The sequence below is a fragment of the Pollicipes pollicipes genome, unplaced genomic scaffold (genome assembly GCF_011947565.3).
Source record: "Pollicipes pollicipes isolate AB1234 unplaced genomic scaffold, Ppol_2.1 Scaffold_4740;HRSCAF=5597_pilon_pilon_pilon, whole genome shotgun sequence".
NCBI lineage: Eukaryota > Metazoa > Arthropoda > Thecostraca > Pollicipedomorpha > Pollicipedidae > Pollicipes > Pollicipes pollicipes.
Genome location: NW_023596545.1, coordinates 28,381,829 through 28,524,882, shown reverse-complemented (window position 1 = coordinate 28,524,882; position 143,054 = coordinate 28,381,829). Strand labels below are relative to the sequence as shown.

The window sequence follows — 143,054 nt, the reverse complement described above, 5'->3', positions numbered from 1 at the left end:
AGCTCATTTTCTGACATAGAGATTCCTCTGAATTCGGCGGCGGTCGATGGCGGTTGGTCCAAGGGACATTCGCTCGTTCGTTGGCACTCCGTTTCGGGGCTGGGTTCAGAAGAAATCGATCTCACTGGTGTTTTTTCTTGACTTTCTGCAACTACTAGAAGCACAGCTGTGCACATCGCTCGAGGTGCAGGGTAGCCCGTCCAGGATCTACAGAGGCTTTTCTGCAGGGCAGCTCGTCCGGGATCCACAGAGGCTTATCCTCAGGGCCACTCGTCCGGGATCTGCAGAGGTTAGTCTGCAATCCAGCTCGTCCGGGATCTAAAGAAGCTCGCCCACAGGGTAGCTTGTCCGGGATCTATAGAGGCTCATCCGCAGGCAGCTCGTCCGAGATCTACAGAGGTTCGCCAGCAATCCAGCCCGTTCGGGATCTACACAGGCTCGTCTGCAGGGCACCTCGTCCGGGATGTACAGAGGCTCGTTTGCAGAGCAGCTAGTCCGGGATCTACACAGGCTCGTCTGCGGGGCAGCTTGTCCGGGATTTACAGAGGCTCGCCTGCAGGGCAGCTCGTCTGGGATCCATAGAGGGTTGTCTGCAGGGCAGCTCGTCTGAAATTTACAGAGGCTCGTCAGCGGGGTTGCTTGCCCCAGAGGCTCGTCTGCGGGGCAGCCCGTTCGGGATCTATAGAAGTCCGTCTGCAGCGTCTAGCTCCAGATCCCCCGGCTGGCACTGGCTCGTCGGCAGCAAAACTCGTCAGACGATGGTGACGATGCAGCGAAAGGAGAGCATCAGCTCTGATGCCGCTGTGGGGCATCTCCGACGTCGTGGAAATGGCACGATACATTCCGGGGATGGAGCTGTTTGTCCTCCGTGTACAGCCGCCTGTAAGGACCGTCAAAATTCGCCGGCGCGGAAAATGTGTGAAGGATAAAGCGTGTGTGGACATGAAGATTCCTTATTGACCGTTAAACTTCAGATGCGTTGGAGATGCGGTACGTAGTGCGTCGTGGTACAAATATGACACCAGGATTCTTTTTTGTCATCAATTGTATGCTTCTAGAAATGGTTGCCTACCGTGTCACGACATACATCACGGTAAATATCCTTCCTACTTGTTTTGCGCTGAAAACCTTGACATTGACGTTGACATCGTTTTGAAATAAATGAAAAATGAAATGCTACATGCGAGCTGGCTGGGGAAGCATTAATTTCTGTCATACTGTCATGTTTACCTGTTTGGCATAAGACCTTCAGGAAAAATTACACCTTAGACTTTAAAAACAACGCGCATGCCGGCTCAGATTTTACACTGGCGCCGCGCCTGTATGTTTCTCAAGCGAGTATGGCGTCAAAAAGGAAAAAAATTACCTTTAGTTTCATAGATTTCATGTAAATCTGATAAATATTTGTCCTCTTATACTAGACGCATTGTCTATGGCAGCAATCGAGAAACGTCACAGCTCATGGAGGTCCTATCATCCCAGAATGCCTGGACTTAGAGGGAATTCAAATGACTTCCTTACAATGCCTTCATACGTAATATTCTTTAAGTGAGTTAGGCTTTTAAATAAACTTTCGGTCGCGGACCTTGCTCACGGAAGTCACGACTTCAAATATAAAGCGAACGCCAGGTGATAGCCAGTGCTGACGGCAGTTTTTTCCCAGACACACACGTGATCAAATGGCACACGGCGTGATGAGTACCTTTTGGTTTTAAAAATTTTGCCAGCAAGCAGAGACCATTCTATAGCAAAATATATAACCCAATCGACATCCGCAAGCTGAAACCCCTACTAAATATGAAATGTGCATCCTAGAGAATAAGTAATTTGTTTGGTCAAAGTGTGGAAAATGTGCGCCATTTGATCACGTGTGTGCTGGGGAAAGCCTGCTCTCAACGTCCGCTAGCACTTGGTGTCTGCCTCATATTTTAACTTTTGGACTCTGAACGAGGTTCGTGGCCAAACATTTGTTAAGAAATGCAAGTTACCTAACCAATATAACATTTATGATAATTGATAGGAGGCTATCCTATTTCTTTGGATACTTCACATGCGTTGCATTACACAAGCGCTGTATCATCTTCGAGTTAAAGTCTGAACTTATCGAAATTCATGGCATCGAGGCCTTTAGGTGCATTACATATATTTTTGCGATGTGTAGTATTGCGCGAACTTTAGCAGCCGTGGAAAGGTTTATGAGGCGTTTTTCTGAAGTAAACAGCCGGCTGATGTGTTTATAATGCCGACAAATATTGCTGTGAAGACGTCAGAAACGTTTTAAATATACGGACTTGACTTGTGCATATCAGTTCCCAACCATCATCATCTTTGCATCCCCATCTTATTTACTACCAATATTGGCCTGCAGTTCAGTGGCGCGAACAGGACAGTGGACGGCAGTCTTCCCTGGGGCTCGGTGTCTGTCCTCGGTACCTGCACGCCTGTCGTCCCTAGGGCTCGGTGTCTGTCCTCGATACCTGCGGGCCTGTCTTCCCTGGGGCTCGCTGCCTGTCTTCGGTACCTGCGGGCCTGTCTTCCCTGGGGCTCAGTGTCTGTCCTCGGTACCTGTGGGCCTGTCTTCCCTGGGGCTCGGTGTCTGTCCTCGGTACCTGTGGGCCTGTCTTCCCTGGGGCTCGGCGTCTGTCCTCGGTACCTGCACACCTGTCGTCCCTAGGGCTCGGCGTCTGTCCTCGGTACCTGCACGCCTGTCGCCAGGAGAGAGGGCTTCATTTGCCCGGCGAGTTCGGAGCATTCGTTTTACCTGCCTGAGTTATTCGTTTGTTTTGCAGCGCCCGACGTGAGCCGACGCCCAAATAAAAGTGGCGGAAATGGTATCTGGCTGTTCGCGTTGAAAACGCAACTGCAGATTTGTTCTGCAAGAATTATCAAGACGTTGGATCTATATAATTCGCCTAGATGACGTTAGTCTGCCCGTCTTTCTGTCCCAATTTGCGTGCCGGGCATCAGTACCTAAGCTTAAGTTCATTCATTCGTTGCGACGAAAAAGGTGAGCCACAGCAACGAGCGAATGCGACATTAGAACCCCCTGCTTTGAGAAATGTTAGAAAAACCAGGCATGTAAAGCGAGGACTAATATGGAAAGGATGAGATGAAAGGGCGCAATAAGTTCAGCTATTGTTGAGGGAAGCAGGCTGCTGTGGCAAAACAGCACGCCCGCCGGTTTCGTGGGTGTGGCTTGGAGCTACTTGAGAGTGTGACAAGATGTTAACATTGCAACAACACTGACAAATGGCAACGGAGAAATTAGGGAGATTTGGCTTTTGCAGCGCCAGCCAGGGCGGTGTCCTTGAAGCCATTGGAGTAAGTAACACAGCACTTGAGCCGCTTGAAAAATTTGGGGAGCAAGATGTGAAGACTGGGCAACCGCTGATTTTGTATTATTGGACTGAACGTGACCGTGATCGTGGCATGACACGTGAGAATGCCTCCAATGATGCCAAAAGGAAGATGATCATGTGTTTTACTGCTGTGGTGTGCCCCATCGGCTTCGACCCATGACTGTATGACACAAAATCGATAAACGCTATGGCAGCGTTATCTCAGGTTTTAATTAAAGCTGTCATCACGGTTTGCGATTAATTCTTGAAACCGGTGAAATTGGGTTCGTCGGAGATTTGTAACAACCACCTGCTCGAATTCGCCTGGAAATAAAGAGACGGAGGGAGGAGTTTAGAGCACAACTACCGATTTCCGAAAGTTCGTAAGCGATTCACCCCATGTTGCTGTAAGACAAATTGGCATGGAGATGGAGTTTGTTTCCTATGACCCACGTACGTCCCTGACAGTCAGCAAATCACACCCGGCTCCCGTCAGGCATACCGGCAGCGAGAGGTCAGATTGGTCAGGAAATCCTTTGTAGGATATTGAATGCATCCAGACGTAATGCAAACATAAGTCATCCATAGCAATGCATCATCGCCATCACACACATCACACACATACACACACACACACACACACACACACACACACACACACACACACACACACACACACACACACACACACACCACACACACACACACACACACACACACACACACACACACACACACACACACACACACACACACACACACAACACACACACACACACACACACACACACACACACACACACACGCACGCACGCACGCACGCACGCACGCACGCACGCACGCACGCACGCACGCACGCACGCACGCACACACGCACACACACACACACACACACACACACACACACACACACACACACACACACACACATATATATATATATATATATATATATATATATATATATATATATATTTCACCAAGCCCGCAAGCGTTGTTGCTTTGTTTTTGCGAAGCATCTTGTGTCCTTCCTCATCGTATTTTAGGTTTTGCGTGTTCTTTTATCTGGCACCATCACATTTTAAGGTCCAGAATTACCTGTGATTTCTTGAGGAGGGGCAAAATGGTTGTCTGCTTAGAAAGATTGAAAGGCTGCGGTAAAAGATTCTGTCAGAACTACACCATATTACGGATGGTTTCCATCCCAGTGTACAATTATATGCTAATGGAATGGTTTAATACATAGATTGCAAGCCTTATGAGAGTGTTGTCGAATGGGGAGTTTCAGCTGCTTCTCACTTGGCTGATAATAAGGTGTTTTCTGCTTGTGTCCCAGATGTTATGGGACATTCGTTAATAGTGAAACCAAATGGCGAAATAGCGCACGCTTCAAAGGTAGCCTGCTTCTTCCATGTGCCAGGCCATTTTACTGAATTGATCGGCGCTGGGCAGTCTTACTGAAGGCAGCATTTCGAAGGTAACTGACTGAGTCCAGCTGCTTCAACGATATTAATCAAACCAAAAAGAACACCGCGGCGCTACAATGCCCTGAGCGACTTCCAATGGCCACTGCCGATGCCTCGATGCATTTCTGAACAGCGAGTACTAGTGGCCCGCATGACCTTTTCCTACGGGGAGCGATGACCTTTAACCCCGCCCTACTTCTTCCTGCCGCTTGTCACGCGGTGGGGCCTCGCGGGACGACCATTGTCTGTTGCGCAGCGTAAGTGAAGCTCACTATCAAAGAACAACATTATGCCGCGCCGCCATCTTGGTCCGGTCAAAGGTCATTGCCATGCGGTGCTGGTAGTCCTGGTAGAGGGCAGAATATCACCGGGAGGGTCGCTCCGCGATCTGGAGGTACTTTCTAAAAACAAAACCACAGTTTTAACATAGTCGTAATTGCGCAATCTGCGCATGCCGACGCGTACTGCTTACCTTGTTCTTCTGTTGTGCTCATCAATGAATTAAAATAGGCAAGTCATAGGATGCTAAGTGGCATTTTACGGCTAGTCTAGCACAGCACGAACAACTGCGTAAGTTGTATGTTTGTTTTAGGAGTCTGATTTTGACAGGAGTTCAACCGTGACCTTTACGCACTTCCATCACACTTCGAAAATTTCGTCGAGACTTAATGTTATCGTCACTCCGTTTGGACGTGATGAGACCTTATGTAAGGTAAGACGCTGTACGTATACTGTATTGCTAGGTCGATGCTGCGAATGATAGGCTTTCCGCATTGTTGTCAGTCTATTGGAAAGATGGTCGACACCACCGTGTATGGAAATGCTTTAGTTGGCGTACTTTTGGTCCGAAGTTACAGGTCGAATCGAGCCTGGGAAAAATAGATTTGGCAAAGTTCGAGGTATGCGTGCGTGGTAGCAAAAAGATAGCCGCCTATTTAGTTATGCGAGCTATTTTCAACGGTCATGCTGATGCAGAAATGCACACGCAGACGTGTAATCGCCGATTATTTCCAATCACATGATAGGGCGACACTCATATCCGAGCCTGAATAACTGCCTTCAAAGTTGATCATATTGTTCTTGGCTATGCTTTGCTTATATTGCATTGTAAACAACCACGACCTGCGGCTGGCCCGTGACGCGATGCGCATTTGGCGACAAGTTGCTACCATTATCAAGAAACACGAATTTAGTAAAGGGCAGATAATTTACAATGGGATCATTATGTTGCTTTTAGACAACGAATGACTCTTACCCCGGGCCGAGATGTGTATCTCAAGTTTGGTAACTTGAATGCAGCGGGCCGTCTGTCTCGATAGCTCAGCTGTTGGACTGGTATGGCCTACCGCCTGTGGGGCAAAGGTCAGATGACGTCAGAGAGCAAGAGGGACCGGGTCGAACATTGGACATCAGTCACGATTTGTTTCACGAGCTCATAGCAGGTCATTGTAAGTCTGCAGGTCATCACTGGTCGCGCTGCAATGACGCAACAAACCAAAACAGTGGTAGAGGCTAATAATTTCAGAACCTGCTGCATGTTCACGCATTATCATCTGGGACGGAAGCTCGTTGGTAGGCTGCATTGTGTGTCATTGTCGCCTTGTGGTAGCAGTCGTTGTGGCTTGTGATAGATCAACTCGACCAACAGCTCATCCCGTGTAACGCCGGTCTAATGCACAACCGGGGTCTGCGCACTGAAGGCCTCACATTAAGAAGGCACTTTCCAACCACTCACATCAATTCGCCTATAAAACAGGTGTCAGGTTATGCCTGAAGTCCGGGGTCGTATCTGACCTATTGACCTGCCATGACCTCAAAGGCATGCATTCCACACAACACATGTCTGAGGAAGGCAAACACATTGTCACGAATGTCACTCACCCGACGAGTTCCCCGAGCGGCCGTTTATCTCGTGGTTCCGTGATCGGCCTCGTGTGGATATGGCCGCGGTGGATCCCCTCTGCTGGCGCCGTCCGACGGGCCGGCACGCGCCACCGGAAATAACAATTTAGAGCGGCTGCGTTCGCCGACTGCAGAGTGGCGTGTAGGTGCGGCTGGGTACTACTATGGCGTGGTGTGTGGCTGCGTGTATGCCGGAGGTGGTGCATCGGGCACGTAGTGGCAGGGAGCGAAAGCCTGGCGTTGCGGCCGGGCGCCTGTGAGCACGACTAGTGGTGCTCGGGGAACAAGGCATGAGTTTTGCGGCTTGAGCGGCAGCAGTTTTGCTCGTATTCGTCGCTGTTCTAATTTACAAAGCTTGCATCCCGTGAACGTTACCGACGGCGATTAATATCATTGAAGCTCGAAAATGTAAATGTGTGAAAAGATTACTGACACGCCCCCGCGCACGCACGCACGCACGCACGCACGCACGTACGTATGCGCACGCGTATGCACGTAGTATGCATATATATATATATATATATATATATATATATATATATATATATATATATACCCCGGGCCGTTAAACCTTTTTCCATATTACTGGCATATGCATTAATTTTATATATATATGCATATATATATATATATATATATATATATATATATATATATATATAAACTTATCGGGATGTCTACTAAAGATACACCTTTCTGATGCCTAGGTCCTTAACTGTATTGTGAACTCGATGAGGTCGCTGTGGGGTCACCGACTGGTGTGCTTTTTACGGAGGCCTACATGGCGCAAATCGGCTAACGTGGCACCGACGGTATGAAAACAAAACCTTTTTCCATATTACTGGCATATCGACGATATTTTCGTCGATGTACTAAGCGAGCAGTAGCGTCTCTGCCTGAGGTCCAAACTTGAAGAAAACTCAGTTCTTAAATGTACAGCACAGTCAGCAGACAGTATACCATAATATTTCGTTTCTAGACGTAGCTGTTTATGCATCAACTGGAAGCTATGCAATTCCAGTGTTCAGAAATTCCACAGGCAGTGGCAAGTGCCGGCACGGTCTTAGCGAGCGCCTAAATCGTTTGTGCTTAGTCCCGTCGAATCCCTGATGTATGGTCGGGCATGTCGCGCAACACGTGAGTGCCCTGTGTACGCATCCCGGATCAAGCACTGTATATTGATCTGGACACTCACTAAGACCGTGTGGACGTTCTCCTCGATAGGAATTGCAGTCTCTCTGATACAGGCAACCAGATCCGTGTCGGCAGCTTTACAAACACTTCCACTCACACGCAGAACAACGGATAGAAAGGTGGTAAGCATGCTGGCATTAAGGTGCGTTACCAGAGCAAGGCGGCGGCTGAAGCCTGAAAAGAAGGCCGTCCGCAAGACAACACAAAGAAACTGCTTCCCAGCAAATCTGACGGCAGCATTAGGCTCACAAACTTCTAGAAAAGCTCCAGAGCAACGCACAAAGACCATCTTGTTCACAAATAACCACTACTCAACTTGATCAACATCGACTTCGACTTCTACTTCGACTTCTACAACATCAACTACGACTTCTCGACCCCATCGGTGACCGCACGCGCCAACGCAAGAGCCAGACCCCATGTCAACCCTTCGCTGTCAGCAAAACAGCGTGGGGCGCGCTAACCACGCACCACTCAACAGTGGCACATGCGCGCTTGGGTGCGGTGCGCCACCTCCAAAAAGCCCCAGCGGACGCCGTGGGCGACGCGTCCGGTGACAGCCCGTGCCGTCCCGTTTACGCGCCGCTACCGCCTTCCATGGCCGATGCCCCCTGCCAGATCCACCCACTCAGCCCAGCCGGATGGAGACAGCGTGGGCTCTCGGGTATGAGTGCGCAGTAAAGTCCCTGCTACACAGATTGGCACGCTTGTCCAAGTATAGCCTTCCGGAGGGCCCACTCTTGACAAAGCGGACGCCGTCCATTACAGACGGATCCTCGAAGAATGTGGCACGTGGTACGGCGTTTGACCTGGCTCCTTTTTTCCCAGCAACGCTTAAGTGTCCTTGCCAAAAAAATCCTCGAGACTCGGGGAAGGGAACGGGGAGGCCCTTCGCTCTGCCCCCAACTCCGCCTCCGTTGCTCCTGCCTCTATCCACACACATCGGCTCCTAATCCGCCTCGTGCAAGCCGCCCTCGGCTGCTGCTGCTCCGGAAGGGCGCTGCTTCTGACATATCGCGTCCTCACCGAGCGCCAGATGTGGATCTTATCACAGCTCTACTTTACAGCTCTGTCACAACTCTACTTTTGACATGTCACATCTTCACCGAACGCCAGCCGTGGATCTCATCACAGCTCTACTTCACATCTCTGTCACAACTCTATTGTTGACATGTCACATCTTCACTGAACGCGGCCGTGGATCTCATCACAGCTCTACTTCACAGCTCTGTCACAACTCTACTTTTGACGTATCGCATCTTCACCGAGCGCCAGCCGTGGATCTAATCACAGCTCTACTTCACAGCCCTATCGCAGCTCTACTTTTGACATATCGCATCTTCACCGAGCGCCAGCGATGGATCTCATCACAGTTCTACTCAGGCTTTCACGCTCGGCATTCTCTCTTTGTGCCCCCTCTCCTGCATCCAGATATCAGCCGAACAGTGGTCATTGATCACTGCTACCCCGGAAATGTCGCAGACGCTAACAGCTGATAACTGCTCACGGGCGCTCCAGCCAAGCCCCCACTGACCCCGCTTCTGGCCTCATCTGATGCAGCGGACCGACGGTCCGCCGTCTCAAGCGCGGCGGCCAGCGCGGCGCGGCGGAAGGTCTCAGCGCCGGGGCAATCGATGCGTATTCGCGCCGCCGGATTTCTCGCTCGGCCGTCCTGATTGCTTCTGCGTACGGCTCAGGCACTCATGGACAGTTCCGGGCGAGATTCGACAGGGGGGGAGATGGGGGAAGGGGGGCACAAATTCGCGCGGCGCTGGAGAACGTGGCTTTGTTAGGCGTGACTTGGTACCGTATCAGCATGCCAGCACACGAGCTGGGACCTGCGTACGTTCAATATATCCTGATTGCTCTGGCGCATAGCATGTTCACTGCGTGTTTGGCGTGGAGATGTGCGCTGAATAAAGCGTAACTTTTGGAAAAGGGAGTGGCAGTTACCAGCGCTGAAGTGAACGAAGAGTTCTGAGTGCTGGTTTTCTGGAGCTAGGCGGTCTCTCAGCCTCGCTGTAGGCGGAAGTTGTCTAGAGGTGGGAATCCTCTGCGTCATAAGCATCCACCAGCGACCAGATCTACGTGATGCTGCTCACTAGATTTTTCCGATGTTCATTTTAAATGTTCAACGGATTTTAAAACGTGTGATCTGTACAATGTTAATCAACTTCGAGGGGTGCAAGCGCACAGGAATCTTTCATTGGCTTTAGTTTTTATCAGGGTTGGTAGCGCTATTGAATGCTATGGCAGCACCATGTTTCGGTATCACAGTCAATGGCACATTGAGGGAATAATACTTGCGTTTCCTAGCAGTTACTTTGCAATCACTGATTGTAACTTTCTGCAGGTTTCACTAAGATAAAGCACGATTCTGAGCTTTGCCCGACAATTTGTAAGACACACAACCTGTCGAATAATGGTGGCTATAGTCTTCCCTGTTCGATTAACAAGGAAAGCGCAAAAGTTCGAACCTAAAAAGCTGCGGAACACTGGTCGAAATTGGGCCAAGATCTGGCCGCCCTGTGCTCACCCTGGCACAAGACCAGCGTCCCTGAACGGGTGGAAGAGTTGGAATCCTCGTCACTGGTGAAGTGTGGGCCGATGCATGCACTCTGTTTCTCGCTGCCGGGAGCAAATCATCGATTGTCCCCCGTTGGCTGTGCATGTGTAAGGATTGATGTTAGATTTCAGCAGCTGGTATACAAAGAAACACGGAACTGATCGCACGCCGTATGTAAATGTACCGCCTACAAATACCGTAGCAAAAGCACTCCCGTTCGACCCATGTTTATATTGCTCATGAACCGAAAATGAGCCCCTCAATGGCGTGAAGCCGCTCCCAAAACGTTTTGACTTAAACCTGTGGTGGTCCTGTCCTGGGGACTACACAGTCGTGTGGCCCAGTCCCCAACAGCCAATCTCCACCGAAGATGTTCCTGTTTTGTGTAGTGCATTGGTCACAGTCACGAAAAGCATATAAGTTGTTTTGTTTTCCACTGAAGTTGCCGGGCCTGGCAACAGTAGAACTGGAGCATGCCTATCTATAGTGCAGGTCGGACTTCTCAAGTGCATTTACTTCTTGCATGGTGTCTAGCTCTGTAGGCTTACTGGCTTAGTTTTTGTTGTAGGGGCGTGCGTAGAACGCATATAAATGTTCACACTAAACAATTTGGGGAAGAGATGTGCAAATAAGTAGGTGAATAACATGCAATACAGTTTTACGTCATGTGACGAGTTTCCCGCACCTTCGGCGGGCGAAACTGGGTTTTCAGCGAAAAAAAGTTATCTCCGTCCTAGAACGAAATCCTGCCTACGCCCCTCTTTGCTTTTGCTTGCATGCTACATAATACTAACTCCTTTCCATTATCGCATTGCATTTTTGTTGTTTTACAAAGTTATTTAACAGATCTTCAGAATGGCGCAAAAGAAGACAGAATTCACGCCAACATAGACGCACTAAAAGCACCAGTAACAAGTCTGCAATATTTGAACTTCTTCGGACGCTCCCATTTTTTTCTGACCGTCACCTATGGACAGCGGCCAGGCGTGCCCTCCCACTATCCCAGCGGCACACCGAACCCTACGTTAACACTAAAAATATAAAAGAACGAAGTCGCAGCATTTCCTGCTAAGAGGTGGACGTTAAAAAAAATAGAGAACGAGGCTGCAAAGCCCATCTGCAGGTTACGTAAGTCATTAACAAAAATAAGCAAGGGAGGTGAAAGAGTGGTCGTAGTAAAAGGCAGCATACAACTGGCCGCTAGTGCCCGCCCAGAAAAGTAACTTACTCGCTCGATATTAGTATAGCATTCGCGCAGACTGGGAGGGGCAAGGGTTTTGTCGGAGAGGTGCAAGTCGAAGACTCCAGTTTCATCCGCCACAGGGCTTTGCTTTACGTGGTGAAAACCTACGCAAAGTCACAAAAACATAGCGTAACATAAAACATACAATCATACGTATTGTATGATTGTATGTTTTATGTTATACTATGTTTTATGTTATACTAACACGCATCCTCGGCGTTGCTGAGTTGCATCTCGTCTTCAGAGTCAAGCTCTAAAACGCCCCAAAGACGTGGCATATTCAAGGAGCCGAACAGCTGTCGGAATAGAGATCCACTAAAATCACAAACTCCTTCACCGAAGCCCGTTGGGGGTGCCCTGCGCAAACTGCTGAATGTCCGTATCCGGGGTCAGATGGCTGGAGCCGGACGTGTTTTGCTGGGAGCTGTCTATGTTCTTGGTCGGCGTTGGTCACATTGGCGACCAGTAATGCACTCAGCCCAATTGCCTGCGGCCAGAGAGGCGCCATTAGCGGTCGTGGCGGTCATCTGCAGCCCGGGGCAGCGGTAGAGCGGGGATGGAGCCGCGCGTAAAGGAAACTGGAGGCGCTGGGTTCTATTCTCGTGGTGCCCGCCGCTTCTGCCGGGGTGAAATGCAGGCGATGTCATGTAGCGCCGGCTGCTGAGTGCGTCGTAAGGCCGTTTTGACCCGTCTGTGGCCCGGACGGCTCCCCCCCCCCCCCCCATGCTGTTCTCTGAACGAGGCAGCAAAAGACACCATGTGAGCGGTCTGGGATCAGCACGCCACTTGGTGCGGTATGACGTCATTGGTCAGCCTGCAGTGAGACGATTTTAGGTCGCTTCCGTGTGCGAGAGGCAAAAGGCGGGAGATGTGAAGAGAGACGTCTGTGTGCTCTGTTCTATGAAAAGGCATGACATTTCAAATTCGCCTCTCAGAAGGATTGGTTTTGCCAATTGTTGCGGAGCATAAAGTCACGCAGACCGCCCTTTTACTCACCACTTGGTGTCCATTAAAAGCCACCGATGCGCGAGTACAGATGGCCAAACCTGGCACTGGCTGATATTAGGGAATCCCACGGCTTGGACAAACATATGGGTACCCATTTGGACCACATGGAATGGGTAACGAGTTGGCTTTGTTGCAGATCTACGAAGCTACAGGTATTAATATCGGTACAGGTAAGACGTTTACGAAATCCCCGAAACATACTTCAGGAAATACTACACAATGTTATTGCTTCTCTTCTGTCAGTCACTTTCAGTTCTATTCACACCACGTTCGCAATCATCAACAACAAAGTGCGCGTTTTGGTGTAAATCTTTTCGAAACGCTTCCATAATTTATAGCTAACTGGGGGGACAAAATGCGACTGGATGTGTGGAGGATGCGTGTTACTGATGCGGGACTGGTGGCGGGTAATGAGCTAATCCGCGCTCTAATGACAGCACCCGTGCCATTTGTGTGCTGATAGTTCAATGTGTTCGCTTGTTTCTGCGGAGCTGCCCTTTTCCCGTGGGCAGAGGTTTGTATTCTAGAATTCAATCTCTTTGATAAGTGAATGTTCCACATCACTTAAAATTTGCATTCATAAGTAAAGCTAATGACCTTAGGTAATTGCTTCTACTTTTGGCTGCCCATAGTCGGAATGGAATTAACTCAAGACGCGCTGGGATCTCACCGTGAATAACAACGAAACAATTGGTTTGTAGTGTCTTACGGTTTACCATAGCTGCATGACGTGAGCAAACAACTGAAAAAATCCTCAAGCACAAGTCCACGAATTGCATTCTTCTTTCCCAATTGCCCACTCCTCAGGAAAAAGGTCAGTGTATTTGATTCTTTATTCACATGTCCATGCTCAACACCGGCTCACATTTCCACGCACGATTTTACTCACATCGAAGATGTCAACGCAGAGGCAAGCCTAGACGACACTGCTGCTGTTCATGCTTAAACGCACACGAATCAGCCCCACTCGAGCATCAACACCCACGAATCGGCTCGCGAGTAGCAGCACTAGTCGCCAACAAGCGTCCTCCTGGTCTACTGCCACCCTGATACCCTGCTGCTTCCTGACTAGCCGGGTCACCGCCCGCTGTGATACGTGCACACGCCTGTCCCGGCTGTGGTCCGCCCCCCCCCCCCCCCCTACTGGGGTGGTCCCATCCTCGTAAGCCCACCGTGGGTCGACACGCTGCCCCCCCCCCCCCCGTGGTAACGACACTGCAGGACCAGGTTATACAACTTGAGACGCTGCTTTTCACGAGATTTGGTCTGCAACCCTCCGCAGTTCAAACTTAGACCCACCATGGAAGGCTTGGCGTGGCGAAGGCGTGGCACCGTTCTTATCAGATTAAGTCAGTGGGTGCCCGAGTTCATGTGTTTATGTTTCAGTTCTGCAGCGAAATGTCTTAAGCACTATTGCTGGTCCGTTTTTGCTGTCTTCTTTGAGGCCCGACAACTTCACGCGTTGGCTGAGCTCTGTGCCATGGCTGGGTGACGCTGGAGCATGAGAAATTCATGACTCAGCCTGATTGGAAGCTGAGGAAGCTCGGCTTGCGCCAGCCAAGAGCCGTCAGATCTACTGAAATCACCAGAGGTTCCTCACGGGAGGGGTGATACGTGTGGGTCCTCTCGTCACTGGGCACGTCCTCTCCTTCTCCTCCCCCCCCCCCCCTGCCTTCACCCTTCTTTGATTTTATGCAACCCACGGCTTAAGTTATGGGCGTAATAGTTACACCTGGAAAGTGCTCTTCTGCAATATTGTCATGTTTCGAGTGGCACATATCGAATGTTAAGTAGATGTCGCAAGAACAGCATCAGAAAACTTGCAAGTTACCAGCCAACCGTAAAGGACAAGCCACCTAAGGCGTTAAGCGCGATTTCAGTGAGTGTTTGACATTTGTCATTCAAATGTCACTATCCAGGTATCTGTATGTCGAAACTAAGTCACGAAGCCAGTTAGAATAGAGCAGTAAAAGCGATTTTGACCTGTACCTGGACAGCTAGACTGAACTGTCATCTTTCGGCCGGCTTGCTCCTGCGCCCCCCTCCCCCCCCCCCCCCATTCTCCTTGCGCTCTGCGATCGGACAGCGATTCGTTTCTCAGCCCACGCTCTGTGACTGACGTAGCCGACCACCGTACGATGTTGTACTCGCTTCTCATTGGTTAACAATCACATCATTTCTGTGGCACATGATCGTGACTCGTTTCCATTGGAGGTAGCACATAGGGCAAACCGTTTGTTACCATGTATGTTCGCACGCTCACTGGATCTGAAGACGTAAGGCTGCTGTTGGTTGTTGACATTGTGTCATTGTTTGAGTGTCGGTAAGTGTAGGTTGTTGACAAGAGGAGGGTATAGACTAATATTTAACCTTGATAAGACGGTAGTAATAGGTTTATTCCTCGTAGAAAAGACGGGGACAATGGAGATATAGATCTGTTGATATTTCGGCAACACGTCTTTGCCGAATCGAATAGCAGAAGTAAATTCTGCTTTATATGTAAATGTTTTGTCTATATGCATAATTTTCGTCGCGAATGCACTGAACAACTTACGTAAAATTTATCTTTGCCTGACTCACGAGGACTGGCACGAGCGGGATCGTCACCAATAAAACTATCACGCAGTTAAAAATCTGCTACAATCATTCAGACGACTTGTCGTCGTGTCATTACAATATTACACATTGAAATATCGGCATGTCGAATAACAAAAATAGTTATGGAAAGTTCTCAACAATTTTTTATCTCAAGCTGAAAATTATGAGGGCATGAAAAAGGTATCTTGGATACGACTATGAAGGATTCTTGTGTCAAGTGACAAGCAATTATGTGTAACTGGGTGAGTTATGACTTGAAACGTATCACAGCGCATGTCGCCCGTGCCCGGGTGGGCCCGCGGCCGCGGCCGGCGGGGCTCAGGTCAGCGGCGCGGCGCGATGACGGGGCGGCGGAGGCCGTTATCAGTTTCACACGCAAAGCGAAGACCACGTGACTGGAGCGGGGCTGATTTGTTTAGGGTGCGTTGTCGGCGGGACTGAACCGTCGAAAACAACGCGAAAGCATATCCAATCAATTATGTACCACCGGGGTCATCCATTTCACCTTGACCATAGACGGTTCATGAACAAGTCGACGGTCTGCCGCTGGGGGGCCAGTTCATTGCCGGGTTAGCGTCGGTGACAGCTGTTTGCAGCTGTTAACCCAGAAGACGATGTGTCAGAATTGCCATGCTTTTGCCATTGCCATGTGGTTTTCTGCTTCATTCGCGTATTCATTCCTCGGTAATACGCAGCTTTAGGTTGTGTTTCGAGTGAAACTTGCTTCCATTACCCACATTCATGCTGCTACCTAGAAATACGTAGAGAATCCTGAAACAATAATAGAAAAGTTCAGCTGGCTGTCAAAGCTGCGTAAGGATGTGCCTTTGCGTTGAAGGGAAGACTGGCAGCAGTCTTGGCTAACGCAGTCTCCTGCGATGCCGCCCCTCAACACCGGTGTTGAATGCTGCCAGAATGTCGCTGCGCTCCGTAGACCCCTAAGGCCCCCGTTTCCACACCATCCATTCGGCACTGCATCAGTCTTTCAAATTGAACCAGTCCTGGGCAGGTGTGACCCATCAAACTGCGGCAGTCTCAGGTGCAGTTTCTAATTAAAACACGATGTCTGCGTGTTCCCAGCCTGTACGATGTCAACAACGACGGCTTCATTACCGAGGACGAAATGCTGCAAGTGGTCGGTGCCATCTATCGGCTGATTGATACAACACAGTCGGACCACGTTTCACCAGAAGAAAGAGGGCAGGACCTGTTCACTGTGAGTTGTCGGCAGGCACCGGACGCTGCTAGTATGGGTTGAATCTAATCCAGGAAGGTTCAAAACTTGAGTCGGGGCTGAATCTGGTACTCTGAATCTGGTGAGTACCAGTGAGTACCTGAACAGTCGATTTCAGAGTTTAACGACTTCCAAGGAGACGGTCATTTTTCCATTGTGAGTGGAACTCTGAGTGATTGTGAAACTGGAAGTTTCAAGGCAAGCGTGGCATTTACTTCGTTCATTTCCGTGTTTTGCCCATGTCAGACTTTCAGGGAGAAAGCGTTTGGCCTTATTTCCTACCCCTCGATTTGCTGCCAAGGCATTTTCCCTACACTCTCCACTCTCCAACCTCCCTGGGTACGGTTCGGACCGAAATGTTTAAGGAAACATGGTCATGCTTAATGAGCTGTTTTTTCAATGCCGACCAGCCTCAAACAAAGCGCACTCCGGCCTGTGTTAGGGAGCCTTGCCATGATGATAGCCATGCCGGGGATGAGTGATGGGGATACTGTGCGACATGATGTTGTGTAAATGCTATGTTTCGCGAGGATATGGTGGACTTAAAGTAATTCCAATTTTACCAACACCTGTGTTGCAATTTCAGAAAATAGACGCAAATCATGATGGCATCATCACCCTGGAAGAGTTCATGGCATACTGCTCAAAGGTGAGGTGGCGCTGTAGTCAAATGTGGCTACATGCGTATTTGGAGAGATGGGCGTGTTCTCGCAGCAACTCAACACTTGATACTAAGACGATAGTTGTAACAACTGTGTGGAAGAGCACAGGGAATTGGATGCCACATAGCCTGTCCAATTCGAGGGGCCGCCTCATCATTTTTTTGTGTTTGTTTTTTGTGGAAATTGGCATTAACCCTACGATGCTGCCCGGTGGGTGAAATCATCTGAAACAAAATGGCAGGACGTTCTTCTCTTCTCGCAAACACTTTTCCAGGCTATTTTTAGCTGAATTTCCTGTTTATATGCGACCCAATTTGCATGTTCCACCTCTGAGAGCTAACGCCGTTTTGCAATATGTGTCCGTGTTTTGTGTTTTTCGCTCACGAGCTTTAGGGACAAGATACACATTTGAGCCGCGATGCGATCCGTCACAATGCCGACAGACACATCTACCAGATGTTCTGTTGTGGTGGTTTGGGAGGGGGAGGGGCGGACAACCGACAACGCCACCTACGCTGAAACTTTTATGTTTCAGGACGCCACCATCATGTCTGGCCTGGACATGTATAACCTGATGTGGGAGACGTAGGAGTGCCGAACTCCACAGTGTGCCCGTCACCTCCAGCTGCCACATCCGCAAGCCCGTGGCCGCCTGCGTTGACAGCCGCGAGGGGCTGCAGCGGTATCTGGCATGGAAACGGCGTTCGCTACGTTCACTCCACCACTTGCTCTGTTATTTGTTACTGCCTGGCGTATGCTGAGCTAGTCGTAAAGCACCGGACATGGTCGGGCAACACGAAGTCTGTTCCAATCTATCGTCCACGCGGACGCGTTAAGGATGCGTGTGTGGTGTGATGCGCGCGCATTGTATGTGTAAGTATATTTTTCAGTGAATGTGTTGAATGGTTCAGGAAGTTTCGTGAAAATGCTGCTGTCGATTCAGATCAGAACCAGCTGCATGAAGCTACTGGTGCGTCAGTCGTACTAACTGGTTATTGCAACGACGTTTCTGTCAGAGGCTTGCTCATTCAGTTCGCTCTCGCGTAGTCCGGTCGTGAGCTACCATGACTGCGGGTGACTCCGGCACTTGCTGTGTTTTGCTTGCTTGTGTGTAGTGCCCAAAGGTTCTAGATACGCGCGTTTTTATCAAGTAGTCAGGACATATACAGAGATGCTGTGACGAGCCTCTTTGAATAACCTCATGCCACATTCAGTTTATCATGTAGCGAGCACTGTGTTCATCTTTCATGTTCGGATTTATAAATGTATATTGGTCATTCACAAATTGTGTCGGTTGTGTGGGACCGCGAGCAGCAGCTTCGCGTAAAACGGTTTTTTCGCTCTCAACACTACGAAAAGGTCTGTTTATTAATTATCCCTGTATAAACCATCCTGGGATCATTCCAGTGTGAAGTACAGTATATTTTACATCCTGTCCACCAATTGCTGCAGTCATTCAGCCATGCACGCTGCGCGTTTTGATATCTGGTAACACCCCGCGCGTCCTCAGTAGCAGACTTCTCTCCCTTTCCGCTGGTGTGTAATTCGTTTGGCATCCCGGGAGACCGACCCTTAACGCATGGCTACCAGGAGAATATTTCGATTAATTTACAGCCACAGTTACTATTCTCAGCACACCCTGCCTTAAGAGCTTTATAACACGCTCGGTACCGGCGTAACGCGTCTTTCACTCTGACAGGGCGGGGGGGGGGGGGGGGAGCACCGCGCGGATTCGAACCACGCACCTCAGGTTTTCCAGACGGGTAGTTTAGCCGTTACAACATTGGTACCCTTCTCAACACCACTCAAACCAGAGTGGTTTGCAGTTCGCAATCGAGAAAGGTCATGACGAACGTATTGTCCGAAAGACATTAATCCTTACTGGACGTTCGTTACGTCATTTCATGTTTTCTTGCATGCAGCCTCGAATGCCTTTCTGCCGCAAAGCTTTCCATCGCCAGGTTACGTTTCCATCTAGCGGTACCTGGCCAGCCATGTCCTGCATACCTTTTGAAGAGAGTCGCTCGCATGCTGTAACTTTACGTTTAACTTAGTACTCATTGAGGCAAGTCAGCGCCGTTACATTCCGCCACCGGACGTAGCTCTGAACCTTGCGGAAACTAAACGTTTCCATAGCTGGGTGGCTGATCACGGTAATGGCGCATCAGGAGCCGCACAACGTTGCCGTGCGTCACCCGCGAATCGCCTGCGGCATGCCGACCACGTACAACCCGCTCCGTGCTCCGAGCCAGCTGGCACGGCGCCAACAGCACCACACGCCGCCGTTGCGTCATGTTGACCGGTCCCGGGGGGGCTCTCGGGGTTTCCTCTGACGCCGCACGTGTCAGATCCGCTGCTGGGATACCACCCATCGGAGCCTCTGGCACGGCACTGGCGCGTGCACGCCGCGTGCAGTGCTCACGTCCTTCTGACGAATTGAACTGGAGCGCCGCCGCTGCCAGCGCCGCGCGCCGATTCATGCCAAGGTCGGGCGGCATGGCGCCACCTGATCTGGTCCCTCCCCGAGGGGGGTGGGGGGGGGGAGGCTGGTGCTCACGCGGGGTGCCGTTAGGAGGAACGTCACGGTCGCGGCGCTGGGTGCCGTAACGTAAACGCTGCACGGTATTGACATACGCAGTGGCGACAAGGGATCACGTGCGGTGCACGTGCGATGGGGGGGGGGGGGTCTGCGTAAAGTACGCATCGACGTGTGGCGACGAGCGGGCAATGAACTCCACAGTTTTTGCGGGACGTACCCAGCATATCAGTGGTATATCCTGATTGTTTTTTTTAAGTTGCAAGGCTTAGGTCAATTGGCAGCGTTCTTTAAAGCGGGGCAATGTATTCAATTATTCATCGCTGTGTGTGCGTTACGGTATGCTTCTGATTACTTGGCTTTGGTACAACTTGTTCCTACTAGTGCTGCCAATTTGGCAGATTTGGAAAACCCGTGTCCGCCCCACACCAAAATGCTGAAGCCCGCTCCGACCCACAGGGCAGTACTGGAGAAAAAGGCAAAGGCCCGCAAGCATTGTTTTCACTTCCGGTAACTAGTCCCAATTTCACCTTCAAGTCTATTTGTTGTTTGAGCTAATTTTTCAAGACTAGGGCTGAGAAATCGCATTTGTCATTCCTGACACATATGCTTGTACATGACCTCAACATACCGTCTGACTAAAAAAGGTTTGAGAATCATACCCATATTTATTGTTTTAGTGCTTGTTTTGAAAATAACATTTCCTGCTGGAGTTGTCACATTTCATTCGCTTTGAAGCCTATAAGTTTGACTGATTGGAAGGAAAGTTCAGATTCACAGAAGGGCCAAGACTCACAGTTCTCTTGGTCAAGTAGATCAGATTCTTAAGGTCTAGAACCATGTCCTCATGGACAAATAATAAATCTCTCATTATTTTGGATTATCATCAATGCATCATAAGGCACTTCAAAATAATATTTGCGACCCATGCCGTGGAAGTAAGGAAATGTGACGATAGTGTTACTCTGGAGAACATTGTTTAGCTGGCATTTACTGCCTAATGTGCATTTCTACCTTTTTCATGCGATCCCCTTTCTTTCCTGCATAATATGCACACCTACGCCTTCTGTAATGACAAAATGGGCATCCATAACTCCAAGGTGATTAGTATTTGAAACCATACAAGTGTCATTTTCACAAAGAAGCAATGTTATACATAGTGAGAAACAAACGTCACAAATTCATATGTGTCACGGACAACATATGACTAAAACATTTCTGCACTACAAACACGTATTTCAATAACAACCTCGTCCTTTGCATACACAGCAGTGTCAACAGTGCCTGAACGATGACTGAGCACTCTTGCTTGCGTGCAGTAGCGAGGCCTCGAATCTCACTAAGAACATGTTTTTAAAGCATGATTCACTTCATATTGGAAACGAATTTCGGATGAGTGTGACTGACGCTATCAAGTTCCAGAAAGCCGCAACACTTCACGCCTCATGGCAAGCAAAACGCGATCTGGTGCGCCATAAATGACTCCACGCTAAACGCTTAGTCTGTGAACAGCTGATTAAACGTTACTACTGACTGGCAAGTGCGACCTGGTTTGTAAGTCGCGTTGACGCCGTTGTTTGACGGCACCAAGGCCACCAGAATCTTTTACAGTTAAAGTTAAAGCATGGTGCGCACCTCACGCGTACTGGTGCGATGAGGGTGTGCTTTAACTCTAGCCGAGTTGTAGAGTGCTTTCACTAAAACCGATTTAAGCACGACTTTTGGGCGCTCATTCCGTCGTTGCGCCGCTCGTCCACAAAAACGTCACAACATACGTGGCCAAAACAGGTTATTTCACGCAAGTTGTGCTATTACCTCGCTACTCAATGCAAGTTTATTAGTGCATTTGCGAGGAACATTACCCACATAGATAAGACAGTAGTAATAGCCTTATTCTTCAGAGAAAAAAAAAACAGGGAAATGGAGATATAGATTGGTTCAAATTTCGGCAACACGCCTTTATCGAAACAATAACAGAAGTGTCTCGATAAAAGCGGGTTGCCGCAATATCAACCGATCTATATCTCATTCTCCTGGCGTTTCTTCGAGGAATAAGGCTATTACTACCGGCTTATCTACAGGTTATTTCACACGAACGCATAGATATCATAGATGTATGTATGACGTTGGCATATATGTGTATATACATATACATATATCCATATATATATATATATATATATATATATATATATATATATATATAATAGACCATTATTTTGCGTGCCAAGGTATTTACATGCAGTGGTTTTAAGTGGACGGTACAAGAGAAAAGCTTCATTGATGCCTTGCATCGATTTGCCCAAGCTCCGTTAATAGCTGACAACGTCGACCACCCCTGCCCGTGCTCTTGGCTGTGCCGAGACCGACCTATGTGCACCGCAATTGTCCTTCGATGCTGCGGCATGGTGCGCCATTGTCCTGGCGGCTGAACGAACCGTGGGCGAAACCAGAAGACTTGGCATGCATTCAGTAGACATCATTGCTTTATCTAGGTTACAGTCTGCAGATAAGTTCTGGGCTACAGACGACTGGTTAGGTAGTAACGTGTTTCGAATTTTGCGGAAATTGGCATGCGTTTTCACTCCAATGCAAGGACCTCTTTTCGATTCAATCTACGCAAGACCCGTTGGGTGGCGTTTGTTGTTGAGCATGTCCTGAGCACTTGAATCTAAATTTTTGAGTAAATAATAATAAATTGTGCGTTGCCGGGCATTGTTTTCTCATGAAGCGTATTCAGCGCTATGAATTAAATTTAACATTACCTACCGCTACTTTTTGACAGGCTAACAATGGTTCTTGGTCTTTGGTGAGCTGCGGAGATTTCAACCATTCAGAAGGTATGTATTATTATATATTGTATAAGTAAACTATGAGCAGCAGTGGTACATTGCCTGAGCCACATTATTCTGCTAATGAAGTTACTGACTTAGTCATGGCAGATGCAGTTATGAAAGAGTATGCTTGGTATCTGAAAAACCTTGACCATGACGATGCTGCTCCTTTATTATCACCTATTTTGTCAAGCTTTTCTTCAAGCTTATTAGTAGTTGTTGTGCTGCAGTAAAAGATAATTGATGTGTACTTGTGTTGATAAATGAGTCAGTCAAATGATAAGATGTGTACTCGCGTCGAAAATACACATTTTGGACTAATTTCTATCGTGAAAGTTCACCATTATATACAACTTTGTTAGAAATATCTACCAAAAGTCCTGCGGGGTATTTAAGCCCACATGCTGGGAGCCTGCAGGCTCAGAAATGGCAGCTCTAGTTCCTACTACACTGAACAGAAATATGTTGGCCAAGTCCTGAAAAATATAAAATGTTAAAATGGACTGAAGTATGATCAGTGACCAACACAATGAGACGAGTGTCAATTTATATTGTGGATAGTCACGACAGCTGAGCCCGACGTGATGTGCAAAGCTCCTGGCAATCATGTATGCCGCGCGCAGCCATGTATGCCGCGCGCTGCCTTTGAAGAATTGCACAGACTGATGGATGCACGCTGCTGATTTAGAATATTAAACGAAGTCACACTGGCTCACCTCCACATTAGCCATGCGTATAGTACACACATACTTCGGTCACACAGCGCCAAAGATCCCCTCCCCCAACATGCAGTGGGTGTGGCGAAATGGTGACGGGCAGAAATGCAATAGCTGGCTTTTCACAGCTGTCTGCGCATAGGCACCAAAGCTTTGGTCGCACCAGGCTACTGGAGTCATTAACTGGGAAACATTCGTGAGTAGAATCTTATCAGATTCTGAAATTTCTGGCAACCGCCGGTTTCCGAGTCATACACTCGCATCGCTGGCGGGATAACGCAGGAGACGTAGAATGCGTCGAGCGTGAAATGGCTCCAGTAACGCGCTCGTAAAGTCGCCAAACGTCATCACTATTTCAAGAACATGAAATGGAACTCGGTGAACACTTGCAAAATGGGTCATACTCATGCGTCACTGGGTCACATTGCCCATCCAACGTTGTTCCATGCAATCAAGACATCGAATGCATATGATGGATGGGCGATGTTGCCACTGGGTTCGTTGCGCTATGATGCGACATTCTCGGCGTCGGTATGGCACCGACTCCAGCCACATAACATTGCTTCGCATCTCAATAATGTGCTATCCGTTCTGATAAGTTTCTCTAAGCTTTCAATCCCGTTGTCATTCGGAAGTCCCCGTGTGTGGGGATGCTGTACAAAACACTGCGTGTTTCTCCCACATGCACGAACAAGTGTTTCCCTGTTAAATGCGCAAGTACGCTCGTTTTTGCACGCCCTGTGGCTGGTACCAGCAGCCGCCGAGCGTGCGTTGTGTGGTGGATCGACCCGCAGACTGAACCTGTCCCGCCGTCAGCGTAAAATTCTGGCAATGCGTGCAGTCGTCTGTGATTTGCGTTTGTCTGACAAATGGAAATGTGTGTGTGTTCAGACAGACAGACAGATGCAGGCGTCTAATTCAATGCACACACACACACACACACACACACACACACACACACACACACACCACACACACACACACACACACACACACACACACACACACACACACACACACACACACACACACACACACACACACACACACACACACACACACACACACACACACACACACACACACACACACACACACACACACACACACACACACACACACACACACACACACACACACACACACACACACACACACACACACACACACACACACACACACACACACACACACACACACACACACACACACACACACCACACACACACACACACACACACACACACACACACACACACACACACACACACACACACACACACACACACACACACACACACACACACACACACACACACACACACACACACACACACACACACACACACACACACATATATATATATATATATATATATATATATATATATATGTATATATAAATATGCTGTCCGTTGTACACCACAGCATGTTCAGTGTTGTTGATTTTCATAATCGTTTGTCTAAGGGTTCGTATTGTGCGCTTGTCGTTTGCGCTGTGTCGATAGAGAATGTTGCCAAAGTTCATCTTTGCTTTCAAAGTTTCGAGCAGTTCCATGATCATTTTCAAGGCAAGCTTTACATTTGAAGCGTGCAGTTACAATCACAGTAATCACAGTGGAATGCTTTCCATAGGGGTTAGACCGGCTTCGTCAGATGCTTATCAATAATGGTCACACAAACACTGACTTTGACAATGTCATGAGATCTTCATTTGCTCACTTTCTCAAAACAGACAAACAACATAATGCATCTCGTAGTCGTCATGAAATATTGAAACATTTTGACGGAAATCTCCTACCCCATTTTGGAAAGTCCATGAGAAAGTATTGCGTGACGTTGTTCTCAGACACTGCGCCCGCACTGATCAATGAAAAAAACAAAGATTTCTTATATGCTACAAAACTCCAAAAGTATTTTCTCTCGTGATCAAAAATAACTGCAACCAAAACAAAGATAAGTTGAAGCAGACCAGTACAGCCAACTGTTTCCAATGTACTGCCGGTGACTGTGAAACCCGCAAAGTAAGCCACATTGGTCTGACTGTAACAAGTCCCAGCCGACGTCTAAACACGCACACGCGGGAGGGGGCACTGAAAACACATGCGCGGACACACCACAACAGCCCACTCACCAGAAATGCATTAGTCATGAACACTACCATACCTGCGCACACCACAGGCCGTGGACGCCTTGCCACAGTTAAAACAGTATACATCTGAGACATGACACGCATCATTAATACACAAAGCAACTCACACACTATCGCTCGAAGACATGCGACTGATGGGACATACCCCTCCTGCCCCCATAATTCACACCTACCTGAGTGGCAGCCCTTTAACATTTAGCATGATTGGTAAAAGTGAGTGTACAAATAAAGCATGTGACAAATTTGAGCTTGGCAAGTACTTGTGCTCTTCATCGATCCGTGAAGGCCGTGAAACTGGCGAAGGCAGCAGAAGGCGACATCACGCCCACGCAATGCAGATTCAGCAGCGACTCGTACGTCATCCGCGGTTGCTGGCCCGTGAACACTGGCATCATCGCGGCATCAGGTGCGCCAACGTCCACCCCACGGCAGTATCAGATTTCGCGTCCCTGGATGCCCACCACGGAAGCCGGCGCAACAGCGGGTGAACCCTGCGGCACTGGACCCACGAACGCCAGCTAGAACGGCAGCTCCGGCAAGGCTTGGCGTGAGCGCAGCGGAGCCATCCGGGCCGGCGGCGGTGTCACGACGGCCATCAGCAGTGGGCCACCACCCAACAGCGTTCCGAACGCCCGGTACGGAACGGGTGAAAACCCGACTCGTAGCCAAGCCCATGCACGACATTCCCCTGCTGTCGCCAATATGGTCACAATATATGGTCTGTATTACCCTGACTGTAATTAGCTGCGGATCGATGCCGCAGGCGGGTGGACCAAAGCCCGAAAATGATTGGACCATGCACAGCTCCAGACGCGAATAAACATGGTTTTATTCCGTCTTTCTACTGCGCGGTTAATTAGTCATTGGTGTTGAATTATTCACAGTTAATCAAGACACTCGCTGGTTTTATACAAGTTGGCGTCTATAAATTTCGTGGTCACCGACCGCGTTGCTAAAGAACGGAGGTTCGGTGAAGGTGCGGAACCTTGAGGCTCGGTAATGCTGGCAGCGGCCGAAAGAAACGGGACTATTGAGCTAACTGGTTTCATTTAAGTGATACAAACGAGGATGCGCACTAAAACATCTAGCATTCATAACGTCCAATGGTCAAAACGTCCAGAATTGCTGAACGTTACTGGAGCCTTGCGGCTTCGCCGCCGCCGCGCGACCGGCTCCATCACCACATCGCGACGGAAACCTGACAACATTCGGCGCGGTGTTCAAGTGCTTAAAAGCTTGTTTTAAGCCTTAAACAAGAGCGCAGCGTCCCTGTCAGTGCTTCTAATGGCCTGCAAGCAAAGTACGCCATGACATCTGTGGCATGTCTGGCGTGTGGGATTCCTGCGACGGGGCGTGGCCTGCGGCTGGCTAGAAGTTGCGCCCCGCTGGCTTAGCGACGCTCGCCGGCGGCGGTTCACTCGCTAGCTGTGGGACTGGCGCGCTGCCGGCGATGGCGTCTCAGCGACGGGACTTACAGCTCCGTCGATCGCGGCTGGTGCGCCGGCGGTAGCGGGAGTTGCCCGGTGCCGGCGAACTTGATGGCACGGTCTCGGGTGAGCTGATGAGCTCTGCTACCGGCTCCCTCGGCCGAGTGCTGCGTTTGTTGCAGACCGAGTGCTGCAGTGCCGAGTTCTTGTTATGCAAGGACACGGCGGCTCCGCCCAATCTACTCAATGACAGGGGTGCGGCAGCTTCAAGTGTGGGGGGAAGGGGGCAAACCTAAAAAGCCCAAACGGGACACCTTAGATAAGATAGTGGGTCGCCTACAAGCTAGAACGATCCCTTTAAGTCAATAATGGGCCTTTTGCAGGTCATAACGAGACCCATACGGGTCAGAATAGGTTTTCTCGACGACAAACTAGGCCCTCGATAGTCAAAAATGGGTCCTCTGTAAGTTAGAATGGGCTCACTACAGGTCAGAATCGGACACCTTTGGGTTAGAATAAGCCTCATTATGCCAGAATGGGCTTTTTGCAGGCCAAAATGGGACCTCTGCAGGTTTGCTTAAGCATTCATACAGTCCAGAAGGGCTCTCCATCGTCAATAATGTGTACATTACCTGTCAGAATAAGCCCTCTACCTGCAGGCCAGCATGGACCCTCCACAAAACAGATTGGACTCTCCGCAGTCAGTAATATGCCCTCTTCTGGTCGCAACAGGCCCTTTTCATGCCAGACTGGGCCATTTACAGGCCAAAAGTGTCCTTCTTCAGTCAATAATTTGATGATGATGATGATGATTTGAGGTTTTAGGGCGCATCGACTGCTGAAGGTCATGCAGCGCACATCAGTCAATAATTTCCAGGCCAGAATGGTCCTTCTACAAACCAGAATTATGAGAGCTACAGTCAATAACCAGCCCTCTACGATCCTGGATGGGCCCTTCTACAGGTTAGAATGAGTGGTGCACAGACCAGAACGGGCACTGGACACTCAGTACTGGGCCCGTTACATCTCGTACCGGGCCTCCATAGATTCTAATGGTTCTCTTCAGGCCAGAATGGTTCCCTTAAAGACTAGAATGGGTCCTTAAAACGCCAGAATGGGCCCTCAACAAGGCATAATGGGAACTCAAGTCAATGAGGGGCGTCTGCAGATCAAAATGGGACTCTAGAGGCCGGAAAAGCCATCTACAGTAAAAAAACAGCCTATCACTGGTCAGGATGGGCCATCTATTGACCAGAATAGATCTTATATAAGCTAGAATGAGCCCTCGACGGGTCAGAATGGATTTTTACAGGTTTGCATAATCCCTTTGCAGTTTCGAATCGGCCCTTAGCATGCCAGGATGGGCCCTCCACGGGCCCTTCAAGCTGGGAGGAGTGGGAGTGTGGAGGGGGGGGGGAGGAGCACCCGCCCCCAACTCTCAAGTGGGGGGAGGGGTGAGCCGCCACCATCACTCGCCGGCTCCCGCGTCCTTGCTCACTGACACGTGTAGGTTCTTTGCTTTTGCTGCCGTTCGCTGCTCGTGCGGCACGCTTCTGTTACACGGAGTGCAGCCGGTGCTGACGGACCGGTATCGCGCGATACTACCGCCGGGATTTACATGATGGCGTGGCGTAATTAGCATCACGCAACGCGCGGTGCTGGTGGCGTGGTCGCTCTGATGTTCGGTTAACTACTGCAACTACCCCTGCGCTCACCAGGTGTTTGGGATGTTTGAGACGTGATGTGTTTGAAACTCCGAAGAGTTTACGCGTGGTTGGCTGGTAGAGAGGCGTGAGTTGTTTTGCATGCCGTTTGTGGCTGTGCTGAGCCCGGTGCCTGTCTCGCTCCCTGGGGTGCTCCTAACTTGACGACTGGCCAGTGGCCACTGATTAGACGGGTCCACTGGGGTGTCCGGCGTCGGCATGGGGCTGTTTTAGAACCACATCGTGTCGGGACTGAAGAGGAACGAGGCGCAGCGACTTCAGTTCACACTGCTTTAGACAAATGGCAGAGGAGCGTTCCCCCGGCAGCTTCATGACGCAGGAAATGATCCACGTATGTGGGGCCCACTTGGTGGCGACAGCCTTTTTGAGATCCGTGGATCAGACCGTTTGTTTGGCCTTTAGTCCTAAACTGCCATGGAACACATGAGGTGAACTGCACAAGGCGTCTGCTAAGGTCACGGCGGCCGCCTTTGGCCGCTTGGCCCGGGATCTTTGCGGAGCCTGCTGAGGTCACAGCGGGACGTCTGGCCCAGGCTGTATGGAGCATGCCGAGGCCTCAGTGGCCACCTTGGAACGCGTGGTCCGGGCTCTGTATGGAGACTCTTGAGGTCAAAGCGGGAGTCGTAAGTAGGCAACCATAAATAAAGCGGGAGTAGGCAACGACAAATTTTACCAGACAGCTCATAAATACCGCAAATAAAATCAGACTACCCACATCCGTTTCGCGTGCATAAAAGTCCTCGCAGATGCACTTAACAGCTTAGATGCATGTGAAATAACCTAAACAATTCGACCTTAGAGTCTCCATTTGTCCTATGATGCCGAACTTTAAGCGTCTTATGACTGGTAAACGCGATTTCACTTAATCGCCATAACCACACCAAAGATGCCGCCAGCTCAGCACTGCCAATTTTGATACATCCCAAATCTATTCCAGTCCAGATGTCGGTATACTTTTAGAATGTTTGGACATCCACCAGGCAAGATGGGGCAAGACAAGGCAAGGCAAGGCAAGGCAAGTACTACTAGACAGGGCAACTACTACTTGGCAAGGCAAGTACCCAGTGTTCCATTGCCCCTATATTTGCCTGACTAGCGAGAAGGACTGGCACGAGCGAGACCACCACCAGTTTAACCGTCGCGCAAGCAGTTAGAAATCTGCTATACATATTGAGGCAATTCAGACACCGCATAGATAACCACTGATCAGAAAAATCCCGGTCATCTTCGGCGAAGATGTAATGAAATTTGTATTGATTGGGATAAGGAATGGTGAAGCAGAGCACTCATAACTAAAAGTTGCGCTTGGACTATGCCGGGACAGCTGACCCTGAGCCCGTATTGTTGAATAGTGTAAGAGAACGTAACGTGCATTCGCCCGGCCTCGCCCAAAACCCGACTGGCGCCTGCGAGCGTCGGGTCCCTGCCGCCGCCCCAGAGGCCGACCCTTGACCCCCGGCGAATCGGGAGACTCGTGGTCACGTGACGCCCCCCGGCACCCAGTCAGATGCAGAGCTCGGAATACAGTGGGGGAGAGGGCGCACATCCCGCACAATCACACCACAAGTGGTTTTGTGGGAGCTGGCAACAGGTGCGCTCAGTTTCTAGCATGTTCGACGACTGAGAAACGGTGCAATCAGCGCGCATTAATGATGTCGCCCCTCTAGCATCGCTGGGAATCCCAAAAGGTCTGTGTACATGTGAAAGCTACGCATTAATCAGATTAATGTCAGTCTACCTTCCAGCAAAGAAGGGAAGACGATGGTTACCGCGATCCATAAGCCAGTCACAAACAACCTTCAATATTTTCCTTGGAGGTGACTTACTGTCATCTATTACTCCAGCAGACACTTGAGGCGCGTCAAAAGCATTACCGGGAAGGAAGAGGCCATCAATAGCCATCCCCTCAAAAGACATGCGAAGAGCCAGTAATAGCTATGTCTTGCATGGACTTGCCGGACTCTGACACATACGACGGTCACTATTGCTGACGGTTGACACTACGACGGTGACGGTCACTGGGGAAATCATTACCGTCAATGGTGTCAATTTCAAACGTCCGTAAACAGTCAAGGAAAAATCGTTTTTCAAACTTATACTATGAGAGATTGTAAAATTAAAATGACTATGAAGTCTTTCAACAAAGAAGGAGTATATTGCATAATGCTGAGCGGCTTCGGTGCTAAGCAAAAGGCAAAAGGCAAAACCGCCGTGTGCCATCAACATGCCTTGAGTTATTCAGCGAGTTCATTAAAGGGAGGCTTAACGTCCGCGCTTCGCGCAACTGGTCGGACTTTTGCAAACAAAACCTCAGACAAATAGAACGACTTCCGAGGGCGGACAGAACGACGAGCGAACGGCACCAGTGCTATATGAGCCATGCGTGCCATTCGGCGTTGGGAGGCGCCCGACTTTTCTGTCGTCACACAAGCGACTCGATTCAGAATCACCTTGCCCGTGATTGCGGTCCACGGGGAGGGTACGCGTGGGCGCCAGCGGGTCTCTGACGTCACCAGCCGGGCGGGGCGCCGGTCCGCCATCGACGGCGATGAGGGGCAACAGAGCGCGACGCGCTCGGTTGCCAGGCGGACGTCGACGGCGGCGGCGGCGCCGGTGGTCGGCCGAGGTCAGACGGTGGCCGACGCAAGGGCAGGTCGGACGCGGTCAGTCGCCGCCATGCCGGGCGTCCGTGTCGACCCCGGCGGCCGGGCCGGGCGCGGCTCGCTCTGCGACGTGTGGCGGCGCACCACGGCCCAGTTCGTCTGCGAGACGTCCGTGGTGGGCGTCAACAACGCCGGCAGGACGCCGCACCCGTTCCGTCGCTTCGTCTGGTGCTGCCTGTTCCTGGCCGGCCTGGGCGTCACGGTCAATGACGTAGTCATCCTGTTTGGAGAATACTTCAGCTACCCGGTCACCACCGACTACAGCATTAACTTCCAGAACAAAGTCACTTTTCCGGCCGTCACCGTCTGTAACCAGAACAGCATCATGTGCAACAAGCTAGCAAAAATGCTCTTTAAGTTCCCGAACGACGTTCTCCTCCAGAAAGTTGCGAACAGTTCCTCTTGTTTGAAGTCCTGCCTAAACCTGTACCCGGGCGCCTCCAAAAACGGATTCGTGCCGGACTTTTTACGCGACCATCCCTGCTTCTCCAACACGTCAGCCAACTGCTGCCAGGCGGAAAAGGTTGCAGCTGAGTTGGCATTGCCGAACATCAGCCGTCTCATGAGCCTCCTCAACTGCAGTTGGCCGAGTCAGAAGACCGCCTCCGGCCCTTGCCAGCGGCCGCAGCTGCCAGGAGGAGCGGCACGGGACAGACGAAGCATCACAGATTCAACCGAGTCACTTCTGCAGGATGGGAGTTCGCGTGAGGTAGCTGCATGACAAACCAGCGGTTTTTGGGAGGGGGATACTGCCCCCTGAACCGTTTGATTTGATAGCGCCAGTTTCAGAGCCTTCACCAAGCATAGACTGTTAGGTGTATACTGCCGCATTCCCATCCTTCCATCTTCCTGGACTTATGTGCAGCATGAGAGCGAACCGTCAGCCACGAAGAACGGTCGCTGCTTATTATTCTTTTCACATTTTTCCACACCAGAGCGTAAGCAAACTAAGCCACTAAATATGCCTATGAGGTGCTCTTGCGTCGCATCTGACTTGAATGATTTATCGTGCATGCGCGGCATCAGTCAATGTGGCTGCTGTTTGCGGTTCAACATTGCAACATGCGGGGGTTCATGTACTCTAAAGTGGCTTTGATGTCATGCGAGGAGAGAGAGAGAGAGAGAGAGAGAGAGAGAGAGAGAGAGAGAGAGAGAGAGAGAGAGAGAGAGAGAGAGAGAGAGAGAGAGAGAGAGAGAGAGAGAGAGAGAGAGAGAGAGAAAGAGAGAGAGAGAGAGAGAGAGAGAGAGAGAGAGAGAGAGAGAGAGAGAGAGAGAGAGAGAGAGAGAGAGAGAGAGAGAGAGAGAGAGAGAGAGAGAGAGAGAGAGAGAGAGAGAGAGAGAGAGAGAGAGAGAGAGAGAGAGAGAGAGACGGAGGCGGAGACGGAGACGGAGACGGAGACGGAGACGGAGAAGGAGAGTCTGGTTCTTTAAGATCACGTTGGTAATAAATCTGGCGAACTAGACCAAGGCATTGACTAAGTCCTCATTTTAAATGAAGCATAGACCCAATCCTTGGAGAACTCTCGAGATAGTAAAATATATTCTCCTCCATTCTCCGCACATAAACGCATCATGCAATGTCAAAAGCTGCAATTGCGGAGATGCAATGGGTTTTCCTTGTTTTAGGGTCACAGCCATTATATTTATTCGTTTCAATCGATTCGTGTATAACATGACGGTGTATTTCACGATCAGTGTTGTTACAGGGAGATATCTCACACAAGCGGCGTGCTAGGTCCCCGGAAGACCCCGACAACAGCAAAAAGAAACCCCCCAGGTGAGTGACAAACGCGACGCATGAGATGATTTCCAGGCGTTGGGAGATTGGAATGAAGACAATGCTGGTTTGAATGGCATGAAGAGTATGCTGGTTTGATTGGGATGGAGATCGTGCTAACTTGATGTGGACGGAAGGCATGCCAGGTCTCGTGTATGTGGGTCACCTTGATTTCAAATTGGCTTTGCGCTGAAACGGATTGTGCATGTTTTTAACAAAAATCCCACTGACTTGGTTAATACAGCCAGATAGATTAAGGTGGTAAGAAACAATGGTAGCAGCATTTTGCTGGAAATGGTTCATCCGCACAAAAGAGCATTCCAACAAGTCTGGAACTGTCACTGTGCAATTGCTGTGGACTGGAATGACTCAATGCTGTTCGTCTTTGCGACTTACACAAATAGCTCAGGCATTACATCTAGCCTATAAACGAAGATTTTTGTGACATCGCACCGCTGAGATACACTGTTTTAGCATCAGAGCGCCGGATATGTAAAATGCATAAGCTGCTATTAAATTGGTAATTAAGTTGAGTGGGCTATACGGTAGTTTTACCCAATGCAGCAAAATGATATTTATCCTGACTAAACCCTACAACAGTGAGCTTTTTGCGCAAACAGACTAGACACTTAACTACCTAACGTTCTTCGTTGCAGCATGGGAGAGGATGCCATCCACAACAGCAATATGGCCTTCTACGCCCGGTTTGTGGGCTTGTCGGAGGATATTCGCGGTAATCTCTCGCAATCATTCAACGGGCTAATCAAGAGCTGCAGCTTCAACGGAAAAGATTGTCTTGATGAGAAGTAAGTCCCTTTGCCCAGGGGTAAATGAAAAAATAACGCAGCTCACGAAACAGATGCAGATCATCAAAATAGATCAATGATCATAAGGAGACGGTTTAAAGGGCGCACTCGCAGCCGTTTAGTGTCTTGTAACCTGAGCGATTTTCTTGCGTTCGGTCGAGATTGCTCCTCACGGCACAATCCGTGCTCTCGTCTGCCGCTTGCTGAGTGTCGGCGCCTGTGGGTTTGAATCATCGTCTGTTGGCCTGGTCACACTACGATATACCAGCTTCACCATACGCAGCTCGGCGGCATGCGAAGTGGACGGCGTCAGCGTCCGTTTACTGACGGACAATTTCCCTGCTGTCGGTGACAGCATTTAGCACATCATCAATTCCTCCCTTAATTGCTCAGAACTTTTCTGGCATGGCAACACGCCATTATCCACCCAGTCTACAAATCCGGTGACCTCACAGACTCACAGGGACAGGGATACGGTCCATATCACGTCTGTCATCTTCAAAAAGGTAGGACGGGTGATCATGGAGGCGGCTACCATTGTCCCTTCCATAGCCATCTTGTTTCCCTCAGCCATCACTCTGTGGAAACTATGCCGACATTGTTCACCGATCACATTTACAACGCCGCCGGTAGCGAGGAGCCGTCAATGCTGTACGTGATTGATTTGGTATAATGTTTGACGTCATTAGTCATAGCATGCTGCCAAACCTAAATCTACGTGCCGTCGATGCCGCCTAGTTCAAGTGTAACCTACGGGAGCATACGTTGAGCGTTATACTACCAGGCGCATAGACCTCACATCAACTGGACAATACCATGGGCGTATTTCAGGGGTCGGTCTTGGGGCCCCTGATGTTCGGCATTTTTGCGATCGGTGTAGTGTAGTTTTGTCCGAAAGACATAACTACCCCACGGTCACGGCCACGACGATACCGGTCTTGCGGCGTGGTTTTGTCGTGCAGTATGCAGAACCTATTCAGGTGCTTACCACAGGAAGAAGAAACGATCTTCTGAACAATGCTTAATTGCAGCACTACCACGCTGGTCACCCCTCTCGTCCTCTGACACGTCAGATATTGCGTTTGATTTATGATCATGGCACCAAAAAAGGACACAAGTCTTTGGCGTCGTGGCTTGTGTTATGTGTGGGCGTCGTAACTTCGACCACGCACCTGCGGCCTGCGTTATACGCGAGCAAGGCTCGGCGAGCTGGCTGCACAGCAACTTGCGACCACCTGCTCACTGTGCGCGGCGCATAAGGTCCCGGTATACAGTGCACCAGACCCCCTTGCGCCAATCCTCCCAGCGAGTGGCCCTATCCGGCTGCGGCGCACGAGGCGGCGGCATGTGCTTCACCTACCCCGCTCGAGGAGAGAAGCTGGAGGTCGGTGCTTGTCGGGCAGAGCACCTGCGGCGCCGGCGGCGCGCGAATGCCTGCTTATTGCAGTCGCTCGCGCGCGCTGTTCAGCATTTGCTGGATCGACCGCCGGAACAGATCGCTCCAGGAAGCGTGTGGAGAGCTTACCCTAGGTGGGCGTGTACTGCATGATGACTAAATGTAGTCCATCAAATGTGACCAGCGAATTGATAGCCACTATAACAGTGGATTACCACACGAGGTCAATACATGCATACATGTATGCATATATATATATATATATATATATATATATATATATATATATGTATATGTGTGTGTGTGTGTGTGCGCATGTATACACATGCGTATATATGCGCATGCATACATACATATGTAATACACACACACACACACACACACACACACACACACACACACACACACACACACACACACACACACACACACACACACACACACACACACACACACACACACACACACACACACACACACCACACACACACACACACACACACACACACACACACACACACCACACACACACACACACACACACACACACACACATACACTCTCTCTCTCTCCCTCTCGCTCTCTCCCTCTCTCTCTCTCTCTTCGCTCTCTCTCTCCTCTCTCTCTCTCTCTCTCTCTTCTCTCTCTCTCCTTCTCTCTCTCTCTCATTCTCTCTCATCTGCACTTAAGACCACTTCTGTATTAAACAGAACCTTCAGATCACTTCTGTCACCACAAAGAGAGCGCGCCCTCTACGGCTATAAGATGCGATTTTCAACTGATCGATTTCTGTTTTCATTGTTTCGCAAATGTGCTAGCTAAGAGTACCTTTTTTAAAATGGCCTATCCGCTAATGAGCAGCTGATGCCTTACCTATATCTATATATATATATATATATATATATATATATATATATATATATATTGTGTGTGTGTGTGTGTGTGTGTGTGTCTGTGTGTATGTGTGTGCATACATACACACATGTATCATAAATATATCCATCCACTTCAGCTTGATATACTTAAGTTAAGCATGGCATGGACGAGACAAACCGAGGGGAAGATCATTAAGGCAGACTCTTCTTAGTTAATTGTTTGTTGTTTGCTCACGGGCCAGCTGCTGAACGCCACGTGTAGGCAGCGAGAGAAGTCCTGTGTTGGACTCACGGCAGACAAAGTTGCGGTTTACGTGGAAACCCTGTAGTTACCGTCTTGTTTGGACAAAAGAGCAGGGAGGCTTTTTCAAGATCTCAGCGACACAGTCACCACGGACATAGCTCAGCGCGAATATACCTGAACGCTACCCATACGCCCATTGCGGGCGCTCTGTTCGATGTTTTTCGCTACAATTCAGCTACGCAGCATTCCATAAATAACCTAACGCTTTAAAAAACGAGTGTTCCTCACAGTATCTAAAATGGCTACCGGTCTTGCGCCAGATTCTTCAAGAAGATCAACACACCGACGTACGGCAATTGCTACGTCTTTAACAGCAACTTGTCCCGCAATTCAGCTGCTTCGGACGACCTGGTGCACTCATCTCTAACAGGAGCTAACTACGGTAGGTCCACTGTCTGACACACTGATGGGTCCTTCGCCAACAACGCTCGGAGTTGAGAAGCGGGGTTTATATTCCTGTGCCGTATTGAGAGCTGCATGGTCAATATGTGGTCAATATGGCATATTACATCGTGCTGGCATTGCGTTCTGTATGAGGAAGTTACGCGCGTACCGCAGTACTTCAAAAATTAATACAGGTCTCCAAGGCCTTTCTCCTGCTCCTGTTCTTGGTTTTTCGGCAGGGAGTGCAAAGTGCTTATGCTAGCAATTACTGCAGCCGAGCGAATCTTGGTTCTATTATCAAAACTAGATGTACCAGGCTAGGGCCAAAGTCACGAGTGAGAGTAAGTATATAACAAAACATATTGTACGTGTGCATTTGAGCATACTGAAGAAGACTAAACCAAGACGTCTAAAAAACACCCAGTATACAAAAAGGATACCGCCATATCAGTATAATATCACCATAAAGGCTTACAAGTAGTGTAGATGACGTTACCGGCCTCTGATCAGGAAATCCAGCAGGCAGCAATGCGTAATGTAATGTTTTGCAGCCAGTCAGAACACGAGCGAGAAAGGGCCTAAGGTGAGCAACTTCAAAAAGTACGATCGTTTTGACACCAACCCATGTAAATATTTCGCAGTAACATTGTGAAAATCTTGTGAGGACTCTTGGGTAATTTTTTATTATTTTAATGTGAGTGTCCTGCATTTGGAGATCTTAAAGCCAGCATCGCATGTCATGAAATGAGTTTACTTATATAACTGTGTGCATACTTTTAAGTGGAAAAGACTGCTTTGCACAACAAACTTTCCGCTATGGCGTTGTTATTGCGTAGTTCGATGGCATGGTTTATTTCTTTGATAACTAGGACCACTTTCCAACTTCTTGCATTATGAAGCACAACACGTGATGTGTAATTACAGCTTACATAGTCTGCACAACTTTGATTGAGAGCCAACTGACATTCTTCATATTTGTAAATCGTGCTAATAAACGCCAGATATAAACGACTTGCCGGTTATATTCGCATTGGTCTTCAACGTAGCGTGGCGAATAAGGTGGCAAGATTTGAATGACGTATTATGACGTCATGTATGCCTGAACGGCCTTGAAATGGTCTGTACGAGCTAGTCTACGCATCTTCGTGGGCGTGTAGCTTAGAAACCAGAGGGCTTTAGGTCTTAGGAGGGCAGACTGTGAACTTCACTGAATGATCTTGAAGCTCTGGAGTTCAGTTCAAAACCCCATACAAATGTGGAACATTCCCTTCAAGTTTTTCGTGCAGGCGACAAGCCACGCAATTTTCCAACACGTCCTCGCGCAGATGGCCTCGTACAATGTAAGGAAGCGTTCTGTTTTCGGCGAGGCGGGCGCACGTCACTTCACCATATCATCTGGCAGTTGCGAGTGTTAGGCGCCCGTCGGCCTTATGACCCAACGGCCGCAAGACAATCTTAAGTTCTGATCCCAAATAGCGTCACGGAGCAGCCGTTGTAAATGTTGTCGGCATCAAGCCTCAGGTAGTGTGCACCTTGTTAGCGGTGATGTGCAGCCTCTGATCGTCACGTGCCACGCAGGTCTGACGTTGGTGATGCACCTGGAGCCGCAGCATTACATGCAGTCCACCGTGGCGCAGACACTGGGCGCGCGTGTCACGATCCACGGCAATGACGTATTCCCGCTCGTGGACGAGGCGGGCATGGACATTGGACCGGCAAGCGTCAGCTCCATATCACTGAAAGAGGTGACGTCTCTCTCTCTCTCTCTCTTCTCTCTCTCTCTCTCTCTCTCTCTCTCTCTCTCCTTCTCTCTCTCTCTCTCTCTCTCTCTCTCTCTCTCCTCTCTCTCTCTCTCTCTCTCTCTCTCTCTCTCTCTCCTCTCTCTCTCTCTCTCTCTCTCTCCTCTCTCTCTCTCTCTCTCTCTCTCTCTCTTCTCTCTCTCTCTCTCTCTCCTCTCTCTCTCTCTCTCTCTCTCTCTCTCTCTCTCTCTTTCTCTCTCTGGCGCGTGAGCTTCATGATAACATGGTTAAACGCGCGCAGCATTTTTCCTTTGACAACGGTGCGTAAGACTTTTTCTTAACCGCTAGAACTGGAGGTTTCACCAGTTTTTTGCTGGTTTCCGCAGACATATTGATGGCCCGTGAACGTAGATTGCAGATCGAAATAGAGTCAAAGACTTACGTCAGACAGAGGGCCTCTTGCGTTGGTTGGGTCCCTCCTACCATGAAGTGAGATGTGAGAACTTACGACGAGCTCGTAACGAAACAATAGAACGACCCTGTGTCCGTCAGGGCCTATAGCACGGAGCGGGGGGGGGGGGGGGGGGGGTCATCCACCTTATTTCAGCTTCAGGTCCGTTAAGCCAAGCCGGAGTATCGCTGCCAATTATTAGACCGCATGCGGCGATAAGGTGTCTTGTTGCGCCAATGAATGCTCCTGCATCGATCTGGTGCCAACAGCCCGGTTCGAAGGCCTCCCATTCCAGGGAAGGGCCAATGTATGATGCAACCCTCTAAGTGCCACCGGATTGACCACGAAACCCCGCACTCGCGTCGTCAGAACGACAGCCGGTAGGCTCCACGCGCTTGGACTGAGTACCTCTTCAGCCGCTGGCCGCGAACGATAATGTTCCTCTTGTGTTCTACACACGGGCCCCTTGCCCGTAAAAGGTAAGGGGTCTCACGTGTGTACCAAAGGGGGATCTAAATGGGGTAAACAAATGAGGCAAACGCTTCCATAAAAGGAATTCCATGTTTACCCCAGGCTTTATTTTCTTTTGCAATATCGACTCGTAAAACATATTACACGCAAACTTTTGACATTTCGCGCTCGCAAGTAAGAAGTAAGACAGCTATAGGCGAGGTTGCAATTTTCGTAAAACCAGAGCGTTTACTGCTGCAGGTAACATCGGGCGGCGGGCGCCGCGCGCGGGAACGACCGTCGTGAAATAATGCTTCAGAAAGTCGTTCAAAATCCATTCGCACTGTCAAAAGATTGTACCTTAGCACACTTTCGGTGCCGTCATTTTAAACTTGTCTTCTGAATAGATCAACAACGAAGCAACACGAAAAATGGATATTCTACCTCAATCAAAGTCAATCATCAATCAAATCAAATCAAATCAAAGTCAATCAAAGTTCACAAAATCCTTATTATCTTTATACATCCCAGAACAAATTCTGGTAAAGCCTCTGGCTCTGACTTATATCGGTTTACAAAGAGACCACTTGTAAATGTTGTTGTAAACAACAGTTGTAAAATGTGTAGCGCCGGAGGTTTATTTCATACAGTTATATAGTTCCATGCAGTTAGTTATACAGGCTTATTTCATGCAGTCTTCCATCAGACTACAAACAGAATTGCTTCTGCCGGTCGCTTCTTTGGCTTCTGTTCCTGCTAACGAAGTGAAAAATGAAAATAAAACGACGAGAATCATGACCGTTCCAAATCAAGTGAGCAAAATCTGCTGACTTTTGTTGCTGGATAGGGTGTGGGGAGCTTTTACCATCAGGTAACCGTTTATCAACCCTGTGCCCCCCTCTTACCAAGGTTCTGACTGCGCCCCTGTCTTCGAGCCCCTTTTTGAGCCACCTTCGGGTTTTCTTGAACTTGACCCCTGGCCGATTCGGGGCCACTCGGCTCATTTGGAATGCACTACAAGGCTCACACTAATACGGAGCCAACTGTTCGGTGCACGTAGTTTCTGGCCGAAATAAGCCCCGCATTGTCCCAGGCTTCTCAATCCGTGCAAGGGGCTTTCTGACTGACATTTTAGGGTAAGGTCCTGCAGGCCGGGGCCCTTAACGTGTCCTTCCGCCAGTTCCGTCCGGCTCTTCGGCCATCCAATCAAACCATTGAATGTCGGTTCCGGGAGGGGGAAGGGGGGGGGGGGGCAAGGGGCCACTTTCAGGTGCCTCGAAAGCTACCCCTGGTCAACTTGGGCCGTTTATCAACAATGAGCTCCTGTTCGGCATTGTTGGCCCCTGGCTGGCACAGGGGACTCCTCGTTGGCTTGGGGGTCCCATCAATGTAAGTCGCGGGCCCCGGCCCCTCGTCTCCGCTTGGCAAATGGGCCCGCGGGCCTACGCCGACACGGAGCCGACTGTTCGGTACTGGTGTTGCCTGAGCGACATAGGACCTTCGTCGACTCAAGGAGGAGGGGGGGGGGGGGGGGCAATCAGCGGAAAGGCCTCTCTGACCCACGGGTGTCCATTTCTATTTTTGTGAAGGCCCTGGCCCGTCTAATGTTGAGTTGCCACTCCCCATGTTGGCTTGCCTCCTCAATATTTTTGGTTGGAATATTTACAAAAGCGTAGGAAAAAGTTCGTCATCACACAAAAAATCTTCTTTAATCCTTTCTCGACCCCGCGACCTCAAAATTATTTTCGTCAGTGGGAGATAACTTTATCATTACCGGGTGTAAAATTTTCTATTTGGCGATTTTTTGTTTTATCTGTCAACTTTAAGCCCAGACGTTTTTCTCCCCACAACCCAACCATGATATTGACGCCATTGATTCACTCGTCTTGTTGACTCTGACCACGATATACCATGACACTGCCAAACGATATTTTGTCCCATACCCATGGCGGGGTACGTACCTAACGTTGTTTCACTCGAAGTTGAGACCCGAGTTGCTTTGATGCAAAGTTTCCTGACAAAACAAAATCAGACATCTTTTTTTGGCAGGGCGTCGTTAGTTCAGATTGTAAGCCCAGTTCAGCTGAGATCTTCAAAACATGGAAATCTAGACACACCTGATTCACCGGATGGATTACCCTGCATGTGAAATCCCTCTCGTCAAAATTTCAGGTTCCTTTGTCATGACCTTGGGGTTAGATAAGGCCAAATAAGGTCGAACTTCAAATTAGTGTCTTAAGCGCACCCCGACCTTCTCATGCAACCACCTTGAACCTAGGTATCTGTTCTAAGTAAATTATCACTAGTTTTTGTTAAGGTCAGAAACCTTTTTTAACACTTGTAAGGTCAAAACGACCAAAAACCTATGAGATGATTCCATGTTGCTGTTTTGAATGAGTGGCAGCGAGTACGGCAGGCGGTATGATCCAAAAACCAAATGTTGATCTAGGTAATTTGAGGTCAGTGACCTACCCTGACCTTTAAGAAGTTCATGGAGCATGTCCGTTACGGTTCCTGCTATTAATAAATTTGACAAGAGCAACAAAAGCTATCACTTAAAGCAAGCTCTCGAGTAGAAAAGCAGGCTTGTTTGACCTCGGTCCGACCTTCATACCCGATATTAGGTCAATATGATTTGTTGCAGTTATAAATTCAGTTGTTTTATTGCCTAAGAAACTATTTCCAAAATGCATGGCTACGTCTAACACTCCACTGTCGTATCAGATTGAACGATTACCCTGATAGGCCACGGCTGACAGCCGCGGTCTGACTTTGACCTATCACAGGTCACTGACCTCACAAGGTAAATCTGATTTTAAGTAAAAGATCGGCTATTCAATTACCTGCAGCTAGGCAAAGTTTAGCGAGGTTACACCGCATCGTACAAAACTCATTCTCAAAAAAACTTCGGGGGTTGGGGCCAGTGACCTCCACCCGAGCGCGTGTTAATAGAGACAGTAATGTTGTTTTTGACATTTAGTACGCTTTTCGGTGCCATATAAGGACAAGGTCTGAGCTTCATCTGAAATCCAGTGGTCAGTGTGTTTTATTTTTAGCTGTGTTCTTTTGCCATTGCGGGGAATTCAATGACCTCGGATTGCATCAGACTTTCAGATTGCAAGGGAGAAATGCTTCGCCGTGTGCGGCAGATGATAATGTCATAATATGACATAATATGACATAATATGACATAATATGACATAATATGACATAATATGACATAATATGACATGACATCACATAATGTCATAATATGACACTATATGACATTATATGACATATAATTTAATGATACGCAATCCTACGCATTTCAGTCAATCTTATTTTGTAGGCTGGGCACTCACACTGTGTTATGGCGACAGAGTATAACGCTCATGCAACTTAATTAGCTTACATAATATGGCATACATCTATTCAACGGAACATAACGCGCACCTCAGTTTTGCGGCAATAATTAAACGACAAGTAGGTCTGTGGTCGTCTTATTAATGGGACACGCATTTTCCACACCACAGGCACAACGGTGAGCCTCACCACAATTTTTACAGCACGTTTCATGTATTTCATGTATCCACCATACATCAAAGGCGAATGAAAAATTTGGTACGACGCCAAATTCAGACAAAATTTCTACACTTGCACGAGTTTTGAGACCTAAAACGTGTTCCTGGCTGGCCAGGTTTCGGAGCAGCGGCGGGTTTTTAGGAACACTGCACGGCGATCTACGACCGGCGCGAACAACGGGCGGCAGCCACGGTGTCTCGGAACGCGAGCGGCGCGCCGACATTGTTACACTACATTGTTACACTACAAAGCCATATATCGTAAACATATGCTCAAAGTACGCCGAAAGGTGCACTTTAGAACCCAGAACTGAACAAGAAGCACACCTAATCAGGTTGCGTGTTGCCGCAACGCATAGTCTGGTAGGTATGATGGTACAAAGCTGAAAAGTGCGGTGTTATCAACATTTGACCTTTTGAGCTGGCATAATGGGGTAAAATATTAACCAAGCAATATAAAGGCTAGCATTACTCGCGGGATCTTGGTGGCAGCAGTCCGCCGGTATTTTCTGCTAAGCTCTGCCCTCATTAGTTTGGAAACGTCAGTGGGGTCGCATCGACCCCCCCCCCCCCCCCCATCAGTTCGCGTTGTGACAGACGGCGAATCAGGGTAAGGGTAAGACGCGTAAATGCATAAGAGTTTAAACTGAAAAGCTCCGCAGCACGGAAATGACCCACGTTTTTTACAACTGACCCGGTCCCCGGCCCTCACAACCAAAACTACGTGCCGCCGCCCCTGCCCCCCCCCCCCCCCCCGTAAAAGAGTGTCTTCGGCGCCCTTGGCGGTCCCTAGAGGGGTACTTTTACTTTTGGATTGAAAGGTGTGTGTTTTTCATTGCCCTTTCCCTCCCTCTCTCTACTCTAGATCTGTCCCCGGACTATGCACGTCTACCGTACTGCTCAAATGAAACTTGATTTTTAAATTACATAAAACATCAAATTATAACTTACTTTTCATCAAAATAAAGGGACCAAATCGGTTGAGAAAAATGTGGGTACGTTGACGGGCCTCTAGTTTGCCTCCCCACCCGAAATCATTTACAAAAATCGACACCACTGCTCTGACTGGTATGTGAACGCCCGGCCCTGCGGGCTCCCTTTATGTGACTTCCGGCCAGCCAGTTGAACCCTTCGGCCCCTAAAAGTGGAACTTGAGGGGGGCGTGCTTCTTTTGCCCCCTGCCTGCGCCACTGTCCTCTCAAGTCAGGGCAGCCCGTAATCTGCTGAGCCAGCAGCGCTGGTATTGCAAGTTTGGACCGATTAACGTATTTATTTTCGGTGTAGCATGTGTGTGCCACTCCTAATAGCGACGGGTCACACTGCTGTCGCAGAAACTCAGGCGCTACCTGGCCTTCGCGCGTTTGAATTCCTCCAGCCACGAGGTTAGATCCAGGTCTGACCTGGCGTCCGCACGTGCTGGAGGGGAGCTGATAGACCTTAACATGTTTCTCACTGCTAACCTAAGAACCTATGTGTAAGCTTGGTTTGTCTTCTACGAACCTCACTCGTCACTGTTGGTGGCATTCTATTCATCGATATGTCACTGTTATGCATGTGTTTGTACTTTGTTTCAAACACTCCCACGCGAGCATTCATAGCCCTATTCGTCACCTGGAAGCTGATTAATCACCGAAGAAGCTGAGGCCGAGCCAGAAAAGCGCATTGCCTCTGTCGGCAGACGCGGATCACTCGACAGGAGTATCCCTACCAGTCCAACTGCTTCCGCACGTGGTCGCAGGTCGGGGTGGAGCCCGCCTACGTTGATGCTACCACAGGTGCCACCAGCCTCACCGGAGAACGCTTCACCCTCTCCGTAAGCAGCGACCACTGAGTTACCACAGGTGCCACCAGCTTCACCGGAGAACGCCTCACCCTCTCCGTAAGCAGCGACCACTGAGTTACCACAGGTGCCACCAGCTTCACCGGAGAGCGCCTCACCCTCTCCGTAAGTAGCGATCGCCGAGTTACCACAGGTGCGACCAGCTTCACTGGAAAACGTCTGACCCTTTGCGTGAGTAGCGATCACCGAGTCACCACAGGTGCCACCAGCTTCACTGGAAAACGTCTGACCCTTTGCGTGAGTAGCGATCACCGAGCTACCACAGGTGCCACCAGCTTCACTGGAAAACGTCTGACCCTTTGCGTGAGTAGCGATCACCGAGTTACCACAGGTGCCACCAGCTTCACCGGAGAGCGCCTCACCCTCTCCGCCGGAAGCGATCACCGACTTCGTTTGTGGATGCCTGCGATATGCGGACGTTTTCGCAGCATGTGTTGTTACCGTTGTGGTTATCACAAAGGAATGGTGAGAGCTCGTCAGGATAAAGTTGGTGACTACGGCAGCAAATTGATAATGTTACGGACGTGTGGATGCAACAAGGACGACGGGATGGGGAACTTCTGATTGGTAAAGAGGTGCTCAAGGATGAGCCAGCTTGTAAAGTCTTCGACATGCACTGTAGCTGCATTCAAGTCGATGCATCTAAGCCAGGTTTTTGGCTTAGGAAAACCGCCATCTGGCGACCATAAACAAAGCAGCGAGCTGTGAGATAAGAAACCATGGATAATTTTCTCTTAATTTGGTGCGGGTGACGGGATTAATGCGTGCTACTGAAAATGAATGATGTGACGTTTATTGCTTGGAATTTGTACGTGTTTGGGAGCTCTTCAGCTGGAGATGATGCCAACATTTGTTCTCAACCATTTTTGTCGCAATCAGGTATTCAGGTATGGGCCTAAGGGTAGCTTATGGCCTCCTTTTTCTCACAAGCTGGGTTTTTCCGCTGATGCAGAGTGCATGCGCTCATTACACGCAGCGGTGTTGGTCATGTAGTGGACCGAGTGAGGGATGAGAGGCTGCAGCCCACCTTCAGCTGTTGAGGAAGCGGTGGCCCCGTGTCCCGGCCCCGCGAGTGGACCGACTGAACGCGCGCGCGTGTTCCCCGGCAGGAGTGCCACCGGCACTGCCTGCAGCTGCGTATCGTGCGTGCGTGCGGCTGCTACCACGTCTTGTACCCGATGCAGTATGCCGTCCACGGCCGGCTACAGGCTGTCGGTCAGCCTTGCCTCCTCACCTACAACTGTGAGTGACGGTCCGCGGCTCCTCAAGGGCCGCGGCTGGTGCCAGCCGGGCTCGCTCCGATCCATCAGCCGCTGGCTCTTAGGCCATGGGCGTCCGCTTGCTGCATTGAACGCCACGTTCCGTCCACCCTGGTGTCCGTTGCGCCTGGTAATCGTTAGCTCCAAGGATTTCTGGTGTCGCTCTGGTCATCGCTGGTATGGACGTGAAATGTCTAATAAGAGCGCAATTCTGTTATCCGCACCCTCATTCGATATCCTAGTGGGGTGCACTCAATGCGGGAATACCTTATTACTGGGACGATCATTTACACTACTTACGTGTTTGCCTCATTGGCTTTTGACGCTGATCCGCGCATGGACGGATGTGCTTATTCACATCTAATTGGTCCATGGAGTGGAAGTCTGGAAAGCCAGAAACGCGTTACGTGTGAAAATTGCTCCAAAGATGAATCACGGGCAGCCTGCGATGCATGTCATTGAGGATGCGGAGCCAGCGGCGCAACCAGAGCCTTGGCAGGCAGGAAAGTGATCAGGGTTGACTGAGAGCCCCTTGATGCCAAAAGCCCCCCTCCTGAAAGAAAGAAAAACCTCCAGGTCTATTGTTAATGAATGTCACTTCTTGTTTTGTTATCATTTTTACATTCTTTACCTGAAGCGGAAGCCAGAAGCTACCGCGAGATTTGTTTTGTTTGAATTTCGAAGGCGATAAACTGAAGAAATAAGGCGTTGAACAAAAACCTTGGCCCCTCATTAAACCTTACGTTAAACCTGGGACCCTCGTTGGGCCTCATCAAACACTGCCCTTGGTTGACTCGGGGCCCCTTGCCAGCGCCATTAGGCGCTGTGGACCCCTCATAGATGCAAGGGCCCCTACCAATGTAAATCGGTTTTATCTCTGTTGGGAAATGGGCCCTCAGCCCCGTACCGACGCAGAGACAACTTTGCTATTCTGTCGGTATCTGGACAACGTATGGGCACGATATCAGACCAGTGCAAAGGGGTCTTTGACTGTCATTTACTGGTTTTTCGACTGGTTTTCATTCTGAGGGCACGCTCCCGCGAGCCGGGGTCCCTGAATAAGACTCTGGCCAGTCGTTCTTACCCTTAGACCCTCCAGTTGGGCCCTTGATCGTCGGTCCCGTTGTGCCCTCTACGCTCTCTTCAGGCCTCTTCAAACACCGCTTCTGGCCGACTCGGAGCCCCTTGCCAACACAGGGCCCCCTGTTAGATACCATGGGGCCCTAAAAGACGCTGAGACCCGTTCCTGTTTGGGAAATGGGCCCTCAGGCCTGTGCTGTCACGGAGCCGACTGTGCGGTACCTGTGGCGTCTGGCCAACATGTAGGTGGTCGACTCAGGGGGACCGCACTCAGCGCAGAGGGCCCCCTGGCTGGCATTGGAGCGCCTTGCCCTGCAGGCCGGGGCCTCTGAATACGAACTTCGGCCGGCTTTCGAGCTCCTGGGACGCTCATCTCGGCCCTCTCTTTATCGATGGTCCCCAGGAGGGTCCCTCGGGACGTAAGGGGGCGTGCGTGCCCTCTGTACCCCCCCCCCCCTGTCTGCGCTCCTGTGTAGGACCCTGCTTGAGGATGGATACGTGCCGGATGACACGTCTCTTTCACTGACAGATAAAAGCATTAGCAACAGACGAGGAAAACACCAACGGTACTGGCGAAACTGGAGCGGCTTGGTGCGGTTCGCCTAAGGCTTACTGTCACGTGGCTCCGACCGCTTGACTACAGCTGGTTGGCAGTCAGTCCCCAGCCAGATGCCCATGTCCTGTCCTCTCTGCCCAACATATGCTGTCTGTTTTCAGCGCAGGACTCGAACTGTACGGAAGCGGTGATCGCCGACATAGCCGGGGGCAACGCGAGTCGCGACTGCGTCTGCTCCGTCCCGTGCGCGTGAGTCTGGGCTGATCAGATGTGGCGTCACGTGGCGTGACTGCGTCTGCTCCGTCCCGTGCGCGTGAGTCTGGGCTGACCAGACATGACGTCACGTGGCGTGACTGCGTCTGCCCCGTCCCGTGCGCGTGAGTCCGGCCTGACCAGAGGTGACGCCACGTGGCGTGACGTGGCGTGCGTCGTGGCCCTGCTCCCACCCACCCTGTTCACATGGGCGACCGAAGGGAGTTCGAATTTAGACCGGAAGGGATAATCCGACTGTGAACTAGGGACGGAGGAGGACAGCGGGGAAAGACACGATCGCGAGCTTGAAATCCACAGATGATCCTCAGGTAAACAGGTGATCCTAAAGATGAACATGTTCATACTTCGGATGAACAGATGATCCTCTCATGGGAAAGGAGGGCAGCCGGCGTGGGATTTCGAGTTCAGTGTCGAGTTTTGATTTCCAGCAGCTTTCTTCCCAGGTCCAACACTTCCTGGCATTCACGCATCTGCATTCCTCTTTCCTGTAAGCTGCTTTATTCGACCAGGGCAGGTCAATGAAAGGTCATAACTTGGATACCCTGGTATCCTTTAGATCATTTAAGGAATAAAACAAAATGGGTGTTATATTGACCCTCGTGGTGTCGACGTTTGTCACGCCTACAGAAGCTTACTCTGAAGGTTTAAGGTCAACGTCACGAAAAAATGGCATTTTCGTGGTATATCTTCGTTCATTAAGAAATTGCAACACAAGGAGTCATATTGATGCTCGTGATGTCCGCACACCTGATGTTCGATGTTTCGTCACATCTGCAAGAATGTCCTTGTTAGATCAATAGTCAAGGCTACGCTAGACTCGGCACACTAGAATGTATTCAATGACTGTCCACATTTTCTTGATCTCGTCTTCGATTTTCTTAGACGTGCTAATATCCTTCAAACACCGTGAAGGGTTGTCAGTTGAGCAATGTCATTTACTTTTTCAGTCACATATTTGAGTTTGATTTGAAATAGTCCTGGTAAAGGCGTGAATTGGTCCAAGTGAACCGAAACGCCTCAAACCCAATAAAAAGCATCTTGTAACATCAGATCTTCTGTTCCTCTTTCTTGCTTTATCGAGTGTCCTCGCGAAGCCTCGCTTGTCCGGGGCAGGCAATATGCGTCGGGCACGCGTGAACCGAGGGGCCCCTGGAGGGGACCCCAACTGGGCGCCCAGCGCACACCCCGCAGAGAGGTCCCTGTGCGGGCGAAGGCTCGGTGGTTGGCCCCCCAGGCGCAGTTCTGCCCCACCGCTACCCATTCTCCTTTATTCCATAGCCCCGAAATGATCACTTCTTGTCGAAAGGGCTCTGATCCAAATATCCAAATAACGAAATAATGCTGTAAAAGAATCGCCTAGCTCGCGCCCGTGGTCCCCGGCTAGGGATCAGGGCTATCCTCTCCCGTTGTTGTGCCAAGGAGGACGTTGATAAGGTTATTGTCGGCGTCGCGTGTCCCGCCTGCCTTGACCCTTCCAGAACTCATCCGCAAGCACGGCGCGCCTCCACAGTGTTTGTTTTCGTCACACATGAAAAGTCTACGGTCAGAGGTCACGAAACGTAATGCTCTACCATTTATTCATTTAGTGAGGCAGTGCAACAAAAGACCCATCATATTGATGCCCGTTATATCAGCTTTTGTTGCACTAATTCTTAAGGTCAAGGTCGCTCAAAGGGTGATACCCTAGCATCTATTTGTTCAATAAAGTCGCATCACGGATGGGGTATCATTGATTCTTGTGATGCCTGCTTTTGTCATATTTTAAGAATCAACTTTCAAGGTGAAATGCGTGCGTAACGCAAAATGCGGTACACTGGTATTTCTTTTTCCAAAGAAATGCAAAAACAGAATGAAATAGCCATCCTTGTTGTGTACAATTTGGCCACACACGGAGAAGCTGTCCCTGACGGTCAAAGATCAAGGTCACATAAAAGCGGTACCTTCTCGTTAATTTGTTTAGTAAAGAAACATAACAAAATGGGCATCATAGTGACGAACGTGATGTCGACTTTGAAAGAAAAAGTGAAGGTGCAACGAAAGCTGGCATCTCAAGCATCAATGTGCAAGGATTTTTACTGTATTTTCTTACGAAATATACAAGGGGCAGTATATTGCGCTTTATGTTACCTTCATCTTTGACCTTGAGCATAATCCGAAAGGAGACACCACGAACATTAATATGACATCCCTTTTGTGGCATTTCCTCAGTAAGCAAATTCAGGTCAGGCTGCGGTGTTTTGTGTGACCTTGATTTTGACCTTGAAAATTATTTTTCTAGGGTGCTTTAGGGTTTTTTCTAGGGTACCGGGTTTTTGTGGCCTCGGCGTTTGACCTTGAGAGTTAGTTGCTGCAGGTTTAACGAAAGCGGACATCACAAGCTCCACTTTGGCACCTTGTTTTTTTATTTCGTTGGTAAAGGAATAAATTGCTAGGGTACCACGCTCTTTGTGACCTTTGCCTTTAACCTTGATAGGCATTTTTGCAGCTGTGATGAAAGAGAACATTACGAACATTAATATGACGTTCTTGTTGCTGCAATTCCTTCATTAGCGAAGACTTGGCATAGTGTGGTTGGCACATGAAACATCTCGTTTCATGTGACCTTGGCCTTTGATCATGGTACCAGTTTCGGTAGGTGTGACAAAAGTAGATATCACAAATATCAATATGATGCCCAGTTTGTTTTGTTTCTTAGATAAACGAAGGAATGCCTGGGTGCCCAAGTTTCGACCTTTCATTAACCCGCAGACGTCAGACTAGTGACTTAAAGAAAGGGGATTGCAGATGCGTGAATAACTCAACACATTTGACCTGGGGTGAAAGCTGTTGGAATTCGCTGTTCTGAGCTCGACGCTGATTTCGAATACGAACGCGACGCTAATTCCTTGGACATGGCTGAGGCCGAGTCCCAGCTTTCTGGCACGAAGCGCGAAGATACCGGTAGACCGGCCGGTGGTGACATCCTGCGCTGAGTGTTGGAGGGGCCGGGTTCCGGGTGACCAGGTGTCTCGATTCCCGATCTCGGTGGTCTCGTTGTTGACAGCAAATGTGCTCTGTTCGGAGGTGTCGGTATAACTCACCACACCGAACGAGCGAAGCCCGACGAATGAGGGCGTTCAAATCCTTACGCTGCAGATGTAAATGTTATTAATGCTTTCATTCCAAACATCGAGTTCTAAAGGATGTGTAAACTTTCGGGCCCCAGTTTGTACGGGCTACAGTTGCGCAAAATCAAATGTGTTTTTCTGCTGCAATACCCTTCCTTTGGTTGGAAAAATTGCATATCCGATATTTAGTGACCTGTACATTAAATTTGCGGCGTGCTGCTCCCACAGCTGATGTTGTACAACACTCCTGATATGTTCCCAATGAGACTGTTTTGCAGCGGGGTACGCCCGCGCGTGCTTTAGACAGTACCACCCAGCTGCATACGCCCCGGCCACCAGGGACATGGACTACCAGCCGCAGCTGTCGGTCGCCTCGTGGCCCCAAGGCGACTTCCTGGTCTTGCTGCTCAAGGGGAATCACTTCGTACCTGACGATGAGGACGTGGGCGTTGGCGATCAGGAACAGTGGGCAAAGCAGTTTGCTAAGTTGAACGTCTACTACCGTGATATCAGCAGTGCTTCCATCACCGAGAGCCCAGTCTACACGGTGCGTGCAGGCAGCGGCCATTGCTCGAATTTGGGGGTCATGATGCTGCATAATTGCTTCAATATTCGGTCACGTGGGTGGCAAGGATGTTGATGCTTTGCGCGTGCTACCGCACCCCGAAGTAGCTCCTCACTGTCTGGTTATTGTCCCGAGCTTCTCCAAAATCACGACAGGCTGCGGTGTGGTGGGATTTTCAAACGCAAAGCGATCGCACCGAAACTAAAATGAGAGAGAGAGAGAGAGAGAGAGAGAGAGAGAGAGAGAGAGAGAGAGAGAGAGAGAGAGAGAGAGAGAGAGAGAGAGAGAGACATGGGTGTGTCATAACCCAAACTCTCTGCTTGGAATTACTGGGATTTGAACCAGGGCTTTCCTGACTGCGAGTCAAGCGCTTTGCCAACTAAGCTAACCGGGAGGGTTGCATACGTATTCCGATTAGCGAAGTTGGTAGAGAGCTGCACTTTCAATAACAAATATCCTGGTTAGTAGCTCAGCATTTTCAGGAAGGAGTTCAGGCTGTGACGCATACATGGCTGATAGCCAGGCATCATCCAGTCATTCTCAAGACCCCATAACGCCTGGTGACGGCCGAGGAGGCAACCGGTTGTAACGCTATGCACATACTGACACACTAGACGAGACCGACTGCATAATCTTTCCATTCGTGAAAAACTCAAGATGCAGGGCACGCAAAGGTGGTTGGTACTATTCCGGCGTCCCAATATACTTTTCCCTTCTATAACTGGCATAATGATCACTATTCAATGCCCATCTGCTCAGCATCACTCCTAATGGTATGCCAGGACACCTCTGCCGCCCAAAGTCTGCGTGAAGCTCGGCCATTACCCGAGGGCTTTTCAATATACGCTTTCGTTCACGGCTTGTAGCCTGGCTTACCGGGCTGGCCTTCACGCGGGTCTCAGGCTAGCCAGCGGTCGCCGCCGGCTGCGGTTACCACCAGGGCTGCGGTGTTGTCCATATTTTAACCTCAGTTCCATCGAATCTCAATCTGTACGACAGGCATAGGTGGCGCTATCTAGCTGGTGCGGCCGGTACTTACTTGACCGGCCGCCACAATATCAGCTTGTTACGCTCTGGCTGACACCGCAAGCAGTGTGCATGTCGCGTGATACGGACTCACGTGCGGCTATGGCGAGTTGCTCTGTAGGGCCCTAGAGTAGAGCTGATGTAACACATACGCCCACGCCATCTGTTTGGAATCGGTCGAATTATTGAAAGCGTTACCCACAATGAGATCGAAAGAAGCTTAAGTGTCCTTTGGTGTATGATCCGTGGACAGGCTCTTGAAAGGACAGCCGCAGTTCACTGTAATTTCATCTGCTTTCAGTATTCAACCCTCATCAGTAGTCTAGGTGGCGCACTTTCCCTGTATCTGGGGATTGCGTTGATCCTGGTGATTGAAATACTGGAGTACTTCTTCTTCTTGGTGCTCAACACGCTCCTTTTCCTCTGCGGGCGTTATGAAGACAGCGAACAAAAGAACACCGAGTTTATGCCGCCCGCGAAATTAGTACATCCTGGTGAGTACCATCGTGTTGTTTGACATTTGAGTACATAAACACTAAATAAGCTAATGTATTGGAAGGTTGCAAAATGGGTCAACGTTATTTCATTGTCTCTGGTGCCTAACGTTGTAGTCATCTCGGCGGCGGCTTCACTCGTAGCTAAAAGTTATTGAAGGGAGTGTCACACATTTGTGTGAGGTGTTGAACTGAAATAGCCGTCTTGAAGATCATTCGGTGCAGTTCACAGCCCCGCCCGTTCTAAGACATAAACCCTTGTGGCTTCTGCGTTACACGCTCGCGAAGATGTGCAGAGTTTTTCGAGGAGACTACTTCAAGGCATCCATGACGCTATAATAACGTATTCAAATCCTGACATCCCATTGGCTCTGCGGTGCTCAAGGCCAAGACAAAATATAACTGTCGAATCGTTCATATCTGGCGCTGTTGAGCACGATTTCCAGATAAATCGGCCGCTTATGGGCTATCAGTCGGTCGTGTGCATGGTACGAGGATGTAATCAGGCGGTGCCATGCTGAGGAGCACATTCGCTTAGCAGAGAAATTGCCTGGTGTAGAGCAGCCTTTTCCACGTAAAAGTATACCAATACTTATACATGGGCTTATTTAATCGCATTTGATACTTGCTTCAATATCTTTGGATGTGGAACGTACCCTTTAATAACGCACTCGGAAAACAACATGCTTTCGATATGTCTATTTCTATGTTCCTTGTTTTCACTTATAGGTGAAAATCAGATATCAAATCAGATCATCTTGAAATAATAGCCAACAGACAACGGCCGATGGCCCCGACAGACAGCCCTTTCACGTTGCTGTAAACCACCGCGAAGTTTTCAGCGATCAATTAATTCATGTTGAAAATCCACCTCTTGTACAAAAAGGTCACCTAGGTCATGTGGTAGTCGATAGTTGCTATGCTTCATGTATGGTGTAAGCATCCCATGATTTCAGCTGAGCACCCTTCTCTCCTGTCGCAGCGGTCGGGACAGCAAAGCGGAAGATTATAGTCACCAACAAGATCAGGTGTTGCAGTCACTGCTTGTCTCACGCTCGGCGCGGTCCCAGCGACACGGGCCAGGATAAGTTTAAACAGCTTCAACATTGAGAACAAGTTAATGAAGCTACAGAACGAGTTAAAATTAATGGCATTAAAATGAAAGCGAAGTGTTGTCTTAACTGTCGGTGGTTATGGTTCGTGCAAAAGACACCAGGCCGCCCAGTTGCGTGTTGTTTATACGATTACGTTTATGTGTATATCTATATATATATATATATATATATATATATATATATATATATATATGTTTACATATATATATATATATATAGATGTATATATATGTTTACATATATATATATATATATATAAACATAAACATATATTTTACCAAACATCTTGTCTGGAACGGAACATGCAAGCGAACTCCTTGGCCATCATTTAAATATGACCGTTGCCATGAGTATGCATGCCATTTCTTCCTTGGGAGCAAATGTTTTGAAGTTTGGATGGTACAATGTACATTTTTACGGTCGCACTTAATTTGATTATACCTGTTTATTTTCACGCAATCTTGTCTTCATCGCTTGTATTTTGTACATGTCTACGTTTGAAAATGGAATACGTAATGATTCCGAAGGATCAGGCAACTAATGGGTTCTTAACACCGGTGTGTTTCTCAGTGATAAACAGAAAATTGTTGCGGGAAAACTAGAATGCAGGAAAGCTTACCAAATGTATCCAGGTCAACTTTTTGATAGCACTCTGATAAGAGAATGTGTCGTCTACATTCACTAAACAAAAGAGGTATATATATATATATATATATATATATATATATCATAATATATATATGACTATATAGATATATCTTATATACTATCTACCTATATCTATATATCTCATTCTCTCTCTCTCTCTCTCTGCATTCTCTTATATACTCTCTCTCTCTCTATCTCTCTCTTCTTCTCTCTCTCTCTCTCCTCTCTCTCTCATCTCTATCTCTATCCCCTGTGTGTGGGTGGTGGTGGTGTGTGTGTGTAAACTGGAGCATTTCGGGGGTAGGTTTTCTCTTATGCATTGTTTGCTGCACACCATAGCGCACTCAGCGTTTACGACTAGGGCTACGTATGGTGTGTTCGTTGTTTTCGATGTGTCTATGCATAATATTGTTGAAGCTCCTGCATTTTTGAACGTTTCAGTCAGCTCGATAATCATTTTCAAGAAAGTCATTACACTTTAAACATGCACCTACGCACAGTTTAAACCGAAAAGTTCGCTCTAATCGTATCTCTACGCAACACACGCTTGAGAAACTGGAAAAATTATGAATTGCATGCTGCATGTTCTAATCCTAGAGCTAATATCTGCATGACTGGAAGCCTTCACACTTTCAATATACGAAGCGAAAGTTTACTAGTCCGGTGCATTTGCATCACGGGGATCTGTCTATCAGTCGCGAGTCGTACAGTGGTAGCTGCCCGAGTTGTTTGTTTTGTATGTTGGTGATTGATGCCATGCCTTTGATGTCATGCCTCTGATGTACAATATTTCAAGTGTGGTGAGGCACCTATGGTCTGTGGTATGCGCTAGCGTGGTGGTGTTCATGACTAACGCATTTCTGGTGAGTGTGGTGGCGTAGTGTGTGCGCATGTGCTTTCGGTACGTCTTCCTGCAAGTGCATGGCTAAGCGTCGACTGAGATCTGTTGTAGTTAGGCCGAAAAAGTTAAAGATGTGTGATATGGCACGAAACCCAAACACATCTTTCCCGGTGATCAACAAAACCTTAACCAAACTCGAAATAAGCTGAGACAGACCTATGAAGTTTCCTGTATCGGATGCAGTGCCAAGAATTTTAAGACCCACAAAGTTAACTACATTGACCTGACTACAAGCCACCGCCGCGCCTAACCATGCACCTACGGAAGGGGACACCGAAAGCACATGCGCGTACACAACCCACCCCACTGACCAGAAGTGTGTTCGTCATGAGCACTACCATCTCTGCGAATGACACAAACCATGGACGATTCACCACATTTAAAGCATTATTCATCAGAGACATGACACCAGTCAACAACCTACAACAAACAACTCGCTTAACTTCTTCAGTACGACACGCGGCTGATAGAACAGACAGTCTCCCCGCAGTGCAAACTCACCGGACGAGGAACCTTTTAACTCGATATGATGAAAATGTGCAAACTTTCAGCATTACGGAATTGTGCAGATGTATATATATATATATATATATATATATATATATATATATATATACAGTATTTTAGAGTAGCAATGTGAACAAATCACACACATTATGAGCATGCCGTGGACAACTGCTCGGCTAATCGTTCGGAGCTAGTAGCGTGCAGTGTTGTGAATTGCTTTGTTGAATATCATCGCTAACAGCATGTTATGTTATTGATTTATTCTGTGGGGCTATGCTATTATCACTTTTACCAAGCCTTATTGCATTGGCTGTTGTTCAACGATAGGCGCATCGCTGGCATTAGGTTGTTTTTTTATTGAGCTACTCCAGCTTTGGTGAGCCATTGTTTGTCGCTGTACATCTTGACGATGTCGTTCGCCAGCTAATTTTGAAAGCTTGAGCCCATCCACCAGAACTCTAGCCCGAATATCTGGAATACTGGTCAAATATAAAAACGACCCCATGTAAACTTTAATATTCCCAGCTAGCACAACTTTCTGAACCTGCCAAACAGCAATATAAACAGCGCCAAAAGCAGAAAAAATGCAGCGAATTTGTTCGGCATCCATGGTGAAACGGTAAATATAACGGATCAGCTGTCCAGAGACTTGGGTTCGAATCCCTGCTGGATGGCCCCAAACTTTCCCTATTGCATGGCTAACCATAGCAAGCTGCAAATCAGCCAGGCAATTCTGGCTCATCAGGGCTGGAGTACCTGACTAAAAAACAGCCCCATGCAAACATTAGTTTTCACTACTTGAGGAATCCTCCGAGTGGGTATATTTGTGTTGCATGGTACACGCACATTGGTGTTGTTGCTGCACGTATGTTGGTGTTGCATGTTGCCTGCTTGCATGCTCTTGTCTTATGCTCTGATTTCAAGTGCTTCAATGGCTGACATGAAATAAAGAACTATGTCTCGCTTTGAGAATGGATAAATGGTCTATCCACAACGCTAAATTACGAAGAATATGCATGAAGATGACACCTGCATCTTGGCGAATCGCCTTAAACCCCGACATGCGATGTCAAGCATGATGTGCGCGAGATGGAAATACTTTACTGGAAGTTATCCAAAGCTGAAAACGTTGCACTCTTAAATGACCATTTTTAAGTGAACATATAAATAATATTTACATGTTCACTATATATGTATACATGCATATATATATATATATATATATATATATATATATATATATATATATATATATGTATGCATATATATACCTATATATATCTATAAACCTATATATACAAATATGTGTATATACATGCTCACTTTTTATATATATATACTCTTTGATCAAAGTGTGTGGGCGCATATTGATTCGTGCCTTATTTTATTGATTTGTTTTACCTTATTCATGCGGTTCATTTTCATGTGCTTCTGAACAAAAGTGCATCATATCTATCAATGGTGATTTCATGTAACTTTTAGTTCCAAAAAGCATAGGCATGTTTATGTACTGTTATAAACTGTGGTTTATTGTCATACACACCTACCTATGCGTGCGTATTTTTTATGTTAGAACAGGAATACTATGAAAATCCGTCCGGACATCCAGCAAAAGAGCAATATTTCGTAACTTTACACTCCTTTACAACTCCTAATTAGTCCCATCAACTTGCTGCTTGTTTGTCTGATACTCACCACAGAACGCTGTTTTATCATAAATTCCAGTGTATCGTACTACGCCATGTTTTGTGAATCCGACAAAAGATGAGCTTCGTAGTGTGGTCGAATCCGGCACAGGATGCAGTTAATCCCTAATATCTCGAACACTCGAAAGGACAATGTTTATGATGGAAAATGTTTATGTTTATGTTATTCAAAAAGCATGATGTTTGTGATGTTGATGATAAAGGGACAATGCTTTGAACGTGATATCAAGTGACTCGCTTTACTTTTCGTGACTGATTTTTGCACATGACCTCTGCGTGTCGACGAACAGATCACCGATATTTGTTGAGTGCAGTTTGTTGCGAAATAAACATAGAACAGTGGAAACGGAGCTAACACACGACACAACAAGAACCTCGTCCACACCAGCCGGACCTCGTTCACACCTTCTTCACCATGTTCCAGCCCCGGTACACCCCCACCGCTCCACCCCTGTCCCGTGCTGAGTCTGGAGCGTCGCAGATTCTGCGGCGCAGTGAAGGCCCGAAATAGTCGCCCGGGCCGACAGAGGCCAAAAGCTTCGCTCGTCGCCTGGCCAACGCCGACAGACGAGGGCCCGGCTGGCGGCGATCGCTGGGCGGCAACGGGCACGCGCCGCCGGACTACCGCCAGCTGCGGAACCTCCAACTGGCACCAGCCGCCCGTCAGTTTGTGTTCAGAGGCACTTAAAGGGTATGGTGGAGCGTGGTAGAGACGTTGTCACAGCCATTCCCGCCAGGGTGGGAGGCAGGCGACGTCATTTTGCCCCAGTAGCTGAGTGCGATGTAAAACATCAATGGCGACGACGACGTTGTCATGGCATCTGAAACTTTGAACTGGTGCCATCAATACGGTGTTTAAATGTTGGTGTAACGCATCAGCTCGCCGTTACAGAAGACTACACCGCATGGTTCAATGGGGGCATATCCACTAGAACTCCAAAGGGCGTGCCATCGAACAAAAGGAAAAGTGTGTGCTTGTGTTGCTCGTCATGCTCGTATCAAATCAGGGCATTTTTTCCACGCGGTATTTAAAATGCACCTCCAGCATGGCAATCATCCGCATACGCATGGCGTTTGCAATGCATACACCAATGTCGGGACATGATGCTGCAGTGGTGGACGTGCTGACGGCGAAAGTACGTCGAGTCCTGTGTCCGTGGAAGCATCCGCGGCACGTGACAGCTGCTTCGAATATACCTCAAATAAGCAGAGCTCTGCGAGCGTTATACCAAGCGTCAGTCGCATCGGACCAGCGAAACGTCCACACCTGAGTGCAGCATGAACTGGAGGTTTGAGAGATGACGCCTCGCATCGGCGAACTGTGGTGCGTTTTGAGCGAGGAAGACGGCCCCGTCCTGAGGCTGACACATGTGTCGACGCCCGGTGTTTGCCAAACGCGTGATGCGCGGTTTGATTCTTGCCAAGTTTGACGGCGACATTGACATTTGAGATCAAGGACGTCGGAGCTGCGAATGCCTCGCAGACAGCATTTCCGTTTCTGTCGAAGACAGACGCGAGCTTCCCCTAGCTTTTGAATCATTGTCAGGTTTTGAAAATACCCTGCCGTTCAAATAACGCAAGAGCGAGACCCGCTACCATTACCAGATCAGACGACTTTCCGACTTTGCACGTAATGCTGCGTTCCGCAAACTTTACCACACACATCGAGTACGGGTCGCGAGCCTCTACAGACTCGACGAGTCCGCCGGCGGCGACGATGTCGTCCGTAGCTGGCGGACCCGACCACACACGTCCGCCTTCGTCTGGCGCGTGCGCCCCGCCAGCAATGCGACCTCGAAACTGCTATCTTGACCGGCGCGAGGCCTCGCTCCACGGCCGGAGACGCCGTGCCAGCATCACCGCTGTGCTGTCAGTGCGACGGCGCGCCTCTCACGCCAAGTGCGTTGACGCCACCGTCTACCGGCGGCTGTTCGAGACCAGCATACCCGAGGCGGTGCAACGCGAGAGCCGGCCGCGGCGGGTCACGCGGTCGTGGGGGGCGTGGCAGGGTTCATCGGTCGGCCTGACCTGGAGCGCGGTCTGGTGATCTTGGACGGCGGTGGACGGGGCGGGTCAACAGAGCCAGGCGAGATATAAATCGTCGGCAGTAGCGCGGTGAGCCACCTGTCCGGCACGCGGGGTGGTGGCCCAGCTGGAATTGCAAGATGTAAAAATACCACGGCGATTATTTGCTGGGAACGACAAAGAAGCCCCAGAATTGCTTTGCTAAGATTAGAGGATTCGATGGCATTCCAATTTTTGTTAAGTTAATACATTTTCCGACGTCTAATTTTTAAATTGGATGGACAGGGGCAAGCATCTTTGGGATTTGTTCGACAGGTATTTGGACAGACATTCTGTCCTATTGAAAATTGGTATGCACTTCAGCTCATTTAATATTGTTAGCTCACAAATCAGCTTGATTCTGGAACATAAACCAACTGTTGTATAGTACACCAGAGCACACAACTTTTGAAACATAAGATAGAAACCCTCAAGAAACCCTGTGGCATACATTGCCAGTTTCCTCAGACTAACATATTAAAATGGGAACGCCAGCGGCAATTTTCCCAACATTCGCAGCTTGTACCGGTTTTAGATTGTTGTTTTACGGCTGCTGCTTTTGAGACCAAAGGCCAATTTTGTCAACTTGGAAATTACAAGTTCTGGCCACTTTTTAGACGGCCAGCTGGTCTGTCCGTGGACAATGGATTGAACTTTTGGCAAGAGCTTCCAGGAAACGGCACCTCTGGTCCAGACCTGCGAGATGGTGGATGAGGTGCTAAGTACACAAAGTGTAGTAAAAACCTATATGTCAACCTTGAGTTTTTAGTTTCATGGATCTATTTAATATAGTTCACGTGGATGGCTTCGTGTTCAGAGAAACGATAAGTAGATCTGGATTGCGTGTGTCCTCAATGCGTCACCTATCAATTTAGCTCATCAAATTTTGCCTCTGGTATCCTGCGGGCCAGACAAGCCGGCAGGATTTTACGTGCCCTACAGTGCTACGCTAGGACCGCCCTTGGACAGAATGACCTCTTTGGCCGGATTGCAACAACCTTTCAAGTAAGTTAGGCCAAAAAGGCGCCCGCCTTGTAACTCGCATCTATAGCGCCGCTGGAATACGAGTCCAGCACGTGTTACCATCTTGACCACGGAGTGGAGCTCGTCGCCTGGAAGTCTTAGTTTACCGCCTGGCCTTTTGAACTTGCACAATTTTGCAATTGTATATCTTTCTTTGCCCAGCCCTTGTGACGGATGCGCGCACGCGCTGCGCTGTTTGCCCGGAGTTATGTTTTCGGGCTCTGATCTCTCAGCGCCAATAGTAGAGAGCATTTTAGGCACCATAAGACGTTATATTTAGCCGCCATGTCGACCGATTCACAAACAGTACGCAAAAACTCCACCTTGAAAAAATACTCGCCGGTTGATCGGACGGGATGGTCTTGATGCGTCATTATCAGGCCACCAGTGTGACAGACCAACGCTTGACCGACGGCTGCTGTCGTAATCATCATCACGTTTTGAGGGCAAGATGGTAAGATGTCCTTGAAATACTCCTATTCTAGGATCATTTATGGTGTCCGATGTCTTCAGAACGTCAGGTGATGCATGATTTGATATTGCAGCGCGAGGTACCAATGTAGGCCATGCCCTTCTTAAACTTAGGGACAAATATGTGAGAACATCACAAAAAGGCCAAAACACGAGCACGTAGCAAGATTTTCCTCCGGAAACAATGTTGGCGAGTGCTGCCATCTTTCGACAAGTTCGAAGTACTACGGGCATGTAGCAATTTCAAGAGGTTTGGCGGCACCTTAAGGCGAAACGCAATCCAGAACGCTATCAACCAATGACTTATTGAACAGCATACTTCCTAAATAGATAAATTGTGTTGTGCAGAACAGGCTTTTTCACTTTATTAGGCATCAATAGTTACAGGTCAGTTGATTTCATTATATCTGATGTTTCCTTCAATACCTTCAAATGTGGAAGACTTCATGGCATGAAACTCTTGCCCTAGAAGATGAGGGTGGTGTCGCCTTGATAGATACCAAATGTGCCGTGGGTCATCACTTGTTTGTTCAATGCAGAATACTATTGTTGATCAGACCGGATGTGATACCATGGTATCTTCACTGATTGAAATAGCAAGTTGCAAGCGTGATAGACAAGCGCGAGCGCAGACATCACCAGTAATACATTAGTCAGCAATAATAAGCGTTTTCGCACTACGACTTTCCTGTCTGGTTTGTCCTCCATTGTGGCATCCGATACTGCTGCTGCCTTAGCTGATCTTCAGTGGATGTCGGCATACCTGAGCGCCTACGCTGCCCTTCCAGCGGCATCGCCGGAGAGGATGACACCTTGTCACACTTCTGCTCAGTCATGACGCCTTTCCACTCGTTGCGCGAAGACATTAGATGATGGCTTTCTGCCCTTCAAGAGTGAGAGTTTTCAGGGTGGTGTTCAACAGAAGTCCGTTTCAGGGGCTCCCAATTATACTCACCGACATCATAACCTGCCTAACTATGTAAGCGGCAATGCAGCAGTAATTGATTAGGCAGGCTGATCGCTTAAATTTCTGAAAGCCGGTGTTTGATAAATTTGTTTGGTTAATGAAAAACATCATGGCAACACGGCTTACGGAATGTACTTCGCATACGGCTCTGAAATGATCCCGTGTAAAATACCAAGTGCGACGTTCTGTGAAAAGTAAAACTGCTACAACCCACATTGTCAGCATAAATGCAAATTTCTTCAGCTAGAGCAGCACACATGGGCATCGTGCAATACGCGAAACAATATTGTCTGTGTCCACACCCGAGTGTACGTAAGGTCTGAGGTGACCGTTGGGCCCCGTTCGGAAAAAAGATCGATCTCATCCGAACTTCTTGTCCTCCATTTAAAGCAAATACTCTCCTTGAGGTCAGGTATTTTGTCCATGCTGGTGGGCTGCTCCTTGTCCTAAATTAAGTCTGCGCTGCATTTTCAGATGCGGTTCGTTTGACTGCCACTGAATATTTGCTTTGCGTGCTTATGAAAGGGCGGCGGCTTGCTTGCATCTTCTGCCGTTAACCTTGCAAGTCTAGCTCACGCGGGTGTCTTGCGGCCGCTCCGGCCCCAAAAGTCGTGAACGACAGAGAATATAAAAACTATGCCACGTCCAAACAAACGTGATGAATGGTCAGCTAATTGGCTTTGGAATGATGCCAGTGTGCTTGATTACATGAACTGGATTTTGTCATTTGATGTTTGCAATAATCCTCTGGATCTTACATTGCTGCAGGCATGTAAGACCAGGCATCCAGACGGGCATTGTGCATGATGCAATATTCGAGGTGGCATGAGCACTACGTGACTGCTGAGGTGGTATGAGGATAAGGTAATGCTCGAGATAGTATGAGTAGGGACGAAACAAGAATTTCGCCGAGCGAGGGGCCACGCTGCATTGAAGAACCCCCTGGAACTTTGTGCCCGCTCCTGCCCTTACAAAGAAGTCTACAAATTTCAACCAATTTATTTTCGGATTTTTATTTTTAATCAGGTAAAATTTCTTCCGCAGGAATGAGCCGATGGATTCAGCCTAATCTAATTAAGAGGTAATTTTCTTTTATTTTGTCTGTTGAGCTCCAAAATTTAGGGACCGTTTGTGGTGCCCCTAAACTAAGGTACGTCTCGGAAATAAAAGTTACGTGGACCCGAAATCAGGATCCCTGTGCTCCTACACCACCAGATTTTGATGCTCCTTTAGCCTTAGGAAGGGGGGGGGGCAATGGTCCCGTGCCCCCTCCCCCCCCCCCTCCAGAACCATCACTGAGAATAAGCATTGTGTAATACTCGAGATGGTATGGGGCATTATCGTTAGTTATTGGGTTTTAGGGGCTCGTCAGCTGCAGTGGTTGTTTGCACCCTGGGCGTTATGCAATGCTCGAGGTGGTGTGACATCGTGTAGTGCTCGAAGTGGTACGGCATCGTGTAATGCTCGAGGTGGTATGACATCGTGTAGTGCTCGAAGTGGTATGACATCGAGTAATGCTCGAGGTGGTATGACAACGTGTAGTGCTCGAGGTGGTATGACATCGTGTAGTGCTCGAAGTGGTATGACATCGTGTAATGCTCGAAGTGGTATGACATCGTGTAGTGCTCGAGGTGGTATGACATCGTGTAGTGCTCGAAGTGGTATGACATCGTGTAATGCTCGAGGTGGTATGACATCGTGTAGTGCTCGATGTGGTATGACATCGTGTAATGCTCGAGGTGGTATGACATCGTGTAATGCTCGAAGTGGTATGACATCGTGTAGTGCTCGAAGTGGTATGACATAGTGTAATGCTCGAAGTGGTATGACATCGTGTAATGCTCGAAGTGGTATGACATCGTGTAGTGCTCGAGGTGGTGTGACATCGTGTAGTGCTCGAAGTGGTACGGCATCGTGTAATGCTCGAGGTGGTATGACATCGTGTAGTGCTCGAGGTGGTATGACATCGAGTAATGCTCGAGGTGGTATGACAACGTGTAGTGCTCGAGGTGGTATGACATCGTGTAGTGCTCGAAGTGGTATGACATCGTGTAGTGCTCGAGGTGGTATGACATCGTGTAGTGCTCGAAGTGGTATGACATCGTGTAATGCTCGAGGTGGTATGACATCGTGTAGTGCTCGATGTGGTATGACATCGTGTAATGCTCGAGGTGGTATGACATCGTGTAATGCTCGAAGTGGTATGACATCGTGTAGTGCTCGAAGTGGTATGACATAGTGTAATGCTCGAAGTGGTATGACATCGTGTAGTGCCCGAGGTGGTATGACATCGTGTAATGCTCGAGGTGGTATGAGCGCTATGTAATGCTCGAGGTGGAATGGGCGTTATCTACATAATGCTCGAGTTGGTGAGAGCCGACGCACAAAGGTGGTGAGAGTTTGTGAGAGCCGACGCACAGAGGTGATGAGAGTTGGTGAGAGACGACGCACAGAGCTGGTGAGGGTTTGTGAGAGCCGACGCACAGAGCCGTAACAACGTGGTTCCTCCGGGACTTCTTTGAGAAGAGCCGGGACGTGCCCTCGGGATATGGCGCTGACTAGTCTGGCATGCCTAGGGTGTGCTGTCCCAGAAGACCCATGTGTAAGTGAACCGCAAGGCCGGCGCGTGGAGCGAAAAGTGAGGCCCAGCGCACCGTGGAAGGGTTCTGCAGGATCACCATTCCAGCAGCCCCACACAGTTTGGGGCACATTTGATCAGTTCAATGTCAAATGCAAGGTCAGGCCAAATGCCACTACGTGCAAAATTTATTTATGTGCATTGACTGGCATAGTCCAAATTATTCAGAGTCGGAGTAGGCAGAAATAGCAAGTGGTTAGAGTTCATGGAGGCGAGTGGGATGTCTCACGCAGTTTGGAAACCAAGTTAGACAGCAGTAAGTTTCAGCTAATGGCGAAAGTTTACGAACAATGCAGGGAAGGAAATAGAGCGTTTATACGTTCATTCCGTGTGACCTCATACTGACTTCCTGAAATGTTGGGATGCATTTGCACGCTTAGTAGCTAAGTTCCGCCCATGCCGTCCATCTACAAAAGAAAAAATTGAGAAGTGGTTGGTTCATTTTTATTGTCTCAACCACTTCTAACGGATACATCGGAACGATTTTGTTATGCAAGACTTTGTTTATGAGATAACAGTAACTTTCACCCCATGTTTCACCCCACAGCATTGGCATGTTCTGGAAGTTAAGAGCGACAACCGTCACGTATACAGATACAAATTTCCAATGTCTCTTGAAATCAAAATCCTCATGTTCAGCACATGAGTGACACTGCATCGGCTTGAGATTGGCAAGAACGCATAGTTCATTGGGACTATGCTCAGGCTATACCCGCTTACCACTATGCATCTCAGAAGCTCTTGATGCATGCTTCATCTATAAACTGCCTCCATGTTATGAGACTTCAATGCAATCGAGATTGAGCGCATCCCTCCAAGAGCTGCTTTGCCTTCACCGGGATATAAGCCGTGAGTTAAGTGTGGTGTACGGATGTGGATGCCTGTGAGACGGGAGTATATTCCAGCCACATTAAATCAAATACATTACAGCTGAGAACAACGCTCCGTTGAAATTTCGTCCAAACCCTTTGACTGGATAGCCTCCTGAGAGCAGCGCCCTCGCTGACCAGGGCTGTGTGCGCCGTGGTCACACCGCCTGATCGTGAGCATAGTCCGAGGTAAAAAGCAGGCACATTAAGCGATTCGAACTCATCCGGCCACGATCGGGTGAATCGGAAGGCAGACGCTTTAACCGATTGCATTATCGGGATGGATATCAGCGTCGGCTTGACCCACGAGTCATTCGCTCTTTCATGTAATGCTGGCTGGCCGCCTCTTAACTCTTCGTGACGCACAATGTGAGCGGTTTCTTTTGCAGTCCGCATAGCTAAAAAGACCGGTGGCGAAATTGCCCGATGCTCCGGGGGATGCATGCCCTCGGAGCACCTTCGACGGGCCGCACTGGCAATGCTATGAGCTTAAAGCTACCCGTGCAAACCATTTGAAACAAACCGGCTTCAAAACATATCAGGTGTCGTCCGCAGTCCCTGCGGAAGAAACCTACTCTCTCTCTCTCTCTCTCTCTCTCTCTCTCTCTCTCTCTCTCTCTCTCTCTCTCTCTCTCTCTCTCTCTCTCTCTCTCTCTCTCTCTCTCTCTCTCTCTCTCTCTCTCAGCTGAAGATTCAGCTCGAGACGCCTCCTGACCTCTCTGGCCCCTCTCGGGGTGTAGTGACGAAGTGACCTCTCGGGATGCTCGGGATGGAGTGATCGATACCTCTCGGTGCGAGGTGTTGAACGCCCGATCACACGGTCCCAGGCTCGGGCTTTGGCTCTGTACCAGGCTCAGGTCACAACGGCATCAGGCTCAGGCTTTGTTTTGCATTCCGCTCCCGGCTCTGGGTCTGAGCTAGGGACGCAGCTTTTTTTTCAAACATCAGCCCGCAGCCCAGTCCGCCCCGCCCAGCTCGTGATCTAGGCCGATATGCCACGATGCTGATCCGTCAATAACCCGCAAGTACTAATTCATTGCAGTGCATATTTTATTATTTCACCTAAACTGTATACCCATACATAAAATGTGTATAAAATGGGATGTTAGTGTAATATAATACATAGCATTGTTTGGATAACGCCACTGGCGTTGCTCAGAGAGCAGCAATCAAATTATCTGCACAATGGAATTTATAATGCACTAAAGTAGATCTTAAACAATGTGATAGAAGTTTTCAACTATGAATGAAAAGTAAGAGGATGGAAATCAAATTTATCTCCCACCACAATGCTCCAAAGATTCACTCCTCCACCTTATCTCAAAAGACAAACCATTTCTTCTAAAATTACATGCATCAACTAATAGCTTTACACCAGCAGGGTAAAAATGCTGAATGTTTAAGTCATAGAAGGTATCAGTTCATTACAATGTACCTAAACTCAATCAACATTCAACCGCGCCACAATTGCCACAGTATCATGTTGTTCATTGACATCTTGGGTCAAATTATCAGAAAATGTGACAGAAAGCCTTTTTTATCCGTCACAACTAAAACGTCAACTTTTGAACTGGGTAAACGGAAAGTTGGATGAAGTTGGGATGGGCATCTAGTGGGCGATGCCAGAGGAATTCACAATAGCTTTGGTTAACATTGGATTGGGTACATGAAACCTTATTCACGAAACCTTACACCTTGCACTCTGTCCAACGGTCGTAATCGCTTGGGGTTGGTGGACAGCGCCAAATGTAGAGTCAGAGCATCTGTGCCGTTTTCTTGCCACAAATGATGTAAACCCGACATAATAACTTGTGTCGCACATGCAAGAACTCCGCCTATCATATTTGATCCATGCTCGTACATCGATATGTCGATACATGGAGTACATCGGTACTTTTTGTCCCACTTTCTCGATAAGAGCTATCGATAAGCACCTCGGACACCATGTCGTGCTCGGCACATGTTTGCCAGTTTGGGCTCTCGCATCTTTACAGCCAACCCCGGTAGGACTCCAAGGATGACCACCGGACCGAGATCGGCTACATCAGACTCCGACCTGTTTGACCATGAGAGGCATGCGCAGCTACGGCAACGTGTCCCCCCACGCACCGCGCGCCACGGCAGCTCCCTTCGTAGTTGCAGTGTTGCACACCTGCGTGCTGCACACCAGAGTACTGTACACCTGAGTGATGCACACCTGAGTGCTGCGTACCTGAGTGCTGCACACCTGAGCGCTGCACACCATAGTGCTGCACACTTGAGTGCTGCACACCTGAGTGCTGCACGCCAGGGTGTTATACACCTGAGCGCTGCACACCAGAGTGCTGCACACCCGAATGCTGCACACCTGGGCGCTGCGGTGCCAGGAGCCGGGGCTTCACATCCTAGAAGCTGCGCTCGTTGTTTGTTTCGCCCGCCATCTGAGCTGGCGAAGTTGGCCGGCAGACTGTGATGTATCAAGTCACCCAGGCGGCCGTCTCATAGTCGCGGGATATATGACGGAAGTATCCTCACGTGTCCGACTTGGCAAGTCAGAGGCAAACACTTTTAGAACTGCACGTGACCATTCGGGTCGGTGAAGCATTTCACAACAAGCGTGGCTTTATATATTCATTGATACCCAACCATTCCTGTAGAGCGGTTTGCATTTTAAGGAATGCCTTTCAATGGTAAGAGATAATCTGTGGTCTAGCAGACACCAGGACAAAGACAAAGCACTGATACAATTTCTCTTTAAAGCAACGTGCATGACTGGCTTAACAACCATAGTTACATTTCTTTACTGAGACTGTCTCAGTTGCGTGCTGTATATCAATCTATCTATCTATGTATTTATATACATAAATATACATATATATGCATACATATATACGCATCCATACATATATACATATATATATATATATATATATATATATATATATATATATATATATTATACTATCATATGCCCGACACTTGCCAACTTGGGCAGGCACATACATCGGACATGTACATATACATATATACTGCAGTGAAAAGGGGAACACGGGAACTTGCAAGCGCCATGGCCTACCACGGAGTACGTCAACTCCCTGGCTGGTCAGGAACTTTGCAAATACTCAACGTAGTTTGCAAACTACTTAGGGAAATCGTAACAACCCTAGGTTATATGATTCCCTTGCACTACAATGGTGATTACCAGTGGCGCTTTCAAGGCACGCACCTACTCCCCCTGATAGAACATGTTTACTTGCATTAGTAGGCATTCGAATAAATGTTGGCATTGGAAAGAAAACACCTACAGACAGACACATAAAAACGGACAGACACACCATGTGACTTTGCAATCCATGCACACAACATCGTCATAGCGGTGCATACGTTAAAAAGTCTCGTGGCTTTGCCTGCTGCAAGCAAACTATTCGCTACCAATTATTCAAGCGACACATCAAGTCATGCACCGTCCAACTGTTTGTTGTCACCAGCTAGGTTTTTGTTGCATCGTCATTAAGTCTGGCGGACGCTGTATCATTTTTGATGCAACACAGCTCCATCTGGTACTGAACTGCCAGGCGTGAGCTCTGATCCCGGAAATCCATCCATTCAAATGGTTTGGATCAAATCTTAAAAAACCAAATAAGTTAACTTGCACTTAAGCTAATCAACATTTATGCCCCTCTTGAGACCATATGATGCATGTTGTGTTGATTCGTTGCAGTCGTACAGTATGACTACTATGCTGCTTAAATAAATGAATTTTGATATATGATTGCAAAAATTAACAATTACAACTCATTGTGAATGTCAATGCATTGCAACTGTCAAAACAAACTGCAGTTCAACACAAAGTGAACTGCGTACATCCTTTGAGAAACACAAAGCGAGGGGGGGGGGGGGTGAAGTAATGCATCGCTTTTCCGCTTGAATTCGTTGCACTGCATGCATCATTCATTGCATTGCGTCATCGCAACTTGTTGCATTGCATCATTTACGGGCATCACCAGTGGAGGGGAAGGGGACGAAGTCTGGACTAGAGGTGCCGATTGTATTTCAAATTTTGTAATTCCAAACGTTTCCAGAGTTGAAGTTGTAAATTGGACGGACGAGAACAGAAATCTTTGGAACTTTTTTAACCGATAGAATTGTGTCGTGTTGCAAATTGGCACGCATCTCAACTTATTTAATGTAGGTGCACATTACTTGCCTAAGATAATTTGCTTTCCATTTAATCGATTCGAGTAAGGGAATGCAGCGACGTGAGTGGTGACTGGGGTTATTGGTGAAGGTAATGGTCATATGATAAATGAATGGAAACTTTGGGACAACTTGATTTTTCGGATACCTTTGGACGAAGGACTGGTCCATCCTTGAACTTTGAACGGAACACAGGGCTCTTAGACACAAGTGAGGTGACACGAGATCGACCTTTATCTCAGTATCATTTTTCGTTGTTCAACGCCTGGGTAGTCACTGGCGTCGCCCTGCCGCTGCGTGCAGGAGCCATCGAAGCGCATCATCCCCACGGCCTTGACCATATTCACTATATAATCATATTCATCATTATCATCATTATCCGCCATGACGTTCGAAAACATTGCTGACCAGCCGATATCAGCGCTCACTATTTCAGCGAAGCCAGTCACAAAAGTTGCTCCCTGCGTCCGCCATCGGCAGAGCGGTTCTGGATCGGGCCGTGGTCCGAATCAGCGCATGACGTCCAGCGTGTCCGCCTATTCCGCCTGATGCTCCCGGCACTTTCGTTACTCATCTTTCAACTCCTTGCAAGTGTCATGGAAAACTGTTTGACGCCTGCGGGGCTTTCACAGCAGCGGTGATGTCCTGATCTAACACTTCTCGCACCAGGGATGGCTCGTTTGTATCCCTCCAATTAGATGGTTGGATGGGCATGTCGGTATTTCGACAATTCTACCCCCCCCCCAAATGTGGGTTTTTGGATGACGATATACGGCCAAATAAATTGCAATCTGATAGCTCATGCAAAATACAAATCAGGGACGAAAACTTATTTCGCGTTTTTTACCCGCTTGTGTTTGCTTGCATGTGGATTTTTTCAACGACAAAAGTTGCTAATTTGCACGCACATTAATTCAGGCAAAAATAAAGCTGTTTTCCAATTACCTTAGGGAACTTGTAAACTCATTAGGGAGTTTGGAAACTCTCTGACCACCCAGGAAGTTTGCAAATTCCCTAGTTAGTTTGCAAATCTAGGATTTTTATTCTCGCTGTAACAGATATATCATCAAAGAAGGCAGCTAAGAGATGGCCAGCTGATTAGCCGTCACAGCACCAGGCGCTGGCCCACCAGCGGCTCAGACGTGAGGTGCTGATCATTGCTGCCGTGTGCTGCCCTCATTAACAGCCGAGATTCCTTCCCGCTGCAGAACCGGCTTTGGCAGGGCAGTTGATGCGAATGCAGGGCAGTTAATTAAAAACACTGCCATACACTGGGCTATCATCCACGTGCGACCTTGTGACTTGACGCTTGACTGGCCTCACCAGGGGCGGCGCGTGTCGATGAGCCGGCGGCTCTTCTGATTACGTTTGGGGTGGTGGTGTCAGATTTGACCAAGCTCAAAGTGGTGTCCGAACTGATACCGATTTGTGTACAGATATTTTAACTGGGGCTGAGGGATTTGATTTCGAGTTGAGAACTTCAACAATTCCTTAAAAAGCTCAACAACTAGTCACTGCATGTTTTCTATTCATATATTTGGCAAGAGCATCTCTTCGAATATTTTACTGCATTTGAATTGCATTGCATGCATTTTGTATGGGAATGACATGCAATGGTCAAGATGCATCGAAATCTTAACTGCTCTCTTGCTAATGTATGCACATCGGAGTCCTCGGCAGGATTGTCTAGAGGTTAAATTGCTCATGAAATGTTCTTCGTAACGGTTGTTCAATATAATAAGGTGTCCTGTACTACAGTGGTGGACACAGGAAGTTTACTGAGTTTCAGTAATAATTACTGGCATTGTCTCACATTGCTCAGATATTGCTGTAAAATATGAGTTTCCCGTTCTGGGAAATTTCTTCCACCATTAGTGACTGTTGGGTGCGATACAGTACTGAGATTTTAGAGATCGTCTGTTTATGTGCACAATTCTCGAAAATGTATGGCACTTCAAAGCACAACTGAAGATGTGGTTTGTGTGCAGTGTAGCTGTAGTAATTTAGCTCGCCCGCCCTGTTTGCTCTCCCCCCCCCCCCTCCCCCTGCAAAATATTTACTGAGGGGAGACAGTGCCCGACCGACAAGCCGAATTTGTTTATAACAGCCACGAGCGAACAAAGTTCTGAGCTCCGATGACATCACCAGTGTCGGGTGACCGGCAGTAATGCTGGCGACTCCCTCGACCCCATGCTGGCGGGCGCGACTACTTCACAGGCCGTGGAGAGCGCCTGTCGCAGCTGAACCCTGGCCTGCCGCGCTCCCCTCCAAGCTGCGCCTCATGTTGGAAGATGGGCGCGTTATGGTGCAATGTGTGAACGGCGTGGAGCGGTGCAGTTCGTGTGGTGTTTGGAGGCCCAGAGAGCCGTCGGCAAGGTGGCCGGAGCCGTTGGCAGTGCGGTCAGAGTCGTCGGCAAGGCGGTCAGGGCCGTCAGCAAGGTAGGCGTTAAGCGGTACCTTCATCTTCTGCTTCCCCGTCGCGTTATTTGGTACAATGAGTGCTTGGGTGTCATGCCTTTTTATTTCAGAACGGAACCTTCACAGAGTCGAGCTCTCAAAGACTGCCACAATCCACCCTACGTTAGCGATTAGTGAGCCTAGCTAACCCACACCGTAACTCGGTATGTCATGAATAAATAATGCCACTAATGGTTACTAACCCCTCTCAGCACAGCAGCGCAGCCCATCCATCTGTCACAGCCATGGCATGGAGTCCATGAGAGAGAGGGAAACCATTTTGCAACAAAAAGGCACCTAAAATTGGGCAAAGGCCATCCACATTCTTGCCTTGTCGGCACAAAACGCAACTTACACAATTCGATATATTGCACCCAAGCAGCGACAGTGTCGGTTCGCCCGGATACTGGACCGACGCTTGGGCAAGAACGACTTGCCGGGCCTATTCATGGCACAACACAAAATCATTCTGAGCAGATCTGGTATGTGGCATCAGATCCATACGTCAACTGTTCGTACTTCCGGCCCGCTCGGCACGCTCGGACAAAACTGTCTCGCCACGAATACGTCCTGACCGTTGTCCATGACACGCATGAACAAACTGACGGCAACAGCCACATAAATGTACATTTCAACAAGTCAACCTTCTACAAAACACCGCTTACCCAGACAGGGGTCTTACCGCAGGGGCGCTGTATTTAGCGCAGCGCAAGCAGCCAGGCTTACCCTACACCCCATGTACAACACGACGACCTCCTACTCTGGCAAGACATTTGCAATATACAATATACACGCATCGCTGACGTCATGTATGGAGTTTACCTGCGACTCTTGGCAAACGCCACGATACGCAGCTATTCGGAGGGACAGTACCACACCTCGAGCAGCAAAAAGTATGAGTGGACGTGACAGTGGCGGGGTTCCGTTGCCGTAAGCTGGCACGGCCGCCAGACACCTACGTGCGGCGCGCGCCCCACGCGTTCCTCCCTCGGAACTGCCCGGCCGGCGCGTCGCCACCGTGGCTGGACGTGAGCCTCACAGCACATGACGCCGCTCCCGCGCCGGTTACGTATTGCACGACGGATCCACCAGATCTGTGTAGAGGGCCGCGCCCGGCCGGCGCGAGCTCCCGTCGCGCCGCCGCCGCGGGGGTGGCGCGAGACCGGTGCGTCTCGCGCTCGCGCCGCCTCGATCTCCCCTCATGAGCTCGTGCTGGCAGGACTCGCCAGCATCCAGCGAGGGCAGCACTGGTCAGCGGCGCGGCCCGGCGTCCTCCGCGGTCCTGCGCGGTCCCTCTGCGGTTCTTTGCCTTCCTCACCGTCCGCCAGGGGCGCGCAGGCTTCTCGAGTCTCCCAGAGCGGCCCGAGCCAAGCGTCACCAGTACGGGCCGCCGCCGAACTCGTCGCTCCAGCTGGAGAAGGACGACCAGTTGTCGACCTGCGCCCGGTAGATGTCGCGCACCGTGCCCGCCGCCGGCGCCGGCTTCTGCCGGCTCACGCTGAAGTTGTGGCCGTTGTTGTTGTCCCAGAACTCGCCGGCCGGGCCGCGGAAGCACACGCAGAAGGTGACGCGCGAGCCGCGCGCCGGCAGCGGCAGGGTGAAGGCGAAGCGGTCGTAGAGCGCGGCGCCACCGCCGGCCGCCGGCACGTACGTCGCCTCGACATCGCGGCTCGTCCGCCAGCCGTCTTCGCTGACACGCACCAGCACCTGCTTCTCAAAGTGCAGGTTCTTGACCTTGATGCTGCCGGCCACGCGGTCCTCCAGCTCCTTGTAGACGGCGTGCTCGAGCGCCACGTTGGCGGCGTCGAGCCGCTCGCAGAAGCGTGTGTAGTCGGCCGCCGGCTGGGCGAAGTCGAGCGTCCAGCGGGGCCGCTGACTGGGCGGCGGCGGCGACTCCACGCCTGTCACCTGGCGCAGGAAGCGCGCCGTCCAGCGCGGAGGCATGTGCGACGGCTCCCGCATCCAGCGAACCTGTCGAAGGACGGTGCGACGGTGAGCACGGCGGCGCGGAGAAGTCCGGCACAGTGGGGTGACGGGCGGGGCGGTTAGAGCACAGCGGAGTGATAGGCCGGCCGGGGAAGCACATCGGGATGACAGATAATGCGGGGAGCACAGCGAAGTGACAGGTGAGGCTGGGAACACAGGGAAGTGACAGGGGAGGCGGGGGAGCACAGCAGAGTGGCAAACAGGCGAGCGGGGGCGGAGGGGGGCGAGGGAAAGAGCCGAGCACAGCGGGCGACGGAAAGGTGGGACTTCATGACAGATGAGACAGGGAAGCGTGACGGGCGACGACGGCCAGCATCGTTTGATGACTCCCAATGGGGCGCCTCGCCGGGTGGCGGCGGGTGTGCACGTGAGGTGATGGGAGAGGTGGTCGGGCGACTGTCACGTCACATCATCTGCTAGGTCTTGCAGATATTCTGCTGCGTCGCGTCCAAAAGTTGCCACGCAATTTCACCTTAACGCATGCACCTAAACAGTGCGGCAAGAAATGGCCTAGCAATCCTCCCTCATTCACTGTTATGTTATGCCGGGGTGTCCATCAAACATTCGCCTTGAAAAGTTAAGCGAAACGTAAATATTGCAGCGCGAGCCTTCGGGCATTTCAAACATTATCAGAAACTGAAAAATAACACAGAGCCCGCAGCGTACACATAAACGATCCGATCATAAACGGAGAGTTTTTCATCCCAATGCAAACACACTGAGCCCATTCAGCGCAGGACAAATGTGTGAGCACGGATCACGGGAACGGCACAGCTCAGCCAGAAAGCTGGAAGGCTGACGGATGGTCCGAAACTTCTCCCTGACCAGTGGGTGAGATGCAGCTGCACACTGCGGCGCCTGGGTCATGCCTGAACTACCATTAGATAGCCAGTCACGACCGCAGGGAACACGGCACCCGGGAGAGCCGTGTTTGTCCTAAAACACGCCCAGAGGACCACCTGTCAAGCGATTAAAAGCACGGCAAACACGGCTCAGACTGCGGCTAGGGCCAGTCCCGCTCCGTAACGCAGGCCAGCAGATAAGCGAGACCCGCCGCAGCCCGGGCACGCTGACGGAGCGGAAGCGCCGACAACTGATCGTCTGAAACGAGCCTTCCGAGAAGCGCCGCATGGCAACCGGATGCGAGCGACCGAGGGAAGAAGCCCCGCTGTTGCGACAGTGTGCGGACGGCGCCGTCTGCGGGCCGCCAGCTGTCTGGCTCGCTCCTCTGAGCATACGGCCACGGCGGCAGGCGGCAACGGTGGCGCACAAAAACCAGTTTACACTGGATCGCAGATGGTTCGCTGTACTGCGTCGCCCGCCCTGGGAGCGCATTGCGGTTCGCCTTTGATATGGCGGTTCATTTGCGAGCCGGAAGGTTGGGCAAGGTCAGATGATCTGCAAGAAGGCCAGAACTGGGTGACGGGTGTTTTTGATAGTGTTGCGTTTGTAGGTCACTTTGGGCACATGCCGGTGAAAATGTCATTGGAAGACATCTGGGCGAATGTGTAAATATTGGATAGCATTACAAAGATGCAAAAATTAGGCCTTCCACAGAGCCTGTACCGCAGCATTTCCAAAGTTGGACGCATACGTTCCAAACCAAAATCAGGTTATATCATGGATTATTGCTCCAGGCTTTTGCCATTCCAAAACAGCAAGGAGGATTTTCTGAGGGGGGGGGGGGGCGACGGGCGTCGCTACGCACTCTTTTTATAGAGCGCCGGTGACCGCAGTGGCCTTATTGGTGCTCAAGGGCCCATGGCGCAACTGGGATTCGAACCCATGCCACCCGCGTGGGACCCCTCTCTGAGACACATTCCAGAGAAGTGCAACGCAAGGAGGTGCAGGCCAAGTGATTTACAAAGAAGCGATTGCCGAAGGCGTCACCGGCACGGTGTCATCGCCACTAAATCGTCCCGCTGTGAGGTTATGTATGCGCCTCCCTCGAAAGATTCAGACGCCACGTGTGCCCGACACTCGGTTTATAAACAGCTGGCCTCTGCTGACAGCAGCACGCCCGACCAGCTGTGATGCAAAATAGGTTAACGGGCAGCTCATGACCACAGAGCGGCGCGGCAGCGGCGGCCCGTCAAACGGACGAGCTGCTGTTGCTAATGTCGGCCAGCATTCATCACGGTTCTGGACACTGCGGACGGCACAGGCGCGCAACGGCGCCGTGTGCGCCTGTGTGTGCCTGTCGTCTGCGTGGCAGGCGCGGCGTCAGGCGGCCCGCCGCCGGCCGCGTACCGGCGCCGTGTGCGCCCGTGTGCGCCTGTCGTCCGCGTGGCAGGCGCACCGTCAGGCGGCCCGCCGCCGGCCGCGCACCGGCGCAAACAGGCGCGACGGGCGGCGCAGAGTCCGGCAATGACCTGTCGGCGGCCCTCTCACAGGCCGTCTCTCTGTGAACCGACGGCATACAGCAGAAGCGGCGTGCTCGGCGCGAGAGGCCGGCCATGAACCGCCAGCCAGCCAGGTCGCAGCCGGTCTCGGTAAACACACGTCGGTAAGCGGCGGCGACGTGTCCTGACGGGGGAGTGAGAGCACACAATGGGCATTGGAAAGGTCCGGGAAGCTGCTGTCGGACGAGGACGGCGAGACTTGTGTTCACCGGCGCTACTGAAGCGAGGAGCCGGCTAGATAATGCGTCGCCTTGGACCAATCACCCGATTATCAGGTCACCTAATTATCATAGCACGTGAGCTCAATCGCCTGATTATCATTTCACCTCATTATCATATCACGTGATAATGATATCACCTGATTGTTATATCAGGTAATAATCACAAAATAATCACAGACTGATCTTCTGACAAGTTGGCACATCTAAAATAAAAAACAATCAGACTCATCTATCATTTGGTATGCTTCTTATTTTTGACGGTTCCCCAGTGGATAACTATTCAATGTAATCCAGCCCATTCCATCCAAATCACCTTACAGGAAGGTTGCAAGAGCGGTAACCAAGCTGACGTCATCCAGCTCTATTCATCACGCATCGGGGAGCTGATACCACCCGCCACCCAAGGGACGCCAGCAGCAACGTAGCTTGCATACCAACAAACGTCGCTCCGCAGAAGCTCATGATCAAACGCCATCACTGCCTGATAAACAACACGCGCGCAGCTAGAGGTCACCCATCGCGGGTCGTACGCGATCTGCTCAGCTACCATTAAGCAACAAGTGACAGAATCTTACGCAAGACCGGGGAACGTTTACAGCCGGCGCCTACTGCTGCGCAAATACCGTGTCGCCACGGCAGGGGACGGGTCGCCCCAAACGCCCTTGTCCATCACTGACGGTCCCTGGTGTTAGTAAACGTTGCATAGCGACAGCCGCAGCCGGCCGCCCAGCTTTTCTGTTGCCTTTTTGAATTTATCGGTGTTAGTTCTTACTTGAGTCAACTCGGGGCGAGACAGCGCGGGTGGGAACCGGTCAGCTATCGCGCAGAGAAGCAAGGGATCTCGGCGGGGTTTGCAGGCGGGGTAACAGTCAGCTACAGGCATCCGGGAAGGGAGAGGTAGCTCCACCAGCCGGCCAGTGGCTGCCACCGGCGGGCGACTCGTTCAGGTCAAGTCGCCCACGAAGGTTCCAGTGGTGTTGTGGTTGACGCGTCTACGTTAAACACGGTGCGTTTGGGAAACCAGACGTACGGGGTTCGATTCCCCGCGGTACCCGCCCTTCCTGCCAGGCTGAGAGGCAGATAACGCCATATAGCCTCAGCAGCTGGGTGCGTCGTAAAGCCCCAATAACAACAAGTCGACCACGTTCCAGGGCACAGCGCGGCGTCCGCTAAGGGTCCTAACTAACGCAGTGGGCCAGGCCACACGTCGGGGACGGGGGGAGCGAGGGGGGGGGGGGGTAAAACAGAGGGGTGGCCATTATGATTCAAGCGCATAACGCAGCCTCTGCCCACGAAAACCTGATCAAGGTGACCGCTGGCCGATGGTGGACACCTCATCCATAATTCAGCGGCGCTGGGTGCCGGTATAAGGGACGGCGCTCCATATGCAGCCAGCAGCGCTTATGTCAGGGCCAGTGTGCGCCGGCGTCCGGCTTTCACGCATGCGCACTGAGCGAGCGAGGCCTTCTTGCTGTAGGAAATGATTTCATGTATGTACGCGGTTGCGGGGCGAGATCGTGCTGTTCACGCGGGTTCGGTGCAGCGCCCGCCGCGCATCCAGTGCGTCGGAGAGAAGCAAGAACAGCCAAACGTTCCCAAATTGAATGTCTTGCCACGCTTTGTTGGTCCTAAACGTCGACCTACATGTCACATGACCTACATGTCAGTCCAAATATCGACATCTGGTTGACAGAGCAGACAAATTTATACAAACGCAAATAATTGACATAAAACAGCTGTTACTAAAACGCGCCTTAAAACATTACGGTGAGGTAGCATGTTCCCAACCAATAGGTCAGCTAATGCTGATAGCCTACAGCTGCGGTAGCTCGGTTACGGGTAAACTAATGGTGTACGTCTGCAGCAGACTGCACGACCCGCTGTGGTGAGGCTTCGCCGGGTTCGGCTGGTTCAGTCAGCCGGCCGGCGCGTGCTGACCTCGTGACCCTGTTCCCGCTGCCAGCGGACAAATAGTGGAAACCGCCGCGCTTGGCCACCGTCGGCAGGCCGATGCCGCCGAGATTAGCATGGAGTGACGGGCCCCCCCCCCCCCCCCCCGCCACGCTTCCCAACGGAGCATACGTGGCCGGGTGGTTACGCCGTCGTTGGCGGCGCGTTTCACATGTTGGCGTTCGCGGGCCGATCCCAGATGCGGCAAATTTTCCATGACCCCAGTAACCAGTACAGCAGTGTGCTGGCGTACGTGACCACAGCAGCGATATACGTCCATCAATAGCCACGCACAGTTAATTGGCTGTGGAATATCAGCAGTATCCATGGTATGTATTACTGCCATTATATCAAATGTAAATTTATAAATATCAATATTATAGCCATGCAGCTGAAATAAAATGGGCGAAATATACAGAGACGAGTCTCACCTGCACAAGCGGCATGCCTCGGTCGTCAGCGAACACCACGCGTTTGTCCTTGGGGCCGGCACCGGCTCCGACGCCGTCGCGCCCGACCACCAGGATGGAGCGGGGCTGGCCCACGCCCGGCGACTCATCGTCCTCATCGTCCTCGTCCTCGTCCTCGTCCTCGTCGTCGGAGGGCGGCGCCGGCGAGCGGCGCTGGCAGCTGAGGCGGCTGAAGATGTTGCCACGCGGCTCGCCCCACGGACGGCCGGGACGGTGCAGCTCGGAGAGGAAGTCCGCCCCCAGCAACGGCGACGACGACAGGAAGTCGGCGCCCAGCCGCGGCGACGACGACAACACCGGAGACGAGGAGAGGCTGAAGACCTCCATGTCCACAGGGATCACCAGCGCACCCAGCGACATCTGTCGGACAAATGGCGAGTTAGCGAGGGAAATCCTGGAGATTGGGTTAGGCACGGTATTTGTAACTGAGTCTGTGATATCTGCCGTGTCTAATACGCCTGATAGCGGCACAATGATGGCGGCGTATAGCTCTCAGATCCACAGGGCAGCAAAAGTCAGACGCGGATTAGCGCAAATGAACAGCTACCGACGCAGAACTGGTTCTCATTATCAGCCAGAACACGCTGTTGCTGAAGAGATTACAGACGAGCCATCAAAAAAGGGTGGAATCCACACAGCCGAGTTACACTTTTCTGGTGAACGAGGTGATGTGAGCACCTACCATCAAAACGTCATCAATCACTACTCCTGGTGCAAACAAGACAAGTTGGACCGGGCTCGCTGGTATGCCTTCTGATCATCAAAACAGGTCGGTAATAATTCATGGTGTTAGCCAAAGCTGACGGCGAAAGGCAAGACTTCCCTCGGCGCCGACAGTGAAGAAAACTGACGGCAAAGACCGATGACTAGATGCGGTGGATGCAAGGCACCCAAGGTCCCTGCCTTTCCGCACAACCGCGGCACCAACAAAAACAGGGACGTCCTGCCGCGTCCCGGATCACGAGCCGCCAAGTAACGTATACAATGCAGCGGGATCGCGACAGCCGCTCTGCGTTGCCATCAACAGCGCGCATCATTGTCAGCGTCTTCCAAGGTTGCGCAGCCACGCTGACTGTCAATGCGCCTCAGACAGCTGAATGGGAATCACATCTTCCCCGAGGCTCAGTAGGACCGATGAGACCTGACGCCTGCCGGTGGCCGAGAGTAAGCAGCGGGCGGAGACGGAAGGGACTGATCCGTAGGACCGATGGGACCTGATGTCTGCCGGTGGCCGAGAATAAGCAGCGAGCGGAGACAAAAGGGACCGATCCGTAGGACCGATGGGACCCGACGCCTGCCGGTGGCCGAGAGTAGGCAGCGAGCGGAGACAGAAGGGACCGATCCGTAGGACCGATGGGGCCTGAAGCCTGCCGGTGGCCGAGAATAAGCAGCGAGCGGAGACAGACACACGCGTATCTGTTGTTTCAACGCAAGGTGACCTCCATCACGTCCCCGAGTCCGGTGCTCGCATACCTTGAGCCGATGTAGAGGATATGCCATCAGCAGGAAGCTCCCATTTAGCGCATGTTTCTTGACCAGTGGTCATGGCTTACATACCGAAACTTTCCAAAAGAACATTGCAGATGGAGATGACGCTTTGCGATTTATTCGCTTCATGCAACATCATGGACCTTAAGTTCATTTTCTTAGGTGCTGGGGACACAGCTCCATTTCCATTTAACAGCGCAGGTGCATTTATCCACGGCTTCATCTTAACCGCTGTTTTGAAAAGGCACATGCCATGCCATCATCCGTGATATTGAAAGCAGTCACAGGCTCAGCACATTGGTAATCTTTCACGGATCATGGGTTTCTTCATGCAGTGCTTTTCTTTCAGGGATATCCCCCATTGCTATAAATCCCTTTCCAAGTTCCTGAGCGCGTCGCTGTTTGACTGTGAGCCGGAAGCACGGCGGCAGATAGCGAGCAGCCGCAGCGTCTGAATTCCGAGATACCGTTCTTCCACGGCCTTCATTTGGGCAGAACCATGAGTCAATCCGGGGTCTTAGCCCGCGAGCGGACGCACGGAGCGGGCGATCAGCTAAGGGATTATAAAGTCAAACGAGCCCGCGCAGCCGGCCAGCTGCCGGGCCAGTTCAGAGAAGTTCACTCGGCCGTCCGCACCGGCCGAATTTATGGATGGTGGAATCACCATCCATACAATCAGTCGTGAGTGAACTTGCATGCCTCCGAGGCGTCCTCACACCCTTCAGCTCCCACCGCTTAGTGTGCTGAACACTAACATGAGACTTGGGCGTCGCGTTGGCAGACCGCCTTTCAAAGGTGAACCTCCCACCGATGTTGACAATTCCAGCCCGGGTTTAAGCGTGCCAAAACACAAGCTGTCGGATGTCTGTGGCACTCCACCGGCGTCACTCGCGTCTGTGTATCTTTCCAGCGTTACCAAGGCGCGTAGTAGCTGTCGTTGCCAGTCAACCCGGGGCGGAGTTCCAATGGACGACCTCAGCTCCCACAATGGTGCTGAACGGAGCCACATACGCGTGGCGGCTCGGCTGGCCACGGTCTCAGTCACGCCAGCACACTGCACCGCCTCGCCGACGGCCTCAGTTCCCACAATGGTGCTGAACGGAGCCACATATGCGCGGCGGCTCGGTTGGCCAGTGTCTCAGCCACGTCAGCACACTGCACCGCCTCGCCGACGACCTCAGCTCCCACAATGGTGCTGAACGGAGCCACATACGCGTGGCGGCTCGGCTGGCCACTGTCTCAGTCACGCCAGCACACTGCACCGCCTCGCCGACCATCTCAGCTCCCACAATGGTGCTGAACGGAGCCACATATGCGTGGCGGCTCGGTTGGCCAGTGTCTCAGCCACGCCAGCACACTGCACCGCCTCGCCGACGACCTCAGCTCCCACAATGGTGCTGAACGGAGCCACATATGCGTGGCGGCTCGACTGGCCACGGTCACGCCAGCACACTGCACCGCCCCGCCGACGACCTCAGCTCCCACAATGGTGCTGAACGGAGCCACATATGCGTGGCGGCTCGGTTGGCCAGTGTCTCAGCCACGCCAGCACACTGCACCGCCTCGCCGACCATCTCAGCTCCCACAATGGTGCTGAACGGAGCCACATATGCGTGGCGGCTCGACTGGCCACGGTCACGCCAGCACACTGCACCGCCTCGCCGACCATCTCAGCTCCCACAATGGTGCTGAACGGAGCCACATATGCGTGGCGGCTCGACTGGCCACAGTCTCAGCCTCACCAGCACACTGCACCGCCTCGCCGACGTGGACACGATACGGGTGGTTTCCCAGAAGGACGCGCTTCCGTGATCCCACCCAGCAGCGGCCATATCCGCACTCAAATCTAACCAGCGGCAGCCGCCGACCCTGGGACGAGCGCCGCGATTGCCGCGGCCTTGACCCAGTTCTGCGCGACGCGTAAGGCGTGATTCCGGCGGGATGTTCCGCACCGGCGAGCGTGGCCGCCGAGGAGTCGCTCAGCCAATCAACCGGTCAGCATCCGTCCCCAAGACCCCGGCCGAAGAGCGGGTCAGCAGCCGCCAGCGCGTGCCGTTCACGTGGATCACCCCGATCACGTTATCACCCAGTGGAGGCGTGCCTGCAGCCACGTGATCGGCGGCGGCGCGCGGGAGGGCCAGCTGCTGGAGCCGCCCCGCCCCGAGAGGCCGGGACGGGACCCAGACCCAGTGTGTTTGGAGCGGTCATGTTCCCGCGAACTGGAGATATCAGCCGACCGGCTGAGGGCCGCCAGCCGGCGCGGCCGACGGCCGATGGCCGCCAGCCGCCGCCGCCGCCGCCTCATGGCCCACTCAACTCAGGTCGTTGTCCTCTGCACTGGTGGGCGTCACTGACATGTCAAACGCCGTCGCGTGTATACTTATCTAAAAGTAATGGTCGCAGACGGTCTGCACTTTATGGCTTTAAAGCAAATGTGTCGTAAGTCACAGCGTGTATGTAGTATATTTTTACTGGCGTTCACAATGTGACGCTGTACATCACATTGGCACGACACCGATGTTTCCCATATTCAATTATCCACTTAAATTGCAAAATCATCCACCACACGTGCGCTGCTGAACATTGCGAGCCGGTAGTTGGAACGCTGTAACATTAAGGCATCTATATGGCGTGCCCTGGCCGGTTTTGGCCTTCTTTTCCTGGTGTGCACGCTTGCAGATATCTTGCAAGGCCTCTGGTGTTTAAAGATAGCGACCACAGCCGGTTAAATGATATACTGTGATGGTAAGATGGGACTGTTAGTTGCACGCAAAACGAACTTCCTGATGGCATGCAAATACTTCAGCGAAAGCGCCCAAAGCGGAAAGGATCGATAAAACAGCATGTAGTCCCGAGGCGAACTGGAACGAGACCTACGGCGAATACGAAGACAATCTACCGTTCCGCTTAACGATGTCTGCAACACTAGGCCGCGGTGTCCAAGACAGCAGTCAGCCGGCACGTGCATCCCGGACCCGCTCCGTGCGCCACGGACACCTCACTACCTCACCTCACAGCGCCAGCCAGCGCTCACAAGCCACAGGGGTGCCAGCCGTCCGCAGGGCGCGTGCCCGCCCCAAGCCAACTGACCTCGCGCCGTGGCAGATTGGGACTGTTCACCATGTCGGCTCGGGTGCAACGTGCAGCAGCGCGCGACTCCTCCCGCGACCCGAGCCAGAGGACCACTGAGGGGCGCCACGCCGCGCCGTCCTGCCTCACCGCGCCCCGGCCCCCTCGAGGCCAACTGCGCCACCGACGCCGCGCCAGCGCCGCCGCTCCGCCCACCGCCCCCTGCAGGGCACGCCCCCAGAATTCCACGGCCAGCGCGGAGGAGAGCCCAAGGAATCAAAGTGGTGTAGTTCGAACGAGTCGAGCATCTTTTAATACGTATTGTTCATCCCTCGTCCAGGCGCAGTGGGCACCATCCATGTATAACGCCTCAAATACAACTTGGGAAGCGTGGTGGCTCGTTAGCATTCACCAATTCCCGGTTCGCGGTTTCCACAATTATTTTTTGGGCGGGGCGCTCACCGACTTTGCAGGCCCTATGCTGGCTGCTTACCAGCAGTGCCACTTGTTGGGGCCGTGCGCTTAACAAGCGACAGTGCGTCTTGTGCCGACAGTGATTATGCACCGAAAGGCAGCGCCAGATCAGGGCGGGTCGGGGCGGGGCGCCAGGACAGAGAGCAGCTCACACAGAACAGCTTTGTCGCTTGTGTTGGCGGCACTGGCAGGCAAACACCGAACACGACACATGCTCGTGCCTTCGCGGCACTGGCAGGCAAACACCGAACATAACACATACTCGTGTCTGTTTTCTTCACAGTGACTTCTCCCTGTGAACTCTGCTTGAAAACTAGGCAAGGAGCTAACTGACCTCTGGAAAGACGTCATAAAGATCTCGCATATCAAGATCAGCTACCCCCGAACTATCGGCAAATTTGGCTCAAGCTCACAAGCCCAGCCACCAGGCACCATTGATTTCTAGCATAGGAGCGGTTGGCGACGCTGGATCGAACCGTTCCTGAGTCGACGGCTACCGAGCTGTGTTCGGCGGAAACTGTCATTGCAATATGACAAGTGCGTGACGTCCGGGCATATCGTAGAGGCAGTTCAGTTCTCCACGGAGTTTCGCAGGCACGGATGTATGAGCATCGAGTGTTACAGCAGGGACACCGCGAGCAAGGCTCGTGCCCTGCACCTGTCCGCCGTGATGGCTGGCTGCCGCTGCCGCTGCCTTGCGTCAGACGGTTCTGCCCTAGCAACTGAGGACGGGCCGGCCTGACCTACTGGCCTACCGCCAGCTTTTTGTGCACCGCTGGCAGGGAGCACGCAGGCGCGCCCATTAAAGGAACGTGCGTTAACGCGATCAGCATTTGGCGAGCAGAAGACAAGCTACTATTAAAGTATGATATAATGATATCATAACTATAAATCATAATACATTATTCGAGCACATCGCAGTAGCGAAGGCTGACGACACGTGACGATGTCGCACTAATTCTGAAGCATGTTTTTTTGTAACTCGTCCTTGGAAGACGATGCTATGGAAACACGCGCGCTAACCACGCGCCGATAGCTCAGTGAATGGACATTTGCGGCGCAATGACTATTTACCCTATTACTATGGACCACAAAAGTCCATCTTCAGCACAGACGGGGGGGGGGGGGGGCGAGGGCGCGTTCAATGGCCCATTGGAAACAGTTTGTCTGTTCGACGCGGCACTTTTCAAAGCCTCTGTCACAATACCCACCTTAAAAACTACAGCAAGTTGCGATATTCCTGGACGATTATCTCCACCATCCCTCTAGGGCCCACTTACAACAGAGGCCCCGACCAGGCTCGAGAGCGGACAGTCCAAATACACACAGCGAAAGTGCCGGGTCGGCACACGTCCGGACGGTGACCCTGGCAGAGGTGTCCAGTCAGCAGCAGTGCCAGACGCGACCGCACCCGTCGCCGCCGCTCTGGGTCACCCGCTACAGCCGGCGAGAGCGGACCGACTGCCGCCAGACTGCCTCCGGAGGAGAGAGACGCTCGGGTAGAGCGTCCTTTTTGAATCGCGTGGGGGGAAACAGGATTTGTAATTAGTTTTTGTACGACGGCTATGCTAACAACTAATTGCAAAAGTAGGCGCATGTTAAATGCATGCCACTGGGAGGGGGCACCGCTTTCAGTAAACACAAAACTGAAGCACAAGTGCTGGCGGCCCGTGGCCACGGGAACGGATGCCCGCTTCAGGAGAGGTGAGGCTGTGCCTCATTGTGATGATGACGCTGATGCCGACGGCAATGCGAGTGGGACTAGTACCAGTTCACAGTGTTCTGAAACTCTTCCCATTGCGTGCAGAAGCTGGGTGTAAAGTAAAGTGTATATATATATATATATATAATACACTATATACATGCAATCATTACATTATACATACATATATGCATATATACATAGCATATGTACTACATATATATATATATATATATATATATATATATATATATATATCACGTATATATCACCTTTGTTCGGCTTTCTTCACGGAAATGGTACACATTTCAAATGACGTTCACCGGACTACCAAATCTGATATGCCCATTCACCTGACTTGCCCAACATGTCTGCTACCCCCTGCATGCATGGCAAAAAGTCGGCAACACGCGTCTGCCTGACAGTGATGTGTGAGTGACATGTACGCATCCTTGAACGCAACAGAAGCGAGATGCTGTTTGCTTCCCGCGCTGGGAACACGTCCTTGGTTTTGGCAGCCCATTACAGATGCTGTCTTTACTGACCATTGAGTACTGCTGGACCGTGCTAAGCCATTGGTGTCTCGTGTCTCGTCTTTCCAGGCAATTCCACTTACTTCTCCGCTTACAAATCGACTGTGAACAGCATGTAAACATACCCGAGCGCGCGTCTTTAATTGCACTTGCACGTGCCGGACCGATACCAGCGATACTCGATACCATGTACAGGGGAGAGCTCCGTTATACGGAACTGGAATCTGAAGGACGGGATCTAACCCCCCCCCCCCCCTCCCTCCCCCCCCCCCCGAGCCCTCCTGCCCTGGCGCTCAGCCAAAACCACCCCCCGCCGTCCACAGCGTGCCCAACGCGATGTGAGAGCAGGCACGAGATCGATCCCGTCCGAGCCCCCACCCGCTCGCAGACGCCGGCGGTCGGCCAAGGTCAAGGTCACGGCGCCCAGCGCCGGGTGGCCTCCGCACCGTTCGCCGGCTCGGCCAGCTCGGCCAGCCGATGGGAACGGGGAGACGGCCGAGGACGGCGCGCCGCTTCCGGTTCCGGCCTGTGGCGAATACGGCGCGCGTGGCAAGCCACGCCGGCGGGCGGGCGGGCCGCCGTGCGTCAGCGGGCTTCCGGTGCTGACGGGCGGACGGGCCGCCGTGCATCAGCGGGCTACCGGTGCTGGCAGCGCGCGGTCGGTCGACTCTCCCGGAGCGAGAGACAAGCACGTGATCTGATCGGAACCTAATCGATGCGCGCACCGCCTCTGCTATCTGATCTGCTCGTTAACTGATCGGAAGGGGAACCGAAGGTTGGCGTGTGAGGCATCTGTTCAACTATAGAGTTAACGAAAACATTCATGTGCACACTGTTGTACACAAACGAAAACATTCACGTGCACAAACAGCCACCGAGCCGGTAAAAATATCACCGAACACCCTAAGCCCACATACCACCAACTAAACCCGTACACAAACACCCAACCTTATGAGCAACATGGGTTATGCATACCCAAAACCTATATACAATACCAAAATGTACAACTGCTTCAACGCAGCGCTAAGGCGAAACAGCGACAGGAACAGCCCTCGTCACGCCGTGCCGACCCGGTCACCACTTTGGCCGCAGACCGCGCCAACTGGTTCTGCGCCGCCAACCGGGGAGAGCTTAATCAGAGATAATGATGCCGTAGCCGCGGTTAATGGGGCCAGCCAGACCGAGCCTGTTGGGGCCAGCTAACTCGATCCCAGCCGTCCCTGACCTGACCTGCCCTGACCCGGCTGGTGAGGACGGCCGTCCCTGACCTGACCTGCCCTGACCCAGCTGGTGAGGACGGCCGCCCGAGCCGGGCCTCCCTAGCGCCGACCCGCGAGGCTTGCCGGCCGGCCGACGACTCAGATTGTGCCCGTCCGTCAGACCGGCGCGCGCTGCCAGACGGCGGGTATTTTTAGAGGGTCGGATGCCAGTATGATGCGACGTCAGCAGGAATCCGGGAGTGGTCGAGTATGTGCAGGCGTGGGACGTTGGTGAGCAGGTCAGTCGCCATCAGCAGAGTAAGTCAAGGTCGGAAAGGAACATTTTCGTGCTGGTTCCTTTTTTTTGCTTCCTGGCTGCGGAAATAACAAACCCGCAATTGAATGTACGTATAGCAAGAAGCCGGCTTTCGGAAGGTTAAGCCATGATTGTGGTTTTAACTGGTTATGGACTCGAAGGGCTCCACGTAACATTTTGTCACATGTTATTTAATTACTTTCTTGTTCTCTCATGACCCGTCATAATTGGTTTGCGCCCGCTTGAATTTTCGACATGAAAGCGCAGAAACTGTTAAAGAGCTCCATGTGTGAAGTGCCCCATATATCGTTGTTTACGATCTAGTCCGAACCTTTTAATTCGATGATTTATAGTGTCACCCCTCACGCTAAGCAGTGTTCATTGCATTGAGTCCCTGGCCCATCATCCAATCGCGGAATTCTGCGCCAACAGCAGATTTTTGCGAAGAGGCTTCCCGTTCCGTGATGCTAAGCACCGCCCCCCTACTCTCAGACGTCACCTGACCTTAAGCGCAGCTGGAACCATCCAAAGTCAGTTGCAAGCGCTTAAAGTGGCTCGAACCCATCCCTACACGGGTGCGTGAATGGGAAGGCAGGCGCTCTAACCGTATGCAAAGGGATTATGAACGTATTGACGTGAATTCGTTCTTGATGGCATGTTCAACCACAGTGAAGCATTATGATTCCAATAACATGACAAGAATTATCCCCTCAGGATTGCCCTCATGTTAGTAGTAGTACGTAACGGGAAAACAACATAACGTGCACGCTGAAAAACAAAGTGAGGCCAAAAGTGAAACTATGAGGCCACTGGAGGCATGTAATTTAGGCGTGCTACTTCCAACTTCCTGGGAACGTGGAAAAGTCCAAAACCCCTAAAACCTTGCAAAGGGGAATCGTTAAACACAGCGCGTAACGCCTCTCCACCCACCCTCCCCCAAAAAAACTTTAAAAAGCAGACCCAATTTTGCGACAAAACAGTGGCATCACTTAAGGACAAAGTTGTAACAATTGCCCCAACTCTGTTCCAATCATCTATTCTCCTCTCAGCTTTCAACCTTCCCAGCTCTACTTATGCGCGGAGATCCTTGCTGACTCCGCAACGGTTACTAAGCCTCCTGCATATGCCCCGGCCCATCAATTCGTACGAAAAAAGTTCCAAAGGTGGCATCGGCATCCTTTTAAAGCCGGCTAAAACCATGCTCGCGGCAAATTGGCTTTAACAAGCTAATTCCAGCCGAAAAATCGCGTCAAAAGGTTAGTAACTGGTTAACGCCAGACAGGAGCTTTCTCTTGCCGCCTTGGGATTGAATGGAATAATTCCCGTCCATTTCGTCAAGACTAATTCATGTTAGCGTCCTAAACATCATGTTATCGTTAGCGCCCCCGGATCATTCGTACCGTAAAAAGAAAATTATCCACATGGACTGTTCCAAACAATTGCTTCGCCTCAGCAATAATGCCGGAAATAATGGGGCTGTAATATGACGGTATGGTACAATGGTACTGTCCGTACTAATGATGTTCATACCAGCTCAGCGTGGCGTACCGGCGCCTGCGCCCTCTTATTACATTAGCGGGCCCTTGTCTACCGATGAACACTAACCATTCACCCATATATCGGTATAGAGTATACCAGGTTTGTTCTAGTCCAAGTAGCAGCATGGTGGACACCACGGCTACAGTCAGATCTTGCACCCGTCGGGGAAGGGTTCAAGGTCGGTCACGGCCAGCTGGCACAGCCTCCACACCGATGACGTCAGCAGTCCCGACATCACTGGCAGCCGAGCGGCTATCGATCTGCTGACCCAGCCGCAGCCCGAGAACTCAATGAGCTAAGGTAGTGGCATATGAGCTGGCTTTCTCCTCCAACGGCAGGCTCAAGCACATCCGCCAGATGATTGAAGCGCGGTTATTGGTCTGGTGACCACATTGAGAACGTGTCCAGAGGGGAGGCCAGGTCTCGGCTGCTTTGCAGTTCTCGCCTTAGACCCTTAGAGTGGGTTGACAACACGAGTGTATACACACACGTGGACTAGACGGCGTACGTGGACCACCCAACACGCCGTTTTTCATCATCGACACATGCCTTTAACGTGCGGCGCTCAAGAAAACCTGTCTTGGAAAACTGGTCATTGCTGTCTGTCTTTGAATGGTTCTTTCCCACTTAGTTGGATGAAGATTTTGAAGTTATGCAGCTGCGGGTCGGTAAGTTGCGGCCATCTTGCCGCCCATACCGGGACCCTCCATGCCAGGGGAGCGTGGTGGGAGGGCGTCTGGCTCCCCCGGGCCGGTCCCATGCGTCCAGTACGCAAACAAGATCGGTGATAGGGCGGCGAAAGCCAACAGGTCAACGGTCAGCCCCCCCCCCCCCCTCTTCTCCCTCCCCCTCCCCCACGTGTCCGTCGCCTGGGCGCGCCGCTGAGATGACGGGCGCGGCCAGGCGAGCAGCCGAGGAGTCAGCTGACTGTGCGCCTCCACATGTGACACCTCTTCCGCTGCCATCTGGGTCACATAGCGACAGCAGCGGACGACAGTGTCACCCGCCAAACGTGCGAACGAATCAGGAGTGGTGGACAACGGAGACTTTCTCTTCACAACTAACTCGCCCCGGGTTTTGTTCGGAGGATCAAACACTCACTAAAAGAGGAGCTGATTTCGTGGAGCGACCGGCACGTCGGCAGGTGAGTTAAGCCGCTTAACATCAGCTGTGGCATCCCTGAAATGCCAGAAGACGTCTGAAATCTCGGATATTCTGACGCGCGCGCGAGCAACCTTTAAATCATCTTCCTAAGCCAAATCCTCCAGACGACCGCCATACCCGCTCGCGGGGGTCATCTGATCGACGTGACCCGCGGCCGAGCCTCGCTCGCGGGGGCGAGCGCTGCATTCCTGCACGACCTATGGCGGGAGCTGACCCAGGAGTTCACCCGAGGCCAGAGGGACCTCCGCAGGGCGCTCCGTCCGGCCGCAGTGACAGCCCTGCGTACCTCCGCGATCTCGGGTGGGAGCTGACCGGCAGGGACCTCCGCATGGCCCTCTGCCCCGGCCGCAGAGACAGACCTGCGTGCCCCCTCGATCTCGGGCGGGAGCTGGCCGGGGGCCGGCGGCAGCTCTGCAGGGCCCTCTGCTCTGCACGCGCCACGAACCGGCCGGAGCGCTCCTTGAGCGGCGCAGATCAAGCGTGCGCTGAATACAGGAGTGTGCGATACAGTCTCACAGGCGCGCATGGCCATATGAGGCTCTCCAGCGGGGCGGGGCGGAAGGATCCGTGTCTGTCATATCTTGCAGTCATTGTGTCCGCAAATGTCGCGTCGTTTCCTTTGTTTAAACGGTCAGAAAGTATCGGGGCTTGTGGGAGGGGTAAAGTCACCTATAAGAGGTCAATATATACACTATGTGCGCTATGGCCCTCCCCAAAAAATACGCATATCAACACTCCTGCTTCAGCTGCGTCATTCTGGGTATTCTGGCCCTGATGCTGGGCCATGCAAATACCTAACAGCACCACAGCTGTCTTCGCGCATTGAAAATATCCGACACAAAGACATTGAAATGAAACCGAAACCCCAGAGCAAAGCGCTTCGTAATTTTGGGACGCGGAGCCCAAATCCTAAGATATTCGATTCACAGTGTGTGTGCAGCCGTAGATAAGTCATTGGTCCGAACTTCCCAACCGCAAAGTCAAAGTCGATCCGACGAAATAAAATCTACCCGGTCCAAAGCCCAAGCCAAATCTACTGAGCAACGTCGTCTTGCGAAACGGCAGCCATTTGCGTGTCCACCAAAACTTAATGGGATCAGAAACGAATTGCTAATTTTAAGATTGAATAGGTCTCCGGGATACCAGTCTCGTCTGGCGTGCGTTCTCATCACGTTTTGGAGAATAAGCTTTGCTGCTGTTGCCAGGTGCTAACGGGTTCGAAGAACGACCGGTTGGCTTTTGGATTTCAGTTATGTGTGCACCGCAGCCTCGCACAGTTGTGTGGCATCTTGGGGTGACAGAACGCGGCAGTACTGTCCGTGTGCCCGCGACCGCTGCTCTGAATAACGCCCAAGAACTACCAAAATACTTTGGGTGCAGCGTTTCGTGTGTATGCGTTTTCAGGCACGTGGTGAAAATGGGTTGCAAAATCGCGTTTTTAAACAGTTAGCTGACGTTCAACTGTACACTGATCAGCCTTCCACTGTCAAAGTAAGCTTTATCCCTCCGCGAGATCGGCGCCAAGAAAGGACTTAAGCCAGCGCACAATGCGGCACATAACACCCGATTTTTACGAAAAAACGTTTGTGACCTAGCGTAATATGACCCCCACCCCCGTCCCTGGTCAATGAAATCAGACGGGATAACTGCAATGGCACCGCGGCGCCGCCCATATAAGATTACGGGCACGTACCTGGAAAGCTCCACATCCACCGTTTCAGAACTAGGGGCTTGCGGCCTTCTTAATCATATTGAGCATGTCACCAAAGGCAATGTCCTTCATTGGAAGATATTGAAACAAGCGTCAGATGTTATGAAATAAGCTGACTAGTTGTCGGCATACTTAAAAGTGGAAAAGACTGCTCCAGAGAGCGCCATATCTCTATTTGCTCTACATTTTAATACGCTCCTCAATACGCCATTGTTTGGTTACGTTATGGAACGTGCGTATGACGCTGGCCTGCTGGTACATAAGCCGCACTAAATTGCCACCCCAGCGCTAACTGGAAGTATTTACCTCGCCGAGAGATGGCGGTGGTTGAAGTGTTCATTGAGTCAAACATAGTTTTGTGCTCGTGTTTTGATCATTTCTCATAGCGTTCTTGCTTAATTATCTGTGAGTTTAAGATGTTTACTTGTATTCACATGCTTGCTCATGGTGTTAATCTTACTCTATTTGATTACAAATCATGTTTCCGCAATGACTAGCAACTATGTCCAACTTCTTATCTCATGTAGCACAAAACATGATTTGGGGTTAAAACTTGCAGAGCTATCTTAACATTTAATGAGAGCCAATTGGCGTTCACTTTATATGGAAATCGTGCTCACGGACGCCAACTCTGAACGGCCCGACAATACTGTTCTTCTTGGTCTTGAACTCCATGGCCTATGGGGTGGCCACATTTCAATCACGTTGCAATTGCGTCATGCATGCTTGAATAGCCTTGAAATAGTCTGCACGAATTAGTCTGCAGATCTTCGCCGATGTGTAGTTCAGAGACTAGAGCGTTTACAGTCCAACAAAGGGTAGGGCTGTGACCTCCATCGAATGATCTTTAAACTGGCCATTTCAGTTCAAACCCCCATACAAAAAGTGGAACAATCTCTTTGCCCCGTTTACCTCGGTTCGGAGGTGAGGGCGAAGGACTGGCGCACCTGCACCAGGATGTGCTTGGAGCTGGTATGATACCAGAGATTCATAAGAGCATACAACGATATTATCATTCATGTTGCAATAACGGTAGGCCCTCGACATCCTCTGCGTCGATAAGAGTTCTCACGTGCTTCACAGCATCACATCCGTCATCCACCCTGGTTGCCAAAATTGCCTCACCAAAATGTGAAATGGAGGCCGACTTGTCTTAGACAAAGACGCGAAGGCGACCGAAATCAGCGGACAATTCAGTCTGCCTAAAGAAAGAAACCGAAATTACGAAGAGCTGTTTCAGAACAAAAGAAAAACGGAAATATCTTTAATGTCCTTAATAAACGCCACTTCTCATCCCAAATATTGATTGTCGACACACTGCATCCACCTCTCCGTCAGCCCTTTTCTGTGGACCATCTCTAAATCTGGCGTAGTCAAAACTTGCTAGATGTCGCACGTGGTCAACTGCCCCCTTACCATAATAATGCCTAAAAACGCATTTAAACATGAACGTTTGAAGGATGATGATGATGATGATTTGGGGTTATAGGGCGCATCGACTGCTGAAGGTCATGCAGCGCCCATAGCTATTACGTTTGAAGGAGAGCTTAAGTTCTACGCCCAACTAAACCGAGTCGAATGGGACGGACACAATTTGTTAGCGCACTACCACATCCATGCAGCGACGACCCACCGCGCCGTAAAACATTGGCGCACGTAGCTTTCAGAATCCCACCGTTCCCACCGTCACTCATGGCTGGAACACGAGATCACGCCTCCGGGGCGACTGAATGTTGGAACACGAGATCACGCCTCCGGTGCGACTGAATGAAGGCATCCGCGCCACCTCGCCAGACCCAGCCGTGAGCGGCGTAAGCATGAGTGCCGCACGGAAATAGCTCAAGCCCGGTGACAGGCGACGACGACGGAAGAAGCACTAGTGCCGACAGCAGCTACAGCACGACCACACGGCGCCCGCTTCAGTTAACGCATGATGAAGATCCGGTGAAGAGCCGACCACGAAGCAGACCATAAATGGGTCGCATTCTGGCGGCACACCAGTCATGGGTAGGATTCCACCACCAAATTCATCCCAAAGTCAAACCGATCGATATTTGACATGCGCGAAACGACCCTGTTTTAATCAAAAGCTTAACTTTGGTGGTCTTACTGTTGCCAGTTTTAAGGTCTTGCAAGTGAAGTGAGAGTCGTGACACAAGCCAGGTAAACCGCTAGTGAGTTCCTCTTCAAATAGCTGGTCAACCCGTTTAAATCCCATTCGCACTGATCACTTTCTGTGCTTAACGGCAGTGTCGTGGGTGAACGATTTCAGTCTATTGAATTATTATTATACCTGACGCATGAAAGGCCTAATAGTGTATTAATCAACACAAATTCCCTAACATAACTCAGACGCACATTTCTGATCACATGCGTTAAGCACATGGGTTCTACGTTTCACATATTAACTTCACCAAGACCATCCACGCAAACCCGGGAGTCAGTCCACAGGATTTCTCAAGGAGGACCACACGAAAATGGCGAAATCCATCCATGACCACAAGCCGGCAGACGCCAGCAAGCCTACCGAAATCATGCAGCAGTCAGCTGGCCAGTCCGTGGACGGGCGTCCTGGGTCACTTGTTCAGCTTTGTCGCTCTCGCGTCCCCGTCTACCACGAGCGGCCACCCCACACGACACGCGGGCGCTGCCCCCAGCCGACGCCGGGCCCGTCGTCAGGCGACCCTCTCCGTGCCGACGATCACGTGAACACGCCGGCTCGACCAATCGGCGGCTTCCTCGGCGCGCGCAGTCGGTGGGGCCACGCGCCGGCCAGACCGGCTCACGCACGGGCGCCGCCAGGCCGGCAAGACGGTGATCTCGGGTCCCGGCCGACGGCACATGGTACACTTACATCGCCACTGCACCCAATACCTGTGTTGGATAATCGTGCGAATGCTTCGGAACGTTTTTCTGGAACGGTAAAAATTTTGAGCGTTGACCGCAGCGTGTGATTATGTAATCGTTCCTGGCGTCGCCACTGCGCTCACATGTCCCCAAACGTGAGAAGGGAACGCAGGGTGGGTTACCAATGAAGCTAGACGCAAAAGGGCCTTGCGCCGAACCGGGTTAATTTGGCGCTCGAACGAACCACCCGTCACATGGCATCAGATAGCATGTCAAGCTGCCAGTTAAAGCCTACGAGCAATCGACAGGTAAGAACACTTACCCAACAATGGTCATTCGACAGGCCCCTGAAAGCCACGATCAACGGGCTGCCGTGTACAGGTGCCGTTGGCGGCGGCACAACATTTAACGAACGCCGATACAAATTCGTTGGAGGAGGTGAACTCGCCATCTGGTGGCCCCAGTCTCGTGCAATGCTCGTTGGGTCATTATGGACCGGGGCCAAGTCGCATCACACAGCTTTAAAATCAGATACAAATGCATCACACCGGGTAAAAGGTGGAATTCCTCACAGTTTGGGCGGCAAAACAGAGGACCCTCGAGCCACCGGTGCCTCCTTAAAACCGATCGGAATTCGGGGTCAGCCTGTTGTTGAGTTCACCTCTTCGTTCCCCTCCCCCGTGGCGTTGTTTGTTCCCGGGTGCGGGTAAGGGAAGGTGAACGGAGTCAGGTCAGCTGTGGCGGGGAGGGGGAGGGGAGCTAGACACAAGACGACCAGCTGTGTCGACGACGATTGAGTCATTAGGCGAGCTCCAGGAGACGTTTATAGATATCCGAACCACTTGCAGCAAGCATATGTGGGGGAGACCCGTATTCAACGCCATTATGGCCCGGTAGCGAACTGCGCTATGAGTCTGCGGCGCGTTCCAAACGCATATTCGTTCGAAGGGCCCGGTCTCCTTGCTGGATCCCAAACAAATCGGTATATAACTCGACAGGAAGTCATCCCTGGAGACAAATCTTCCATCTACAAAGTGGATGCGAGATCACCGGGAATGTTTTGCACGTGCTACGGTGCCTGGTGTCGATCACGTGGATGCCGCGGTGCGGCCTGGAGACCGTGTACGCCGCTTGCCCATACTGAGGGGGTGGGGGACGGGAGGCCGGCCACCATGCATGAATGTGTAAACATCGGCGAGTCTCCGAGGGCAACTCATGAGTCAAGGCATGGTGATCACGCCTATGTAAACACGGAGGGCAAGGTTGCGTGGACAGGGTCGCAGCGCCCATCTCCTTTGAACAGGCAGAATCCATGCAAACTATGCCAGAATTCTTGTGTATTCGAGCGCAGAGTCCATTGCGATGCGTAATGCTCCAGCAATACATAAAGCTTGCCTGGGCGTCACACAGCTAAAACAATTATCTGTCATAAGTTCGTTATAAGAACATCCAAATATCATCTACCTACATATTTGTGAACACCCTACCACAGCAAATCGGTTTTGAAACGCTGGGCGACGCAAGACATCTGCATCTCAGACCTCAGCTGCGATGAAAGGCCTCCACCAGAGCGCATTGCGCCGGCTGTCAGCGGCGGCGAACCAGACAGGGCCGGGTCAGACTGGTCACGTGACGGCCCGTGCCGGCCGACAGCAGACGCGCCGGGCGCCGGCTAGGCCAGCTGATTGGGTGACACCAGCGGGCTGACGCGGTGATATCGACCGGCGCGACGCTCCTGAGAGAAGGGTTCCTTGGCTCCTCGGAGCGGATGGGAAGGGAGGTGTGGGGAGGTGAAGGCAGTGGGGGTGCTCTGAAGAAGTTATTCGTGTCTTCCTGGGAAGAAATGAGAGGGAGTGCGTGGAAAGGTGAAGACAGTGGAGGAAAGGGTGGGGTAAAGAGATGGGGAAAGAGGTGGTGATTGTGGCTTGGATTTCAGACCGCACCGGCTGCACTTGTCATAAAACGCCCGATAGAGAAAGATAGAAAGGAAGAACGTGAAAGAAAGAAAGAATACGAGAGAGCAGGTGAAAGCGAAAGGGAGCGAGAGAGAGGGAGGGGAAAGAGAGGGAGAGAGAGAGAGAGGGGGGGGGGGAGGTGCGAGGGAGTAGATGGAGATCTAGGTTTTTTCTCATCGTCATGCTTTATATCGGCGTAAAAATGAAAACCAGTTAAATAATGTTTTCTAGATTTGTGCCAAGGTCAGTTTGTTCCGCGAAAGCAAAGTGGGACCGAAAAGAGCCGTCAAAATGAAGCCACGATCCAGAAAGAAACATAGCGAAGGCATCTTTGACCTTTTCCAAAATAGCATTTGGCCCAGCTATGCAGAACTAACATGTAGTACAACATGCATCTTGGTTCGTCACGTTCCACGTCATTTGTTGGTGAAAAACTGAAGCATCAACAGAGATACGATAATGTAAAATGGCTTCCACCCAGACATCATTTTTCACCTCCAGTCATTCCATTTCCAGTCGTTCGGAGCGCAGGAAGGGAGAGTGCGACTGTGGCTATCAACTTTATGTAAGCGCACTGCAAGCGATCGCGGCCAATTTCAAAGCTTGATTTGATGGTGTGGTCCAGTGGGATCATCGATCAACTGAGCATTCACCTCGGCATGCTTCAAACGTTTACAACAGCATCGTGTCTCCATCGCTGGGCACACCATCAAGTATCAGTTAAGTGTTGTCATGAGCATCGCAGATACACAGCAGGTGTAAGTCAGATAGCGGCGGCGTATCTAAACAAACAATAAATTAAACAAAGATAAATGAACAAAAAGCCGGCCAGTGCCCTGTCGTTTTTGCTCACCCCGCGCCTAACGGCGATGGCGACACTGGCGCCGGGGACAGAGCGGTCAGGTAGGCCAAGTCGGGCCTCGGGCGCCTAGCAACCAATAGAAAATGGTGGCGTCACAACGGTAGACGGGGAGCAGCAGGATGGAAAAGCGGAGCGATGGTTTTTTTTCTTCTTCTAACGGGAATGATTTACCTTCGTATGGGGTCCTGACCTGCTATATCCAGAAGGCTCTAGAAGGCATGAGCTATTCACAACTGCACCCTGATATCCTTATAAGGGCCTAAAACGTCCCAGTTTCTGTGATCTGGCGATACCCGAAGAGGAGACAGACTCCCATTGGTGCCCTGTGCAACGGCAGCCGACCCAGGGGCTGGTTCGGGTTTGGACGTGATTGAGTAAAGTCCGACATCGTGCGCAGTGGGGGGGGGGGGGGGGGGGAATACAGGGAATGGAACGTCACGGAAGGTGGCCTAATTTTTGCTTGAGTTTGGTTTTTCGTTTCTAGCAGTTGCTGTCAAAAGCCAGCAATAAGACTGCTCTCGGCATGCTAAGTTCATCCTATCGTGTTGTCTCCCGATTTACCTTAAAACATTCAAAGCACTTACGACATTTTGCCATGAAGTATTAAGCCATTTGCCTTGAAGTATTGTAAGCATCCCTCGCGATTTACCTTACCGTAAGGTTAAAACATTTCAACTCAGTATACGCAGACTATTCTACCTCATTTCTACTCAGGCTGCTCTGTCACTAGGTCATGTCACACATGCAAATACATCATCAAATACCTGATCGGGCCAACGTAGTTGTCTAGTTTGTTTACCTTACCTTTATCTCCCGATCTGACATCCAACACCTGTCTCTCTGCTTTAACGAGCAAACATTGTCATCACTATTGCCATCAAATCAAAACCACGACTTAAATCAGTCGCGGTGCAAGCATCCATGGCTCCACACATCATGATTCAACAGCAAATATTTCAGAGCTCCAGAATGTTATACAAATCGGCACAGCTAGCCAGGTTCAACAAGGAATCGTCAGAGGCGCTCTGAATAACTTCCGTGGCTCCGACAATGGCTGTACGTGGGCGGAAGCCCCATAAGCTTCACCGCCATACTTCAGGGACGGATTTGCTTTTCAGGAAACTTCGCCAGTGTTCAGAGACTGGTGGATTAGCTGCTGGATGGCGAATGTCTGCTTGGATCCACTGACAAACGCTACAGCTGACATGAACTATCGAGCCGCCAAAGATGCTCTCTAGGCGGTTAACATCTCACGCTGCATCACCACGTGATCACCACCACGCTTCAAGTTCAATCCAGCAATGTCTCCTTAGGGAGTCGCGGTTGGCATCGCAGCGCGCGGCACCGCCTCATGCCCGCACGTGTACACATTTCATGTTCACACATCTCGTACGGTGTGAAGAACGATGCTTTCCAAAGACCCTTCACTTCGTGAACGTTATAATTGCTTTCGGTCTTAATCCTTTCCCTGATTCGCCGTTTTTCATAATGCGGACTGATGGGGGGGGGGGAGGTATACGACCCCCACCTGCCGTTTACAAACTAAGAAAGATATAAATTAGAGGAAACATCAGTCGACTGATCTGCACGAGACTTGTGATTGTCAATACGTTGAATGCTGCTAGGTCCAAAATTTACCCTGTTATGCCACATCAAAAGTCAAATTTTCCAGAAATCGCATTTTTCAGCTTTGCAATGTCGTACATACGGGACCTTGCCTTGTAGCGATACAAAGCCTAAACAGACATGTTCTTTAGTCGATTATAAGTACACTGCTGTGGAGTTTTATGTGTTCTGGCCTTTCATGATATTGGCTCCGTTTCTGCAGCAATGCCGGTGCGCCACGCGCGTTCCATGGCATCGTCGCTTGCCGCCCGCCGCCCGCCGCCCGCGCAGGCCATAGATAGCCGCGCAGTGCTCCTGAAAAACCGCCGCTGGCTCCGAAAGCAGACATGCTAGTGACACGGTTTTGGAGTCAAAACATGCGCAATAGATCCTCCATAGGTTACTGAAAATTCAGACGTGGTTGTACGGCATTCCGCATAAGTATCCTCCAAAACCCTCTTCATCGACATCGACGGAGGGTGTCGACAGCATCGACACCCTCTGCCCTATCAGGGCGGAGGTTAATGAATAAGGCGAGTATGTACTCCGGTGGTTGCATTCAGGAGCGTCATTTTAGTACCTTTGTGACCTGAGGTCCCCAATGCTGACTTGAGATCCCCCCCCCTTCCCCATTGCTCCTCTGAGCCTCCGCAATGGATGTCATTCAGAAATTAATCCTACACCAAGGGAATACAGAAAATTACCCTGAAATGTTGATTCACTGGGTTCCCGAAACCACCCCTAATACTTTACAACCGCCTGGTACATTTAAAGACACTTGTTCTAAACATGAGATCTCCCAACTCGTAATACTGAAACACCGTGATTTCATGACCTGTCTTGCTTATATAAACTTCCAACACGCGTTAAACGGTGGAACGGTCCTGGTGGTATTGGAACTACTTATGTAGCTCAGCGCTACGGTAGTCGTGCTGTTTTCGTTTTACACGGAGCCTGGTGATCTCCCCATCCCCAGCCCTTACCTACTGTCCTCTCAGTTATGGACAAGTCTGTTGCGAATGTCGTGCAAGCTCAACTTCGGCTTTATGTGTATGTACATCCGGCCAGCATGGACGACACATAGTTCACAGCCTCCCGTCTGTAAATATGAGGGCACGCTGGTTTGCATAACATCGACTGTTTGCTCCTCGGGGCACCTCTGATGAGATTATGTTTCATCTGTGAATTACACTCCATTTTGCGCTTAATTTAGCTTCACGACCTTGGGCCATGTGAGTCCACTCCCGTATGCAGAGCAATTCTCAGGCTGGCGACATGAGATACTTCATCATTCACTCCCTTTACGACATTCACGTTTTCCCACAGCGCAAATACGTGATTATATATGTCGGCTTGAAACATTCGTGCTCGAATTATTGCAGCCTGCAAATATCACACGAGATCATCTTGTTTAGGGTCCCGCAAAAGGCGATAATATTGTTTCGGACAAAAAGCCGAAGACCCCAGCGGGTTGGGCACTGAGCTGTCATTGGTGACGGATATGCTGAACGCTACCTGGCCAACGCCTCCAAAATGGCCCGATGACCGTGGAAAGGTCCCCTCGCTTCCGTGAACGGCCGTTTGCCGTCGAGTGTGTGTGTGGGGGGGGGGGGGGGGGGCACCCGAACGGTCGGAGTGCTAGCGACAGCTCGATCCGTCGGTTAGTTGTGGTACCCAGGGTCAGTCGGTCTTGTCCGGGCCGCTGGTGACGAACAGTCGGCTGGGTGGCATCACATGAACCGTGATCTGGCGAAATGACACGGTCACGTTTATAGGCATAACTTACGCATGTCAGGCTCGGAATACTATGTCTTTAATGTTGACTCCTTAATAACGACGAAAAATCCCGAGATGTGATACATCCGTGCAAAATGAGAAATGTCACTGTCAGTGTGCAGGTATATATATATATATATATATATATATATATATATATATATATATATAAAGTAAATAAACTAGGCATGATCTCCCTCTCTATCTCTCTCCCTCACTCTTTTTCTCTTTGTTGTCGTCGGCATTTCAAGATTTTTGAGATTTGAATCTATTCCAATCCTCTGAATCCGAATCATCGTCTCTACGATATCATTTATGGCCTTTGATATTTCCTACCCTAAGGTGGGTTAACTATCTGTTTAATGTGAATATTGGTTGATTAGATTATCTCGAATGAGAAATATGTTAAGCCTACCAATGCCATATGCCCGAAAATATGATGTCAAGTTGCCGCTCTTGTAGTTCGTCGCATATCAAGTATTGTGTCTTCACAAAGTATGCATGAATTTAAACATTAATTTCCAATAATACATGTGCACGGTCGGATGAAAAGACAAATACATACACGGGAAGTGGAACTATCAACTTGAGGTGCCTTCAATGGTCATTCCTGGGGTATCCAACTCTAGTTTACCTGCCAGCTCCTTCTTACGATTACCTGCCTGTCCCGGTATCCCAGCGACCCGATAAATGATGATTGGGGCTTTACGCCTCACCGACTGCCAGGGTCATCTCGAGACGGACGCCTTCACTAGGGTGACATGTAGGATGCGGTGGTGGCGCGGCAGGGGCCCGAGACCAAGGTCTACAGGTCCAGAGTCGAGCACCCTAACCACTTTGGTGGCAAAAGTTTGACGTGCTGCAATGCTCGGCACTCTCCGCCTCGCCTTCCGACGTCACCTGGTCTAAAGCACGGCCGCTGCCACCCGTCGCAGGCCATGCTTGTCAATGGCAGAGAGCGAGCGCCTAAAGCGACTCGAATCCACCCGCCACGGGTGAGTGAATCGGAAGACAGGCGCTCTTTTCAGCTAAGCAATCGGGACGGATAAATTATACGCTATCATTATATTAAGCCGCCATATCCATTCGATAGCCAATGGGCTGGCAACGGCTGCTAGAGCCGTGGTGCCAATCAATGGATATGGTCGAAAAGTGTATCCAAGTACCTGTATATCCACCTGTGTAATTTACATATCACGTTTATCCAGCTTCCGAAATAGGGTAACGTTACCAGGAAAAAATCAGGAAGTTGCAATCGTAATTGCAGACATATATGAGTTTCATGACTCAACTTTCGGCCGTTGATTGCATGATTCCTGCGGTAACAAGTATCGTATCTCTACAATGCACCCGAAATGGAAACGAGCATTCGTGAAATGAAATGTTCTGTAAAAAAATGCAGTCTCATCGCAGTCATTCACAAAGATTGCGAGGTGGCATCTCACGCGGCGTCACCGCCGTTGACAGCCGGTCCTGACTCCGCCTCTGCCGTGGCCGATCCTGGACACGCCCCTGGCAGTGTGGCCGATCCTGGACACGCCCCTGGCGGTCTGGCCGCGGCGCCGCCGTCGCAGGATCCGCCGGCCGGCAGCGCCGGGAGAGCCGACCGACTGGCGCCGCGCACCGCCGCGGGACACGTCCGAACGGTGGCTGCCACTGCTGCTGAGTGAACTGATGGCGAAACTGGGCTGGGGATGGCTTTAGTTGGCGGCAGGGGGCAGTGGACCGATTCAGGGATATTTAAACGCTCTGTCTTGGGTAGATCGTGCTGAAAGACCTTGTTGTGGGACGAACTACAGCGCGAGAGAGCGGAGATCTTGAACAAAGTCGTAATTCAAATGCTTCGAAGTCAGCTTTGTACGTGCGAATCGTTTCTGGACCATGGGCGTGACATTGTTGACTGCTTAACGTGGTAGTGGTGATGACCCAAACCTGAAAGCGCGCGTTGATGGACAAAATAAAGAGGGGTGGTGAAATAAGAGTGGGATTACGAATGAAATCTAGAGATGGGTGAAGTAAATCAAGAAGCTCAGTTTCCTATGTACTAACCAACATCCTATCATCGTTATCACTTTTGTGATATGACGTCTTTTTGCGCTGTATTTAATTGTGCCTTGTCGACTTATATACCGCCATTTCGTTCTGCCTTCTATTTATTTGTTGTTTAGTTCTGTCATTAATTTCGTTCGGGTGTGTGAATGGGGGGGGGGGGGTCAGTGAGTTCGTATCATGCTGATTTTTAACTTTCCGTCACAAGTCATTTATGTAGAAACAAAGAAAAAACGCGAGCCGAAGAGAGGGTGGTACCCGCCCGTTCCCCCCCCCCCCTCCACCCCCCCCCCCCCCCGACTTCTTTTGGTCCCGTTTGTGTTGTGTATTGTTGGTTTCTATTTGGGACTTCATTCGCACTCTGAGTAGTACTCGCTGTTTTTTTTACCCGTGGGTTTAACATAACCAATGATCTTCGATGCCAAGCTGCCATAAACCGCACAGTTCTGCACCGCGATATTTGATGTCAATTTGTCACAGGCTGCGCAGCTTCGCGATGCACAAGGTGATTGGTGGCTTATATGATAAACTTTGAACGTTTATGACAGCTCTTGCGGTATTGTTTATGTTACTGCATTCCCCGCATGGTACAGTTATAATTCAATGTGACGTTGTAACCTGAATTTGGATCTGGACTTTATTTACATGAACTTCGTCTGGACACCTGTTTCAACATCGGAGTGAAGACTTACGCGCAAGGTTGGTGTGACGATATACCGCGTGGCGTACGCGTTAGCTTTGCTCTGCCCTCGTGCACAGTGCAAGTCAGATCCAGGAGATTCATCGTGTTCTTCGCGTGCTATTTCGCATTCTCCTAGAATGGTTTTGGACTTTGTTTACCTTTCTAAACATTATTGTAATGTACGGAAACTGCACCACCGGCCATAAGTATTCTTGTTCTTAAGATTGTGAGTGCACAGGCTTAGTCCTTGCGTATGTAAATTGTCTCACTAGACGATTCTGCAAATGATGAACGTCTTCAGGCACACGTGGTTTAGCCTTTTTCGTTTTTGAGCCCATTTCGATCCATTTCATTAAAGACTTATGAGCACCCTTGCCTTTTCCGGGCTGGGGGAACCGTGAGTAGAACACCTTGGGTACATTATCGTACGCGGTCAGGGGCTGAAGGGTCATTCCGCCTCAGCGCGGGGCGCCTTTCCTCGGCTGTCATTCTGGCGACGGTCCCTTGGTCGATCAGAAGGCCCTTAGAACGATGCATCATCCATTGGTCCCCTCCCTGACGCGAGAGGCCCTCTGACCTGGGAAGTTAATCTCGGATTGGTGCAGGAGCCCTCCGCCAGGGGTCCAATAACTGGCAGCGAGCCTTTAATTCGTCTTACGGGCCGTTGGTTGCAGCGGGATGGAGCCCCTCCCCTCCATGCGGTCGAGTCGAGTAGAAGTCGGATCCCAGCTAGCATCTCACTTGACCGCACTCTGGCCTCTCCAGGACGGCTCGGCTGACAGTCCTTACGACCTGACCGCCAAACGGTGCCACGCACGCGCCCCTGCAGGAAAATCAGAGATCGGTTTTGGCACCGCGCCAGGTGGCCCTTACATGGCGCACGGCGTCACTTGCGACAAGCCGGTCACGCGGACTGCGTCGGCGTCGCCCGCAGGTGGCGGCCAAGTCGGGGTCATTGACCCGTGGCGAAGTGAGACCGATGTGTTTACGGCATTTGGGTGGGACTGGCTGGCCGGCACGAGTGATGTCACTACGCGGAAGAGCCGGCAACGACTGGTGGGCCGCGTTATCCACGGATCGGAAATCTGATCGGTTGAACTGACTGCGTCAGAAACCAGACGGAAGCACGCCGTGCACCAGCTATTTGACCTCAGGGGCGTGCATGTTGCAATGTCCGCAAGGTGTACAGGTGGGGGCTACATTGAGGCGCATAACGTATGATCATGCTGTGCGCAGTGCGCATGACGCATGATCATGTTGTGCTCGGTACGCACGACGCATTACCATGCTGTGCACAGCACGCATAACGTATGATCATGTGCGCGGCACGCATGACGCATTATCATGTTGTGCTCGGTACGCACGGCGCATTATCATGCTGTGCACAGCACTCATAACGTATGGTCATGCTGTGCACGGCACGCATGACGCATGGTCATGTTGTGCACGGTACGCACATCTAAGCAATCTTGGAAATAGATGATGTTCAGCATGATGCACCATTTGCTGCCACTATTTCCGAATAAGACCGATGCTAGAGCTCTCCTCGGTCACGTTGGTCACCTCAAGGCAGCTCATGCTTCGATGTAACGGACAGGACTTGGAAAAAACAACGTTTAACAAAAAACTTAAGTAACTTAAAAAAGTTTAGCAAAACAACATTTTTCATTGACGTGGTTAGCGCGGTTCGCCGCCGTCTTCTGATTAGTCGGCACTCTTTGTTAAATCGCTGATTGCCTGCTCGCACTGCGATAATTCTGCCGAGTTTTGACCTCGCCGTGACAGTGCTATGGTCCACACTGCTACGGCTGGGGGGAGAGGGCGAAGGTGGCGTTATGTCAGGCTTTCGGGACTTGTTGGGATCGGAGGAAAGCTAACGGTAAGATCCTGCGGTGCTTGTTCCAGGAAAAATGTAACCATAATATTAATTTTTAGCCTAAGCAGCCATGATAAGGAAGGAGAGCTCTTAAGCTATGTTCTTGGAAACTTATGAGACTTGCTGTCAGCACGGGCATCGTTGGAATGAAGGGTGCTCGATTACACCAGTTTCATCGAAATTATACTCACATTTTAACACAATGATATGGTTTTAGATCAGTAACATCGTGGCATTCCACAGACAGCAGCAACTGTACTGATGGCAGCGTAAGCAACGATAAATTACGATAAGCTTTCAACCATTTAAAATTGAGCATCTGGACATTCCATAACTTGCCAAAACACGATACGCAATTGAAAGTCTCGCAAAAGTTTATGTTTAAACTTGGGTATCTGTTTTACATGGATCAGCGGGACATTGCCCACCGATCCCTTGTTAATGGTCATCTCCATCCATACCATCCCTCACTGGGTGAGCACTAGGTGGGGAAACGCCCTTCAAACACCGTCCCCCTAATACAACATTAGTTGGGCCTTGTTGCTAATGGGTCAACGGGTGCTCTGCAAACACTACAACGTCGTTAAATCAGTACCTCCTGGTATGCTGATGGTCGTCAACTCAACACAAGAAAGTTGGAATCATAGCGTATGACGTCATATTCTATTGACACGCACACGTTAACGACTCTTCCATAAATTAGGTAGGCGGTATTGATAGCGCTCGTTTGCTCGTAGTTGAAGCGACAGACGTATCAAATCGCCATACCAATTACACCGAATTTAATACGACCCAAAGAATCTGCCTAACCGCGACAGCTCAAGCGTCTTATAAGCTGACCCGCCGACCCACAGTTCGGCCACGCTGGCCGTGAGCGGTCGCCTGCCAACCGGCCCGCCCCGTCATGTCCGGCACACTGGGGCCGCCGAGTTCACGCCGAGGACATGGCGCCGTGCACGTGCACGGCCGATCACGTGCTGCTGCACTCTGCTCGGCGTCCGTGACTGCAGGCGACGCGGCGTGGAGGGCCTTGAAGGTGTTTGACGTCGCCCAGGGCCCGCGGATGGACGCGTCGTGTGGACACGCCGCTTCGATTGCAGAACGTGTCCAGCGCCGCGCTCGACGGGACTGGCGAAGCGGCTAGACAGCTGTTTGTTGTCGGTGCCGTGTGGCGTGCTGGTTGAAGTCAGTTGTGCGATCGTACACGCCAGCTCGCTTGACTGCTCTTGCGCAAAACGTCATCACGAGTCAGACGGCATGGAATGCGGCTGAGTTCGCGGTGATCTTGACCCGACTCTTGCAACCAGACCTACTCCAGGGCTCCGGCCAGGGGGCTCGGAGGGGAGGGTACGTCCATCCAACTGTTTCAGGCGTCGACATCACGCCTATGCTATTTCATAGAGAGGAATGCCTTGAAAAATGTCAACGACCCTCTCCCCTCACGTTTGACCCATGGGCGCGCTCTGAGCTAAACAAATGTGAAAAAGATAGCTGCTGCCAGGATGATCATAAACGACGAGACAGACAGCAGACCTGATCCTACTCGTCACACAGCTTGCAGGACTGCATACCCTATCCAGAGCTATGCAGACGTTTTTGTTCTGTACTACCAAATTTGTCGGGCGCATGTCATGCCCATGTAGCACGTTTTCCCTTACGCTTTTTTCTTTGCAAAATGCCTCTGAATTCATCGTTTACTTTGTTTATGCCTTCCAAAAAGTAAGCTTACTGCGTGAATTTTCATAAGTGATCTCATAACTAATCTCGCTTTTGGTTTACTCTTAAAATATCAAAAACAAACTCATTTTACGGTACGTCTTCAGCTTGTTTCAGCGTACATGGACAGAGTCTGGCAGACAAAAATCGTCTAACAAATGGAGCTAAAACACGTATTATCGTATCTGTCTGTATCTTGGCGGCAGGTACCACCGCTCTGTATGCTAGGTACCGCGCTTGTGTGTGCCTGTTTCGCTATGCGCATTCGATGTACCGGTGCATTGCCTTGTTCTGTATATGCATTATGTACCTCATGTGGTTGTATCATCATGCGCATTGCATCCCGTCTCTTCGATATGCATAAGACAGATTCGGATGTTGTCATTAAACACCGACACATCTTAAAATACTGCGCGGTGCAAAAAAAAAACATCCAACATTTTCAACAACAACAAAAAACAACAGAACATTTTCCGTGCAAACAGGTCCCTGACTAGGAACAGTGAACTACAAATGAAGAAAAATAACAGTGCATTGCCCCAACCCCCCCAAAAAAGAATACTCGCTTGATTTCTAAGATACCTCATCATATAGATGAGATAAGATATATCGTCAGTGACCATGCAGACAAAGCAGCCAATGTTATTACCCCTCAGCAGAGTTTGTCAAGACGTCAGTGGTTTTTCATAGTTTCGTTCTCCTTTTAAGGAGTTGAGCTAAGACCATGGGCGGAGACAAACTACGCCCAGGCCAGCGCTCGAACAATAATCAACCATCGAGTGATTGCATCACAAGGCGCTGTCTGTTTCGGTTGCTCAATACCGTAGCTGATCTGCGCCATGTGGATGGGCTAAGTTGTTAAGCAATACGTGACGACGTTCCTCGGTGGACTTTTGTAAGGTCGCAGTGCCTACGCAGGCAAAGGGATTCACATGACGGAACTTCAGTCTCGGAATCACAAACTTTGGAAGGAAACGCCGTCGTCTTTTTGCCTTCTGATCCTGATAGCTCACAACGTTTATCAGGAATACAAATCATGATACATTAATTTAGGTAACGTCAAGTATATAGTTACCTCGCACCGGGTCAAAGTCTTTCGAGAGCGATATACCGTCACACTAGATCACTGACCAATGATCGGCAAAGGAAAGGCATGTCCTAGGCTTCAAATATCGTGTTTGGCTGCATTATTAGCCGATAAACAGCAAACCTATACCATGGCGCATATTCACGAAATACAGCAATGCTGATGTCAAACTTAAGGGGCTTGAACCCCCGTTCCAGCCCTGGCCGCTTTGCATACACACACAGCCGTGATGTCGTCAATGTTCAAACAAAAAATAACAATAAATGCCTCCAGCCCTGGCCGCTTTGAATACACACACAGCCGCGATGTCGTCAATGTTCAAACAAAAAATGACAATAAATGCCTCACGCAATGTGGCGCCGATGAGGCAATAACAGATGTGGAAGCTTCCAGTTGTTATTATGTTATCACTTAGATTACCGCAAACAAAGTAGCGCAAGGGAGCCAGATACACATGGCGGCCGGTGCCAAAGGGTTTGTCAATGTCTTCAAAAGTTTACCCTCTATTGAGGCCTGGCGGAGATCCAACGGCACTAGAGGTACACGGTGCTTACCATGGCGCAAAATTCGCGAGATGATCTACAAAGAAAGTCGTTCGAAAAGTGGCAGCTACGAATCTGACCTAATCGAAAACATGTTTATGACAAAGGTATTACAAACTGCCCACATCTTTTAGGCAAATATCTATCACACGGAAAAGGGATAAACGCCTTGCAGATTCGTGGCTCAGTCTTTTTCCGTTTTGACCTCAGCGTCCTGTATGCGAGGTCAGGCTCGAAACAGGCGATATTGAGCGATTTGCAGTTGATTACTTGCGAACTTATGGGTCGGACAGTCTTCATATCTGTTACTGGGTTATTGCTGGCACATTCGCCTGCGTGTTGCAGCTGGGTACACGGCTTCTTCATGCCTGTGTACGATAGCACGTGACGACTACCACCCATCGTCCCTCACTTCTGCCACACGATCGTCATTTTTCCTCTGTCATCAGCCGTCAGTGCCGTGCTGCTGCGGCGCCGGGATCTGTTCCCGGTTTCGGCCCTGTTTCCCACTGTTTGGAGAGTGGACAATTTCCATTTTCTGCGTCAATCAAATGGGCGCCCGGCGAAATCTTCGTGACATCGCAATGATACAATAAAACTTTGCTTGAGCAAAAAACTTGTGGATGCCTTGTAATTTTGCAGCCCAAGTTTCAATATAACTATCAAAACAAAAATGAGAAAATGAAACCCTGTCGATGCCTCATTACACACAGCTGTGCTCGTAAAGAGAGATACAAATGTTCACCTAACTGAGCAGTCAACGGTATTGTCTGTAATGCTTGGCATAGATTAATAAGTCAAAGACCCGCAATAAGTTCTTCAACTGAAAATATGTTTTCGCTATATGTCCGGTGCAGAGGCGCAGCAAAGTTGCCACGCGCAAAATTTGCACAATCACAATCACAATTACAAATTCACAATTACAATCACACGCACGTGCAAAATTTGAGAATTCACAACGCGAATTCTCAAGACGCGTTTCATTATCTTGAAAAGCGGGGCAACATGCACATGCCGCCAATTCATTGAAAAGCACAACCAAAAAGTATCTGCACTGTCGGAATGCGAAGATTGACGTAAGGCATCACACTGGACCTGCTCAATCCCTGTGCAATAGCTACTTTCACCACTACATCGCCTACAGTTCAGCACGAACGACACATTCCTCACTAGAGTGGCTGGCTTGATCAACAAACCCATCTGCTGGGTATTGGGTATGAGTGTCGGGCGGCTCCAGCCATCTTACACATGCGATAGAAAGAGGCAGAGATACTCCAGAGCCTATTACAAAAACCCACCGCGAGGAATTTGCATGACCATTTGCATTGCGCCCTGATAGCGGAAGATCGACGCAGCCCCCTTAAGTTTTTAGAGGATACCTCTCCAGCATTTTGTGCAATCGGTTCCAGCTTGTTATTAGCCTATGGGGCATCCATTGTGCGTGTTTTGACAGCAAGAACGTGTCCCTAGCTTTTCTTGTTACGGAGCAGCAGCGGTTTTTAGGAACACTGCACGACAATCTACGGCCGGCGCGGGCGGCGGGCGGCAGCCGACGATGCCGTGGAACGCTTGCGCTGGGCCGACAATGTCACATTAAGGGAGCCATATATCATAAAGGTATGCCTAAAACACATTGACGTATACACCATCGCGCTGCAAATTGAACATGAAACATGCCTGTTTAGGTTTTGAGTCACCACGAGGCATAGTGTCGTATGCATGACTTTGTAAAGCTAAAAAATGTGATTTTCACAAAAATCTGACATTTTACCTGACATAATGGGGTCAATTATTGACATATTAGCATATAAACTTGTGCCAACCGCAACATACTGTCTAGACCAATCTACTGGTGCCTTTTTGCTAAGCAATGTTTTTATTATTTTGAAAACACTAGGGGATCGCACTGGCACCCCTTATCAGTTCGCGTTATGGAAAACGGTGAATGGGGGCAAGGGCTAACAATTTACGGACATGATAATAGAAAGTGGTCATTACACACAAAGCAAGCAATTAACGTCCATTAAATATCAAGCCTAAAAAGTTGTGCAAAGCAGTAGAACGCCCCGACCCAATTCAAGTAAGGTCGCCGCTGCGAGTGCGTTGGCTGATGCCAATTGTAGTGCAGTGCTCGAAGGGACCTAATCCATTCGTCGTAATGCGTTCTGGTTATACTATGACGGTGGCAACAATTTGGCAACAAACAAAACGAACAAACAAACACCGTCAAACAAAAGTTTGACGACGGCAACAAAGGAATTTGACATGCGTCGAAACCTTAGTCTACAGGTTCCGCTCGGTTGCGACAAGATGAATCACGCTATATTCTTGAAGTACGAAATGCTCGAAGACTGCGTGTGCATGCAAGCGAATTGAAGCAAACTGGCATCATGCATCACGCTTCATTCAAACATGCAAACGGTTTGAGGTAAACAGGCATTACGCATCACGCACCAATTACACATGCAAACGATTTCAATTAAACAAGCATCGTCCATCGCGTGTCAGGTATCACTCGTACATGTAAACGATTTTAAGCTAGCACACATCACACATCAAGGCATTTATTACGTTTGTGAATTGACCACGATGAGCCTTATGCGTTAAGATCTAGTCGCTGACTTTTTGTAAGAATGGATTCACCTATTTTCCTGTCTGGATAGTCATGTACTCTGTGGATGACTTTGAGCTCTAAAAGGGGTATGTGGTTCATACCTCCCTGGATTTCAGCCTGAGTGTGTGTTGCCAAAAATGGGCACGGAAAGGGTTGTTTTTGTTTGTTTTTACCTGCTTCGTTTTTAGCGTCTCGCGGGTGTTTATTATGTCTTAGGCGAATAGGGCGCATGGATTCCTCGACATAGACTTTGTTCCCTCCATGTTTTTTTCACACAGTTTACACTTACTTCTGTAAACCATTTTTTGCATGCAAACCTCTTGAAATCTGGGCTGTTGGAAGAGGTAAAATAATCTAGAGCGCGTTGGGGATGGGTAGTAGGAGGCGAGAGCACGTTCTGTCGGACGATGGATTCTTTACACTACCTTACATAGATGAGCACCTGCCTTGGAAAATCAAACATATCGTTAGAAAACCAAACTGCACGTTCGGATAGCTTGGAAGAACGACAACAAACTAAAAATGCATCTGGTGAACATTATTATCTCAAAGCCTAAGTGCCCGGGTGGCAATAAATGTTATTTATGCAGGTCTGGGTCTCAAGGGGTAGCTGCAGAGCAGTGACAAGCAAAAATGTTTGCCAAACTGTAGCCACCTCAGTACCTCGAACTGTGACAGTGACAGTTCAAGGTACTGATTTGTTCAAATACAAGGTACAAATTGTTCAAGTTTACTGATTATACCTGGGAGGCTTTAGACGTCCGGTCTTGATTTGTGTGGGAAGCGCAGTTGCCTCTGTCGCAATTTGTAGCGAATCAGTGAAAGCATTCTTGTCGAGTTTGTTCTTTAATAACAGCTGAAGGTGTACTGAAGGTGTACTGAAGGTGTACACCTTCAGTGTCAGTCAGGGAAGGGCAATTCGCAAGGGTGGAGGGTCTCGCACCACTGATGGCTTTGCGCTGGCTGTTTATGAACTTCAAAATGGTTCCTCTTTTGGCTTCATGCTTAGATATGATATGGGCGTTGCGCAGAAAGCATGGAACAAATATCACAGGTTTTAGCTCCGATAATTTTTTTTTAGCACACGCCAATTGCAACTTGATCAAGTTTTCAGTTGAAGCTGTTTCTGTCTTCACGTGTTAACGTGGAGGTGTACCTGGAGGAGGGAAGATGACAATAAGGCTGGTTTGACCGGTACGTCAGATAAAACATCGTCAAACTGCGCCGCCAGCACTTCGATCGCTTCCATCATTTCCATCGCATTACGCTGACTAGTTTAAGAGGAAGTAGCGGTTGCTGACAAATGTGACGCGCCTGCGGCACTTCCGATAAGAGCGAATCGCTGAGCTTCAGCCATTGCTGTCGTTGGGGTAATTTAGTGACCTGGACTCATTGGTTACCGCATGGCGGGGCGGTGGCGCGAAATGATTGGTCACAGCGGACGGGATGCGCTGAGTGGTGAGGCGCAGCGCGGCCTCCGAAGTGTCCTATACACAGTTTTGAGTGTGTGCCGGCACACTTGACACATGCGTGATTCCAGAGCGTAGACAGTATGCTCGGAGTATGCCTTATTCTTACATGCTACATACTACATACTAAATACTGCATACTTACATACTACAGCGAATTGACGTAGTCACTCAAGCGTGCACTCAACTGGGCGGGGCGTATTCACAAATAAAGGAATCAAGGAACGTTGCCATCAAATTTCGTGAACTGAGCTGAACGGCATCAGCGACGGGGGCAACGTTGTGTCGGCCACAAACTGTTTAGTGACTTCTGCGTTAGCATGCAACACTCATCAACTGGTCCACTCGCTGCGCTCCAAAATACAGTCATAACCGTGTGCATCGCACATTGACTGGCCCGTGAGCTCCGCAATATTACGCTGACCTTCCATGTTCCTGCTTCTGTAAAGACCCGAAGTTCAGCAGCCCTGTAACTCGCTCGGCTTGTCAATATAAGGTTGTGCGCCGTCCACCTATTTTCACTGTTGTCTTGCGAGGGCGATTGCGAGTCATTGATTACAATGCTCATCAGTTTGACAGCCGCATGGGTGAGCGCACGCAGTAGTTAGTAGTGTACAAAGAACACCGCTTTATTGCTGAATTGTCAAGCTTGGCATATCTAGATCCCCCGCAGCGTGGCGTCCGCACTCACAGGCATTGCACGTGAGTCGTATTGGTGTTTCAATTTTGGGTTTGTCTGTGAGGCCCCTGGCATCTATTGTCAGTCACTTGACTAGGCTATCACCATGCATTGAAGCTGTCGGCTCAGCAATCGTGGCGCTCAAACCACTTGCAATGAATGGAGGTGAAAAAGAAGCAAGATCTCAAAGGTCACTCCGGTAAGCCGGCTGATACGTGAGACAAGTCACGTGGCGCAGAAGACAAGCGAGTCATAAATCTTCTCCCTGACTAGTTCCGAAGATAAGAAGGCTTGACCGGAAACCATCTCAATGAAAGATATCTCGGAACACTGTAAAAACGTTGCCGCCGGTAGACGTCCAGGTTCGCCTTGACACCGGCGAACGCGAACAACGAGAAGCGACGAACGCGCCTCTCGCTCAAGACAAGAAAAAGCCGTCTCCGTCTAAGCCAAGGAACGCGCTTATCCATTCTTCAAAGCTACCAGCTTCGTCGGCCAATTCAAGCCATTTTAGAATTGCGGGAACAGAATTAAGAAGTGCGGAATACCACACGCAGTTTGACTTATTGCAGACAGCCCCCCCCCCCCTCCCCAAGCTAGGGATAAGCTTTTTAACGGGTGGTGGAGGGGTGGCTTGAGACTAAGGTCTTTCATCATTGACTGGATGGCAATGACCTTCCGGCAGCAGTGCGTGCGAGGACGCGGGTTCTTACGCAAAGAGGATGAGAGGGCGAGAAGATACTCTGACTTGCCCTGCAAGCGACCTGCCCTGTCCAGCGAGTGACCTATCCTGTCCTGCGAGTGACCTGCCCCACCCTGCGAGCGGCCTGCCCCGTCCTGCGAGCGACCTGCCCCGTCCAGCGAGTGACCTATCCTGTCCTGCGAGTGACCTGTCCCACCCTGCGAGCGACCTGCCCCGTCCTGCGAGCGACCTGCCCCGCCCAGAGAGTAACCTATCCTGTCCTGCGAGTGACCTATCCTGTCCTGCGAGTGACCTGTCCCACCCTGCGAGCGACCTGCCCCGTCCAGCGAGTGACCTATCGTGTCCTGCGAGCGACCTGTCCCACTCTGCGAGCGGCTTGCCCCGTCCTGCGAGCGACCTGTCCCGTCCTGCGAGTGACCAGCCCACTCTGCGAGCGACTTGCCCCAATCTGTGAGCGATCTGCCCCGCCCTGCGAGTGACCTGCCCACCCTACGAACGATCTGCCCCGCCCTGCAAGCGACCTACCCCGTCCTGCGAAAGACCGCGGCCGGACTCGACGGCTCGGTGTGATGCCCAGGCCGCGCACACCGCTCGGAACGGTGGGGAGGTGGGGAGGGGGGGGGGGACGCATTACGTCACAGACCGCTGCGTCCAGACAAAAAAAAAACAATGGAAAAATTAGGACGAAGCAAATCAGACGACAAAGTGTCGACAGAGATCAAAATCGACAGGGATGAAAGTCGCAGGACAAAAATCCGACAGTGATCAAACCTCGCAATTATCAAAGTCGAACCGAAAGAAGGCGAGCGAGATAGCAGACGACTGTGACAACAAACTGTAAAACATTTTTTAGTTCACCTGAGGAACTAAAACACCAACGGGCACCATGAATCAGGCTCTGGTGTTTGTGAAGGACCTGGTGTGAACCGGGGGACCTACCATCAAGTTTATAACACTTAATCAGGTGTAACGGATCACTTGTTTCTGTGATCCGCGACGGCTGTGTAGCCTCTATGTTAACTTTACGGATTAAAGGTCACCACGGTGACATGAGGTCACGAAATTCACTACGGCTGGCGAACTAATGCACTGCGGGTCGCATGGGGAACGGTTTTGGAAGATCGTACCAGTCCGAGTACGGGTCGTCCCTGAGATAAGAGATGGCTGCATAGCTATCTCACGGATAACCACTGGGATGAAAGCCGACATAGTGACCTGTGGTCACTAGATTATCAGCTGCTGGGCAGTATTGAGTTGTTATTTCTACCGTATAGGTTTCAAACGTGGGGCCATTAATTTCCGAGATTGGAGACAGCTGCAGACACGGAGGTGGAGTGGTGCCGTCCGCCTCAGGGGCTACAAAAAGGATCTGTTAAGCTATGACGTCTCCAAATCGAGCCCTCTAGCCCCTGATCTTCTCAGCCAGGGTCGATTAGTCTGGGTCTTTTTTAACCGTTCCTATGTCTTTGCCCGTCTCAGAGAAGTCCCTTTTCCAATCACCCGAAGTCTTAGAGTTTCAAGTAATTTTGGGATGATTAGGAATGTCTCAGTGCGGACAAGAGTCTCAGTCGGCAGATGCCACAGCGTTGGTGAAAGCTCTGGACGGTGAATACTGCATCCAGCCTTATGATTGGTCAAGGCAGAAATCACCAAGGCCCGCATCACTAAATCACCGAAGGATGTATGGGCCCAACCAAAGATGCCAATGGGTGATCAGATGGCTCTTGATGGGCGGAGGATGCATTGATCTTCCTCTGGCCGCTTTGGTGGTTGTCATGCTGATGGTCTCTCTCAGTGAGCGGAGGACGACGGAGTTTCAAAACGCGTCGTTGCGGGGGTCAACTCTCCCACAGACTGTCGAATTGGTGCAACACAGAAGGAAGAACAAAAGGTAATTATAGCGATCATTGTGTTATGACCCATGCAATTGCAATCAAATGGGCCAATAGCACACCGATAATGAAACCTGTCACTGAATCGTCTGCTGTGATTGTGAGGAGCAGTCGATCGATAGTCATCCAAGCTTCTGGCCGCTGGTGTCCAATAACTAGCCTGATTTTTAGCTCCCACCTTTCTGAAAGTTTGTGACGGAGAAGCATGCTCGTGTTCCTAATTGTTGCTGCCGTTAGTGCGCGAGCCGTATCTTACAATCAATTCGATAACTGACATGAGACTGCCATAGTAACGAGTATTTTGATTTCGTGGCTTATATCTCAATTGGTCTTGAAACAACTGCGGTATGATTGTCTACAGTGATTCCGAGTTGTTTTGGTTGACTGAGGGCAGGTGCGGTGAAGGCCGCGCATCGTCGCTGTTCGAAGGGCGTTGGTCGCGTGTTTTTTGTTTCCGACAGGTGGTAAGCATTGTTGAGGTGTTTGGGCGCGGCTTAACATGACACGTTCCAGGTGCAATATTTTGATTTTGCGGTAGATTTCTGATCGTGTGATGAATCGCAATACTACCAGCTGTAACTGTTCTTGGTTTGGTTTGCCGCCCCGCCCAATAACCTGATAGTACGTCACGCCCTTAACATAAGCAGACTGAAAAGGGGTGAAATCATGGAGCGAAATTGGATGCGATAGTGTTTGCAGTATGTACCGTTTCAAGAGGACACCTCATACCAATCAGATGTAAAAATTGCCCTACACAGAAGCATGTTGGTCACGTGGAACATGTCTGGCATAGCAGCAAAATCACGGTAAAAAATTTCAGCCCTCGGCATGCACAACAAATTCACAAATGCAGTATGAATCCTGGTGCTCAGAGTTTCAGGAGTTAAGGCACTATCATGAATATGAGCACATCGAGAGTGGTTGTGCCAAGGAATTGTGATGCTCTGAAGGTAGTTTCAGGTAAAAGTACTCAGGGAATACATAGTTACAAAATTTGTGTGAAAATTCAGAGCAATTTGGCCTGGTCTGAGCTTGACTCACCTGATCCAGGATCTGAGCCAGGGAAAGGTTCGCCCAGCTCACCCACCAGCACCTGCCCATGTCTATTGCATCATTGTCCATCACCTGGAGCAATGTTTCTGCAGAATGTCATGGTACCAATGTTTAGCAGACAGAATTTGTGTATTGCCTGCTTAGAGTTCCACATAAAAGGCATGAACTAATCTTATTCCACACCAACAAATTTTGCAGGATGCTGATGGTAATGATAATGCATGCTAGCTGGTGTTACCTTTTCTTGCATAACATTGACTAAGATCCAATTGAATGCATCTGGAAGTTGTGTTCATGAGAAATGCTGGGAATGATTTGGCATTTGACCTTTTTTTGGCCTTGGTCACCCCATGGCTTATGGAATGGCAGGATTTGAATGATGTTATTATGGTGTCATGAATGCCAAGGTGATCTTCATGTGTTTTCCCCAAAATACTCTGCCCATTTTCACAGGTAGGTAGCTCAAAAACTAGAGGGCTTCAGGTCTTAAAAAGGGCAGGGATGTAGACTGCACCAAAAGGTCTTCATTGTGGCTGTTCAAACACAGTTCAAAGCCACATACAAATATGAAACTTTTTCATAAGCATACAAACATGACTGGGAAAATAAATGGAAATGATCAAAATATGGCAAACCTTTCAAGAACCACTGAACTTTGGAAAACTGCAAAGGTCCATAGTGGACCAGATATGTCGAGCCATGGTGAACTGGGCTAAATGTGTAGAGCCTCATTTAAAGAGGCCTGTTCAGCCTGGGCTGGGCCAGTTCTAGGGTCTGGCTGTCCTACTGCAGGAATGGTCAGGTTCTTCCCATTTTATTTCCCTCCATAGTCTCATCTGCTCCTGGCTGCTCCTTAATGCCTCAGCTATGAAAAGCACCCTAATTCTGTTGTGACCCTGTAATCGCACATCATACCTCAGCTCTTGGAGACACAATACCAGTCAGCATTGGCTTACTGCACCATGATCTTGGTCACCAAGTGCTGCTATGTGCCGTGATTATTTGTTGCTGAGTTGGGGTCTGGTAGCATCAATATTTGATATTTCTAGTTGCATATTTCACATATTTTCCTCTCAGGCTTATGTTTGATGTAAAAGATGTTCCATACTGCAAGATTTTGTGGTATGCTTGGAATTTCAGGTTCAAACTTTCAGAAATTTCGGACTGTAGCACCAACACTGATTTCTAGCCACCTAAACAAATATTCTGCTGATTGATATGCGCTCCACCCTGCCACAGACCCATTTGCTGACCACTATCGAGTGGCTCAGGCTCTGGTCAGCATGGCGGAGCCATCAGTGAAGGTGGGCCAGCGTGTGCAGGTCAAGGAAAGCGCCGGCACGGTCGCCTACATAGGCACCACGCAGTTCGCTGCGGGAAAGTGGATCGGCGTCGTCCTTGACGAGCCCAAGGGCAAGAACAATGGTACCGTGCAGGGCAAGACCTACTTCCAGGTGAGGGATTTTGTCGAGGGATTTTGTCAGGGTTAGACATCTCACTCTTTGGCAAGGTATGGCATGACTCAGGGGGCAGAATGTAGAAGCTGGGTTGTTTGTTCGCTTGTGTTTTCTTTTTGCTGTCTGTGATCACTGTTGAGGCATTTGGGCACCATTGATGCATTGAGGCGTCATTGCATATTTCATTTAACACCAATAATTTAGAACAAGTATGAAATTGCTTTTGGCCCCTTTTCTTCTTGCCATCACCTGAGCTGGAAGGTGTTGGTCATGCCACCTATCCAGTGATGTCACGCGGTGTGCTGGCTGGCACCATCGGCCGCTCAGCTTGGCGCCGGCCGCGCGGTGCGTCTCGTCTAACCTCGCCGGCGCGCGGCCGCAGTGCGGGGAGAACCGCGGCGTGTTCGTGCGGCAGACTCAGCTGACCGTGCTGGACGGGGGCAGCTCGACACCCGGCTCTAAGGCCTCCACACCCGCCGCCGAGAAGCCCAAGAGCCGGTAAGCGCGGCAGGACAGTGCGCTGTGTCGTTCTCCAGTGCGTGGACTGTTGTGGGCACTGCTAACTGGCCCTGACAGACCGTAGACTCTGCCTTGACCACGGCGCGGCGAAGCAGTCGTCTGGCCGACCTCTGGTAGCCACTTGGGCCAGGATGCACACTGACGGAATCCTGAGTGAACGACAAAACATTGTGTTCGGACATGGCTGCGGGTGGGCGCTTTTCATCTGGTGCGCCAGCCAGTGTCCTCCGGTCTTGCGACGCGCAGGTGGCAGGCGGCCGTCGCTGACGGCAGGCAAGTGGTCGTACGTCAGGTGTGACCTGCATCCAACAGCAGCAGGCTCGCGTCGATACCAGCAGCAGCAGCTGGCGGCAGCCTGTACTGTTCACGTTCCCTTGATGCCGTGCTATTTCCCAAGGCGGCCCGGGGTAGTGTCGGAGGTTGTCGTCAAAGCTTCTAACAGAGCGTTGCTCCCAGGGATGCTGATCAACATCGCCTCGATGGGCCACCAGACCGTCGATTCGTGTACGGTATTTCTCCTGAGTCTTGAAGCCTCTTGCTTCGAATGCTACCACTGTCCACGCTGCCACGCTCTGCTGACCTTGAGTTTTCAGCCCCGCGTTGCTGACGCGTCAGCTTTGTGAAGTCTACGCCGTACGGTCACTGCGCGGCGTCCCTCACCGCCTGTACAGTGCCATGCCGACACTGCGCTGGTCCAGCCCCTGTCCGCGTGCCATCAGCTGCTGAGTACCCGATTACCCGCAGCTTGCCGCTGGTGGAGCGTCACCACAGTGCCAGCTTGGAACGACAGCACTGTGCCAGCACTTCATTGTCCCTGTAATGCCTCTGCGTTACTACAGAGGCGCTGTCGTGCCGCCGTGGTGGTGCCGTTGTGGCACCGCTAGATCACCGCTGCGGCCCCGTCATGACGCGCTGTTGGCACCGTTGTGACACCGATCAACCGCTGCCGGGCATTGTCACGACGCCCCTCTGGTGCCGTCGTGACACCGCTGTGCCACCACCGTGTCACCGCCGTGTTACTGCCGTGTCACCGCCATGTCACCGCCGTGTCACCGCCGTGTCACTGCCGTGTCACCGCCATGTCACCGCCGTGTCACCGCCGTGTCACCGCCGTGCTTGCCCGCCGTACTTCACTCGCCGCCGACGCCTCTCGCCACGCCGGCGGCCGCCGGGGCGGGCGGAGCCGGGCGCCCGCGTGACGGCCGTGTGTCCGTGCGTGCCAGCCCCGGGGCGCGGCTGTCGCTGCCGAGCGCGACCGGCGGCCTGTCTCGGCTGCCGCGCCTCTCCTCCGGCGCGCCCGGCCGCGCCGCCGCCGGCCTCGGCCGCTCCCAGTCCGGAGACAACGTGCACAAGTAACGCCGCCGCGCGGGCATGGCGCGCGCGCGCCGGCCGTTCTGTCCTAGACTAGCCGCTGTGGGTGTCCTGCCGGCTGGGTGTGTCGGTGTAGGCCCGCGTGTGCGCGCGGGCGGGACCGACGTGACTAACATGCAGTGAGAGCTGGGGCGAGCTAGGCCGGCGCCGCCGGCCGAGCCGAGCACTTGCCGGCTCCGAAGCGGGGCTGGCTTCGGACCGCCAGGCGGTGAGCTCGACTCTCCGTCGGTCTAACTAACCAGCACAGGCCGCACCCTCCGCGGAGCATTTAGCACCCAGTTTAGACTAGACCCCTTCGGACGTACCCACTCAGAGCACTTGGCATGGGGACTAGACTAGACTCATCGCACTGACGAGCTCCCGGGGACTAACCAGCACTAGAGCTCGACTATTCGGCGTTCTGCACTGTCTGGCGCGCCAACTCCGCCGTTAACTAACGTGCATCCCACGCCCTGGTGGGGCTATTGCTAGCGAGACGTGCGGCTGAGGCGTGCAGGCATGATTCGGACCTGTGAGCTCTGAAGCTCACGAAACATGTTTAGACTGGTGCCAGTATACAGCACCACGCCACATCCACCGGCTGCGCCACGATCCGTTTACTGACAGCCGTCACTATACGTGAGGAAGAATTGCTCTGGGGGGGGGGGGGGGGGGAGTCAGGGTCGCTCCCGACTCGTAAGAAACGGTCATCACGCAAAGCCTCGCGCGCAAAGTCGGTGTGTCTCGGCCGGCCTCGCGGGGAGCCCGCGCGCACCGCCGCTCCCTGCCCCTGCCAGGGACGGCCCGCGGTCCTGCCAGGCGCCGTGTGGTCCCGAGCTGCCTCGCTGTGCTGTCGGCGCGCTGTGGCTTGTCTGGCCCGTTACTTGTCCCGCTGCCTCCCCGCGTGACGTGGCGTCCTGGGCTGTTTGTGCCCGCCTCCGTGGCGTTACCGTCGCCGCCGCTCTGGCCGTCCTGTCCTGTCCCTCACTCGCCTCTGCGCTGAGGATGCTGTGTGGTCTGCGCTTCCCCTGCGCTGTGTCGTCTTTCGTGAGGCTCTCGTTGTGTCGCCTGCTGTGCCCGACGCCGGCTTCTGCTGCGTCGTGCCGCTGTGCTCTTGACCTTTTCCTCCGCGCAGTATCGTCTGCCGTTCCGTGGCCCTGTGTCGTTGCTGTTCCCTAGCACCGCTGTGTCCACTGTATCGCACTGCCGTGCTGCTGCTGTTCCCGCGCCGTGGTGCACACTGTGCGGGCTTCTGCCGTAACGCGCTGCTGTGTCGTTGTCGGCCGGTTTCGTGTCGTCTGCTTTTCTCGGTCGCTGTGCCGGCTGTCCTCCGTAGCGCGCTGCTGTGTCGTTGTCGTCGGCCGGTTCCGTGTCGTCTGCTGTTCCGGGGCGCTGTGCCGCCCGTGCTGGCCGACTGACCATCGGCGCCGTCCCTTTCAGCCCCGGCAGGAGGGAGACCCCGTCTGGCAGGTAGGGCCGTCAGCGGAGGCCCGCGGGAACGGCTGGTCACGGCCTCTGGTGTGGGGCTTGGGTCGCCACGGGCCGGGCTACGGTGTGTCGGGCACGCGCGCTGCGTCACGCACAGGTCACATACTGTGACGGCACGGGTCACGGCTGTCAGGCGCCGGTAACGCGTGTCAGGCACGGGTCACTGGTGCGGGTGTCAGGCACGGGTCGTTGGCGCGGGTGTCAGGCACGAGTCATTGGCGTTGGTGTCAGGCACGGGTCACGGTTGTCAGGCGCCGGTAACGCGTGTCAGGCACGAGTCACTGGCGCGGGTGTCAGGCACGGGTCGTTGGCGCGATGCAGTGCCGGGCGCTGACAGATGCAGTGCCGGGCGCTGGCGCGTGCGCAGTGCCGGGCGCTGGCGCGTGTGCAGTGCCGGGCGCTGGCAGATGCAGTGCCGGGCGCTGGCGCGTGCGCAGTGCCGGGCGCTGGCAGATGCAGCGCCTCGCGCTGGTGCGGATGCAGTGCCGGGCGATGGCGGGTGAGGTGACGGGCACGGGTCTCTGGTCGGGCGTGCGCGACTGCTCGGTGACCGCTGCGAGGGCTGGATCCCTCTCGCGCTGCTCCCTTCTCCGCCGCCACCACCGCTCGAGCTGCCACGCCTCTCTTTCTGTGTGTTGTAGCGTGGCCGGCGTGAAGCGGCGCCGCCTCCTGTGAGTGACCTGAGGGCCGGCTGGCCCGGCCGCGACGGCAGCACGGTCCCCTCGGACGTCACTGTGACCCCGCTCGATGTGTCCGCGTGCAGTGTGCGGGGCTCGGGCGCGGGGCGGCGTCCGCCGGCCTGGCTGGGACGCTCACAGGGGTTTCAGATGGAAGATTCACCACCGGAAACGGAGACAAAACAGCTGTTGCATTAGATCTCGGGTGTGGGGTGCGGATCAGAGACGCCCATATAAGGTCATCTTAAGCCCCTTGGTTTTATGACCCGAATGGCGGCTTCATATGGAGCAGATGAAGTGGGTGTGTGACCACTGGCACGTCTTGAGCTGAGGCGGCCTTCACGGTATCTGTGACGCCGCAGCCAGGCTGTGGCGGGATGGGGAGTGCAGATCCGTAACCCAGAGCCTTCTCTGCACGCGTCTGCCTTTCTTTGTCTCTCTTTCACGGCGGGTGTTTGTCTCTTTGTTCACCGCCGCCGTCTGACGGTGCAACTCCGGCCGCAGAGCCTGCTCTGAAAATCACTCTGAGCGCGAGCCGCGGCGCCACAGCTACAGCGCCGAACAGCACGGCCGCTGTTTAACAGACGGCTGTTCCGCGGCTGAACAGGGCGCCACTGTCGGGGCCACAGCTGTGCCCCGGCTGACGGCGGCTGCGGCTGAGCTGCGCCACTGTCGGGGCCGCAGCTGTGCCCGGCTGGGCGCAGCTGTGCCCCGGCTGACGGCGGCTGTGGCCGGAGTTCGGAGTGGCGTTGCATGCGGGCGCTGTATTGATCTCGGGGCATGCTGCGTCGCCTGTCGGTCCTGCATTGGGCGTTCCGTCCGGTTAGCCGCATTCGGCACCCGTTATCCGTCAAAGGCGAGCATTGTGTTACCCCGTTTATGGGGCTGTAATGAGGCTGCAGTGACAGGTTTTCGGCGTCATTTGTTTCAACTCATTTTTTACTGCAACTTTTGTGGTTAACACGCTGAACATCGTGGATAAATGGTTTCATGTACATATCACGTCGATGGAAACATCTTAGTCCACGGCGCGGAAAAAAAGGTCCGCCTGCATAACTAGGTAGACCAGGACAGTTGTCTTCGTCTTTCCTTCGTCTGGCCGTTGTCGTCGCCGTATATGCCGGGCTGTAGCATCAGCACATCCACTCTGCGCACGCACGGTGCATGCTCGTCTCCGTTCTCTGGTAGTGGCAGCAACTGGTATCGCTTGGGAGTGCTGTACATTCTGAGCCACCACCGCCTAAACTCAATGAGCTGTCGTGTCCTATCCCAGGGACCACGCGTCCGCTGCCACTACCGCTGGCCGCTGTCTGTGTCCTGTCCCAGGGACCACGCGTCCGCTGCCACCACCGCTGGCCGCTGCCTGTGTCCTCTCTGTGAACATGGTGTGGCCTGGTCCCACCAGCGGGGTTGGTAATTGTCTGTGCTGTTGTCATGTTTCCCTCCTGTTTGGCGTCATGTTGTCCGACGTAACCCTGGCTGTTGCAGAGTTCTGCCCATGTCTAGGGTAAAGGTGTGGTCCAGTGACTACTATGCCAACGTGTTTGTTATATGTACCAGAACATATCTTATGTTCCGTACCTGTGCATAGTGAGACAGAAGTGTGCCGTGTCCGCACAGTTTTGAGCCGTCAACTGTTGGTAGGTAACTGTGCTCTCTAGCTTTCCTGGTCACGCATCTGCTTTTATACGCGTGCAACCCGGCAATAGTAACGCCGAAATACTCAATACCATATCACGCGTCGTATATCGGCGTTCATCTCATCTCGAGTGCTGACTGGTTGCAATCAGTTCTCTGCTCCCATGCCGTGCAACTCGCCACCACTGTTGTGGTGAGCCGTCCAGTGTGCTGCCGAGCGTGCGACGGCTGCTCTACTCAGCGTATGTCCCGGTGTGCCGTGACGGCCGTGTCCGCGGCCCTGGCCCGCCGTGTCCGCGCGTGTCCGTGTCCGCCGGGTGTCCACGTCGGCGTGTCCGCGCCGGCAGACTGCCGACCCCCGGCTCGGCCCGCTCCTCGGGCCACTCCTCTCCACGCGAGCCCACCAAGATCAGCCCCAAGGGCCGCAACATGCCCACCAAGAAGGCCTCGTCGACGCTGGAGATCTCGCCGAAGAAGGAGCGCACCGCCGCCGGCGGCTCGACGCAGGATCTCAGCGGCAACAAGCGCGCCTCGTTCGTGGAGGTGGGTCGGGCCGGGCCGGGCCGAGGTGGACTGGGCGGGTCGGGCCGGGCCGAGGTGGACCGGGGCGGGTCGGGCCGGGCCGAGGTGGACCGGGTCGCGTCGGATCGGGCCGGGGCTCGTTCTGTGGGTACTCGCAGGGTGTGCTCACCTGCTCTCGGTGTCTAGCCGGCGGGGAAGTTGGGCGCGATGATGGGAGTCGTGGCCATCGCGGGGTTGTAGTTCGCCGCGTGCAGCAGCGGAGGGGATTGGCGTCGAGGCTGCTGGACGGACTGAAGTCGTGGTCAGAGAAGCGGATGGCGACGCTGGGATATCCAGACGCGACCATTAGGACCGCAAGCTCGACTAACTAACCGCGTGTGTCACTTGCGAGCCATCACGATTAACTACATACTATCGGCGTTGAAATTGTTAAGCTATGATCGTTGTCGACAGCTTTGGCATGCATGTTTGTCGGTGCGGAAGTATTCATTGGAGCTGGTGGTCTGCGTCGTTCGCCGATCCTGGTCCCTCACGCCCTCCCGGCATTGTCTCGCGCCGACGCAGACTCCTCCTGGTGTCGGCCTGCCGATCGATCCTCGAAGCTCCTCGCTCCTCATCCCTCGAAGACCGGCCCTCGATCGCTCCCCGCTAACACAGACACGTCCGTGCGCAGACCAACTTCGTGGAGAGCCCGTCGCCGGCGACGCCGGGTCAGGTGGGGCCGCAGGTCACGCCAGCCAGCGCCGACCAGCAGCGCGAGATCGAGAACCTGCGTGACGAGGTCAAGGACCTCAACGAGCGGCTGGAGACACTCAAAGGTGTGTCCCGTTCGGGGCCGGCACGGAGCTCGGGTCGGGGGAGACAGGTGGGACAGCGTTTGTGCCGAACGCGACGGCTGGCCGGAGCGGTGTGGTAATGAGTGTTGGTGTTTCCTGGGGTAGTGGCTGCAGTCGGCCGCGCGGCAGCCGCGTGGAGGGTTTTGATTCTCTTTGCGGGCTGCATACTATCTATATAGCGGGTTATGCGTAAATGGACCCTAGAGGTGCAGTCTGTTTATCTGTGCTGTTGCTTTATGTTGCAAATGATGCTGCTGCTGCTGGTGATGATTATGATTATGATAATGATGATAATGATGGTGTGGAGCTTAAACACCGACACCCGTGTCTGAGATTAGTCGACGAGCTGTGTGTTTCTCACTCATCGATCATCTAACCGCATTCGCAGCCAAGCGGGCCCAGGACCGCGACAAACTGAAGGAGTTTGACAAGGCCCGCATTCAGCTGGAGCATCTGCAGGAGTTCAAGGCCCGCATGCTGGAGCAGCAGGCCCAGCTGCAGAAGGAGGTGGGCGGCGCAGCTCGGCGGGGGAGGGGGTTCGGTCAGGGTCGGGGTCAGGGGTAGGGGCAGGGGCAGGGGCAGGGTCAGGGTCAGGGTCAGGGTCAGGGTCAGGGTCAGGGTCTCGGGGCGGGACTGCCGCTGCGCCTGTGTGACCAGGTGCCTACGCTGGTCGGTCAGGCTCCCGTAGAACCGCGCAAGGGTGGGAGCTATAGTGGCTGGTTTAGTGGTTTGGTGGCCGAGGACTGGGACTGGTAACGCCACGTAGTTCATTTGAAATGTTGCGCCCTTTCTGATCAAGGTAGGTGAGCAATCTGCAGTACGCAGGAGCTTCACACGTGTAACGCCTTCTGCCGAGCCATCAAAGCGAACCACGTGGAATGTCTGCAATCGATTCCTGCCACCGTCCCGGACCCACCAACTCCCCGGGCCCACCATCGCCCCGGGCCCACCACCGCTCCGGACCCACCACCGCCTCGGGGCCCGCCACCGCCCCGGGCCCACCACCGTTTTGGACCTACCACCGCCCCGGTCTTGGCTCGCCGCCGCCGTCAGTGACGTCAGACCCTGCGCACGCGGAGGCTGACTGTGCGCGCGCCACTCCACAGCTTCAGAAGGCGCGACAGGAGCGGCAGGAGGCGCTGGAGGAGCACCAGCGCGTCCAGGAGGAGACGGCAGACGCGCAGGAGACGCTGGAGATGGCTGCTCTCGACAAGGAGATGGCCGATGAGAAGGTAGGCTGGCTGGCCAGCCACCGCCGGTGTGGTGTTGTGTTGGCACTGACGCTGACGCCGACGCCGTCGTGGGACGTGTCCTGGAGAGGGCGTGAAGTGGCTTGCTGCGCCAGTGTGTGATGCTGGTCAGTAAGCCTGCACACAGTTTGACGGGTTTTGTGGAAGATGTGCGCTACGTTGTGGCGGATCTGAGCTGGGAAGTGCCTTCTTGGAAGTGATGCTTTGCGCTCGTGGCTGCTGCGCATGACGTACATGTGCGTTGTAGTCTTCGAATGATTTGTCGCGGCGCGGATAAGGCCAGGTGACTTGGATCGTATCACAATGGGATCAAACTTGGACGAGGCCCGCCCGGCCGGGCCCAGCGCGGCTCGGTCGTCCTCAGCTGGTCGTCTGTCCTCACTCCCGGGGTTAGCCGCGCTGGGCGCTGCCGTACCGACCGTCATGACTTCTGACCCGCCGCCCCCTCACCCTCCCCTCGCAGGCGGAGACGCTGCAGCTGGAGCTGGACCAGGCCAACGAGCGGATCGAGGAGCTGCGGCTGGACCTGCAGATCCTGCAGGAGGAGGTACAGCAGCGTGGCGAGAGCGGCGAGGCCACCGCCACCTCCTTCCAAGTCAAGCAGCTCGGCCAGCAGAACGACCGGCTGAAGGAGACGCTGATCCGGTGAGCAGCGCCGCTGGTGGGGAAGGGGTCCACTCCAGACGGCGTCGCTGGTGGGGAAGGGGTCCACTCCAGACAGCGCCGCTGGTCAAGAAGGGGCTCACTCCAGACGGAGCTACCTTGCTGGCATGCATCCAGTCTCCCTGCACCACATCCTCTCATTAGATTGTATTGGAGAGGGGTCCGAGACGACATTTTAATAGCCGTTCTTTAGAGTTGTAACTGGTCCTTTAAACGGCGATTCCCAATGTCTATGCTAAGCGCTGTTTCGGCTTCATGCTCACCGAATGCTGATAGGTTTCGTGTTTGTTGTAGGCCCCACTCATCCACATGGTCATCGTCGCCACTACAGCTGTCATCGCAATGCCCGTCTTTGTTATGATAATCATGACCGTGACCATGATAATGATCGATTACTCTTGTTTCGGCCACCGCCATCCTCTCCCCCGTCGCCACCGTCACGACCATCCGTTGCCAGCATGCGCGACGTGGCCGCGCACGACAAGCACGAGCTGCAGCGTTCGCAGAAGGAGATGGAGAAGCTGCGCGCCGACCTGACGGAGCTGGGCCGCGAGCGGGACCGGTTCCGCGGCCGCGCCGCCGAGCTCGAGGCCAGCATCGCCGACCTGCAGGAGCAGGTGAGACGGGGCGAGGCGAGGCGAGGCGAGGCGAGGCGAGGCGAGGCGAGGCGAAGCGAGGCGAGGCGAGACTAGGCGGGGCGAGGCGAGGCGGGGTGAAGCGAGAGGCGAGACGAGGAGGGGTGAGGCGAGGCGATGCTGGGCGAGGCGAGGCGAGGCGAGGCGAGGCGAGGCGAGACGAGACGAGACGAGACGAGACGACGAGACGAGACGAGACGAGACGAGACGAGACGAGACGAGACGAGACGAGACGAGACGAGACGAGACGAGGCGAGGCGAGGCGGGGCGGGGCGGGGCGGGGCGGGGCGGGGCGTGATGCGTCGCTCACGGGCCTCGACCTGCGGTGGCGGGCGCCGATCGCGGATGGTAATGGTGCCAGCGTTTGTTGGGTGGTGTGCGGATGGCGTTGCCGTATTCGGCCGACGTGTGAGGGTTCTGACCGATGGTCGCAGACATGTCTGTCCAGATGGTTCAGTTGGTTAGAGCGCATGCTTTCCGTTCCACTCGCCCGTGGAAGGTTGGGTTCGAGTCGCTTTAGGCGCTTGCTATTTGCCCATGACAGGTATGGCCTGCGGCCGGCGGCAGCGGCCAAACTAAAGGTCAGTTGACGTCAGATGGCAGGACAGACCGTGCCAAGTATTACAGCTCGTTACAATTTCGTCTCCAAACTCTGCCGCTGACCTAAAATTGTGCGATCGGTTGATAGAGGTCAGGGCTCACACAAGCACCACATAGCGTGAGCTCTGATCCCAGAATCGTCATTGCCATCGTCGCAGATACGCCGTTGTGTTCTCCCCGAAATCGAACGCCCTAGCGTTCCCTTTCCGCAACCGTGCCCTAGGTGCGCCGGCTGCTGGCGCGCCCTCCACTGTGTTAATGACTTAACTTGGATCACATTGAATGGCCTGTTTGACTGCAGCCATTTGGCGTCGTTGGTGAGGGAGTTTTGTGGACGTGCTAGTTAAGTGTGGTCATGGCTGTGGCTGGGTAGTATACTGTGCCAGTCATCCGCATTCTTATAGCGACGGCTGTAGTCAGCTGTGCTGCTCGAACTGTGTCGGAAACACCTAATTGTTATTCATAAGCGTGAGGTACACCGCCACCTGCCTGTACTTGGCCGCGTTCCTCATACAGCGCCATCTCCATCCGTAGCGGCCTCTTGTGCCAACAGGCTTGCCCCTGTCCTCTGACCTGCCCGTACCCGCCACTCTCGCCCCTTCCCATCAGCTCCCCCTGTGCCATCAAGCCTGCCCGCATCCTCTAATATGCCCGTGCCTGCCACTTTCGCCCCTATCCATCAGTTCCCCCTGTGCCATCAGGCCTGCCCCCTGTCCTCTAATCTCCCCGTGCCGGCCACTCTCGCCCTTCCCATCAGCTCCCCTGTGCCATCAGGCCTGCCCCTGTCCTCTAATCTATACCCGTGCCGGCCACACTCGCCCCTCCCATCATTTCCCCCTTTGCCATCAGGCCTGCCCCCTGTCCTGTAATCTACCCGGGCCGGCTACTTTCGCCCCTTCCCCTCAGCTCCTGCTGTGCCGGCCAGGCTCGCCCCTGCCCTCTAACCTGCCCGTGCCCGCCGCTCTCTCCCCTCCTCAGCTGCTCCCGTGCCAGCCAGGCTCGTCCCGGCCGCTCTAACTCCCGTCATGACCGCCAGGTGGACGCGGCGCTGGGTGCCGAGGAGATGGTCGAGCAGCTGTCGCAGCGGAACCTGGCCCAGGAGGACCGCATCCAGGAGCTGACCGAGGAGCTCTCCACCATGGAGGCCCTCCACGACGCCAACGAGGAGATCGCCGAGAACTTCCGCGAGGTGGAGCTGGAGCTGAAGCAGGAGCTCGACATGAAGACCGGCCAGCTGCGCCAGGTGCGGCCGACGACGGGCGCGAGGACCCGGGGAGAGGGACGGGGCCGGAGCACCGGCTGGCGGGCGGGAGAGCATGGGCTCGGCGGCAGAGGAGTGGACGGATTGAGGGTCATGTCCATGGGGCAGTCTGTGGCCACACCGAAGTCTGTCAAGTATGTGGTTTTAACGGCGTGGATTTTGCTGGGGAGCTGTGCCCGATCAGTGGGTCCGGACCAGTAAATCAGCACCGGACCTGATAATACCCAAGTGTGTGCGTGTATATATGTGTGCGTGTGTGTGTGTGCGTGTATGTGTGTCGGCGGGGCTCAACGACGCGCTCAGCTGCTGAGGCCATAGGGCGTCGCCTGCCTCCCGCCCTGGTAGGAGGGATGGACACACGTGATATCTGAGAAATGAACAACGAGCCTCGTTGGATGCGTGTTGTCCGCGTTTGCCCGTTTGCCAGTTTTTCTGTTGCGCCAGCTACTCTTCCACGTTGCTCGGCGCCTCCCCACCTGGTCCACCTCTCCACGTGCATGCCTCAGGTGGAGCGGAGCCTGGAGGCGGCGCACGAGGTGATTGCCGACCACGCCAGCACCATCGGCAAGTTCCGCGAGCTGGTCCAGCGGCTGCAGGACCAGAACGGCGAGCTGCGCGCCCAGCTGGAGCGCGAGACCAACAAGCCGGTCGGCGTGCCGGCAGAGAAGATCGACTTCAAGGTGGGCGGCGGCTGTAGCGTTGGTGCCCGACGGATGTCCAGCGCGTGGCGAGTTGGGGTGCTGGGTGCTGCCTGGATGAGCCTTGTATAGGGAGCTGGGGAAATTGTGGTTTGTTGTTCGTGCTGGGGTGTTTCGTCTTGCTTCGAGCTGGACAAAACTGTCGTGGTGGTGGTGTTTGAACGCAGCACGCATTTGCTCCCCCTTCCCCATCCCCTGCCCGCGAGCGATGTAAAATTAAAGGCCGGCGGTACTGTGTAAAATGCAGCTCCCATTGTGTCTCAGATACTGCGAACGTGTGGTTCTGGGGTCGTTAACGGCGTACCGCGCATGTAGCACGCTGTGTGCCAGGGATGAGCTCGCGATGCTGACAAGTTTTGTTTGTTCCGCGCAGAAAATGTTCGCGGAGACAAAGGCGCATGCCAAGGCGATTGAGATGGACCTGCGGAAGATCGAGGTGCAGCAGTCGAACCGTCACGTGGAGCTGCTGGCCAACTTCCTCCCCGACAGCTTCCTCGCCAGGGGAGGTGGGCTGGCGCCGTATTTTTCGTTTTGTTTTCTGCTCCGTGGGCATCTGTATGGTGAGGTGGCCCTATGTCCTTTGTTGTTTGTTCCTCGCTTCCAACTCGTGGGTGCGCCGCGATACTTAATCTTATTAGGGTTTCAAACGTCCGTTTGAATAGCCATTTGGATGACCGGTCAGCCTGTCACATCAAGTGATCTTCAATCCTCGAATGGTATTGGATTTTTATCCGACTCCTTAACTGCCGGCAACCGCCTGCGTGTCCCCGCAGAGACTGATCTCGCTCACCTTGTCCAGTCTGGGCGAACACCACCTCCTGACCTCCGGTCCCCCCACACCCTGACCTCGGGTCCCTCCCGCCCCCTGACCTCCGGTCCACCCCGGCCCCTGACCTGCGGTCCCTCCACGTATGGGACCATTGCGCCTCCCTCCACCCTGCCACCAGACCTCCGGTCCCTCCGCAGGGGATCACTGCGCCTCCCTCCACCCCAGCCCCTGACCTCCGGCCCCTCCGGTCCCTCCGGTCCCTCCGCAGGGGGCCACTGCGCCTCCCTCCACCCCAGCCCCGGACCTCCGGTCCCTCCGCAGGGGACCACTGCCCCTTCCTCCGCTCCGCTCCTTGATCTCCGGTCGCCCGTAGGGGACCACGGCGCCACTCTCCACCCGGCTCCTGACCTCCGGTCCCTCCACAGAGGGCCACGACGCCTCCCTCCACCCGGCTCCTGACCTCCGGTCCCTCCACAGAGGGCCACGACGCCTCCCTCCATCCCGCCCGCTGACCTCTGTTCCCTGCGCAGGTGACCACGACGCCGTGCTGGTGCTGCTGTTGGTGCCGCGTCTCTCGGTGAAGGCCGAGATCCTGCTGGCCCAGCTGCGTGACAAGTACCCGCCGCCGGCCACCGTCGACAAGGCGGCCGTGCTGAAGACGCACGCCGTCGAGCAGTACTGCTTCGGCGCCCGGCTGGTTCACCTCCTGCTGGCCCTGCAGGTGGGCGCTCACCGCACTCCGGCCGCGATGGCCGGAGCGGCGGGGGAGGGTTGATTGGGTTGGGTGGTGTCAGTGTAGTTTTTGGTGCGGTTGGCGCGGTGCGTGAAGTACTGGAAGGTCTGAACAAAATTAAATTTAGTCTGAACAAAATGAAAGACGTGTCGGTTGTTCAAAAAAGCCACCTTTCAGACTGAATAGGCTTAGAAATTTCGGCGGTATTTAAATTCGGTAACAACCATTGGGCTAGAAGTTGGAGTTAGTCACCATGTCCAAGGCACGTCCAAGGCCATGCCCCGTGAAGCATGGACAAGGCTATGTCACCGTTGGTGGGTGTTTTCAAACACATTTGAAAGAGGCGCCGCGCGCGCACCAGGCACGGCACCTCATTGTGATGATGCGGGACACTTGAACAGAGACCGGGTGTTCCACGTCGATGGCACTGGAGCGGCCAGAGTCGGAGGGGAGGAGGAGGGGCGGGGAAGCGAGCCTGTGACGGTATTGTTGATGTCACTGGACCATCGCCGGCGCAGTGATACCTCCACGGTCTGTCGCCCCGACGCAGCATGCCCCTGGGTTCGCTTGTAGGGTTATGTGGTGGGGAGTGCTGAGATGGAGGGTCTGAACCGTGTTGGGTTGTGCACAGCTTTTCCGGCCCGATTGTCTGTCAGCCCTCACGGCTGCAGGCAGGTACTGTGGCCCTGCGAGGGTGCTCCTCAACAATAGGTGAAGACCGTGTGCGCACCGATCACGCGGTCTTCTAGCGTCAGTATGCCGCTGTGTGACATGCTGCCCGCGTCCTTGGCTTAAACGTGACTGCGTCCCACGTGTTCCCACGTGGGAGCGCGTGCAGTGTTTCTGACTCGCTACTCCAGTGGCCACTCTTGCGTCACACGCAGTAAGCCGCCCCTCCCCCCGCCGCCTGCAGACCAGCCTGGACCAGTACCGCAGCGCTCTGGACACTGTGGACGTGCCCACCCTGCTCAAGATGGGCACCCTGTACCCGGAGATGGCCGCCCAGGAGCGCGGTCTCGACTTCTACATCGAGCTGCTGCGTCAGGACCAGGTGACGACACCAGCCCGGGCGGGCGCTGCGCCGCGGGGCCATGGCGCCGGGGGCGAGATCCGTTGGGCAGAAGGCAGGGCACAGGCTGGTTTGTGCTGTGCATGACACACATCGAGATGTGAATAGTGTTGGCTCATGGGTGTGGGCGACAGTGCAAGCGTCACCATCTGTGCTCGCAGTGTCGTGGTTGTAAGCAACGTGTGACTTACCGTTGCTCAAAACGGTTTATTTGACGCTGCTGAACGTCCGTCCGAGCTTCTGGTGAGCCACGTTCGGCACGTGGCTTTCTCACATGGCGCTGGTGCTTTCTGGCGTCGGTGTGTGTTCCGTGACATTATTCGTCTCTGCCGGCGCAGTTGGGCGAGAACGTCAGCCTGGAGAACATCGAGCGTGTGGTCAACTACTTCACGGCGCTGTACCCCACCCAGCTGGCGGCCGCGGCGCCCGACCACTACAGCCATCTGTTGGCCGCCGCCAAAACCATGAGTTCCGGCTGCGCCTCCATCGAGGCCGAGGCGCAGCGGCTGAAGGTCTGTGGTGTGTCACTGTGTTCCCACAGGCGGGTAGCATTCACAGCGCCGGCTTTCCAGCATGCTATGCTCATTACGGCGACCTTCGGATGATGTTAAACGTTCCCTCATATCCTGGCTGACATGTGGGCACTACATTAGGTGCAGCCCACGGCCACCAGTCCTTGCTGCCCGCCGTGCAAGGCGTCGTGGTCGGGGTCCGTTACATCGACTGGTTCGTGTGGCCAATGTGGCCCGATCAGCTGCAGTCTGTCTCTGTCTGACGTTTGCAGATGCCTGTCCCGTGCGTCATACGGCCTTCCCTTCCCCACGTGGCCCGCTCCCACGCCCTCGTCATGCGCCTCATCCTCGCGTGGTCGGCCCCCGGCCGCTCATCGCCCGTCTCCAGCACGCCATGGCCGCCGCCGGCGGGCGCGCCTGCCTCTGACCACAGCCCGTCTGCCGCAGGTGATCTCGCAGGAGGGCGAGGCGCACACGCTGTTCGGCTGGCTGGCGGCCACGGCCGAGGCGTGTGGGCAGCTGGCCAAGCGGGTCCGGCGCCGGCTACCGCAGGACGGCTCGGCCGAGCGGCTCTCCTTCCCGGACGAGGTGCGGGCGGGCGCCGCGACGCGAGCCGTGGGAGGGCCGCGGCGTTAGATGTGGCGTCGCCGGTCGGAGGTTAAGGGCGTGTCGAGTTTCAGATTGTTTAGAGCCCAGCCTTAAGACTGCTTGAGCCGACCGTCGCGTTACAGAGATGATCCCGTCGGATTATCCGAATGAAGGAACACACGGCGCCGCCCTACTAAGACCCACCAGCACCAAAGCCCCCAATCTGCCGGCTCGAGTAACCCCCGTGGCGTACAGGAGCACGAAGCCTCCGAGTTATGAGGTGGTCAGACGCTATCATAGCCGGCCGCTCAGTTTTAGCTTTCTTGCTGGCTATCAGCGCGCGTTCCAGCTTCGTTTCCCACGCCGCTGGAGCCGACGTGAATGTGACCGCTGCTTGGGCCGACTCTGCAGGTAGGCGAGGAGATCGCCGAGGTGCTGCGACACCTGCACCGGGTCAGCACCGTGGCGCGAGACGTGGGGCGCGCCTGCACGCCCCTGCTGGCCGGTCTGCCCGGTGAGAGGCCGCCGGCGGACGCCCCAGGGGTTGGCGGTCATCAGTGGGGAGGCGCGGGGCTCGCAGCGCCGGACTGCGAGAGGTGCAGCACGGATTTGGGGCACGACGGCCTGCGCAGGCTCTGTCAGTGGGCAAACAAGTGACGGTTTTCTTTGACACAGGTGGTGCACGACAAAAAGCAGCGGGCGCCCCTCGAATGGTAGTGAAACCGGCTGGCAAACAGGTGTCACACACCTGAGCTGTCGCCATCCGTTGCCAGTCGCCGTCATCTCGTCAAACCTTTCATGTTTTTTCACTGTTGACTTCCTTCGCCGTTGCCAGACGTGGAGGCCGGCCTGCCGTCGGCCAAGACGCTGGAGGCTGTGGCTCGCAGCGTTGATCTGGTGTACGGGGCGGACGACAACGGCGCCGACTCGCTGCGCAGCTCACTGACGCTCGTCAGCGACAAGCTGGCCCGCCTGGCCGACGCCTTGGAGAAGGGCGAGTACGACTTCGACGGCTCCGTGCCCGAGAAGGTAGGCGGCGGCGGCGGAGGGACGAGCCGGAGCCGGAGGCGAGGGCCGGGCCTGGTGCTGGGAGGCGGCATGTAATTGTGAAGCTGGGCAGTCCGGCCACGTCGTCGGCTCCAGGCACGTCAGTGCGAGGTTTTAAAAGTTAGTCACAGGTCAGAGCAAGATGGCCATCTTTGATGAGAGGCTGTTGCACTGGCGCTTACCTGCGCTGTAAACGCGCTGCGCTGCGCTGTGTGTATGTTGCAAAGCGTTCTGGTGGTGCCAGTGCGCTCCGCACCGCGTCTCCGCGGAGAGGAGACCGTCTCGCAGCCGCCTGGTGTTTGGAGGTTGACTGTTCGATCTCGCGTGCCGCCTCCCCATGCCCCCCCCCCCCCCCCTCCGGCAGCCGACACCGCCGATCGAGCTGCGCATGCGCGCCGTCAAGGCTGAGATGCTGGAGAGCAGCGGCATGAAGGCCAAGCTGAAGAACCGCGAGGAGGAGATGAAGGAGCTGAAGCTGGCCGTCAAGCTGAAGGCTGAGGAGCTGAGCGAGGCGAACGTGCGCCGCGAGATCGCCGAGAAGAAGCTGTCGGGCTCCACGAAGGACGCCGACCTCACCATCGAGAAGCTCCAGGTCAGAGGTGGCGCCCTGACCGCGCTGGGGAGCGGGGGCCGATACTGGGTGGACCAGTGGGCGGTGTCCTGGTTGGCGGCCTGGTGATGTGATAGGGAAGACGGCATCACCTGATGGTGACAGGAAGGTGCTTCCGCCGTGCTTTTCAAGTACAGGAGCTATTCGGTTTGTCTCGTTGTTACGTGTGCGCTGGATTACTCGACCGATAATAATTGCGTTCTTGCCCCGTCTTCTGAGACATATTGGTTGTCATTTTCCAAGGTCAAACACGCATTATTTAATCTCCTGTTGAACGACCAATCATTCACAATCAAATCAAGCCAGTCAAACCAATCAAACAGATCATTCGATAAGTTTCCACGATGGCAACGCTGTTTGGTTTTGCACACATTCCTGTCGACCATACCGTGAACTGCGCGCACATTGAACTCGTGAACCGTTCTGGTGACCCATCAACCTCTGCGTCTGGCGTGGGGCGCTGTTTGGCGACGGCTCCGCCGGGCGGCGCTAGCGTCGCGCTCACCGCCCTCTCGGCCGGCAGCGCAAGCTGGACGACGCCACGATGCTGCTGCGGCGGAAGGAGCGCGAGTCGGAGGAAACGCTGAACCACCTGCAGACGGACCTCGAGTCGCTCGAGTCGGAGCGCTCCGAGCTCAAGGAGAAGCTGAAGCTGATCAACAAGCGCGCGCTGATCGAGGGCCTCACCAAGCCCAGCGGTGAGTGGTGGGCCGCGGCGGCTCTGCCGGTCGAGGGGCGGAGAAACGGAAACCGGTCGGTATTGGCACGATCTCACGACGGTTTTGTTAAATCAGCCGGTGTTGTTGCGTCTTTCAGTCGCTTGCGCGGAAGCGTTTCATGACCCATGCTGTCAGCAATAGTCAGCATCTGTATTCCGGCCCCGGGGCATCCGCACCCCGAAGAGCGTTTGCCCCGGCCACTGTTGATATGAACCTGACACCCAGAGTCTACGGCTGTGTGCGGATCTCTGTCGGCTTCTGGGTGGCCTCTGGAGTAGAAACAGGCAAGATCAACGCAAAACCGCGGGAAGCCTTATCTCTGCGAAAGAGGCGTCGCGTAACTCAATGTCCAGCACAATTCTCCGAATCTCGGCATCGCAAGTCAGACGGGACACACGCGGCACCTTGTTTATATGACACAGTCGCGCACGGCTGAATGCTGGGTAACCGGGGCGTCGTCTCACGGTCTGCAGCTGGCCACCCGCGACCTGCCAGCCTTCCGCAACCTTGGGACATGACCTCGGGATCTGACACCCTACCTCTGTCCTTGTGACATGACCTCCGGACCGGACGGTCTGCCTCTGCCCCTTGCGACATGACCTCCGGACTGGATGGTCCGCCTCTACCCCTGTGACCTGACCTCCGGACCTGACAGCCTGCCACTGCTCGCGTGACCAGACCTTCGGACCTGACACCTGGCCTCTGCCCCTGTGACCTGACCTTCGGACCTGACACCTGACCTCTGCCCCTGTGACCTGACCTCCGGACCTGGCAACTGGCCTCTGCTCCTGTGACCTGACCTCCGGACGTGGCACCCCGCCTCTACCGCTGTGACCTGACCTGTGGACCTGACACCCCGCCTGTGCCCCTGTGATGGTGACGCTGAGCGCCGGCCGGCAGGCTCCATGTCGCCGGGCGGCGGCGCGTCGCTGCCGCCGGCGGCGGTGCGCGACTCGCCGATGCTGCTGCAGGAGATCGCCAGCCTGCAGCAGGCGCTGCAGCGCCAGAGGACGGAGATCTGCGACCTGCGCGGCGCGGAGGCTCGGCGCCGGCTGCAGGCCATGCTGCCGCTTAAGGTGGGGTGCCGCCGAGGCCGCGGCGGTGAGGTGCCACCGGTCCCAGCGCTAGGCAAGGTGGCGGTTCAGTGCTGTTTGTGGTGGGACGTTTCTCTGGAGCTCGGACACTGCGGCGGTGGATGCCGTGGCCGTGCTCAAGGGGGGGGGGGGGGCTGCAGGCCGGCCGCACGGTACCTTTCGTGCTAGCTGGGCCATCGATGGCAGACAGCGTGACGCCCCTCCCCCAATGCGCCGCTGCGGGGCCGGCGGGCCGGCTGCGCTGCCGGGAGCGGTCACCTTGACTCGGTGGCAGACGTCGCACTATCACCGTCGGTATCGCTGACGGTCGCGTTCGGCGAATGTGGCGGGGTGTGCCCTGGAACATGAGCTGCCCGCTGGCGGGGGACTCGGTCGCGCCGGCGCCGCCGTCTCTGGCAGGGTAGGGCCGGCTTACTAACGCAGCAGGCCGGCGGCGAGTGGCTGAGAGCCGGCCGACAGGCCCGGCCCATGTGGGGGGCCGCGGATCGCCCATATCGCGGCCGCGCCCGTCGCCGGCCGGCGCCTGACGCGGCGGCGGGGTGACGCCGACGACACGGCGCTGCCTCGGCTGGTGCCGACCGCTCGGCTGGGATGGGCCAGAGATGCATAATTCATCGGCGCAGCCGTACATCGCACGATGCCTCGGGATATGGAAATGGCGACGCGTGAATATTCTGCGTAGGCTTTTTCGCTTCCGGTGGGTTCGGCGCCGGGCGTCGTTTGCGATGACAGATGGGATAACTGCACCCTGCCCGGTTGTCCGGCGGCGCGATGACGTGAGGCCTGTGTGGATGCAGCTGTCGGCTATCTGGTGCAGCGTGACTCTCGGCCCTTATTCGTGCGGCCCTACCCCGCGCCTCACCGGGACGGGTCGGCTTCAGGTACCCAAGCTTCCGCTGTCCATGGACGAGGACTACAAGGACCTGGAGAACCGCGCCACCAAGCTGCAGTGGGTGAGTGCTGTGGCCGCTGGGAACGTCCGGAGGGCGGCGTTACGCCCGCGTCAGTCGTCATCGCGGTCGCCGACGGGTCTCCCGCGGCCGTCACGGGTATCCGCAACCGCCGTTGACGTTGCGTGTCGCTGAAGCAGGCGAGGACATTTTTCCCAGCAGGGTTCCCTCGCGCACGCAAGGGCGTCAGCGTTCCGTCCTCGTGCCCGCCGCGGGAGCCGGTGCAGCGTGGTGCGTGCCCGACGCCGCCGTCCGCCCTCCTCAGGAGCTGATGCAGCACGAGTGCCACCCGCCGGTGCCGAACCTGAGCCGGCCCGGCTGGCGCGCCGAGTTCGCCGCCGCACGTGCCGCCGCCGCCGCCCGCCTGCGCGCGCTCGACGAGGCCGGCCGTCAGCTGCGGGACGACGTGGCCCGTTACGTGGCGCGCCGGCGCGCCGGCGGCGCCGCGCTGGCCGACTTCGGTCTCTTCCCATCGGACGCCGTGGCGCAGGTGGGCTGAGACAGGCCGGAAGAGGGGACGGGATCCGGGGAGTTTAGGACAGAGGAGGATGGGCTCACTGATCACGAAATGGACTTTTTTCGATAATTAATTTGCAGTAAGAACGTGTGGACCGTTGGTAAGGAGAAGTCATCCATCGCGGACGCTAAGATTACGAAATCACTGATAACAGCAGCACGTGGTCACGGGTGGTGTGTCCCCCCCCCCTCCCCTGCTGCCCCAGCGCCTCCTGCGTCAGCTGACCTGGCCGCGGTGGCCGTGTGACCCGCAGACGCTGTCGGCGGGCCCCGGCCAGCTGGTGGGGCGCGTCACTGTGCCCGGCCCGGCCGCGCCCTGCGTACCGCTCGACGTGACGCCCGACGACGTGGAGCGCATCCACCGCAGCCTGGTGGCCCTGATCGCCGTCTGAGCGGCAGCCTGGCGGCCCTGATCGCGGTCTGAGCGGCAGCCTGGTGGCCCTGATCGCCGTCTGAGCGGCAGCCTGGTGGCCCTGATCGCCGTCTGAGCGGCAGCCTGGCGGCCCTGATCGCGGTCTGAGCGGCAGCCTGATGTTCCTGATCGTGGTCTTAGTGGCAGTCTGGTTATCCTGGTCGCAGTCTGAAGCGCAGTCTGGGCGGTCATGATCGCGGTCTGAGCGGCAGCGTGTGGCCCTGATCGCGGTCTGAGTGGCAGTCTGGCGGCCATGATCGTGGGTCTGAGCGGCAGCCTGGTGGCCATGATCGCGGTCTGAGTGGCAGTCTGGCGGCCCTGATCGTGGTCTGAGCGGCAGTCTGGCGGCCCTGATCGTGGTCTGAGCGGCAGTCTGGTGGCCATGATCGCGGTCTGAGCGGCAGTCCGGCGGCCCTGAGCGCGGTCTGAGCGGCAGCCTGATGTTCCTGATCGCGGTCTTAGTGGCAGTCTGGTTATCCTGGTCGCAGTCTGAGCGGCAGTCTGGCGGTCATGATCGCGGTCTGAGCGGCAGCCTGGTGGCCATGATCGCGGTCTGAGTGGCAGTCTGGCGGCCCTGATCGTGGTCTGAGCGGCAGCCTGGTGGCCATGATCGCGGTCTGAGTGGCAGTCTGGCGGCCCTGATCGTGGTCTGAGCGGCAGTCTGGTGGCCATGATCGCGGTCTGAGCGGCAGTCCGGCGGCCCTGAGCGTGGTCTGAGCGGCAGTCTGATGTTCCTGATCGCGGTCTTAGTGGCAGTCTGGTTATCCTGGTCGCAGTCTGAGCGGCAGTCTGGCGGTCATGATCGCGGTCTGAGCGGCAGTCTGGCGGCCTTGATCGCGGTCTGAGCGGCAGCCTGGCGGCTCTGATCGCGGTCTGGGTGGCAGCCTGGCGGCTCTGATCGCGGTCTGAGTGCCAGTCTGGCGGCTCTGATCGCGGTCTGAGTGCCAGTCTGGCGGCTCTGATCGCGGTCTGAGTGGCAGCCTGGCGGCTCTGATCGCGGTCTGAGTGGCAGTCTGGGGCCTTGATCGCGGTCTTGGCGGCAGTCTGGTGATCCTGGTCGCAGTCTGGCGGGTTTGACGTGACCCAGGCGGTGTGGATTTTCTCCCCTGCCCCCGCCTGTGATGACTGTTCGGGGCCCGCTTGGGCGGGCTGGCCGGCCGCACTGCAGTGAAAGGCGTCCGCAGCGATCTGACGTCGTCAGGCCCGTTATCTTCTTTAGCCTTCTGTCCCCCGGGAATCCTGAACCGTTGGCCTTCCCTGAGCGCGCCGACCGAGTATCCACACCCCGCTCTCGGTAATTGCCTTCTGCGTTGGGATCGGCGCTGGCCGCCCCTGCGATGCACTGGTGGGCGGTGTGGCAGTGCGTGGGATTTTTCCCGTTGTGTGAAGTGGGACAACAGGGCCGGTGTCGCGCGGCTGACGTGGGCAGCTCTCGTTGGCCGGAATGCTTCTTTTAAGCGTTGTTGGGGTGTCCCGCGCAGGGGCGTGGGTGGCCTCTTTACCGCCGGAGTTCATGTGGGGAACACGGATCACGGGCATGGCAAGAGGAGGTTCCGATACGCGGTGGATTTGTCTGCTGTGCTCGTACGCTTGCTTAATAAATATTTATTTAACGGCGATTTGCGTGTCATGTTACGGTTTGGTGTAACAGCACTCTGCGCATTTGCACCTTGGACTCAGAGCTCCGAATGTTAGCACTGTGTCATGCGGCATGTCATTATAAGTGTCCAAACATTTCAAGTCCGACAAATTGAATGGAACAGGATGGTTGCTTCTGACATTTGTTGCTCGCAAAGGCAATACGCACGGACGTCTCGTGACGTGGATCCACCAGGATCTGGACGCGAGCGCCTGGCGCTGGGCTGCTGGCCTCTGGAGCTCCTCAGCTCATGACGCAGCTCCGCTGCGTGTGGTGCCCTCCTGCTGGACTCCGAGCAACGGCAGCCCAAGGGCAGAACGGGCGCCGCGACCCCTCGCCGGTGACGGTTGGTGGAAACCCCTGGTTTCATCGACGGTGCGATCAAAGGCGGAGTGCCACCCTCCGACCGATTTCCGACGGG

At 52.4% G+C, this 143,054-nt stretch overlaps 5 protein-coding genes and 1 long non-coding RNA gene across 7 annotated transcripts; 4 read left to right on the top strand and 2 right to left on the bottom strand.

The window, feature by feature from the left end:
• The first annotated feature begins 16,398 nt into the window (after positions 1-16,398).
• On the top strand, positions 16,399-18,492 carry LOC119099343 (uncharacterized). Its single transcript, XR_005094349.1, has 3 exons — positions 16,399-16,531; positions 17,136-17,198; positions 17,747-18,492. It is a non-coding gene; the product is annotated as an uncharacterized LOC119099343 (long non-coding RNA).
• A 10,388-nt stretch (positions 18,493-28,880) lies between these two features.
• LOC119098162 (acid-sensing ion channel 5-like) lies at positions 28,881-31,971 on the top strand. Its single transcript, XM_037221092.1, has 3 exons — positions 28,881-28,931; positions 31,358-31,571; positions 31,883-31,971. Exons 1-3 carry the CDS (start codon positions 28,881-28,883, stop codon positions 31,969-31,971), a joined length of 354 nt encoding a protein of 117 aa, XP_037076987.1.
• A 2,464-nt stretch (positions 31,972-34,435) lies between these two features.
• LOC119098161 (degenerin-like protein unc-105) lies at positions 34,436-60,132 on the top strand. The gene is made up of 8 exons (XM_037221091.1): positions 34,436-34,497; positions 36,682-36,803; positions 38,384-38,526; positions 44,687-44,821; positions 45,958-46,090; positions 47,905-47,992; positions 51,463-51,670; positions 59,986-60,132. Exons 1-8 carry the CDS (start codon positions 34,436-34,438, stop codon positions 60,130-60,132), a joined length of 1,038 nt encoding a protein of 345 aa, XP_037076986.1.
• Positions 60,133-63,953: 3,821 nt separating this feature from the next.
• On the bottom strand, positions 63,954-64,712 carry LOC119098160 (histidine-rich glycoprotein-like). Its single transcript, XM_037221090.1, has one exon. The coding sequence runs from the start codon at positions 64,710-64,712 to the stop codon at positions 63,954-63,956; it is 759 nt and encodes a 252-aa protein (XP_037076985.1).
• An 8,389-nt stretch (positions 64,713-73,101) lies between these two features.
• Positions 73,102-95,623, bottom strand: Gbs-70E (Glycogen binding subunit 70E). 2 transcript variants are annotated; one of them, XM_037221619.1, is made up of 3 exons: positions 95,502-95,623; positions 79,741-80,139; positions 73,102-74,721 (listed from the first exon to the last, which is right to left on the bottom strand). In XM_037221619.1, exons 1-3 carry the CDS (start codon positions 95,508-95,510, stop codon positions 74,125-74,127), a joined length of 1,005 nt encoding a protein of 334 aa, XP_037077514.1. In that variant the 5' UTR covers positions 95,511-95,623; the 3' UTR covers positions 73,102-74,124. The 2 variants fall into 2 exon arrangements, with proteins under 2 accessions (XP_037077514.1, XP_037077513.1); XM_037221618.1 differs by lacking the exon at positions 95,502-95,623 and adding an exon at positions 84,358-84,474.
• Positions 95,624-117,724: 22,101 nt separating this feature from the next.
• Positions 117,725-140,974, top strand: LOC119098159 (dynactin subunit 1). Its single transcript, XM_037221089.1, has 25 exons — positions 117,725-117,792; positions 119,621-119,835; positions 120,221-120,336; positions 123,148-123,177; positions 125,858-126,053; positions 126,706-126,850; positions 127,257-127,375; positions 127,975-128,100; positions 128,582-128,763; positions 129,239-129,398; positions 131,053-131,259; positions 131,784-131,957; positions 132,349-132,481; positions 133,275-133,465; positions 134,391-134,528; positions 134,885-135,058; positions 135,506-135,646; positions 136,058-136,160; positions 136,482-136,675; positions 137,058-137,285; positions 137,827-138,001; positions 138,923-139,098; positions 139,998-140,069; positions 140,332-140,556; positions 140,837-140,974. The coding sequence occupies exons 2-25, from the start codon at positions 119,665-119,667 to the stop codon at positions 140,972-140,974; spliced, it is 3,714 nt and encodes a 1,237-aa protein (XP_037076984.1). The 5' UTR covers positions 117,725-117,792; positions 119,621-119,664.
• Positions 140,975-143,054: the final 2,080 nt, after the last annotated feature.

What these genes read in the sequence shown, in the direction of transcription:
- LOC119098159 (XM_037221089.1), top strand. Translation starts at nt 119,665, where the DNA reads ATGGCGGAGCCATCAGTGAAGGTGGGCCAGCGTGTGCAGGTCAAGGAA. An exon ending in GCGGCTGGAGACACTCAAAG is followed by an intron (nt 126,851 to 127,256) that starts GTGTGTCCCGTT and finishes CCGCATTCGCAG; the next exon opens with CCAAGCGGGCCCAGGACCGC. An exon ending in CATCGGACGCCGTGGCGCAG is followed by an intron (nt 140,557 to 140,836) that starts GTGGGCTGAGAC and finishes TGTGACCCGCAG; the next exon opens with ACGCTGTCGGCGGGCCCCGG.
- LOC119098162 (XM_037221092.1), top strand. Translation starts at nt 28,881, where the DNA reads ATGGCAGAGGAGCGTTCCCCCGGCAGCTTCATGACGCAGGAAATGATC. An exon ending in TGACGCAGGAAATGATCCAC is followed by an intron (nt 28,932 to 31,357) that starts GTATGTGGGGCC and finishes ACCACGGCCCAG; the next exon opens with TTCGTCTGCGAGACGTCCGT. An exon ending in TTTTCCGGCCGTCACCGTCT is followed by an intron (nt 31,572 to 31,882) that starts GTAACCAGAACA and finishes GGCCCTTGCCAG; the next exon opens with CGGCCGCAGCTGCCAGGAGG.
- LOC119098161 (XM_037221091.1), top strand. Translation starts at nt 34,436, where the DNA reads ATGCCGACATTGTTCACCGATCACATTTACAACGCCGCCGGTAGCGAG. An exon ending in TGGACATTGGACCGGCAAGC is followed by an intron (nt 38,527 to 44,686) that starts GTCAGCTCCATA and finishes CTCTGTCGGCAG; the next exon opens with ACGCGGATCACTCGACAGGA. An exon ending in TTGCCTCCTCACCTACAACT is followed by an intron (nt 46,091 to 47,904) that starts GTGAGTGACGGT and finishes GTCTGTTTTCAG; the next exon opens with CGCAGGACTCGAACTGTACG.
- Gbs-70E (XM_037221618.1), bottom strand. Translation starts at nt 84,390, where the DNA reads ATGGTGAACAGTCCCAATCTGCCACGGCGCGAG. An exon ending in CCAATCTGCCACGGCGCGAG is followed by an intron (nt 80,140 to 84,357) that starts GTCAGTTGGCTT and finishes TTTGTCCGACAG; the next exon opens with ATGTCGCTGGGTGCGCTGGT. An exon ending in GAGGCATGCCGCTTGTGCAG is followed by an intron (nt 74,722 to 79,740) that starts GTGAGACTCGTC and finishes GTCCTTCGACAG; the next exon opens with GTTCGCTGGATGCGGGAGCC.
- LOC119098160 (XM_037221090.1), bottom strand. Translation starts at nt 64,712, where the DNA reads ATGTCATACCACTTCGAGCACTACACGATGTCATACCACCTCGAGCAC.